The sequence below is a fragment of the Malus sylvestris genome, chromosome 7 (genome assembly GCF_916048215.2).
Source record: "Malus sylvestris chromosome 7, drMalSylv7.2, whole genome shotgun sequence".
NCBI lineage: Eukaryota > Viridiplantae > Streptophyta > Magnoliopsida > Rosales > Rosaceae > Malus > Malus sylvestris.
In genome coordinates, this window is record NC_062266.1 from 2,320,933 (window position 1) to 2,460,103 (window position 139,171).

A 139,171-nucleotide genomic window follows, 5' to 3' on the forward strand; every position below is an offset into this window, starting at 1 on the left:
AATAAAGGCCAAAAATAAACATGAATTTCTATGCGGAAAAGAGATTGTGCGAGAATCATTTCCTTTTTTCAACTTTTTCTCTACAACTTGTGTTTTTGAGCACCAAGAGATTTGCATCTCTATGGGGAGCAAGCAATATTCCATCTCCCCCCCCCCCCCCCTTTTTTATCGGCATATTTGTACAATTTGATAGATTGCATTGTATCCCTTCAAGAGATTATATGCTTAATAATATATTTTTTTTGGAATTGTCTTTAACCTGTCTCCAAATATAAGAGAAGATCTTGTGGATTATGGCTGGCATCATGATTTTGTTCCATAAGAGGACAATAACCAAATAATGAATTGGGAAAGTGGAATCTAACATCAACAAGTGATATAGATGAATGTTTCCTTAACATGATGTTCCAATGCTATTTCACAACATCATTACAGTTCTTTGGCCTGGAAGATTTTGAAATTGCAGAAAACCAAATCTTCTTTAGAAGCTATCGCTTGTTTTACAAGTAGCGGATTGCTCTGGTAGTTAGGATATTTTTCTCATATCTCTGAGTCTCAAGTTCAAACCATCCTTACTCTCGTTAGTGTAAATTAGTATAGAATATCGCTTGTAATATAAAAAGAAAATCTTCTTTAGGGTTTGGTCTTTTGTTTTTGGAAACACTCTTTTCTCTATTCGATGCCCTATATTAAACTCTCACAAGAGTGGATGAAAGATTCTGACATCACAAACAACCAAATCTTCTTTAAATGCTATCACTAGTGTAAATTATTCATCCAGTGGGCCTCGGGTGTTCAAACAATCCTTGTAAATTATTGTAGAATATCGCTTGTAATAAAGCATATTTATAAAAAAAATAAAAATAAAAAATAAAAAAAATAAAAAAAACCAAATCTTCTTAGGGTTTGGTATTTTGTTTTTGGACAACTTTTTTCTAGGCTGGACACAATGTCATACGCTTACAAGAGTGGATGCAAGCATATCGCAAACAATCAAATCTTCTTTAGGGATTGGTATTTTATTATTGAAAAAAAAATTATTTTCTGTGTCCAACTCACTGTTACAAGAGTGGATGAAACATTCTGACATCGTATAGAACCAAGTCTTGTTTAGGGTTTGATAATTTTCTTTTTGGAAGAAACTCTTTTGTGTTAGACTCCCACAAGAGAATATGAAAACTAAAATTTTTTTAAGAAAAACAATACTAATGGCATAATTCAAGATTTTGTAACTGTATAGCAGATTGACCCGGTTTACTATTATATTATATTGAAAAAAACAAAAGCAGTCTGAAGCTGTATCCCGCCTTCTTTACATAAACTAATAAGAAAATGGCAGCTGACAATGAACTTGTCAAAAGCAATCCTCAACTTTAAAATACCCTAAATATTTAAGGATAAAAGATCGACGGAGAAACCCTTTTCGTAGCTACAAGTTGCAGGCAAAGAAGAAGATACCAACAGAGAATCTGTTAAAGGATATTGCAATGCACTAATGAAAACGACATAATTATGACCTAAACGCCAACAAACATCGATAAAAACCCACATTTTGGAGGACATGGTCACTTAGGTTGGTGTCTCTCTCATGCAACTGTCCTAATCAGCAAACACAAATCTTTGTTAGGATTAAAATATTAAGATTGCTGTAATAATTTGATAAAGATACAGCCAGTCTAGTGCTTGTGGCGTGCTTGCCAAGTGTGAACTCTTTGCCATGGAGTCCTCTCATTTGTGGACTTGTGCTGAAAAACCTAATCCTTTATTTAATTGCATGCTTTCTGGAGGGCGACCGACCCACAAATAAAGACTTGCATGAACTCGAGCATTTGTAATGTGGGAATAATGACCACACATACGTCGTAGTAGAGATCCAAGGGCGGCTAAAAAGAGGGTCTCCTACTCACTCTCCATGGTCAATTTGTCATGTCTATGTTCATGAAAAATTAGGGTTTATTTCTTTTTCTTGGAACAAGAGAAATCACATTCTAAGTTACATTGGTGAACCACGTTATTCCATAATATGCGAGTACATGTTTTTATCATTACGGCCTAGTGATATTCATCTTATTGAATACTAGTTTGGTACGGTTAAAATTTTTAAAGAAGCGAGTATAAAAAAAAAATTGAACCTTTTTAGTGTTTGGTGAACATCTTATAATCAGCATTTTTCACTATTTTGGGTGAAAAAGTGAAAAAGCTTAAGCAACAAAATGGAGCTTTAAAAAACAGACTTTTTATTCCAAAACACGAGTGAACAGTGCCTATCAAATGAATTTATCAAAATTCCAAAACCTACCTTCCTTTCTCTCTTTATTGTACGAGAGCTGTTCATCTACAAAATTGGGTGGTGTCGGTGTTCATCTGCCATAGCCTTGCTAATCCCATCACCATCCCAATCATGAAAACAAATAGTTGCTGACTCGTTTCCTCCCAGCGATTTGTAGATCTGAAGCAAACCACGACGCCGAGCCTCTGCCTCCAATTGCGATTTAGCAACGAGATTTGTGAATCTGTTTCCTCCTCCTTTAGCCTTTTCCTTGAAGTAGCCTTATCGAGATCTCAAAAATAACGAAAGCCTAGAACTTACGACTTTGCAAATTCTAGCTTAGGAGACCGAGCCATATTCATTTGGTCATTTGATACTATCACAACTGATTTACATAAAAGTTTACTAAACACTCATACATTATTTTTGTGCTAAAAGCACTTCTACAACTGAAGTTTATCAAACTTTACTACTTTATTTTACAACCGTTTCTCAAAACACAAAAAAAAAAAATCAATTTTATTTAAAAGACAACAATCCCAAACTAATCTTGAGAGGTTTCATATTTGATTCATAATGATGACAAACTCTATACTTAATTATGTTGACAAACTCATTTTGTAGCTTACCTATATTGTTTCCCTCAAAGTGAAACCGTTGTATACAATAATAGAGTATACTTACCTATATTAAAGGAAATGAAAACTATATCTTTATAATTTCATCAAATAGAGATATAGAAGAAAAATACTTGGGATAAAAGTGGGAAAAGAATGGAGAGAGGGGAAGATAGAGAAATGGAGAATGAATGTAATAAAAACTTTAGAAAATGAAAATAATTTAAAATTGTATTTCTCTAGTATTTTTCGAACCCTTCTTCATCATGCATCTCTCCCATATATATCTCTCCTCGTTTGTCTTTAAAAACATATTATATATTTAGGACTTGTAAATTGTCAGACCACTTTACACATGCATTAACGTTGTGATTCTTAAACATATCATTTAACTAGCTACTAATTCACATTTCATGTACAACATGTACATAATGCGATTATACTAGTTTATTACTACAAACTTTAGGTTGCAAAGGTTATTGGCACTCCAAAACGTTAGAGTGCCTATAAGAACTTCAGAAGTACATGAAACAAATTAACTGGGCACATTAGTTGGTATCTTAAAACTTAGTGTAGTAAGTTAGTGTGTCTTTAACATTATTGTCAGATGATTACACAACCAAACTAATGTTATTCATAAGAGTAATGCTAGGAAGATTAAATTTGTAAATTAAATTTTGTAAGCTAAATGACATGTAAGTTAATGATTGGATTATTACTTAAACGTTGATAAACGTACTCATTTCTTATTGGTGACATATCATGTAGTTTGTAATTTTAGTCTATAAATTTAGTCTCTGTAACATTACTCTATTCATAAATATTAAAGTACAATCTAGGGCATCGATTGGCTAGTCTGAAACGAAAATCCCCGAATCATACTGCAGCAAGTGGATGATGTGTATGTGGTATTACCACGCTAATTAATTAGGGTTCTTTTTAGGCGTCCCCATCAGTCATCATCATGCATGCAGCATGCCATTGAAGTTAAAGAAACTAAAATGTAATTAAAGAGCCGGAAACGACACAAAATTGTTGTGAAATGATATCCAACCCTCTTAGATTAATTATAAAAAAATAAAAATTATTCTTATCGTGTTCCCTAATCCACTTTTATTCCACTCTAATCAATGTCTTTTGTCTCTTCCAAAATCACGGCTGAAATAATTCATTATTTTTGCTTACTAGTCTAAGTAGTAATGCTTACAATCTTACATTTTATCATTGGATAAATTTAAATTTTGAAATTCATTGCATAAATTTAAATTTTTAAATTATCTGACGATGATAAATAGAATGATAAATATCACCATCATTTAAGAGTTGTAAGTATATTATTGCTAAAATAAAGTAAAATCTGGCAGCTTGCTTATTTTGTCGTGACTATCAAAACTCTTCCATGAGGTAAAAGTGAATGCATATAATTGTATGCATCTCTCAATCTCTCATGCACACGTAAAAGATTAGGGTAATTAAACAGTGAAAGGTAGAAAGTAAGTTAGTTGAAAGTCGATGTCAACTTAATTAAAATGTAGGTGAAAAGTTATAGGTTAGTCATTGTAAAGTGAGTCAAGAACGCATATAAGCTCACACTTTTCTTAAAGTGCAATCTCATTTTATACAAGATGAAATAGACAGACGGAGATTTTTATTTTTTATTGTAACATAAGGGGTTAGTTCTCCCTGAAACTAAATCAATAAATTATTATAAACAATTCGAGTTGTAGACTCTGGTTATATCATCATTAAATGAATTTCAATCCATTCAGGTAGATTCTCAAAATAATGGTACCCAAAATTTACATTATAACTCTAATTGATAAGGTCGTTCCCAACAACGTTCTTCTCCCTGTAAACATGCACCAACTCTCAATCTGCAATGCGTACCATAAATTGTCTACATTGATCCATAATGTTGACAAGTGGATGAAAGTTGGTATTTGGACTTTCTAGCAACTTTTGCACTAATTTTTGTACTTGGACTTTTTCATTTCTTCAAATGATCTTCAATGCTTTTGGGTAAGAATTAGTGATGAAAAATAGGTAATATAATGTCAGACGCAATTAACGGCCTTATTTCTTGTGTAAAAAAATGTTATGTGTGATGTGAAGAACTGAAAATATATGAAAACAAAAAGTTAGTACAAAGGTTGCTGGGATTTCTTAACTCAGTAGTGAGTATATCTAAGTATTATCCAAAAAATTATATTACTTGTTTTGTCAAATAGATCTTGTAGTTTAAGAACAATGACAGCCATCATTGTAGATTATTTGAAACATTGAAAGTGGTTATATATCATTATATTGCAAAGGAAGGCCACTGGCTGACAGTAAAACGAGGAAGCTGTCCAGGTTAAAAAATGTCATGAGATTTCCTTTATGTCATCTGAGTCACATTATTTAAGGTACAAATCTAATAAATTATTAAGAAATTGAAGTGAATGATAATACCCTGTCGACCATATGAATTACATCTCTATCTGCTATACTTTATAAGGAAAGCTGTATCAAGGAGTTGAAGCATACATTTACTTTCAATAATTAGTCTTACTAGGAACATTTAAAAGCGAAAAAAAGTTGCTGCTGTAATCATTAAAGAAATTAAAGGAGATCTTGTTAATTTTTGTAGGTAAGTAATATTGTCAATATAGTGTTAGTAATGTCTCAAAATGTATCGAGTTTGTAAAGTTTTGTATAAACTTAATTGTGTCAAGTAGTGTATGGAAGTCTTGTCTGAATATGGTACTGTAATTGCTTAATGATTGGCTAAGTGATTCATCTCATTCTTTTCTATATAATTCTTTTCAGTACTTTACATATTATTCTCGTTATTCTTTTCAATTTTAGGCTACTGTTGAATTATTTTTAATTATAATTTTATTTTCATACAAGCGATGTTTTCTTCTTTAAATTAGACTATGGGCTGAGAAAGGTTTGAACCTAACCCTTCTCCCCATTGATATCCACTTAACATCCAGGGTTTTCTTCTAATTTTTTTGCCCCTTTTCCTTCTAGCATCGACCCTTCTCAACCTTAAGTTTGTGGATTGAATAACCACCGCGACATGGTTTTAGCTTTTTTGGTTGAAGTAGATTAGATCATTAGGATAGGTTTATTTAGCTTAAACAAAACATTTGAACTCATGATAGATTAGGAACTTACATTTCTTTGTACTATTAATTTTGGAATGACTACAATCAAAGTTTTCCTGGATAATTTGTACTATTGAATGAGTTATTTCTTTGTTGTGGATAAACAATAAGTTCGATTCTTTAACTTATAGTTTTCTAGAGTTGATCTTTCTATAGTATTAAAAAAAATTGATCTTCTAGATTCTAGTTTTTATCAAAAACGTAAAAAAAAAATTGATCATTCTTAACAAATTTTCTGACTCTGCCATGAAAATAAAATAAAGAAAGTTACAAACTAAAACAAATAGGACATGAAAATAAATAAAAGATGTGTGTATAAATCATTTTCCTTATTTTGAACAGATATGTAAAGCACTAGCCGCACTTATACATATATTTAGCTCAATCTCCTATATTTTGGAAAACAATAGAACCAAAATTGAAAGACATGCAAAGATAATGAAATATCGATCAATATAGCTGCCAAACTAGCAAACCCTAAATAACAGTTTCTTTTAATTTCTTCAAACGAATGTGACCCCTAGCCCTAGGAGCATGCATATAATGTGATCCTTACGATCCTCCCACGTCCTCATTGCTACGTTTTCATCATCTGATGCTACTGCAGCTACAAAAATTGATTGATTGAGTCAATATATTGTGAAGGACTTCATTCATCCTCTCTAGATCTTCACCTTTTCATTTCCGTCACAGAATGAAGCTTCATGTTCAATCTCCTTTTCATGACAACATTACCACATCAAAGTCACAAGAAAGTATGTATATATGTTGATCGAGAAAATTTGCACACGTATGTGAATAACTAATTACATTCGGTTTTTCAGCACTTAATAACTTCAATTTCTCAACTTGTTTGAATTTGCGGGGTTTCCTTTAGGTTTAGGTAATTAAATTTATGTTGTTAGTTTGCTGTAGTAAATTCCAAACTAATTACCCCCAACTCTTTTCTTAACTTCCCAGATTGAAGACCACACTTCCATCTACTAAACCCACCCAAGAACCACTTCGAATAACCACCATATGTGGAGGTTTAAGGCCGCGAAATTTGATGAGATCCGACTGCCCTATCCTTTGTTTGGCGAATTGGCTAAACTGCGACTGTCTCTACTACCTAACCTTTTAACCCATCATCCCGGGAGTAAAACCTGACCAACCCCGACTTCACTAAACCACCGTAGGCAGCAAGTCGACGATGTGAAGTTGACGGCACCTGCGGCCTATACTGGCACTTTGTCTCAGGTATAAAAATTGTTCTCATGTTGAGTTATACATGTCGTAAAAATTTGGTGAACTTTAGAGTTGGTCAGAAAACTGAATTTTTGTTCGTCATAAACCACCTCGAGTGGTAGTGAGTGGGAAATTCAAGTGACATGGATTTTGGCATCGATACATACTCAATGCCTTGAGCCCATATTCAAATGTTCGATCAATTATTCAATGTTTGAGATAATTCTACAGCCGTTTTTATTTTCGTCATTGACAACAATTCGATTGTTGGATCATTGTGCAACTTATTGGGCATGCTAATTGATTTTAGACTTTTGAGAACTTGTGGAACGGAAATTTGACGTTCGGATCTTTTAGATTTGAGAATCTAGGGTTGTTGACCCTAACGGGGCCTACTTTGGCATATTGTTGACTTTTTATTCAACGTGCCCTAAATTATTCTGGTGTATCAATTATCTATAGGATTTTGAGTTAAGACTTGTATGTTTTATTAGGTGTTGATCGTGTCTGAGTTCATGCTAGTTGGTAGTAGTGTGGACTTTTTTGTTTTATTAGGTGTTGATTGTATATTATATTGTCATATGACAGATGTGTAATCCTATTATTCATCTTGTAATTCTACCATTTTTGTGGAGATTAGTAAGATATCTTTCTTCATAAATAGCTTTCAACTTAAACAAAATATGAAAATTGTAGTTGACACTCCCAAAAATTAATTGTTACACAACTTCAATGATCAGCGTCCTGAAAACATTTCTGCAGTTCAAACTTCGAACGTTTCTTTTAAATGACAATATTAATGTAAGATGAAAGATTCCCACAAGCCTCCACTTGAAGACCACAAGATTGCCCCCAACCTCAACATTTTCGCCCAAATAAGCAACTATATTAATTTTGCGACCAAGAAAAAAAAAAAGACTTTCAAAGTCTATCTCCACAAATAATGTTGCATGGTTTGATTAGGTAAATAATATTTGTCGGTCGCATATAACTTTAGGGGTGTGCTATCCACACACTTCATTTTACTTTTTACATATTTCTTGTTAATTTCTATCCATTGATTTTCTTTAATTCATCCGATCCGATTGCCGAATATTAAAATGATGTGTAAAAAGTAAAATGAAATGTGTGAATATCACATTCAGGAAATTCCCGCGTGCTTCGTGTAATTACGTGTTAGGTCTAACTAACTCCAATGGCCTATGTTGGAAGTACAGGACAAACCTGAAATATATATATATATATAGAGAGAGAGAGAGAGAGAGAGAGAGAGAGAGAGAGAGATGAAAGATTCCCACAAGCCTCCACTTGAAGACCAAAAGATCGCCCCCAACCTCAACATTTTCGCCCAAATAAGCAACTATATTAATTTTGCGACCAAGAAAAAAAAAAAAAAGACTTTCAAATAATGTTGCATGGTTTGATTAGGTAAATAATATTTGTCGGTCGCATATAAACTTAGGGATGTGCTATTCATACATTTTATTTTACTTTTTACATATCTTTATTAATTTTTATCCGTTGATTTTCTTTAATTCATTCGATCCGACGGTAAAAAATTAGAATAGCATGTGAAAAGTAAAATGAAGTGTGTGAATATCACACTCAAGAAATTCTCACGTGCTTCGTGTAATTACATGTTAGGTCTAACCAACTCCAATGGCCTATGTTGGAATATATATATATATATATATATATATATATATATAGAGAGAGAGAGAGAGAGAGAGAGAGAGATAAATATTTTTACAAATATCTTTACACTCCTTATTAACCCTTGGATTCTTTTTAATCTAATGGTCATAATTAAAAGTTAAGATTATTATTATTAATTTAGTAGGTGATGTGGCGATGACTTGAAATAAATTAACATAAACCTCTACTAAAAAATTTAAAATATTTTGAAAAGAGTTGTTGCACCTAAACCATTTATCTTCCTTGGCGAACACCATCTTACTTCATGCCATTGTATTGTGCATCAAATAAAAATTGTTGCTGAGTCCAAAATAAAGAAGGACGACGAGAGAGATTTTGATTAGTTCTTTTATTTATATTATGCAATAACCAACCACTAGAAAGCTTTCTTGTCAATCAAGGACATACTTAAGAAATTTGATGTAAATTATTTTTAGGATTAAAACCTCATCCCTTTCTAGGAAGATTCAATTTTGTTTCCCCGACTATATCCAGATTCAATTCTGGGCTAAGAAACCGGGGGATCTTTAGTGATTGAACCAAACAGAAAAAAAAATTAATTAATAATAATAATAATAATAATAATAATTATTATTATTATTATTATTATTATTATTATTATTATTTAACGGGGCGAGAGTTCTGAATCTATCATCTTCAACCCACTTTTTATACCTTCCCATCATTTACAGGCAACCCATGAAAATATAGTAATGATACTGTAGGATTCGAGATAGGGGAGAGAACATGAAGAAGAAAGTGAAAAAGTCAGTTAGGTTATATGGAGCGAGATTGATATATCCATGATTGTATATCCATGATTAAGTTCTTGTCATCTTAATCAACAATGGCATAGGGAGTTAGATGAAGATGAGGCTCCGAAGTGTTTAAGTGTCCCTAACCTAATAATTTTTCCTTAAAATTTTTTAATTGATTAAAGTCTTTTTATTTCCATGTCATCAGCGCCACATCATTTAGTAGTTTAGATGAGTCATATTAGTTTTATTCAGGATCATGGATTCAAATAGATCTAAAGACTAACAAGGAATGTAAAAGTATTTGTAAAATTATTTGTCCCTTGATCCTATCTCATATATATATATATATATATATATATATATATATATATATATATATATATATATATTCATGGATGATGGTAGACAATCTAATTATAATTCCTTTGAAGCATGAAATTGTAGTGCATGCAATCTAAAAAGGTTGAAATATTGATATATGTAGGGCTTCGAAAGTTTTGATCTTCCGGAACATGAATGGATTATTTGCGCTCTCTTAACCTCTCTGTGAAATTGACTTTCAACGGTCCAATGTACGTGATCATCTATTATAAGTTAAAGACATCAAATACATGATAACTTTTGATACTACAACACTATATTATTGCTTTGTGCATGAACTAATGTTTAACACTTTTTGAATTACAAACCAACTCCCTTGTTTCATCTAACATGATTAGTTTAATTGATTCACCAAATCTGATACAAAAAATTTCTGATTCTGCATAAAGATTTCAATATTTTACTTCTAAACTTCAGACATAGGGTTAGACGGGTAATGCTAGGGAGACCAAATTTCTAAACCTTATAAACCAAATTTTGTAAATCAAATGATTTGGATATCGATGATTGGATTATTAATTAAGTCTGCAATCCAAGGCGTCAATGATTGTTGAGTCTACAATCTGAGGCGTCAATGATGATTAAAACGAACTGCATGCCTTTACTCGGGAATTGTACCTTTTTAAACAGCCGTTTTAACTAAACATTTGCACTAACCCACGATCCTCAATGTTAACTCACTTCTTTACTATATAATATTCACTTAAACGTCTTGGCCAAATTACCTTAGCAATTATTATTCTCCAAGCTTTAGAATTTCCCAATCTTCCTAGAACTTCCTTACCTTCACAGTTTCCTTGCTTTTGATTCTCTTCCATCTTCTTTCCAACATATTCAATGGCACCCAAAGCTGTTTAATATTCCTGCAAGTCTAGCGAGAGGATCGCCACCATGCGCTGCTTACTCAATGGCTTTTATCGCCCTTGGGTTGGCCTGAATACTTCTCTTTTCTTCGAGGAAGGGGGAGTACACACTTTGGGACCTGCATGGACCTCTAGGGTGCCAATTGTTATGGAGAACAACATGCCCAAGGAAAATTGGTTCACCCCCAACCCGTACTCTGTCGAGTCGGCCATTTCTTCTTTTAAGTGGTCAACTCATCGTCGAGGCTTTCCCTTAATGAAGGATAAGGCCTGGGCACCATGGGTAAATGAGCTCGAACCCATTTTCAAGAAAAAGTGGATGAATAATGGCATCTACGAACTCATCATGCTCTCAAAGGTTATGGTGATTGCTAAGCTCAAGCTTCTGACTACAACTCTTCTCTTCTAGAATTCGGGGACCAACACCTTCGATTTCAGGATGGCTCTCATGTTCCCAACCATCCTCGACATGGCTCAAGTTTTCAGGCTAAGGCATTCGGGCATAGTCGTGGATACCCATGACTGGTCTTTTTCTTCTCGCCTGATGACTGAAGGTTCGGGCGATTCTAAGTCTCTTACCGATTGGAGTACAACTCTTCCACTTTTAAGAGCTATGGTACTTCGTTCACAAGTTTTATCTTATTTGTTAAGAAGAGCTTTGGCCCGACCTCTTCTAATGCCAACAGAGATCAAGAGCACATATACTTCCTGTTGTACTGGTTCAACAAACACATCTTTCCCAACAAGTCAAATGGAGTAAAGGTCGAGTAGATCTCCTTGGTGGAAGCCCTTCATTCTTTCGATGATGTAGCTACGGGTCCCTTCCTTCTTACTCACCTCTACCACTTCTTCTTCAAAATGACTAAGGGTGAACCCTTTGAAACCAACCTGAACGGGCCAACCTGGATGGTGTAGTTGTAGTTGCAGTGGTACTCTCCCGAGCTTTAGGCACCAAAACTAAAATTCCCCGGAGGCGGAGCTTCTGCATGTATCTTAGCTAAGGTTTCTCCCACCAACCATTCCACATTATCTTGCCTTTATTTCTCCAGAGTCTGCTGGACTCAGGCGGACTTGGAATGGGAAACTTTAGTACTCATGAGGTATCTGTGGTTTTTGGACCAACTCTTCCAAGATGCTTTCGGAGAAGATGCCAACTCTTTCTGCAAGGAGAGGTTCATAAATTGCATCCAGTAGAGAGATATATCATGGGGGGTAAGGAGAGACTGTTATGAACGTCATGATTCATGCGATCAAAGCAATCAATGGCTTTATGATTGGTGGAACCACAAATCTGACATATGATATGATTTCCAGAGAAATTAGAACCACGAAACCCTTGATTCTGACATCGATTTGAAGAATTTCCACGAAAATTGCCCCAAGAACCACGATTATGATGGAAACGATTGTTGTTGTTAAATTGATGTCCTCGATTGCTGTTTCTTCCACGATTAGAGGGAAATCGAGAAAAATTTTGATGTGAGAATTGATTATGAGTGACAAATGCTTGAGGCAGTGGAATGGGAAACAGAGGTGTTTGTGACTGCATATATAATGCTTGAAACGGTTAAGTATTGGATGAGATCTTCTTGTGACGAGACATGGAGAGTTCTTTTGTGAGAAGAAGGCCATGTAATTTATCCAAATAGGTGGAGAAAAGGCGAAGCATGAGTGAATCAATGAAAGATTCGAACTCATTTGGTAAACCAGCCAGTGTTGCCGTCATTAAATCGCGATCAGAGATCGGTGCTCTAGCTGCAGAGAGAGAATCAAAGATTTCTTTCAATTGTTGCAGATAATCGGACATGAATTGAGAGCCTTTTCTGTATGGCTTGGAGATGATATAAAAGTTGATGAATATGAGTATCAGAAACACCACCAAAACGTTGCTCAAGTTTGATCTAGAGATTGTGAGAAGAATATACACTAACGGTAACGGGAATTACATCTTCAGAAAGTGTAAAATTCAACTAGATCAGAAGATTCTGACCTTTCTCATATAGAGCTCAAAAGCAGGATTGATGAAACGATCTGGGACAAAAGGCGGTTGACACAACTCAGTGCCATCAACGATTCCAATAAACTTGTAATGGCGGAGAATCGGTGCAAACAGTGCACGCCATGGAAGATAGTTAGACCATTTAAGCTTGATTGGCACCATGCTGCCAATGTTCAGAATCGTAAGAGATGCATACAAATTCGACGAATATGTGAAATTAGGGTTTTGAGAAGAGGAATTGGGGACTGGATGTTGAAGCGATTCCTGTTGAGATGATGACTCAGAAGGAGAAGTCATGGCAGTGAAGATGAAAATCCTTGAAAATAATCAAGAAATCAGAGATGCGAAGTGAAGACGATGAGGATCGAGAAGGCCGGAAGGCAAGCAACAAAGGATACCATATAGAAACTCCAGACTTTCTTTGAAAGCTTTTCTTAGAGACTAAGAAAAGTATATTTCTAATTAAATCACAAATAATGGATACAATCACTAATATATAGCCTTTGACTATTTTCTCAACTAACCAAAATAGAATACTTTATAACAAACCTATAACAAACTAATAACAACATTTGTTATGAGTTGGCATCTTCATCTTTATAAACTCTTTTTATCTTTTTAATACAAGCTATTACTACTTTAATTTACAGTATGTTCCGAGAGGGGGAAGGTTTGAACCTGACCCTTCTCCCCATTGATCTTCACTTAACATCTCTTCTAAGTTTTTGCCTTTTCCTTATAGCATTGACCTTTCTCAACCTTCAGAGTGTGGATTGAATAACCACCCACATGGTTTTGGCTATTTGGTTGAAATAGATTAGGATAGGTTTATTCAGCTTAAAAAAAAACATTTGAACTTGATAGGGTGTTGGGTTTCTATCCATGCGTCTCAGAATCAAAACTTATCCTCTCGTAAATTATTGTAATAGTTTCAGACTCTTCTTCTGTCCCTAATAATTGTAAATTTAAAAATAAATAAATAAAAACATTTGAACTCGTGATAGATTAGGAACTTATTATGAGGACCCGTCCCTAATTTTCCTATGTAATTTCACCCCGAGTAGGTGAAATAACTATTATGCCCTTATTGGCAAGTGACGTGAACATATTTATATTGCTTTTATTTTATTTCTCGTTATCACATTTAAATTGTACACGTTGTTACGAGTGTACGAGAATTTCTATCAATGTAGAAACACTGTTACAGATAGATTTCGATTCCCTTATGTACAAAATCTAAAACTTTATCCCTAGCTTTCTATTTAGCCCATCCCGTGCTCCCCTTTATGTCATCCACCAATCCCATCAACTCCCTCTTTGCAGCAACCAATCAGAAAAAAAAAAGAGAAAAATGGACTCTCTCTCTCTCTTTCTCTCTCTCTCTTCATTCTCTCTATCTCTCTCTTCCGTATACTCTCCATCTTTGCAAACCCCTTGAACGAACCCTAAACCTCACAGATCAAACCCAAAAACCACATTGTTGTACTCCTCTCATCTTCACGAACACAACCATGTTCTTAAAACCCGAAATGGACGAGTTTTCGACGTCAAACTCGTGAGGTCAGAACTCAATGCTTTGAGTTCATCGTGTTTGGGACCGAGTTACAGACTTTTAGGAATTTTGAAAGCTTCCATTAAACTCCCCGAGATCCCTAGTGAAACTTTGGTGAAGAAGCCATGTCGAAACAACCGAGTTTCGAAGAGTTCTAGTTTGGCCGGAACTTTCAAGGTGATTTTCGACCACCTCCGTCCACTTTTTGGACTCCAAACAGGTATAATGTCATTCTACACTTCATTAGCATCAAATCCATATAAAGTGGGTTAAAAATGGATGAGAAATGAAGAAGTTATGTTAATTTGAAATTTTCCTAGAAATCCGACGAAAATCAAGTTGCAGACGGCGGCGGACAACGGCGACGGCTAGGTTTGCCGGAGAAGGTGAAGGGATATTCCTTCAAGGTTGACGGAATATTCCTGACGGCGTCAGGTAACGCCGTTAACTTCTGTTAGCATTTAACAGAATATTCCATGGAATATTCCTAATGGCATCAGGCTAATTGACAACATTGGCTTGCATGTGGGGGTGCGTCTAGCGGTGCCATTGCAGGCGCGTGGAGGCGCGTGAAGGGTCCATAATTTATTCTAAAAAAATGGGGATGTTCGTGACGTCGAGTAAGTCACGATGGTATATATAAACCCTAGGTTTGAGCAAACTATGAGGGTTTTATTTAGGTTTAAGTATATGTGCTTTAATTAATTTGAAATTAGTTACTACACATATAGGGGAAACGTATCCCGAGGATGTTCGAGGCCAAACTAGGCTCGGGGGCTACGACCCAGCAACATACTTGTGAGTGGGCAGTTTATTTTTATATCTATACGTATTTATAGTTTCCAGAATTGCATAAATACATCACTTTACGTATATATTGCCAAATAATTGATAACTACGATATAATTGTGATAAATGCTGCTATATGGTTGAGATATTACTGTCATGACATTCATACATATTTGTACATGCTCATCTTGCTGCACCGGTGTTAGTACTCGCCTTAGGGCCAGGGCCAATCCTTCACGTGTATGTTCACATCGCACATTTGCTCGCCTTGGATCCAAGTTAGGTGTCAGTCCTGTCGGGTAGATTGCATTAGGCAATCCGACTTGTATGTGACCATGCTTCTACACCAGTCTTCACGTGATCATAGTACTAGAGCATATTGATTTCACCCAGTCCTGTTCGTGTTAAAAATTATCTGTTCGAACTCGTGTGTCAGCCTAGATGGATGAGCACTTAGATATACTTGATTATCACATGATTAGATTATTGTGGCATTTGATACATCATGACTTGGCATATTTATGGTTATAATACTATTATAATGTTGTTGTTTTATTGTTTACATACCTACATAGTATGTTTTAAGGAAACTATACTTGTTTTACAGCAAAAAGAGTTAGTATATTCGAAAATAAAGGATTTTGTATAAGCATTGTTTTGCTAACCCACTCAACTTTGTTTTTCGCCCCTCCAAGACCTAGATAGCTGTAATCTTTATGGCACTCGAGGAATCTCGGCAGTTTTGACATTCTCTTCTGTTTAGACGTACGAACTTATCACTGTTATGTAATAAGTGTACTTTAGTTACTTTTACTACTCTTTTGTAGTCTCACTGTCTATTACGCTTTGAATAATTGTAGTGGGTTCTTCCCACGATTGCGCACTCTTTCACTATTTAGTATAATTAGTTTCAATTAGTCTTGAAATTATTCACTTCTTACGTCACTTACCCTTATATTTACGTCACCTCACGATGATGGCCAGCATGCTTTGACCTTCTCAGGTCGGGGTATGTCACTTATAGTTCTTTGTACTATACATTTTGGAATGACTACCATCAAAGCTTTCCTTTGTAGTATTGAAAGAGTTACTTCTTTGTTGCTGTTGAAGAATGAGTTCGATTCTTTTAAATTTTTAGTTGTTAAGGTTGATCTTTTTTTAATATTAAAAAAAAGGTTGATCTTCCATAGTCTATGGTTTCTATCAAAAACGAAAGAAAAAAAAATTGACCCTTCTTAACAAATTTTCTGACTCTGATATGAAAATAAAGTAAAGAAACTATACGAACTAAAACAAACAGAACGTGCAAATAAATAAAAGATGTGTGTATAGTGTATAAATCATTTTCCTTATTTTAAACATGTACATAGCTCGCTCTCCTATATATTGGTAAAAAAATAGGACCAAAATCAGTAGCGGAGAGAATGAAGTACCATAGCTTTTTTTTTTTTTTTTTTTTTTTAATTTATTATTATTAAGGGGAGAGGGAGAGTTCAAAAGTATTATAATAGTTTACATCACTCCAACATTTTATATACTAGGATGTTGGATCAGATGTATCGGTTACATAAAATGTTGAATCTGATATAATACATCTATACGGGCAATATTATTATTATTATTATTATTATTCCTCCATTAAGAAAAAAATCTTAACTCATCAAAATTGAAAGGCATGCAAAGATAATGAAATATCAATACAGCTGCCAAACCAGCAAATTAAACCCTAAACAGCCCAATGTTGGAAATTCCCAGGTGCTTCATCTAATTACCGGTTAGGTCTAACTCCAATGGCGAATGTTGAAAGCACAGGATAAACATGAAATATATTATAATTCCTTTGAAGCATGAAATTGTAGTTCATGCAGCCTAAAAAGGTTGAATTATTACGGCTTCGAAAGTCTTGATCTTCCAGAACATGAATGTATTATGTGCACTCTTAACCTCTGTGAAATTGACTTTCAACGGTTCAATTTACGTGATCATCTCTAACAAGTTAAAGACATCAAATACATGATAACTTTTGACACCAATTAGCATAGACGCCAAAATGTAATGTAAATTCAACACTATATTATTGCTTTGTGGATAAACTAAACCAAAATTTTAAACTAAATTTGCAAACAAATGATGTGGATATAGATTATTGAATTATTAATTAAATGTTGATTAACGTGCTTATTTCTTATTAGTGACACATCATTTGATTCGTAAATTTGGTTTAAAATTTGGTCTCCCTAACATTATCCTAAGACATATGGTCAATGTAAGCTTATAACTAAGCTAGACATTAAAGTGATTGATTGTATGAAGAATTAAGTCAAGGAGGTGAGAGATTCATAACCACATCATGCATAGATCACATTAAGCACATTCTGAACATTCGTGTAAGGGGGGTACAGGAGGAGGATTCTCTACTCTCCTATTCCCATCCCCTTCCATCCCCTCCTCTCACACATTATTTTTTGTCTTATTATCTCTATAAAAAAAAATTAATACAAGATGTTGACGTGGTTTAACCATGATCGTTCAAATAAAAGAGGATGAAAGGATAGAGAGATTAGGATGATAGAGAATCCTCTTCCCGGGGGTATACACCCACCTCTGATAAGTGTGCACCAAACAATAATTGCCATCTCAAATTTAAAAGTAAACTTCAGATTTGGACTGGGCCTAAAAGCTGCTCATCACCCAGTGGACTCCGTTCAACCTAAAACATGGGCCTGTCAAAACCTCCTCTTCAGTCGCCTCCTGCCAGATTTACAGCGCACCACCTTCCCAACTGAAGCCCATTATCCTACCTCTGAACTGAAAAGCTCTCAACTGTAAAATCTTCTCTTTCTGCAACATAGCGAAGAATCTGCAATAGCAGTTCTGAAAGCTTTGATTTTCTTGATTTGAATCCAATTTCTCTGCATGTCAGTCAATGTGTTGCCGGAATTGGAAAATGGGCAAGTGGATTCATCGTCCCCACCGTAGATTCTTCCGTCAGGAAAAGCTCCCGGACGCATTGCCTCTGCCCATTTCACCCTCAACCTCCTCCCCCTTCTGGTAAGTCTTCTATTTTCCTTTGTTTCTTGTGTATATTATCATTAAATTTGAATTGGGTTCTTCGTAAATTGTTGGTTTTGTGGGTCTTTCTTGTTGCGTTTATCATTTCAATTTTTGCCTTTTCTTTCTTTCTTTCCCGTAATGTAACAGTGATTTATGTTTGGTTCCCGAGAAAATATCTACCTAAAAGAACTTTGATGTTTCAGATTGTTTATTTGTTCAACTGAGAAAATTATTGGAAAGGTAAGGTGAGTTTGATAATATTCTGGAGAGCAATGCTAGAAAGCACTTGTTATAAGACACTCGTTTCGTATTAAAGACCGATAATTGGATATAGATTCGAGATTATATTCTAAATTTGACACTCGTTGTGTAACATAACTAATTCCGTCTCGTGCATTGTAAGGTTTCTATCATAATTTCTTAGACTATGGAAACTGTTCATAGAGACGTTTCTTCTCTGATGCATCATGGTTTTAGTTCTCTACTTGTGTTTTCCTTTCGTTTTATTTGTGGGTGGTTACGGGGCTTGTTTTCAATGTTGGACAAGACAAGTGCGGAATTAATTCTGTATCATTGTTGAAAGAGTCATTCTGGCAGCAATGGCATTGGATACTACTCGAATCTTACGAGTTTTGGTTTTTCATCCATAAGGAGTTGGCAGGATGGTATACCTTATTGGGAAAAGCAATACTGCACTTTGGTCTGGTCTATACCGTGGTGGAAGGTAGTAGATGCCTGCTGAGGAGGCATTTCAAAATGCAAAAAAAGGCTTTTGGACAGACATCAATGGCCTCCGCTGTGACGCCTCTCTGCCAGATTATTGATACAATAGATTGGAACCCCAATATCGATCGTGCACTCATTAAGGAGGTGGATCATGAATACTTTGCTCCTGATGAGGGAGAAGGGAAAGGCAAGATTGGGCAAACAAACAAAAAAAAGGTCGTACCCAGTGCACAAGGCTCCTGCTTTACGCAGGGTCTGGGAGAGGTGAATGTCGGCTAGCCTTACCCCCATTTATGGAGAGGCTGCTCCCAAGAAGGAATGAAACAAACAAGAAGGCAAAATATTCAGATTTTGTTCCTCTCGATGAACATAACACAATCCTAGATGATCTTACAAATCCTTGGGAATGTGACAACATTCAGGGTAGTGGACATTTGATATATACAGCTCGGGGCAGGAACCAGTGGCATACTAATGGTGACGGCACTTGGGAACGTGGAATTACTCAGGGCAATGGAAGTGCGGAGAAGAATGCATGGGAAGATAGCAGGAATGAGTCGCGGGGATGGAACCAGATGGGGAACAGTATCACTCCTCCAAAGGGTTGGGATACTGGTGTCAATCCTTGGGAAGGAGGCTGATCCGGTATCTAATTCTTGGGGCTGCAACCAGGAGTCAAAAAACTTGGATCGTGGTGAAAATTCTTGGGATTATGGTCTTAGTCGGGGAGCAAGGAACGACGGTGGCCACCAGTATAGATCAGGCAATAAAAGCTCAAGATTTCAAGGGAGTGATTATCAAACAGGTAATTACTGGAGTAGGGGAAATAACAGAAAGAGGGTCGGTTTTGCGTAAGAGTAGCGAGTGCTTGAAGACGAGGTATCCCTTTTGGTTCGTGTGTTTTGAATTGCCAGCCTCATATATGCAGGCATGATCGACATGTATGTATGTCATTTCTATTAGAGCAACTCCACCCCTTTAAAAATGTGCTGACACTTAGCTCATTTAATCAACTCAGTGAACAGTGATAGATCCTAATGAATAGTAATTGGTCAAATGCATCTCCATCCCTAAAAAATACGTTGGCACAAACGATCTCTATCCCTACAAAATGTGCTAGCATCCAGCCTATTTAAAATATTATTAATTTTTTTATAAAATAATAAATAAGTAAAATTTAGTTTTAATTTCGGATAGCATTTTTAACCAATCTTGTCACGTCACGTGTCATTATCTGAAAGTACAATTTTGTGAATAGATCTTTGATAAGATTTTCAACCAATCTCGACGCGCCATGTGTCAGTATCTGTTTACAATAATTTAGCCAAGATTTCGATCAGATTTTCAACCAATCTTGTTACGCCACGTGTTATCATACGAATGTACTATTTCATCATCCAAAAGCATATGAAAGCTTTGGTTGAAAGTTTTGAAAATATTGAAATGTGGTGTAAGGTGGAAGATGATGGTTAGGTATTTATAGAAAAAAATAATACAATTTTTAAAATTTTTTCTGTATTTTTATTAACTTAATTAATCTGGACCGTTGTATTTGAAAAATGTTCAAATCCAACAGCTCAGATGTGGACATGTGGCCAACGGTCACAATTCTGACCGTTTGGTTTTTTTTTTCGTTTTTTGGACAAAAAACGTGGATTGTTGATCTTGGGATCAAACGGCCTAGAACGCGCCATGTCACTAGCCGTTGGGTTTGAATTTCAAATTTTTTTTACCGTTGGAAATCCAACGGCCCGTAACGAGCCACGTGGCTACTCACGGGTTACAAATTGGTGCGCTACAACAGCGGGCCCCGTTGCCTTTTTTTTTTCGGGAACGTCCACTCGCGCGTGCTTCCCACGCGCTTGAAGCAAAAATATATATATATATATATATATATCAGCGGGCTGTGACGTTAGGCAGACGCCAACGTGAGATCACATGACCCAACACATTGCTTGGCACATTCGGGGCCAGCCTATGGACTGGCTTGGGTGGGGGCCAACCTATTTAGCCCGGCTGGAGCAAAAAATTGGGAGGCTGGCCAATTTTGTGAGCTTTGAGCCGGCCTACCCCAATGGGGTGGAGCTGCTGTAATGTTTACCGGATAAGCTCACAATACTAAATTGACTAGCAAAGTTATAAATTCCTTGATTGGATATTGGCGTGTTCTATTTTCTGCTTTTGATTGCCTGTTCAGTTTTCTGCTTTGTCCAAAAGCAGCTTTCTGCTTATAGCATCACGCAAGTGGTAACCGAACATATGGTGTTGCTTTTGACAAAGCAGCTTTCCGCTTATAGCATCACGCAAGTGGTAACCGAACATATGGTGTTGCTTTGTTCAAAAGCAGCTTTCCGCTTATAGTATCACGCAGGTGGTATCCGAACATATGGCATCCGCTTAGAGTCCTGATGCGCAAATGGATACCCTATGTTCTGGCTTTCAAAGAGAGCAACACCATATGTTAGTGAATCCTTGTCACATAGAAATTAGAATCTGAAACACAACCTATCTTCTTTCGAAAACTTGAAAACAACAGAAGAAGAAAAAAAAGAAAAAAAAAAGAAAACGAGAAAATAAGCGTATCCACCATATTATACAAGTAGTTCCTCGATAATATTTTTACAATTCTGCTGAACATTGCACGTCTCCATGAACTTATGTTATTGGATATAAACAAATGAATTAATTCTCATCATGCAACTTTGTACTTGGTTTAGGCTCCTGTTATAATTCAGGATTATGTTGGCTTCGATTGCAGCTTCATTCTAAAATTTTGGATCAATGATGACATATAATCACGCGTACTAGTGATCAAACCATCCCTAGGTTTGTGCACACTAGCAATCAACCGTTGATATTCTGATAGCGTAGATTCAGTTAAAGGCTCCAAAAACTCACACCTTTCCAAAATCTCAGGTGGCGGTACTCCTGCCACGAGGTTTGTGTCCAGTTTCGGCTTACCCTTGAGCTCTTTCAAATCTTCAGGCTGAGCACTATCAAGCACGGAAGGGGAAGCTCCTGGGATTACCTCCTGCTTAAAAGGGAGTGTTCTAGCAGTTTGCAAGCAGAACTCCATCCATTGATGGATGAGTGGAGACGGCCCTCTAACTCGCCCCCCAATTCGATTTGTTTCAAGCCGACTGGTGGCAGGGATTGCCTAGGAAAAGAACAAAAAATATAAATTGACATCTAGGAGAAGATACGATATAGAGGATAACGTAAATGTCTAAGAGAACATGATGGAGGATGTACCCATAGATCTGCCCATATACTAGCTCCAGATTTTGGAACAATTACTGCAACATCAGACATGCGTTTGGCAACAGGAAGAACATCACTGCTCCACCCAACAGCCACCCACACGTCTCCAACCCCAAATGCTTTTAAATAATGTACACTGTCAAATAGTCGGACCTACAGAAAGCCAATGAGCATGTCACGATTCTTTTTCAAATAATCCTGAGACATGTTCATCACATAAGACATCAGAACTGCACAAGCCACGGCTAGAAATACCCTAAATAAGTAGAATAATTTAGAGTCGTAGTTCCAAAACTGAGGTCCATTCCCTAAATTTATCTCCAGATTTGGGAGCAATCTACTTTTCTATTAGTTTATCAAGTACACCCTCACCCAAAACAAAGATGTTAGATCTTTTCTCTCAATACCTGTTTTACAAGTAAAGCCAGATTTTGCCTGACAGCATCTCTCCCACCGTCAACTTGCGAATGGATGTGTTTCGTGTTGTATGATGCTCCCATATACTTCAAAACTGCACCAATAACCTCTCTAGGAGAATCAACCATAGAAATCTTCCCTGCAAGTTCAGGTCGCCATAAATCTGCCCAGTCCTGCAATGGTGGTTTTACAACTCTTAGAATGTTGTACATTAGATAATAAAAAGGTCGTACCCAGTGCACAAGGCTCCCGCTTTACGCAGGGTCTGGGAGAGGTGAATGTGTTGTACATTAGATAATATTTTAAAAAATCCAAAATGCACCAGATTTAAATGAAAGCTAGCGAGTATGAATTTTAACATATGTTTCAGCTTGCAAATTACCCCTTGAATTATTTTTCAAACTTCTTTTCATAAAATTTCCCACTTCATAGAATATTGGGTTTATCAATCAATTGTTATACTTGAATTTTAACATATGTTTCAGCTAGCAAATTTAACCCTTGAATCATTTTTCAAACTTCATAAATTTTCCCACTTCATAGAATATTGTGTTTATCAATCAAATGTTATACTTTGAGGTAAAGAGTACTGATATAAAAAAAGAGTTTAATTAAAAAGAATTAGCAGATAATAAACAGTTTGGGGACATGTTTACCTCTACAGGAGCCAACTTATGCTTTCGAAATTTACTTTTTTTGTATGCTATCACCATGCAGCCCCAGCGATACGGCGAAGCCCATACTTTACCATCAGTGTCAATTCTCCCTTCAGAGTTCCTGCGGAGATATACCTGAGTCATTTTTAGTAATAGTAAAACACCATAACTGATTTCTGAGGGAACAAAAAGGCATTGCCAGTTCGAAAGAATGGAAACAGTACTTCAAATGCAAGAAAATGCATAAACTACATAAGGAAACACGCACAATAAAACTCAAAACCAATATTCAAGCATAGTAGGAAAACCACAAAAGATAATAATACTGATTCCAGTGTCTGGCATGCCAGGTGAAACATATTCTATTTGATTCCTGAGATTCTGGTTACACAACATATATCTTAGAAATGCGTTGTAACAATTAATTCAGGACAGATAGCCCCGGTGATTAAAACAGCAAAAAGAAAAGTTAAATCTCTTCTTAGAAATTACTGCAAAAAAAGATATATATCTGTAGTTTTCGGGGCCTACCCTCTTCATACATATTTAATATTTATAGTAAAGCTAATGATATATTCCATCACATGGATGTTAGTAATACTGTAATACATTTTTTTAGTCCTCTGATTTGTGGTCATGAACACAAGCCTTGTATTTCAATTGACCTATGACTTTTTTACAGTTTTCACAACACATCAACCTTAAATGGCATGGCCAGAAAATAAGCATAGCAAGGCATTACTCAATGTATAATACAGGGAGCCAAAGGAACACAATTTTTCAGAATCGAGAATCAAGAGGACATGAAAGAGCAGTTGTTTTCTTACTTTCCATCGGTCACTCAAGCCTTTAAACCAGTCCTGGTCTTCTACCCCTTGAATGGGCTCAATCACAGCCTTGCTAATGGCATAACTGAGCCAAGAGTCCCCAACACTAACGAGGTCAGCTGCGACGACAGATGAAGGCCCAACATTGCCTTTGCCAAAGGCCATTGATAGATCAGAAAAGATGCCCTCAAGGCTTGCATGCGACTTCATGTGAACCTTTGATCTTTTTCCTTGAGATTGCATAAAATCCTACATTGTCAGAAGGAAATAAATTAAGTTACTCACTCTAAAAGAATAAAATAATCCAACACTTGTAATCCCAGCTACCTACCAAACTGAATACCAAATATGATGTCATACGACGAAATACAGAAAACAAAAAGCGCCTCATACCTTAACCCATGAAGGAGGCACAGAGCCACGGAGAGCAGCAAGTCTCAAAGGGACTGTCAAAGCATAAGTCTTAGACTTCCAAGCTGCAAATGCTGCTTCCAACTTGTTATCTTCCGATTTTTTAGCTTCATCTCCATCATCTTTGGCTGTGCTCATCAAATGTACAATTTCAAAAACTAAAGTTATGCGAAACAAACCTACCTTATTGATAAAAAAAAAAAAAAAAAGCTAAACTCAACTGATTTGAGAAATTACCTTGAGCTGTGTGCTCCTCCTCTAGAACCACTTGAGGCTTGCCAAGAGGAAGAGGCCGACATTGAGCTGAACTCGCCCAACAGCAAAGCCCAAGCCCAACAAAGACTGCAGTGGAGGCGGCAAGTCGAACCAGGGTTTGAGACACAGCGGAGGTGGGAGGCTCTGGTGCTGGCAAATGTGGAGTGAGGTTGAGGCCACAAGAGAATGTGAGAGGCCTATGATAGTGGAACCTTGGTAGGGGTTTGGTAGAGAAGAAAAAGGTGAGCTTAGAGCTATGGGGACGAGAGCGGTCTAAGGGAAACGGGATGTATGATGGTACTACCAATGCAGCAGCAGCCATATTCACAGGAGTCTTAGTAATTGAGCTGAAAACGTGATGACAGAGGGAGCACAGTATCATGTGATCAGGTAGCAACCCGAAAGCATTTCATTTCTCGTGGCACTTAAAATCTACAAAGTACACAAATGAGAACAGCATTAGAACAATTTCATTTCTCAAGACTCTGAACGACTACATCCAAAACAATCACTTTCGTCCCTAATTACGCTTTCTAAAATCCGAACGAAAACAAAAACAAAAAACAAACAACGAAAATGTATGAACTTTTATTACTTTTAAAGTGAAGAATTACAATCTAGCAGTTTCGAAGGATTATTTGCTACTTGCAAGAACATCAAGACAGCCGTCCCTTTTACGATGATCGGGCATTTCGGTTTTGTTTTACAATAATCAAGCAATTCAACATTAATTTTTTTTTCCCTCTTACAACAATGCGTCCATTTCCGGTTCGATATGCGTCCAAGATTCTTCAAGAAATAAGCATACATATCCAAAAACCATTGACTGCACAAGTATATACAAATAATCTGTGACCAAATTTATGGTTCATAAACCCTAAATTAGCAGGAAAATTAGAAATTTACGAAACCCCTAAATCACCAAATGGATAAGAAAGTAGCTCACCTCTCTCAGTGTGTGTCATTAGCTGCGAGCGTGAGGGACGACGGCCAACAGAGGAGAGAGGACACTCTGCGGACTGCAGACAACTGAGCAGAGAGAGAGAGAGAGCTCACAAAGGAAGACGACGCTCTGCAGTGATGATGATAATCATTTTTTATTTTATTTATTTAAAAGAGAACAGCCGGTGGCCATTTTAGTCACCACATTATCAAACGAAAAGAATTAGAGAGAAAGGGGCAGCAACAAATTTTAAAATGCCACCTCAGTCCCCACCCCCTAAATTCCAGATCTTCCACGGCCACCGCAGGCCCACACAGAACCGCCCAACCGTCCGCGGCGGCCTCTTCTCCGACCGTGTCTCTCAACCGAGCCGCAAATACCCCACCACCGTCACCCAATCCCAGCCATTCGATCTCTCCAAGTGGGACCCACACCTGCCCCAATCCTCGCCTTCCACTTCATCGCCCAACCCCGACGACACGACCCTCCTCTCGTTTCTCTCCCCCATCGCTCGCTTCATACTCGATGCTTTCCGCAAGAACCGGAACCACTGGGGCCCGCCAGTCGTCTCGGAGCTCCGTAAGCTCCGCCGGGTCACGCCGGACCTCGTCGCCGAGGTGCTCAAGGTCCAGAACGACCCCGTTTCGGCCTCCAAGTTCTTCCACTGGGCAGGTAAGCAAAAGGGTTTCAAGCACACTTATTCTTCATACAATGCCTTGGCTTATTGTCTGAACCGGTCCAACCGGTTCAGGTCGGCGGACCAAGTCCCTGAGCTGATGGACTCGCAGGGCAAACCGCCGAGCGAGAAACAGTTTGAGATTCTCATCAGAATGCACTCTGATGCCAATAGAGGTCTCAGGGTTTATTATGTGTATGAAAAAATGAAGAAATTTGGGGTTAAACCCAGGGTTTTCTTGTACAATAGGATCATGGATGCGTTGGCGAAAACGGGTTATTTGGATTTGGCCTTATCGGTTTACGATGAATTTCGTGATGATGGATTGGTGGAGGAGAGTGTTACTTTCATGATCTTGATAAAGGGTATGTGTAAAATGGGAAGAATTGACGAAATGTTGCAGCTTTTGGAGAGAATGAGGGCGAATTTGTGTAAACCGGACGTGTTTGCATACACGGCAATGGTTAAGGTTTTGCTTTCGGAGGGGAACTTAGATGGGTGTTTGAGGGTTTGGGAGGAAATGAAGAGAGATAGGGTTGAGGCTGATGCTATGGCATATGCAACTCTGGTTACAGGGTTGTGTAAGGGTGGCAGGGTGGAGAAAGGGTACGAATTGTTTAGGGAGATGAAGGCGAAGGGTTTCTTGATTGATAGAGTGATATACGGGGTGTTGATTGAGGGGTTTGTGGCAGACAGGAAAGTTGGGGTGGCTTGTGATTTGTTAAAAGATTTGGTGGATTCGGGGTATAGGCCAGATTTGGGGATATATAATTCTCTTATCGAGGGTTTATGTAATGTGAAGCGGGTTGATAAGGCGTATAAAATTTTCCTAGTTACTGTTCAAGAGGGTCTTCAGCCAGATTTTGCTACGGTGAATCCCATTTTGGTGTTCTATGCTGAGACAAGAAAAGTGGATAAGTTCTGCGAGATGCTTGCACAGATGGAGAAATGTGGTTTTCCTGTCATTGACGATCTTTCGAAATTCTTCTCCTTTATTGTAGGAAAGGAGGACGGAGTAACAATGGGTTTGGAAGTGTTTGAAGAGTTAAAAGTCAAAGGTTATTATAGTTTAGGAATCTACAATACCTTTATGGAGGCCCTCCACAAATCTGGGAAAGTGAAAAAAGCATTGTCTCTCTTTAATGAAACGAAGGATGTGGATTTGCAGCCCGACTCCTCTACTTACAGCATTGCCATAATGTGTTTTGTTGAAGATGGGGACATCCATGAGGCTTGTGCCTGTTATAATAAAATAATTGAGATGTCTTGTGTTCCTTCGATTGCTGCCTACCGTTCGCTTGCTAGAGGGCTTTGTAAAATTGGAGAGATTGATGCAGTTATGCTGTTAGTTCGTGACTGCTTAGCCAGCGTGACAAGTGGGCCCTCGGAATTCAAGTATTCTCTTACCATTCTCCATGCATGTAAATCAAATAATGCTGAGAAGGTGGTTGAGGTGCTAAACGAGATGATACAGCAGGGTTGTCCTCCAGATGATGTTGTATACTCTGCTATAATCTCTGGCATGTGTAAGCATGGCACAATAGAGGAGGCAAGAAAAATATTTTCAAATTTGAAAGAGCACAAAATTTTAACAGAAGCCAACATGATTGTGTATGATGAAGTATTAATTGAACACATGAAGAAGAAGACGGCAGATCTGGTGGTGTCTGGTTTGAAGTTTTTTGGATTAGAAAACAAATTGAAAGCAAAGGGTTGTAAGCTGCTGTTGTGATGAAACTATAAAGGCAGGTACGGAATTCATTGGTTACTTCAGACTTTCCTTCTGTTGCAATTCGCTTATAATGCATGAAATTGTATCGAGTGGTGAGAACACTACATTTAAGATGCAGCTATGGAGGAGGCACACATCTTCGGGTTGTGAGGCGTCTTGTTAGCTGGCATTGCCAATGATCACTTTTTGGGTGTCTCGTGAATATTCCAACAGGTTAGTTTTGTACTGTAAAGCCTTGTTTTAAAGTTTAAACCTTTGCCTCCAATACTGTTAACAGTTTTTTTTCAGTTGCTTTGCTTTGGTTAGCTGATTCTTGCTTGTTCTTCTTTTAGTTTGTCATCTTTAGTTAGCTGATTTTTGCTTGTTTAGTTGGCATCTTTTGGGAATTAGAGATTAAACCTAAACTCAATCATATTATTGTTACTATTATATTTATCAGAAAGTCTAGGATTCAAATTATTATGCAACCCGGAAATAAAATGATCTGTCTTGTTTTTTTCAACCTACTTCAGCTACAAGTTTGTAGAAATGCATACAGCTAAATAGTAGGAGGGGCTAGTGAACTCTTATTGAAGCTAGAACTTTTGGTTTGGCAACTTGTGATTGGGGTTGCTTGGCAAGTGTCTTCTGGCGAGTATGATACTGCTGAATGTGGGTAGCCTGCTTTCTTTGTTTCTCTGCAACTTTCTTGGCTGTGGTCTCAATGTGTTTTGGAGGTTCAGTGTACAATTTGGCTCAGAGACCCTGGTAGGGACTCTCTATGTTGGTTTGCTCGTCGTTGCTTGAATGGAAGTATATTTTCCTAGTGGGAGATAAACAACTCTTCTGGTAGTATTCCCTGATGACATGGATATATGTTTCTCTCAAGGCAAGCTCCAAATTCCAATATCAAGGAAATTGGATGGCAAAGAAGAGAAGCAGTTCCAGATTGCAGGAGTTGAGGTACTCTGAATTTTTTAACGATCGGTCGAAGATTCCAGATATATAATGTTCATAATCTGTCTAGAGAAATTGTGACTGGTATCGTATTGCCAATTTCATGTAGTCGATCATATCATTGCCTTGCATGGTTCCTCTTAACCTTCATCTGGAGGAGAAGCCCTTCCACAACACGCAAAGAAATCTTTGAGTTTTGACAATGGAGGTTTAAATGCGTTGATTTGAATTAGGGCCGTCGTCTAATACTGAGAAGAGAAGTACCTCTAGACCAACGACTATGTTAGTAAACCGTCTTACGTGAATATGAAACGGTTATTTTTTCACAACCCCTTAATATTCTCTGCCTGTTGTACAAATGATGTATGTTCATTCCATATTTCTTTTTCTACATACAAAATACACAACGCATACATTCACCGGAATTAAACCATCGAGATCGCCGTTCGCTCTTATTCCCGAGGGGCGCTAGGCACAACATTCTAATGTTAACATGCATTTGACATACAAAATTGTCAAAAAAATGTAAACAGTTCCTCGATCTCTTTCTTTCCGGTACTTTGACAGATTCATAATGCACGGCCGCAGGCTGATCTAAGCACAAAACTAAACCTTAACGAGCAAGTAAACGAAGTCTAAACTTCCCTTTTGGGCCTGTTGCGGGTACGGGGAAGTGCAGGCATTTCTTCTATCGAACTGCCAGCTTCGCCATCCTCATCCGTTTCCCTGATCGCTTGGTTGATTGCCATCTGCATCAAGAACACAAACACTGTGACTACTAAAGAAAACATCAACAGAAACAAAATCCAGTAGCTTATGAACATCACAAAGAAAAAGAGACTAAAACTACGCTTTTTTTAGCAGCGCTCACAGGATGCTCACTTTCCTGCCCCTGCTATTCAACTAGGGTTCCAACGATGAGTTTTCGATTACTCGAAACTGCACCATCAGAGTTGCATTACACATAAATCTCTTAAGAACATGGAAGCTGCACCCGAAATCACGAGTTAATCGCGGTGACAAAGTACTTCATTAACCGTTAAACACAACGAGAAAACTACTCAACAACATTTGCACGCACGAGAGATATTGCTCTGCTACGATTAAAACAAACTACTTTAGAAGAGAGATTAGAAACTGGAAAAACCCGTGACAAAGCAAGACCGAGCTCATTTGCGATTGCTTGGGTAGGAAAGCACTTCTGCTCATAAGTGTTTATGCAAAAAGCATGTTACTATAAACATATTGAAATTTTTGTTAAAAACCCTAGCGCTTTTGCTTCCAAAACATATTGAAAAGCGTTTTTAATTGTCAGGAAACATTTTAGCTCTTTCGAGTTTAATTCATATGCTATATGAATGCAGTCACAGGTATTCAAATATTCAGAAGCATTAAACCGCATGCATATCAAAGAACGGAGTTGCAGAAATTCGACAAACCTCTTCAAGGAAGTCTCTGTCGAGCTTATCGGCGACTCTGATGGAGGTGAAAACGGTGACGGCGATCAGAGAGAGCGGCAAAACGAATGCGAACACGTACTGGCTCGTGGTGGGCCCCGCACGTGTCACCACCGCTAGGCCTCTGGTTTGCCGGCCGGGATACCGTGACGCCGGCGAGATGGGCACGCGCGGAGGGATGAATGAAGCACGTGATGGTGGGGCGGGTGGTGGAGGAGAGAGAGCGAGTGAGGCTGTGTTGGAGATGAGAAGCTTTGCCATGGCAGCAGCTTAGCTCTTCCGCTCGGAGTGGATAATGTTATCATTTTGCTTTTTATAAAATAACGGCAGGTTACGTTAACATCGCCTCTTTTAATTAGAAATAAATCTCACTTCTTATTTGTATGGAATGGGAGTCTTTTGTTATTGATTTACTAAAAATTATGTTTATGATCAAAATCATTCATATTATAAATCACTTAGTAGAAAGCATCTTTAATAAAAAAAATATATGCATTTATATATATATATATATATATAATCGTTTAGTCATTATACGATAAAAAAAACAAATAGTCAAATTCAATAAACGCATTACGAATCATTCATCTATTTATTACAGTTGATTGATTAAACGATTTTTTTAATTATTTTTTTATGAAATGATATTTATAAGGACTTAAAGGGCAAAAAAATGCCCTATCCGCAAGTGGCAATGCCAGTTGTTTGTTTTCAAGTCAAGCCCCCTGCTATTGGTGCGAGTTGTAAGGAGTCTTGGTCTCAATGCGAGCTAGGGCGTGATTTAATTCTAGTAACGAGAGTGAATGCGCTGCAAGACCAAGTGGAAAGTATCTCGAAGATTTGCCACTTTGAAACAAAAAGTTCAAAATATCGAAAAAATTCACTCAATCTCATCCCTGATTCCTTGCCAACCAGAATTAATTCACCTTCTTTTTCTGATTTATAATATGAATATTTTCCATCATAAACACAATTTTGTGAATTGACCACAAAGTATTTTAAAGTAGCCAAGCGTTCCTCTTTGTATGCAAGAAAGAAAAAGGAATCTGATCGCATTTGTGCTCGAATTCAAAGCATTTTTGCCTACTAAAGGAGCCAAGCGTTACACATATCACATGTGAATCTCAAATTCTCAATTTAAATGTTACATTCACTATACAAAATTGAAAAGAATAGATTACACTCATAATGCATGAATATAGGGTCGGATCCGTGGAACAGCTTTTTTTACACAACTTTTGATACACGTTGTAGAACCTACTCCGTAATGTATTTTAATGATTCAATCATGATAAAGGACCTTATTTTACACTTCCACACTTGCCTGGTTATCGTCCATTCCCGGAGGGGACAATGGTGGAACAGCCACTTCTTGAAATTCAGCAGTTTCAATATCCAAGGCCTTCCTGGCAGTAGCCTTACTCTCTCTGCTTCTACCAATCTTCCTCAATGACGGGTGGGATTCGGAGGCAGCAGCTCTCGAGGAGTTACTACCATTAATGGTCAACAAAAACTTTTCTTTTGAGAGAGTTGTTGGGGCAGATGCAATAACGGAGCTGAAGACTCCCGACTCCCTTAGTCCTTTTATTATGGCCTGAAATGTACAGTGAGTGAAAGCCTTAAAACGATACAGAATGAGCAGGTAAAAAACGATTTAATTTAGGTTTTGAGGTTTTGTCAATACTTTCACGAAAATCATTTGTTAATTACATTATTTAAATGAGTTGATCAGCTACAAAAAATTTAAGTTTGAGTTGATCGGCTTACCATGGGAGCGTATATCCGAGTCAAAATTCCCTTTCTCAAAAGTTTGATTCTTATGTCTTTGTCATCCCACACAATGTGTTCATGGTACCTAGAACGAAAGCCAAGCGCAGACTTAATCCACAATAAAGGATTAAAAAGAAGGTTTCACCATACTTCAAATTTTAATGGAGGATCAAGATAAATGTAATAACTTGTAAAGAAAATCTCACCACTTCTGCATTTCCTCCTTGGTTGCAGTTGATGCAATTATGAATGCCTGCAATGCTACATGTTGTTAGTATATGAAAGAGTTAGCACGATGAAATGCAAACGAAAAAGCAAGCTCAAGAGCTGGCAGCTATTACACTAAAAGAAAGAGGAAATATAAGGGAAAAGACAAGTCCACTGTTCTATTACAAATCTTGTAGAATATTAGCCAAATCTGCAAAATGGTTTTAGAAGACCACTTTGCTCGATATGGAGCACTTTAAGTTATGCTTGGAGTTGGAAAAACTATATTCCCTTTTAGATTTCCAAGTAACAGCTCTACCAATAGATATTTATTTAAATTTTCAAGAATTCTATTGCATGGACCAACTAGGTAACTTTACAAAGTTAACTGATCACATTATATGCTAGATGATCTTGTACCGGTAGAAAGTTTAGAAATAACTAACTAAAGAATTGAACTCACAGCTCTGTCAAACTCCAACATAAAGCATCTTTTGACATCTTCCTTTGTAGGCTTGCAGCGACACCGATCACGTCTAGATGTTAAGTCTGAAAATTTGGCATATGTGTAGTGCAGAACAGCAGCCTCTTCAAATTTGATCTCGCTAAGAAGGAAATAGGATATATATGATTACTATGACCAATAAGTTGACCCCAAAACACTGTTCTTTCAAACATAAAATTACCGTACTTTGGGGTCTTCATATAGTTGTGCCATCTGTGTGCACCGTTAGGACGAAGATGATCTTGGACTCGAGCAGCTGATTTCCCATTTCCATAAGTCAAAAAGTAGTTTGGGTTACCATGAACTGACTCTTTATACATACCAAAGTATGTGTCTTTTGGTACATGGTCATAATTCCTCTTGAACATGGAAACCTGATTGCGTAGATACAAGAGCAAGGCATTAGACAAAGACAGGACATGCATGCTAATTGAAATATAAAAATAAACATGACGTGAAGCATTCCTAGAATCAACTGGGATACATTTATTTAAAGTACTATTTCTCATTCTGGAAGTACAAAGTCAGAAAGACCTCGTCTACGACTCTACTGCTCGTAACTACCAAATCTTTATGCAGCACCATCTGTATCATAAATATTACTCACTCTAATCCCACACTTACGTACTTGTCTTTAAAGAATATGCCCTTATTTGAACTAACACATTAACTTCCAACTTTTATGTCTAGATATGAAAAGAGGCAGATCTTGGTAAAACTTTAGAACAATATGTTTGGTCTAATCCATAAATTCGGAATATATGATTGTCACTGTCTAACAACCATATCCTTGCATAGTTCAACAGGGCAACAACATACTGCTGCTTCCCAGCATGTTAAATCTAAGACTGGATAAGGTTACAAACTCTTCACAAATTCAAAGTTATGGTATTCTTCACAAATTCAAAGTTATGGTATGCAGGTTAAAGACCTTACCAGGCTGACAGCCCATATCGAATAGCAAATATCAATCTCGTAATTGTTGAACTTCAGAGATCTAATGAAATTTATTGAAGCAAGTAAGAAGCAATAATGATGGACAACAGAGGAGATTCACCTCAGTAAATGGTTCCTTAATATCATCCCGTTCAACACTGCTCTCCTGCACAAAACAAACAACCAGTTAGTTAAATCACCGAATAACATGCATAAGGGCTGAAACGGGCGCCAATACTCAAAAACAACAAGACTAGCATGCTTAATCATCTTTACACGTACACAACTTAAAAGTAACTGAATATTTCACTTACATAGTTCGGGAAAATGACCATATCCACATTCCCAGGCACATCAAGCAGCAACTGCCTCAAAGAATACTCCTTGGCCCCAGCTGGGTGCAGTAACTCATCTGTGTCAACATGAATTATCCAGTCCATTCCAGCATCCTAATATTTTTATATGCAACAGAAAGTCCCAAGCAACAAAAGAGATTAATAAATTAAGAAAACATCTCATCACAAGGTAAAAGTAACAACATAGGCACAAGTAACATGAGAAAAATCTTTCATACCCTTGCCATGACAATAGCCATCTCCATATTGAGAGATTGCTTCACAAATAGCTCATAATTGCAAGGTTTGTAAAAGAAACTGGACAGCCAAGTCTCATTCCAGATCCGACTGATGGTAACAAAAAAACAAGAAACACAAAATACAAGTGATTTAAGCGAAAATGTATGCAGAATTCTTCTCAGAAGCAGACAACAGCACTGCTGATATGTCCACCATTTGAACAGCTGTGCTTGCTGTCAGCACAGTAACGTTGTGTTTCTTTTTATTTAGTCTAGTTTTCAATCCATTTTCCCTACAAGGTTATTATTTTGTGTAGAGTCGATTTAGGGCTTAGGCTTTAGATTTTAACTCTCAACTCCACGATCTTAGTATCCCTGAAATCAGGAGTTAAAACCAAAGCCCTAAACAACTGTGTTTTGCTCTTTTTTTATTGCACAAGTTGAATAGCCAGAGGGGTCATTTGAATCATCCTGGTGCCACATTCCGGCTACTGTCCCAAAGCTGGATTGTTGGTATATATAAATGTGTGTGTATCTACCAGTCTACGGAAAAAGGATAAACAAATAAAAGATGTTCAAGCATTTAGAGATGTTGGTTACGTTAATCAAAATATCCAGGAGTCTTAAGTCTTAACAATACTAGAAGATTACTTTATAGTAAGCACAAGACAGGCACCAAGTGTCAGCGGCAGAGTCAACTCACCTGTTAGCTTGTTGTTCCTCAAGCTCTTTAGTTCTGTATATCACCTTTACTCCCTGACAAAATACCAAAAAATTTATGCTCGAAAACTTTCACCATATTAAGCATTGCAAAAATGCATTTTTAAAATATTAAAAAAAAAATTACAATAAAAAAAAACAAAAAAAAAACATGGAAAAGAAAAATAAAGGGGAGAAGAAGGCAACTGAACAGGACGTAGGCAGTCAGAGTGAAGTATTATTTAACTCACAGGAATAGACTCCAGAACTTTAGATACTTCAGGAGATGCAGCCTTTCCTTCCACAAATAGGAAAAAGGTAGTAGCTCCAACAACCTTGTGATAAAACATCCACGGCAAAATCTGTTCTAAACCAGCTGACGTACTTGTAGTAATACATATCTGCACAAAGCTCTAACTTAATAAGAGACGAAAAATGCATTCCACCAAAATGCATGCTGTCCTGATATTAGTATGCAGCACTCATTACATAACAAGCCATCATCAATCATCCAAACAATTGGGTTACATAAAATTTTAAGTGCTATAAACAATGAAACAGGACATCGCATTATAAGCAGAGCAGAGCATCACACTTGTCAAAAAGGATTAGAAGGGTGATATTTCCCAAAATATAACAAAATTAGAGCAGGAAGGTTCAAATGATACGTAACTCCCACAATCAAGTTCCAAACAAATTACTCTGAATACTGGTATGATAAAGTCTGATAAGTAAATGGTGGTGTTATCGTATTTTCTCACTGGAAGCACAGGTCGTCAATGAAACAATCGTATTATGTTTATCTATTGGACAACCAAGCCGCTCATGAATAAACACTAGACCATAAATAACACTCTGTAGCTGTGCAGAATGTCAGATCTGTAGAGAAGGGACTCCATGGGATGCAAACTTTAATTCATAGCAGAAGATCGCTTCTTCGCAAGTATGAAGCATACCGCATTGTGTATCCCATTAACAAGTCTATTAGGAAAGCAAGGTTGGGTTGGACGTTGCCAGAAAAAGGATGAACTTAGTTCACATTTCACAACATTTGAGATCAATGAGAGCACATCATTTTTGCTCCACGCCCCAGTAATTCCCCTTAGACGAGTTTAACTAAATTTGGAGATTCGTTATAGATTTGTGAGCAAAAATGCAAAGCATTTGAAATATGGAATGAACAGTACATGTATGAACAGCCTCAAAGCCATAAACTTCAATCTACAAAAAGGAAAATCCAGATACAAATCCACACGACCACTCAGAAATTTCAAATTTTCAAACTCAGCAGTAAAAACAAAACCCACTAAACTCAAATCCAAATCAAACAAAACCCAGAATCAGATCAACCTCCAATCCATGAAAGAATAAAAAAAATCATACCTTTGGTCTTAAATTGGATACAGAGTCAAACTTCCAATTCTGATAGTAGGGAATCGAAGGCGAAGCTGAACGACCGAGACTAAGGCAATCGGAAGGCGAGGAGTGGACGACGGCGGAGGAAAGAGGAGATGCGTCCATGCCAGGGAAGAGGTGGTGGGAACCAGGAGGGGACCAGCGGGTGGTGGGGTCGGGGATGCCGCCACGCCATTGGAGAATGAAAGCTAAGGCAGCGAGAGAGAGGGGGAGGAGAGTGAGGAGGAGGAGGAGCTTCGATGTGAAGGTTTGAGAGGAGGAGGATGGTGGGGCTGATCGGAGAGGGGCATGGAGGTGGTGGTGGTGGTGGTTGGTCATGGTCGTTTTATGTCGGTCGTGAGAGTCGTTGATGGTCTTTACGTTACAAGCTTTACTGGGAGTTCAAGAAACACAGGATGTCTTTTAAAATAAAAATATAAACTGGGCAATAGTATAGTTGTAAACAAAATTTTATAAAGTAAACGATAAACGTGTTCATTTTTTATTAGTAACACATCATTTATTTTACAAGACAAATTTAATCTCTTTAGCATTACTCATATAAAATTGGCCATAATTAAATAAGGGTATAGTAAGGTTTTGAAAAAAAAAATTATATATATATTTATTCAAAGTGGTAGATTTGTCCTTATTCGTTAAATTTGTTTAGTCAATCTATTATAGCAATATATAAATGGTTCATAATGCAATATTTGATTTAGATTTCGAATTCATACTAAATTAGCCTCTTGCTATACGTTCAAACATGTAATAAACTCTAAAATACCAAAAGATTCGTATGGAGAATATGTTTTCCATGTTTGTTGTTGTAGTACTTCAAATATACTCAACAATAATACGAGATTTAATGAATTCAACGGGACTTTCCAAACCCATGAACAACATGAAAGCTCCTCTAAAATAAACTAAAAAACACATATATAAAGAACAGTTCAATCAAAAATTTAAATTGAAAACCAAAATTTACATAATCAATAAAATAGCTTTTAGTTTTTTTGTAACATTCCACATCATCTAAGGAAGTGGATCTTGTAAGTCTTATATGTATATTCCTATCTTTACCTAGCACGAGGCATTTTGGGAGCTCATTGGCTTCGGGTTCCATCAGAACTCTGAAGTTAAGCGAGTTTGCGCGAGAGCAATTCCAGGATGGGTGAACCACTAGGAAGTTCTTGTGTGAGATTCCATAAACAAAATAGTGAGGACGTGGTCGGGGCCCAAAGCGAACAATATTGTGATACGGCGGAGTCGAGCCCAGGATGTGGTGGGGGCCTGGGCCGGGATGTGACAATTTGGTATCAGAGCCAATCCTTAACCGGAAGTGTGCCGACGAGGACGTCGGGCCCCTAAGAGCAACTCCACCCTTGGTGGTTGCTTGGGGGACAGGCGAAGGGAAATGGCCCAATGGCCGGTGGATAGGGCTCTAGCGTTGGCCAGCCTAAGTGAAGGTGGGTGCCTAAGGGCCAGGCTCGTGGAGGATTGCCAGCCCTGCAGCCCGAGGTGGGTGTGACGTCAGGCCTGGCGTCGGGCCATTTTTTTTTTGTGTCAGGCGCGTGCCCCTCACTTGCGAGTGGGGGCGCGTCAGCCGACAAGTTTACAAGGCACGGGGCCCGTGCGCCAGGAAATGCAGGTGACCGTTGGGAAGCCACGGTCCATTCGATCTCAATGACTCTTTAATATGAGCCATCCGATTTGAAACGGTAATAAAAAAAACAACTGATTTAATATCAACCATTCGATCTGAAATCAACGGTTGATATTAATCTGCTTTTATAAATTAAAAAAAATAAAAAATAGTTTTAAAATTAAAAAAAGTTACTGTTGTGACACGTGGCACAATCCGAAGTATTATAATTTGAATTTTTTTAAATCCAACGACAGATATTAATTATTTGAATAAAAAAATTTAAAAAATTGTAAAAAATCCGAAAAAAAATATTTGAAAATTAAAAAAAAAATGTTTCAATCAAATTCATATGATAGATTATATGGAGGATTCTGAAATGATTAGGTTGTAGATAGTGTCACGTGGCATACCGTTATTCGTTAAAAATCTAATTGAAATCTATTCTAAAAGATTCTGAAAAGATAACTATACGTGGTACGACGACATTGGATAAAAATCTTATCGAAATCCATCACCAATAATTATCTTTTCAGATAATGACACGTGGCGCAACGAGAACGATTTAAAATCTGATCGAAATCTATCCTTAAAGATTCTGAAAAAATAACGATATGTGGCACGATGACATTGGATAAAAATCTTATCGAAATCTATGACCAATAATAGTCATTTTGGGTAAATGACACGTGGCACAACGAGAACGATTTAAAATATCTTATCCGAAATTACAAATAAATTTATTTAGTTTTATTTTGTAAAAAAAAAAATTAATAATATTTTATTGCCCATTCTCAGGGATATTCAAGTGCAACGGTGGATATGCAAAAGGCAGTTACTGTTCATTAGGGTAGTTACTGTTCACATGGTGGATTGAATAATGGATTGCCTGGGGAGAAGGCTTCAAGGGTGGAGTTGCGGGGTGGATTGTAACATCCCACATCGTCTAGGGGGTGGATCCTGTAAGCCTTATATGTTTATTCTCATTTCTACCTAGCACAAGGCTTTTTGGAAGTTCAGTGGCTTCGGTTCCAGCGGAACTTCGAAGTTAAGCGAGTTCACCAATCCCAAGATGGGTGACTCACTGGGAAGTTCTCGTGTGAGTTCTCAGAAACAAAAATGTGAGGGCATGGTTGAGCTCAAAGCAGACAATATCGTGCTACAGTGGAATCAAACTTGAGATGTGATGGGGCCCAAGCGAGGATGTGGCATTTTTCTTTTATTTTCTTAAGCTAAAAAAATGAAAAAAAAATTATCAAAAGATTTTTTTAGTTTTAAACAGAAATAAAAACAAAAATTGAAAAAACTTATCACGGTCCCTTAATAAATAATATAGATTTCAACAGTTCACTTAAAAGACATTTCTAACAAGAAATGTGATTCACACACACCTTTATTCTACTTACACACCCCTATCGATTTATAATTATTAAATTGAATAAAACAAAATAAATAAATAGAAATGAGCAAAAAATGTGCAGAAAGCTAAAAAAAAATATATGAAAATCAATTTTCTTTTAACAAAAGCACTTATTAATAAAAGGGAACTTTAATAAAAAACACATATTCTCCTCGCCAAGTTGGAGTTGAGCCACAGCCTATTCAACAACGTTTTCTATTTTGAGTTGAGTTGGATAGTCTTTGTAACATCCCACATCGTCCAGGGGAGTGGATCCTCTATGCCTTATATATATATTCTCATCTCTACCTAGTACGAGGTCTTTTGGGAGTTCACTGGTTTCGGGTTCTATCGAAACTCCGAAGTTAAACGAGTTCATTCGAGAACAATCCTAGGATGGGTGATCCACTGGGAAGTTCTAGTGTGAGTTCCCAGAAACAAAACCATGAGGGCGTGGTCGGGGTCCAAAGCGAACAATATCGTGCTACGGCGAAGTCGAGCCTGGAATGTGGTGGGAGTCCGAGCCGGGATGTGACATTTTTCTTTTATTTTCTTAAGCTAAAAAAATGAAAAATAGTTATCAAAAGATTTTTTTTTTAGTTTTAAAAAGAAATAAAAACAAAAATTGAAAACAAAACTTATCACGGTTCCTTAATAAATAATATGGATTTCAACAGTTCACTTAAAAGACATTTCTAACAAGAAATGTGATTCACACACACCTTTATTCTGCTCCTACACACCCCTATCGATTTATAATTATTAAATTAAATAAAACAAAATAAATAAATAAATAGAAATGAGCAAAAATGTGCGGAAAGCTAAAAGAAAATATATGAAATGTTGTAGACCTATTTGATTGAACGATCTAAGGTTTAGAGAAGGAGGGGGCTGACCACAATTAGGGAGAAGAGATATTGATTTAATTATGAGGTGTATTTGATTCACCTTATTATGCTTTTTTATAGTAGTAAAATAGGTAAAAACTTTTTCCTTTAGGATGACAACATTTAATAAGTAATCTACTCCTAATAGGAATATAAGATACTTTCTCATATCTCATAGGATTTACACAATTATATTTCTATTCTAAATATAACTGCAACACGAAAATCATTTTCTTTTAACAAAAGCACTTATAAATAAAAGTGCTTCCGCGCACAGGCGAAATAGGCAGCCTGCCTAATGCCCATGCTCAACAACAGGTCCTCACCTAAACGAACAAAAAAAGCCTATTTCCACACCGGCACCTAAACCTAATCATCTCTCTCCTTCTCTCTTTTCTCTCTGCAGTCGATGTTAGGGTTTGTTGAGGAGGTTCTTGAAGAGGGTTTCTCCGGTAAATGCTCTCTCCCTTCACCAATCTCTCGGTTCCCTCTCCTTTCATGTCTTCAATCGACGTTCTTCTCTTCTCCTCTGCTCCTTCAGGGCCTCACAAAACCCTAATTCTCGGTTCCGGTTCTGACATTTTCCACATACTTGTTCCTTATCCTCAATCTTCTCGCAAACAAAATTCCTGCTTTTCGTTGGGCGTTTCTGAGTTTTCTGATTCGGTTCTGCAAACGAAATGAGTGATTCTAAGGTGGGGTTTCTCTTTCACATTTGATAAGTTTGTATTTCCGTTATGATTTTCGTTTAAGGCGGATTATTTCGGTGAATTTTACTTGTTCTGTGGAGTTTTGTAGTTAGGAAGATTGTAAATTTGGGTATTGTGACTGTGAATTAGTTCATGCTTGGATGAAACTTCTATTGGTCTGGTGATAATGCGAAGTTTTTGGGTGTTTTTGCCTTCATTTTCGCGAAGTTTAATAGTAAAATGCATATGAATTTTGGGAATTTATTGTGAGGGCAATGGTGACTCCATTTTGACAAAAGTGTTGTATCTCACTAGGCTCTAAATTATCTGTTGGGTAATAATGCAGAAGTAAAGTTTTTCTGATCATTTCTGTGTCAGCATCTGGTTGCCCGAACTCGTGCTGATTTACTGCTAGGTTATAATGTGATTTTGAATACTAATGTTTTTATTGGTTTGGGTTTTACTCTTTCATTCATGTGCTTGAAAACCTGCTGAAGTTTGTTGTTATTTCTTGTTTGCAGCTGCTAGTATTTGGGTCATTTTCTGAAGACGAGACCAGGTCGTTGCTGCTAAAGCAATCACCCGGGAAGGCGGAAAAGCCTGTGGAAAAGAATGTATTGCAGTTTGGGTCTATAAATTTTGTTTCTCCAAAATCTTCTGGTGAATTTAATGGTGAATCAAGCGGACAGAAAAGTTCTTTGAAAGCGCCCACCAAATCTCAGCCCTTAAGTTCACTTAATAAGCAGAATGAAGTTAAGGCTGTAACAGCAGCAGATAATAATTTACCTGCATCGACAGCCACTCCAACAGAAAATGGATGTACTGATAATTATGTTAATGTTTCTGCCCATAGTAATGGTGTGAAAGAGGTGACAACTGATAATGTTTTCTTAACTTCATTGCCTGTATCCAAAGACGAAGGTGGTCTCTCCAATCAATTTTCAAGTCTGGAATTGCAGAATAGAGAGCAGAATGGCTGTGTTGATGAGTTATCTGTTTCTAAGATTAAGGGGGAACTTCAGAAGGCTTCAAATGCGCCTGTTACTGTTTCTAAAATCTTGTTGCCTCGTGGTCTAATCAATTCAGGAAATCTGTGCTTTCTAAATGCAACCCTTCAGGCCCTTCTATCATGCTTTCCCTTTGTTCAGCTTCTTCAGGAATTAAGAACTCTCGAAGTTCCTAAGGTTCTTTCTCCTCATTGTTATCTGTTTGTTCAATTCCTTGGCTTGTGGTTTTAGGAGAACTGCTCAGAAATGAGTAGCTACCTAGCTTAACCCTGGTTCTGACTAATCACTTGACTGATATGTTGCTCATTTAAACTTGAATTGATTAGGTTGACTTTCCAACATTGAGTGCATTTGCAGAGTTCGTCTCTGAATTTGACATGCCTAGTGGTTCAAGTTCGAAGAACAAAGATGCAAGTGTTCTCGAGACTGGTAGGCCTTTTAGCCCTGCCATGTTTGAAGGCGTTCTTAAGAATTTCACTCCAGATGTGCCAACTAACATCTCCGGCAGGCCAAGGTTTGTGTCTGATATTGGTCAATACTTTTCAGTTCTAGTTTTTTTATTTATATCTTAAGCCTTCTTATTCCCTGTATATTTGGTGATTAATTTTATTTAGTCTTTCAAAATAAATAGGATTCATATAGCCGACCCCACTTAGTGGGAAAAGGCTTTGTTGTTGTTGTTGTTGTTGTTGTTTCAAAATAAATAGGAAATGTCTGACATGGATTGCAAACTTTTTTCTCAATTATGTCAGTTGTAATTTTGTTACCTTGTGTTTTTGTAAAATTCCTGTTGATAGGTTATAGTTTTTGCTCGGGATTATCAAGTTTGATTGACAATTCTCATGCTTGACATTTTGTGTGATGGTTAGAAAAAATGCCACCGTCTGATATAGCACAATCAAGATGCCTGTAGTTATGGTGTTTCCACTGAATATATTGTTATATTTTCTGAAAACCTATTATGTTGTCCTTTCTGTTTTTGGATTGTTACACCAATTGCAAGGAATGTAATGTGTAGTACGGGATTAGACCCTGAGTTTTTAGAAATTAATTTGTTGATCTTAAAACTTTTTAACAAATAGGTTAATCTTCTCTATTATTTTGAGTTGGCCAATATTTTCTATTGCCAATATTTTCTGCCCAGCATATCTATGGCCATTATATCTATATGACTGTATTCTGCTTTTGATTTGTTTTAAGTTTCCTTTTGAAACTGTTGGTGTTTTTTCAGACAAGAAGATGCTCAGGAGTTCCTTAGCTTCATCATGGATCAGATGCATGATGAATTACTTAAGCGTGAAGGACAATCCCCAAGCATTAATGGGTGCAAATCAACTCTCATATCTTCCGCAGAAGACGATGAATGGGAGACAGTTGGCCCAAAGAATACATCTGCAGTAACCAGGACACAGAGTTTTGTTCCTTCAGAATTGAGTGATATTTTTGGAGGACAATTGAAAAGTGTGGTGAAGGCAAGAGGTGTGGCGGTTGCGTTATTATTATTATTGCCATTTGAGTTTTTATAGTTTTGCTAGCAGCTTTGTTAGTTGTATCTTTTTGTTATTGAATTCTTTTCGTTAGCACTTGCATTCTCAGGCGAGAGTAGCTTAACTTTTTCCTCATAATTCAAATAGGTAACAGTTAATGCTGATTCACATGGTTTCATGTTTGAAAATTTTAAATTTAAATACAGCTTGAACAGTATATCTTTCTGATTTTCCAGATTTTGAATTCCATATTTCCTGTGGGCCTGTGAATTGAAGAAAAAATAAATTATCGATGATACATGAGTTTTAGCAGGAATTCATGTTTATTTCCGTGGTTCCAAGTTAGATGTTTTTTTTGGCATTCTAGATGATGTACCCCAGTGTCAAGGACTTCCTAGTTGGAAATGTAGTTTAAAATGTTTCTGTTGTTTCCTAGGGATTTTTTAGATGACGAGATATATCTGAAGCTTTTAATCATATTTGTAACCAAAGTATCTATTTACTGGTCCATTGAAAGGAACTCCTGATATCAACAGTCATCATATGATTTGCTAGTAGAGTTGAACCAATTGTATTTTGGTTTGCTCTGTAGTTTTTTGCCCACTCACTGTTGATTCTAACTGGAGTTTATGTGTTCATTTGGTTTTTGTTAAGCAGGAAATAAAGCTTCCGCTACTGTTCAGCCATATTTATTGCTCCACCTTGATATTCACCCTGAAGCTGTTCGTACCATTGAAGATGCACTTAAGTTGTTTTCTGCACCAGAAACTCTTGAGGGGTATCGAACATCAGCAGCTGGGAAGGTATACTCTCATTGCTATTTTTTAATTTCTGATGTATGCCAGTGTAAAATTGTTAGAATTCAAAGGTAATGCAACAGAGATACTATATAAGTCCTATGGTACCACCTAGGCTTTGTATCATTATGACCTTTTATTATTAATATTAATCTTCTACATCAGTTTCAGGGTGGTATTGTGACTGCAAGCAAATCCATAAAGATACAGACCCTTTCAAAGATAATGATATTGCACTTGATGCGTTTTGGTTATGGAAGCCAAGGAAGCACTAAGCTGCATAAACCCGTGCGTTTTCCACTTGAATTGGTGTTGGGTCGTGAATTGCTTGTTTCTCCAAATACTGAGGTGATGCTCTTTTATATCTAATTAAACACTCTTTGAACTTTTATCTTGTGACCCTTATTTCTTCTTGATGAACGACCTGTGTGCATCGACTCTGATTGATACTTTATTGAGTTTTAGTTTGCTGTTGTAGTGTGTTTTCAGTACTTCTTCTTTGACCTGTCTGGTAGGATGTCTGGTAGGAGTAGGACCTAACCTATAAACATGAATGATAGTGCTAAACCCTATCCAAAGAAGAAAAGAAGTACTGAATTTTCCTTATTGTCGAGCTGTAACGAGTCTTGATGTTTTCAATTAGGGTTTGCATACCTGGTGGCAGTTGTAAGCAGAATTTCAAATACTATTTTTGTGCTTATTTTTCCATCCTTCGCTTCTGTAGGGTCGAAAATACAAACTTGTTGCTACAATAACTCATCACGGGAGAGAGCCATCAAAGGGACATTATACAACTGATGCTCTCTATGCCAGTCAGTGGCTACGGTTTGACGATGCGTCGGTCACGGCAATTGGGACCGGTAAAGTACTGCATGAGCAGGCATATGTCCTCATCTACAAACAATTATAAATGGGCAGTTCAAACAAGTAGTATACTGCATGAGCAGGCTTATGTCTTCGTTTATGAGCAATTGTGGAAGCTAACCATGGAGTAACTCACTTCCCACTGGAGAGACCTCTCTCGTTCATATAGTTTATGGAGTGTCACCAGTTCTCTGGCCCCTGGGGTGATGCGATAAACTTTGGTCAAGTCTCCATCCGATCGTCGATGCTAGTGAAAATGGCTGTAACAATTCTTTGAACTTGTCCGATTGCAGCAGTTTTCAGGTATGTTGTGATGTAATATATATAATATATATTTATATAGCGAGACAGAGAGGGCCGCTGCCCCCAATTATATCAAGTGAATGTTTTGATATTAATCTTCAATTATATTTGGTGAATGCTTTTAAATTATCCAATTACATCCTGTTCTGCTGTGCACGACCATTATGTGAAGAAAGATTTTTCGGTGTGCCGGTACACCAATGGCGTGTTTACCAAACGGGGGAGTGGGGAGAATCGAATTGCAGGCCTTCCCAAGCATTTCAGCGTTCACTAGGTTTGTGGGAATTTTAAAATGAGTAGGGTCTGCCTAATATTCAGAAGTGAATTATGAAATTACCCGGAATTGGATTACCTAGGTGGGGTTGGTATCCTTGTTTTGAAAAGATTTAATTTTCTCACAAAAATGCACAAAGGATTTAGTTTTCTCACAAAAATGCACATCAATCATGATTTACATATATATTGGACATATATGAAGATTCAGAAGGAGATCAAATTTCTTTGTAGAAGGGGTAAATTTGTTTGTTTTTTCAAGAAATAATGTTCTACATTAAGGGGAAGGGGAATGGACTTGGCCTCACAATGAGCTAGCAATAATATGGTTCAAATTTGCCTTTTGCTAAACCAAACTTAAAACCTCTTACTTATAAGTGACAATAATACTAAGTGGTTGTAAAAAAGGTAAATTAGATCTGAATTATATGACCAGTTTAATGTTTTTATTTTCTTAATTTGTATTCTTAATTATGATACAAATTCAAGGGATACAATAAAAATTGTCACTTAGTACTACGGTCTAGTAGTATTAAAACACTCCGACCCAGAATGTTCACTAGGACTTCGAATCGAGCTGTGTTAGTCGACACTTGGAAGGTGACGAAGCTATAAAGTATAGTGATGTGGAAAATGTAAATAAATTTAAACCTAAAAGTGATTAAAGACAAGAGTGTGCTGTGAGCGGGGATGAACTCATTCCACACGCGAGGTCAGAGTATAAGTAAAGCACAGTAGTGTGGGTAAGGATCATACCCTCGGAGGTAGCCACCTATACTAAGATTCGCCACGAATCATCGTCGATACGAACTTTCAGCAGCTAAAACCTGGAGGGGCGCAAAAACAAGGGTGAGTGGGCCTGAAAAATAAAGTTTTTAAACAAAAACCTTTTGAAAACGTTATAATCCCTCGCCGTAAAACCCATATAATTTATTAGAAAATAATAATACATACGTATATAGAAATCATGCTCGAGAGCAGTGAAAACCAAGTATATGCCATGTCAAGTATCTCAGCAATGAAATAAGTAAGTTAGGTGAAATAAATCAATGTAAAATGATATACCAACTGAAGTCATCTAACATGACCTGTACGGCTGAACCTATAGCTCATTAACCAATTCCTGCACACGAGTCGGAACCACCTAATGTGGTCTGTACGACACGCTGGGTGTAAATAAATACGCTCAAGTGCTAAGATCACGTGAAGGCTGTGCGAAGTATCGCAAGTCACCTATGAGTCGGAACCATCTAATATGGTATGTACGACAAGCTGACACCTGCCTTGGATCCAAGGTGAGCGTACGATGTAGAAGGTGAACGATCACGTGAAGGCTGGCCCTGGCCTCGAGCAGAGCACTAACACCAGGGTGCATGATAATGAGCACTAAATGCATCTAAACATAACCATACACACTGCAATCACTACCATCAATATGTACTCACCTGAAGCTTACCTAGGCATCCGCAACATCATGCAATAATATGCATATACTAAAATGTAATGCAATTGACATGGCATTTAAAAACGTAAATCCATTTAAGATAATTTCTAGGAAAATAGAAAACACATATACATATATAGAAAACCAAAAGCCCACTTACTTGGAGTCCACGCTATAACTCCCTAGCACAAATATCAAGGCGTCGTGAACGATCGGCGCCTAGAACAATTATCAAATCATGTCTTAGAATTCTTATCAATAGAATATATAACTTATATATCCTATTCGGGAAGATCCATACATCGGATTCCCAATCCGTAAGTTTCTAATATCCTCAAATATTACGTATTATAATGTATCAAAGTTTGGTGACAATCCAACGGTCGGATCGTTGATTGCTACGATAATCAAGCGGTGGACCGTAATGGAACTACGTTCAAATGACGGAAATTCGTCAATCAGACTTCATCAATGGAAGGTATTCAAATTTAGCCTAGGAAGGTCAGGGGACGTCTCGGCCCACGCGCCGCTGCAGGTGGCGGTCGGGCGCCCCGACTTGCCGGAAAATTCAACTATTTCTAAAAATTCTCAAATTTTACAAGAATGAAGATCTCAATGAGTGGAGCAACTTTCATACATGTGACTAAGGCCAATTTGGCCGGAAAAAGCCTTAATTTCATGAAAACCCACCGAAAACCCTTAGAGCAATTCCACCCCTAAAGACTTTGCGCCAGCACCCAGCGCATTTATCCACTCAAGTGAACAGTATTAGACCCCAGTGAATAGTAATAAGCCAAAGCATCTCCACCCTTAAAAAAATGCGCTGTGTGACGACCCGTCCCTAATTTTCCTATGTAATTTCTCCCTGAGTATGTGTATTGACGGTTATGCCCTTATTGGCAAGTGACGTGGACGTATTCTTAGCGCTTTCATTTTCTTTCTCGCTATCGCATTTAAATTGTACACGTCGTTATGAGTGTACGTAAATTTTTATCAGTGTGAAAACATTATCCCAGATTGATTTTCGATACTATTTTCAGTAGAAAATCTAAAACCCTATCCCTAGCTTTTCCCTAGCCCATCCCGTGCACCCTCCTCCATCATTCCACTCTCTCACCAATCCCATCTTTCCCTCATTTCTGTCCCCCAATCAGAAAAGAGAAAAAAGGAACTTTCTCTCTCTTCCTTTTTTTGTCTCTCTCTCCCCCATATGCTCTATTCTCTACAAAACCCTCAAACGAGTTGCTAAGCTCACGGATTGAACCCAAAAACCACACCATCGTACTTCCCTCCTCTTCACGAACTTAACCATGTTCTTGAAACCTAGTTTAGACGAGTTTTGACTCGTCAACTCGTGAGGTCCGAACTCAGGCACATTGAGTTCAACATATTTTTGAACGAGTTAGGATGATTTGAAGCTTGGGAAGACTTCTACACAACTTTTTGAAGGTCCTAGGCTTGTTTTGGAAGAAGGTTGACATGAAACTACCGAGTTTCGAAGAGTTCACTGTTGGCCGGAACTTTCAAGGCTTTTTACTTTTGGACTCCAAACATGTATAACGCGATTCTTCATTTCAGTAGCTTCAAATCCATATATAGTACGTTGAAAATGGTTGAGAAATGAAGAAGAATAATGAATTTGAAAATTTTCCAGAAATCCGACGAAAAATTGAGTTACAGATGGCGACAATGGAGAGGGCGATCGGAGAAGGTGACGGAATATTCAGTCAGGGTTGACGGAATATTCTTGACCGCGTTAGGTAACGCCGTTAATGTTTGTTAGCTTTTAACGGAATATTCCTGACAGACGTCAGGCACTGGCCTGCGCGTGGGGCGCATCTAGCTGTGCCCTTGACGGCGCGTGAGTCGTCCAAAAAAATTTCTAAAAATTTAGGGATGTTCTTGACGTCGAGTAGGTCACGATGGTATATTTAAACCATAGGTTTGAGCAAACTATAAGTGTTTTATTTAAGTTTCCATATATGTGCTTTAATTAATTATATTTTAGTTATTTTACATATAGGGGAAACATATCCCGAGGACGTTCGAGGCCAAGCTAGGCTCGGGGGTTACGACCTAGTGACGTACTTGTGAGTGAACAATTATTTTATACCTATACATATTTATAGTTTCTATAAATGTGTATGTACTTCACTTTGTGTATATACTGCCAAATAATTGATAACTGCAAAATAATTGTGATAATTGCTGCTTTATGGTTTAGATATTACTGTCATGGCATTCATACATATTTGTACATGCTCATCTTGCTGCACCGGTGTTAGTACTCGCCCCAGGGCCAGGGCCAGTACTTCACGTGTATGTTCACATCGCACCGTTCGCTCGCCTTGGATCCAAGTTAGGTGCCAGTCTTGTTGAGTAGATTGCATTAGACAATCCGACTTGTATGTGATGTGCTTCTGCACCAGTCTTCACGTGATCGTAGTACTAGAGCATATTGATTACACCCAGTCCTGTTCGTGTCAGAAATTATATGTTCAAACTCGTGTGTCAGCTTGGATGGATGATCACTTAGCTATACTTGATTATCACATGATTATATTATTGTGGCATTTAATACATCATGACTTGGCATGTTTTTGGTTAAAATACTATTATAATGCTGTTGTATTATTGGTTACATACTTCCATAGTACGTTTCAAGGAAACTATACTTGTTTTACGGCGAGGGGTTAGTATATTCGAAAATAAAGGATTTCGTATAAGCATTGTTTTGTTGACCCACTCAACTTTGTTTTTCGCCCCTCCAGGTCTTAGATAGCTGCATTCTTTGTGGCACTCGAGGAATATTGGCAGTTCTGACATTCTCTTCTGTTTAGACGTACGAACTTATCACTGTTGTGTAATAAGTGTACTTAGTTACTTTGACTACTCTTCTATAGTCCCACTGTCGATTACGCTATGAATAGTTGTAGTGAGTTCGTCTCACGAATGCACACTCTTTCCCTTTTATCATTTAGTATAATTAGTTTTAATTTTATTCATTTTTTGCATCACTTACCCTCATGGTTATGTCACCTCTCGGTGATGGCCAGCATGCTTCGACCTTCCCAGGTCGGGGTGTGTCACGCTGGCACAAACGATCTCCACCCCTACAAAATGCGTTGGCACCTAGCCTATTTAAAATATTTTTTATATTTTTTAAAAGAATAAATAAAAAAATAGTTTTATTTTCGAATAAGATTTTTAACCAATTTCGGATAAAATTTCAAATAAACTTAAAAAAAACACACTAAAGTAAAATTACATAAACTCATCAAATAAACTAAAAAAAAAACACACTAAAATAATGGGAGTTTTAACGAAAAGCCAGCGGTACTGTTCACTTTAACAAAAAAACAATATTTTTACACTAAAAAGTCAAACCTAATACTATTCACTTTACCCCTTTATTTTGTCCTTATCGTTCAAACTCAAAGTTTTCAAGTCCTTTTCATTAGGTTTCCTTAAAATAAAATTACATAAACTCATCAAACACACTAAAATAAAATTACACAAGCTTATTTTAATTTTCTGTATTTGTTTTTTAAATTTTTGTATTTTTTATTAACTTTTATGTATTTTTCATAATTTTAAATAAATTTTAATATAGTTAATTAATCTGGACCGTTGGATTTGAAAAATATTCAAATCCAAGAGCCAAGGCGCTGCCACGTGGCCAACGGTCATAATTATGACCGTTGGGCCTTTTTTTTATTATTATTTTTTATATTTTTGGTGAAAAAAACGTGGACTGTTGATCTGTGATTGGACGGTCCATTTTAAAAGTCAAATTTAAATTTTTTTTACCGTTGGAAATCCAACGGCATTGAGAGGGCCACGTCGCCTCCTTCCGAGTGAAGCACAAGTGGGCTGACAGCGGGCTTCGCCGCCTGCACCATTGTCCCCTACACTTTTTAAAATTATAAAAATCATAATAATTGTGGTCGGGTCGTTACAAGTATTGAGAGGTATTAGGTTCGATTCTCACCAAAAGCGATTTGGTTTTAAATTCGATTCTTGTCAAAGGTGAATTTAAGAGATAATATCATTTGTTAAAATAAATAATTGCAATTCCCATCAATTTTAAGGGTAACTTCCAGTTAATAAAAATAAATAAATAAATAAATCCAAGAAAAGCAGGGTTTTTAAAAATTAAATAATTCTCCGTCCAAACCTAGTGTAACTAAACAGGCCACAATCTCCTGACTTCTCTTCGATTTGACATAACGGAAATCATGGATCACACTTTCACTCTCCGCTGGACCATGACTTCATCCGTCCCATTCGCCGCGAGACCGTTTCCGAACTCGAATGGCGTGATCTTCCGCCGCATACACTCCGTTCCCGTGATCCGCCTCGCACTCGGGTCGGAATCATGCGGCCAGTGGGAGAATAAAAAAGAGGCATTGACTCCCTATGGACCTATGGTATGCTACTTTTGATATTTAGGGTTAGGGTTTATGATCCAGGTTGCTTATTTCTCAGCTTCTTTTAACTTTTAGCTTTAGGGTTTATGTATAAATGTAGTGCAAATTGGTTCGTTGATTGAGTATATCTCCGAGTCCTTAGCACGTATGTATTTCAAGGAGTTTTCGTAAACTTTTAAAAGACGAATTTTATAAAAACTAACTGGGATGCTAAAACCACAAGGCAATTAAGCAGGTTGGTGGTATAACTTCTAGATTACCAATAAGCATCTCAATATTTATCCCATGTGCACTGAGTTTTTTGGCTTGTCGATGTCGTTATCTCCTCTTCTTTTCTTTCATTTTTTGTTTAGTTTGTACTTGACATTAAAATGGAATTGCAAACTGCAAGCAGATAGCAAGGCAGAAGCATCAAAGAGTCATGGAAACCGTCTGCCTCGATCGTTCCAGGAGAAACTTGATGAGAGGGCAGCTCGAGGTATGCTTGAGGTTTCTATATAGTACAATTTCATTTGTTTGCATGGCTCCATTTGGGTGGTAGGTTAATTGAGTCCTTAGTTTGGGGAAGGAATACAATATGCATCGACGTTTCACTTCAATAACTACTAAATGGAATATCTTTCTTTCTTTCTAACTGAATTGTTGAATAGAATTGAGTCAGTATGTCTAGATTGCCTAAGCTACCCGTTCATGTTGTGCTGGGAGTCAGTTGCCAGAAAAAATTTGTGTAATTGGCTCAATAGTTTATGACTATATTTATGTATACATATATGTTGCGCAGCAAGAAAAGTTTACTTGTGCCTACTATATATAAAGTTTGTTTTCCTTTTTAGTTTTATGGTTTCGTGAAGATTTTCTGGAATTTGCTTGGGCGGCCTCCCGTCCTCCGCATATTTAGATGATTTACTCATATTAGTTTACGCATGAATTCGTTAATTACCCTTTTGTGCTAGGAATATATTCACCGAGTACATCGTTGTGTAATTGTCTTTCATTTCTGCCTACTTGATGGGCCTTGATATGATTTTGCAATGGGATCATAAACGAACATGTGGCTTTAGCTACCACCATTTACTAGGGATAGACGTCCCTGACAAATTCAAGTTCAAAAAGAAGACGAAGGAAAAGAACAAGAGTCTATTCCCATTGAGGATGGAATTATAATTGAAGATGATGACTAGTGAAGACGATGATGATGACTTTGAACCACCAAGTGGTGGAATTCCATATGATGGAAACTCTACGAAGCCTGAGGATATTGCGGAATGGGTGAGAATGGGGCTAAAGCTTTGGCGACAAAATTTGATAGGAAGGAAAATTTGTTGCTTATCTAGTGTTATGTCTTCTAGAATTTGTTCCGGTCGTTGTGTAGTGCTATGTCATCTGGAACTTGTTGTATTAATTATGTTATTATTTATGTTCAAGAAATGTACAAGTGTCATCACTCATTGTAGTGTTATGTCTTGTAGAACTCATCTTACTACAAAAGTGCTGGTGTGTGTGTACATATATATATCTATATCTATATATCTATATTATCTCTATATTGCGGTTGTTTAGTTTGGATTCTGGAATGATTACAAGACACCTTTGGCCGGCCGGTGTGATGAAGTTGGAAATAAATTGCTCACCGGAGTGACTCGCTGGTGGGTTCGATCAATGCCTAATAGAGATGGCATAATTTGTCTCTCTACACCCATATTTTGTTCTGGTGAAACTAATAATTCATTGAGGATCAACCAATTTTGTAGCCGATTTCATCGTATGAACGAACTTGACTTGATTAAACCACGAATCTCTAATATCCAACAACAACATGATACAATTGAATCTCGTATAACACAGGTTGTATTAATTGACAATCCTAAAGTCTAAATTCTAATTATGAAATTAACTAATTTTACAACTCCTAATTGGAAGCATTTTGTTTGCGTTTATAAATCCGTTTAGAAAATGGGTATGTTTCCCTAACAAAACAGGCTACAATCTCTTCTATTTGACAAAACGGAATCTCTCTTTCTCTTCGACGCACGACTTCTCCTCGGCTCAGATCCCATGGATTGCGCTCCCACTCTTTTCTCGATCATGCCTTCATCCGTCCCGTTTGCCCCGAGACCGTCTCCGAACCCGAATCGTGTGATCTTCCGCTGCGCACACTCTGTTCCCGTGATCCGCCAGCGCGTACTCTCCGTTCCCGTGATCCGCCAGCGCGTACTCTCCATTCCCGTGAACCGCAGAGTGGCCGCGACTCCATATGGTATGCTCCTTATTTATATCTAGGGTTAGGGTTTGGATTCATAACCTATTTTGCTGCGTGATTCTTAGCTTCGTTTTAATTTTAGGTTTAAGTTATGTTTGGATTGGGGCTTTTGTAAGTCATGGGATTGAAAACCAAGTTATAAGAAAAATGATCGCAAAATATTGATAGGAGAGATTAGGAAATCACAAAATATTGAAGGCATGTAATTAACTAATCCCTCCCATATGCCGTGTTGTAATTAGGGGTGCAACATGGGTGGGGTCAATCCAAACCCATTCATGTCCAATTCAATTTTGAACCTGAACAAGCGGAATTTTTTTTTAGTTAAAACCCACCGTTCATTGATTGGGTTGATCATTTGTCCGTCTATCCCCAATCCAACCCAATTAACCGAATGCAATCTAACCTGATTGTAGCCCATATACACTAGTGCTTATATTATACCCAAGGAATGGGTTGATCTTCCATCCTGCCCGAGTTGCACCCGTAGCTGTAGGTCGTACCCAGTGCACAAGGCTCCCACTTTACGCAGGGTTTGGGAGAGATGAATGTCGGCTAGCCTTACCCCCATTTATGGAGAGGCTGCTCCCAAGTCTCGAACCCGAGACCTACCGCTCATGGGCGAAGGCACTTGCACCCGTAGCTGTAATGACTTGAAAAAGTTAGGCGAACCGAACCGAACCTGAGTAAGCCTAAAACCAATTTAAACCCAAACTCAAATAAACTCGCATGAACTTGAACCCATCGCAAACCCAAATTAAGAAGCTTGGGTTAGGGTTGGTTGGCCATCTAACCCGTCCAACCTGCCCAATTTGCACCCCTATTCAAAACCCTCACCCGAACTAACCTTAGGTTTATATATATATATATATATATATATATATATATATATATATATGTGTGTGTGTGTGTATGCACACACGTTAGCACAAATTGGCTCATTAATTGAGTGTTTATATCTCCAAAGAGTACATAGTACGCATGTATTTCAAGGAGTTTCTTGAATTTTGTGTGTGTGTGTGTGTGTGTGTGTATGCACACACGTAGCACAAATTGGCTCCTTAATTGAGTGTTTATATCTCCAAAGAGTACATAGTACGCATGTATTTCAAGGAGTTTCTTGAATTTTGAAACCATCTACGTCGATTGGTCCGGGAGAAACTTGATAAGATGGCAGCTCGAGGTATGCTTTAGGTTTTTTCTTTTCCTTCTTTCTATTTGAACAAATGATATTATCTACAGTAAGCAAGAGAGAGTGGTCTTAGCATCACAATAGGCTACCAATAATGTGGTTCAATCGAACCTAAGACCTCTCAATTATAAGTGAAGAAGAATACCACTAAACTATAATACTAAGTGACTGCTTTAGATTTTTAATATAGTACAACTTTTTGTTTGCGTGGCTCCATTTGGATGGTAGGTTAATTGAGTCCATTTGGATGCCTAGCTGGCATAAGCTACCCGTTGCTATTATGCTGGGAATCAGTTGCCCGAAAATTTGTGTAATTGGCTCAATAGTTTATGACTATGTTTCTGTTGTGTGGCAAGAAAAATTCAGGTGTGCCTGCTATACTAACATAGTTTTTCATTTTTCTTTTATGGTTTGGTGAAGATTATTTGAAATTTGCTTTGGCTTTTCCGCATGTTTAGATGAATTACATAGATTAGTGTATGCATAAATTGGTGTGTTAGCTTAATTACTCTTTGTGTTGGAAATATGTTTGCTGACTACGCAGTTGTGTAATTGTCTTAATATATATATATATATATATTTAATTATTTTGTATTTGTATTTAACATTAAGATGGAATTCCAAACTGCAAACAGATAGCGAGGCAGAAGCATCAAAGAGTTGTGGAACCCGTCTGCCTCAATCGTTCCAGGAGGAACTTGATGAGAGGGCAGCTCGAGGTACGCTTTAGGTTTTTATATAGTACACTCTCATTTGTTTGCATGGCTCCATTTGGATGGTAGCTAGGTTAATTGAGGCCATACTTTGGGAAAGGAATATAATATGCATCGACGTTTCACTTCAGTAACTACCAAACGGAATATCTTTCTTTCATTTTCCTTGGAGCTTGTATTTCAAGCCAATTAACTGATCAAGCAGCTGTAACTGAATTGTTGAATTGAAATTTGATGTTTGTAGAGTGAATTGAGGCAGTATGTCCAGTATGTCTAGATGGCCTAAGCTACCCATTGATGTTGTGCTGGGAATCAGTTGTCAGAAAATTTGTGTGATTGGCTCAATATTTTATGACTATATTGTATACATATATGTTGTGTAGCAAGAAAAATTCAGTTATGCCTACTATACATACCATATATTTTTCATTTTTGTTTTATGGTTTTGTGAAGATTATCTAGAATTTGCTTGGGCTCCTCCCGTCCTCCGCATGTTTAGATGATTTACTTGGATTAGTATAGGCATGAATTCGTTAATTACCCTTTGTGCTGGGAATATGTTCATTGAGTACGTAGTTGTGTAATTGTCCTAATATTTTATATATTATTTCATTTCTGCCTACTTTATGGGCCTTGATACGATTTTGCAATGGGATCATAAACGAACAGGCGACTTTGGCCACCACCATTTACTAGGCATAGACGTCCCTGACAAATTCAAGTTCAAAAAAGAAGACAAAGGAAAAGAACAAGAGGCTATTCCCATTGAGGATGTTGTTGCAATCGAAGATGATTCTGAAGAAGCTATTATCATTCTTGGACTACCACCAAGTGATGGAATTTCATATGATGGAAAGTCTACGAAGCCTGAGGATATTGATGAATGGCTGAGAACGCGCTTTGGCTACGAAATTTGATACGAAGGAAAGTTTGTTGCTTATGTCTTCTAGAACTTGTCACGCTCGTTATGTAGTGTTATGTCTAGTAGAACTTGTCCCAGTTGTCGTTGTGTCATGTCATCTAGAACTTGTATTAATTATGTCATAATTTATGTTCAAGATATTTACAAGTGTCATCACTCATTGTAGTGTTATGTCTTGTAGAACTCGTCTTACTATAAAGTGCCACTCCCTGGTACCGATATCTCTATATACTAAAACCCAACCACGTGGTACTGTGGATGACCAGTGGGCGGACGGTTTTGCCCCTCGGTTTTTCCTCCGTTTGCCTTGCTGTTTCCCCCTCTATACAGTCAAATGGCTATTTTGCCCATTCGGTCCACGCGTCGATCATCGATCGACCCTCCATTTCAACCATACCTTCTCGATTTTTCTCTTGGTTTCCGCTACTCTCTCATATCTTTCTTCTGTTGTTCTCGAACCTGCCCTCTCTTCCACCGTTCTCGAACTCGCATTCTCTTGCTGTCACTTTTTGGTGTCTCACGGATACCGGTTCGCTGCGCACCTGTCAGACCATAGAAACCATTGTCGATCAAGCATCTATTTCGACTGCATCCTCTTAATTTTTGTCATGCTCTCGCTAATGGGCTCAATTTTGTCTGACTTCGTTTTGCTCCTCGCGTTGGTGTTCAGAAGATCCAGTTCTCAAGGTTCAGAATGAAAAAAACCCCTTTACAAATGGATTTCCTTGCTTTCATTGATTATTTTTGTGTTTATGCATGTTGGTTTTTTTTATTTTTTTTATTGTTTTATTAATTTTGGTTATGTTATTTGTGATTTTTGTTCTTCGTTTTACCTGGATTTTGAGGTTTCCTTTCTGTTGTTTTTAGGTTTCTTTCCCTTTGCTGAAATTAGAATTGGCTAAATTTTGTTGATTTCTTTTTGTCTTTGTAGGAAATTTTAGCGTTGTTTTTCTGGCTGTTATATGATTGGGTGACAAATTGTGCTTTTCCAATTTTTTGGTTTTGCAGCATTTAACAAATAGGTAACTAGCTTTGAGATATAAGGAGAGAAACTAAGGCATACGAAGCATCTAGAAACGGAGGTGTCGTGGCTTGAAACCCAGAAACAGAAGCAATTGTGGTCGCATCACCCTTGAGACTGTGGGTGCCATCTGTGCACGCATCAAAGGGTTTATAAACAACCAGAGGAATATTGAAAACGGGTATCCGTCTGAGGTAGTGGTCAATATTTCCCAATTACTCTTCTTTGCTGTTTTGGGTTGACATTATCAATATGATTTGCTTTTAAATGTTTTTTTTTTTTCCTATGAATTTAGTTTCGAATTTTGTGTTTGCATAGATATTTTGGAAAATATGTGCATTTGTAGATGTTGGGGAATCACAAGTGTTTTAGGTACTGAATTTTGTCAACTGTCTTTTAATTCGGATTCATGCTAGGATATTCATGCTTTGTAGAATTAATAAGTAGTAAAAGTGATTGATAAGCATTGAACCCAGCAAAAAACTTTGCTTTTGAACAAAATTGTGATAGCCCTTAAAAATACCTATTCGGAATAAATAGCTGTTTCATTAGGATATGTATACCTTCTTTGTTGTGTCATGCTATATTAAGTGTATTTCGTCAAAAATATGTTTTAATAAGCTTTGATTCCTAAAAACTTTTGTATTAAAATAACATGAGTATGTATGAGGGATCCTATGGTTAAGTTTGTGAATATTTACAGTGATGCTTTGTCATCCATTTTATCTGTATAAAAGTGTGATCTCTTCAGTCAGATCCAAACATATTAAAAAGGAAAGAACAAAGATGCATTCATACAACCATCTTATTCTACCGTTGTAGCATAAACTTGCACGTATTATATAGTTTGAACAGTGATAATGATGGAATTATTAGTATTTTTTAATAGTATAGGAATTTGTACTCAGCAGATCATTTTCTGCAAGACTGAAGATTAGTTTGTAATGGATATACAGATCTTTGAGAGGACACAAACGATTTGGCTGATTGCAAAGGATTCGTGCATGTAAAAACTGCGAAGGTATAATTTCTGTTTATATTACCTTGAATTAACGAAAAATGGAACTTATGTTCGTTAATTCGAGAAGATATGAACTGTTTGTCGTTGATTCAAGAGGACATCAGTTTCTTCCCTACTAATGGTTGCCCTATTTCTTTTACTTTTATGTCTGTCTTTTTTGTTAACAAATCGTTTGACCTTTTTTTTACCACACTTATACATTATAGTAAAATGAAGTTTAAAAATTATAAGTTTTTTCAGGATGTGCAAAAACTATGAAAAATGTAAAATCATCAAAAAAGATTGTATTGAAATTCTTGGTGGAAGAAATTGTCTTTTGCTGTGTATATCACCAGTCTTTATGTTTTTAGCTATTTTGATAATGCTTCAGTTATGATTTTTAGCTTTAATAGGGTTTTTGTGCACTGAGTTGGATAAATGGTTGATGGGTTTGATTCCATATTTATTGGAAAATGAAAAACAGGGACAGAGGAGGAAAAGATTGCCTTTAGCAAAACTGGATGGGTGTTAGATTAGATTTGTTTGTCATTTTTGGAGGAAAACAAAGGAGTGAATAGAATTTAGGAAATTTTGTTGTTAGGTTAAAATTACTAATGGAAGAGAATCTTTTATTCAGCTAAATGATTGAAGAACTTAAAAGCAGAGTTATTTTTCTGCCTTTTGTAACGGTCAGAAGAGGTGGTGAAACATTGATTTTAATTGTAATTTTTCAGTTTTTGTGCTGTTAGTGGTTGAACCGTTGTGTTTTGTATGTGGATTGCTAGCATGCAAACATTTGTACACCCATGTAATTTTCTGAGTTATTTTCTGCTTTGTAGTGTATGTGTTCTGTTTGGTGAAATTGGTTATGGTTTTTACACAGGTGGTTGGTCCTAAGAGAATTATTTTGGTCCTAAGAGAATTATTCATGTTAAGCAAAGATAATTAGTTGGGATATAAAATCTGTGTTCTATTTGTTTTCACCTGATGTTTTCGATAATACTAACATTTAAAAGATATTTATGTTGTACGAAGCTCATTTTAGACAAAATAGTTAGATTTGTTAAAGCTGATCCAAGTTTTGTGGGCATGAAGCCTTTCACACCTATTAATTCTTTAGTTTAATGACTGTTTGCATCCTTAAAACTATTTTTTATGTGTGGTTGTCTTTTTCAGCAAATAATTAAATTCATATAAATTATGTTACCTTCCGCCTTATCAGTTTTGTTATGTTTGGTTCAGCTTCAATATAAAATGTGTTTGGCTGAGAGACTGTTGGCTAAACAGAAAAATTTTCATGGGTTTTATGAGGTGTTTAAATTTGAGATGACGGTGTGTTTCCTTTCAGGTCAGCTCATGGTTTTCAATTGTATATGCTTTCTGGAAAGATTTTAAACTTTTTTTGCAGTTTCTGGTGATAAATTTGATAAAGTGTGTTTCCTTGACTGAATGAAGTTTTGTTCTGGGCTGAGATTACAAGTGGAAAACAAATGGCTTTCGACCATTTAGGGTTTTATGAACTGACTTAAGGAGTAAAGCTAAATAGTTAAGTTCTCCTGCAATTTTTGTTTCTGGGTTCCTTCAAATTTATTAGTATTTTTGTATGAAATCTGCTCTTTTCGGTCCGCGGGCATTGTTGTTCCATGTTAAGCACCAAAGGAACGCAACTGAATTGTCTTCCATTTTAAAGGTATTATCAAAGATGTCCCATCCTTAAGCTTGGTTATCAAAGATGTCCCCTCCGGTTCATGAATCCCCATATGGAAGAGGACTTGGGCTGATGCCCCATCCAGCATTAGCGAGGACCTCCTCATAACCTCAGGTACATTCTATCTGCTTTAAATTTGTGATTTCAGTTTAAACCCTAACTGCTGCTTTTTCTGGCAAATTTACAGAGAATAGGCAAGCTCAATTTGGCCCAGATTCTGTCAAATTAGGCGGTAATTAGCGATTCGCTCCTAACCCTCCCTCCCGTATGTTATAGCAGTTTCAGATCGAAGCTCCATCCTCCTTGCTTCATTTGTAATACACACTGAGAAGGTATTGCAATCTCTTCTCTCTTTATCTATTTATATTGTTTATTCAAATGGTTTGGTGCTATGATTCCTTTGTTTGTGTATCATGGTATAGATTCTTGATTTATGGTAATTCATTTCCTTTGCTGTAAAGGGCAGCAAATGCTTTTAAACTTCTGCCAGATTCTGTCTGATGGGTGATGAGTCCATCAGGATCGGTCGTAACTTTCCCCAATGGAATGGGCTTACCAGTTATATTCGACTCGAAGCCTCGCAGGTGAGAGCATTTGAAAATTCTATATACTTATTTCTATAATTATATGTATTTTTTTTCCCAAATCTAGATACAGCTTCTTTTGCTGTCACACGTGATGCAGCTCTTAGGTCTTCACTACTGTCATTCCATATAATTAAATAACGTTAAACACTCCTACCTGTTAATTTTCTTATTTTTTTCAATTATTCTAGAAAAAATTTCAGACCAAAATTGTTCGCTTTTTTATACAACCTCATTACTTGCAGAATCTGGTTTGGTCAACCTTTAATGCCTTATCGTCGGAATAAGTTAAAGGTAAGGGTCACCAAATCATACTATTTTCATTGCTATTTATTTCCTTGCTAAACATGATGAAACAAATTCTCTTCATTTGCAGTCTTGCATTTAAATTTGGATGTCAGTTTATGGTAAATAATATACAATTTTCATTGTCTTCGATTCTACTGAGTTGCAGTTTTATCATCTATTTATAAAACCCATTTAGACTCACAATTTTTTTGTATGGTAAACCTTAAACTGAAGCATTATGTATATCCAAAATTGAACAAGAAACCTTAAGTTAAATTAGATGGACACACAATACTAGGGGTGATGTTACTAGCATTGTAACCATATCAGTAGTTGGTTTTATAAATAAAGTGAAATACAAGACTAACCCAACAGGTATCATAACATAATGTGAAACTAATTTTTTCTTTCGCTCGGTACTCAGGATATCATTCCTCACTTGGCCAAAAACAATAGATTATCCCTCATGATGTGCTTTCCATGTTTGAATATTTTGTTCATTCAATTTCAAGTGTTTTCTTTTTGTGTATAAGAATATCTTAGTAACTCATTGTTTTTTCTTTCTTCTAGGTGGTACAATAGTTCTATCTAATGATGGTTGCTATTTTTTAAAGGATGCTGTGGAATTTCAAGATTGAAAACCGCTGGCTTTCAATCTTTTTAAACAAGTTACCTTTGTAAGGTATCAAAACTATAATTTTTCTATAGCAAATAAAATTATTTCCTTCACTATGGTAATTTTGTTTAGATTAATTAATGTTACACTGATGCTAACTCAAGTTTATACATTGCTAGAAAATCAATTTGTAATCCCGCAGCAACGCGCGGGCATTACTAGCTAGTATATATCTATATTGCGGTTGTCTAGTTTGGATTCTGGAATGATTACAAGACACCTTTGGCCGGCCGGTGTGATGAAGTCAAAAATAAATTGCTCACCGGAGTGACTCGCTGGTGGGTTCGATCAATGCCTAATAGAGATGGCATAATTTGTCTCTCTACACCCATATTTTGTTCTGGTGAAACTAATAATTCATTGAGGATCAACCAATTTTGTAGCCGATTTCGTCGTATGAATGAACTTGACTTGATTAAACCACGAATCTCTAATATCCATGATACAAATTGAATCTTGTATAACACAGGTTGTATTAATTGACAATCCTAAAGTCTAAATTCTAATTATGAAATTAACTAATTTTACAACTCCTAAATTGGAAGCATTTTGTTTGCGTTTATAAATCCGTTTAGAAAATGGGTATGTTTCCCTAACAAAACAGGCTACAATCTCTTCTATTTGACAAAACGGAATCTCTCTTTCTCTTCGACGCACGACTTCTCCTCGGCTCAGATCCCATGGATTGCTCTCTCACTCTTTTCTCGATCATGCCTTCATCCGTCCCGTTTGCCCCGAGACCGTCTCCGAACACGAATCGTGTGATCTTCAACCCAACCATTTTGCTGCGTGATTCTTAGCTTCTTTTTAATTTTAGGTTTAAGTTATGTTTGGATTGGGGCTTTTGTAAGTCATGGGATTGAAAACCAAGTTATAAGAAAAATGATCGCAAAATATTGATAGGAGGGATTAGGAAATCACAAAATATTAAAGGCATGTAATTAACTAATCCCTCCCAGCCGTGTTGTAATTAGGGGTGCAACATGGGTGAGGCCAATTCAAACCCCTCCATTTCCAATCCGACTTTGAACCTAAACAAGCGGATTTTTTTTAGTTATAACATGTCCGAATCCAACCCAATTTCAACCCGTTTATTGATTGGGTTCAGTTAGGTTGATTATTTGTCCGTCCATCCCCAACCCAACCCATTTAACCGAACGCAATCTAACCTGATTGTAGACCATATACACTAGTGCTTATATTACACCCAAGGTGCACCCGTAGTTGTAATGACTCGAAAAAATTGGACGAACCAAACCCAACCTGAGTAGGCCTGAAACCAATTTAAACCCAAACTCAAATAAACTTGCATGAACCTAAACCCATGGCAAACCCGAATTAAGAAGCTTGGATTAGGATTGGTTGGCCATCTAACCCGTCCAACCCGCCGGATTTGCATCCCTATTCAAAACCCTCACCTGAACTAGCCTTAAGTTTATATATATGGGTAAATTTCAGTTTACTACCCTCAAATTTTGTGGTTTTCAACATTTGGTACATGAATTTTTTTTCGTCATAGAGTCATACCTAAAGTGTAATTTTGGGACAGTCTCATACTTCCGTTAGTCTGGCTGTCAAGTCTCTCCGTGGTGCCCACATAGACAATGATTGAATGCCACGTGTCAATATGAGGTCCACGTGAATATTAAAAATGTTAAAAAATTAAAAAAAATAAAATTGGGCGTCTTCCCTCCCGACCCCCTCTCTCATTCTCCCGACACACGTAGCACAAATTGGCTCATTAATTGAGTGTTTATATCTCCAAAGAGTACATAGTACGCATGTACTTCAAGGAGTTTCTTCAAGTTTGAAACCATCTACCTCGATCGGTCCGGGAGAAACTTGAAACGATGGCAGCTCGAGGTATGCTTAAGGTTTTTTCTTTTCTTCTTTCTATTTGAACAAATAACATTATCTACAGTAAGCGGGAGGAAGTGGCCTTAGCGTCATAATGGGTTACCAATAATATGGTTCAATCGAACATAAAATCTCTCAATTATAAGTGAAGAAGAATACCACTAAACTATAATACTAAGTGACTGCTTTAGATTTTTAATATAGTACAACTTTTTGTTTGCGTGGCTCCATTTGGATGGTAGGTTAATTGAGTCCATTTGGATGCCTAGCTGGCCTAAGCTACCCGTTGCTATTATGCTGGGAATCAGTTGCCCGAAAATTTGTGGAATTGGCTCAATAGTTTATGACTATGTTTCTATTGTGTGGCAAGAAAAATTCAGTTGTGCCTGCTATACTAACATAGTTTTTCATTTTTCTTTTATGGTTTGGTGAAGATTATTTGAAATTTGCTTTGGCTTTTCCTCATGTTTAGATGAATTACATAGATTAGTGTATGCGTAAATTGGTGTGTTAGCTTAATTACTCTTTGTGTTGGAAATATGTTTGCTGACTACGCAGTTGTTTAATTGTCTTAATGTTTTATATATATATATTTAATTATTTTGTATTTGTATTTAACATTAAGATGGAATTCCAAACTGCAAACAGATAGCGAGGCAGAAGCATCAAAGAGTTGTGGAAACCGTCTGCCTCAATCGTTCCAGGAGGAACTTGATAAGAGGGCAGCTCGAGGTACGCTTTAGGTTTTTATATAGTACACTCTCATTTGTTTGCATGGCTCCATTTGGATGGTAGCTAGGTTAATTGAGGCCATACTTTGGGAAAGGAATATAATATGCATCGACGTTTCACTTCAGTAACTACCAAACGGAATATCTTTCTTTCATTTTCCTTGGAGCTTGTATTTCAAGCCAATTAACTGATCAAGCAGCTGTAACTGAATTGTTGAATTGAAATTCGATGTTTGTAGAGTGAATTGAGGCAGTATGTCCAGTATGTCTAGATGGCCTTGTGAACACGGAAAATTTCCTCATTTATTTACCGAAATTTCGATGTCTACAGGCCTAAGCTACCCATTGATGTTGTGCTGGGAATCAGTTGTCAGAAAATTTGTGTGATTGGCTCAATATTTTATGACTATATTTATGTATACATATATGTTGTGTAGCAAGAAAAATTCAGTTATGCCTACCATACATACCATATATTTTTCTTTTTTGTTTTATGGTTTTGTGAAGATTATCTAGAATTTGCTTGGGCTCCTCCCGTCCTCCGCATGTTTAGATGATTTACTTGGATTAGTATAGGCATGAATTCCAGAAAACGTAGTGTGCACACTTTCAAAGCTTTTGAGTTCTTCCAGAAAACGTAGTGTGTAGACTTCAAACTTCGAACCCTAAGCTCCCTGCCATTCGTCTCCCCTCCTTCGTACTTCTCTATTTTCTGGCCGCTCCCCTCTTCCCCAACGCTCCTTCCCCTTTCTTTAATTTTTTTTTTTTAAGTTCTAAGACCTAGCTGCAAATAAGTCCCTTTCACATCTCTGAAGCTACGTTTTCAAGACTTTTGGGATTTCATTCTTTTATAAAAAAATATAAATAATAAATATTATAATTTTTATTAGAAAATAAAAACGGGGCGGGTTTGGGTACGGGTTCGGAGTGGATACCCCTATAACCATAACCGAATCCGAAACCAAGCAATTTACCCAACGGTTACCCATAACCGTAAAAAACCCAAAATTTGATCCCCGAAACCGAACCATTTGGATCGGTTACCTGCGGGGATCAGGTTTGACGGATTAAATTGTCATCCCTAAACACAGATTTTATTAATTGACAATCCTAAATTCTAAATTCTAATAATGAAACTACCTAATTTTACAACTCCTAAATTGGAATCATACAATCCCTAGATAACACCTGTTTCTCTTCTCAGTCATTATGCAGAGCCTAAACCACCATTTCACTTCAATTTGTGATGCCGAATACCCACGGCCTTCCTCCTTTTTCCATGGAGCAAATGGGATCAAACAATTGTTGGCATCACATCGTCTTAATAATAACTAATTAGTGACGTAGGACAATAGTATTTAGAACACTATGAAGGCATATAGGAGTAGAAGAGATCGGGACTCACTCCGGCCTTTGGCAACCATCAGACAAAAGTGTATTGAAATCACTCCAAAAGAGAAATTAGAAAAATTCCGGAATCACACCGATGGTGCTTTTGGATGACCTTATGTGTTTGCATCAACGATTTGAAGAATGTGGGATGTATGTAGAAAATGTAAGTTGTATGTTGAGAATATGGGATGTGAGGGTATTGTGTAAGTATGTGGGGTGTGTTTTAAGATAAATTTTAGGGAAATTTTATTTAAACCATTTAACTTATTTATACACCCAACTTACTCTTTGCACCCATTTGATTTTTAACTAAATTATTAATATCTCTTTAAACCCAAATTTAATACCTAATATACCCCTATAAACCCAATTCAATATGTGAATTTATTTTTACACCCAATTCAATAGGATGGCCTTTGCAGACCGCTGGGGGAGTTCTTGCTATTGCTGATGGTGTTTCTGGGTATGGAACTTATGTTGGCTTGCTAATCTACCCTATGACGTTTTACGATTCGAAAAAGAACAAGAAATCCAGGGAAATTTGGTTTAAGAAACTCCAAGGAGTGGACACATAATTCATCTGTTGATTTCGGAAGTTCTGATCTTCTCATTTTTTGGCTTGGCAGTTAGGTTGAACAGAATGTGGATCCTTCATTGTTCCCCAAAGAAGTGATGGCCAAAGTCTCAAATCTTGTGGGAGATGAGGATGTAGTTTCTCTCAAAACCAAGTACCACTTTCACTATTGTTAAGTAGATTTTTGAGCTTGTGTAAATTTCGTGTTTGCTATGAAACCCAAGGCTCGTCCCATATAGCAGGTGAACAACAATCCTCATATTCTGATAGGAAAGGCACATGCTTATACCTCCTCGATAGGTTCTGCTACGGTGTAAGTTCATCATTTCGTTCAAGAAATCTTCGCTGTAGTTTGCCATATTTGTTCAAGAGATTCTTACTTTAGCTTTCCTTTATCTAAGTAGAATTATAACCAAAATACTCATCTTCTAAACTCTAAAAAAATTGAAATCGAACGAACAAAAAATTCATAAATTGAGTCATACCTTGGTTGGAGGATTCAAAACTTCAAAATCACCATCCATCAATAGAAAAACTTATTTTTCTCTATGAGAGCTATTAGGGTTTTAGTCAGAATGAACGTAGAATAAACAAAGAATGATCGTAGGGTTTAATTATAGTGTTTGGGTTTATTGATAAATTTGAGTTTTATTATTAATTTCATTTTGTACTTAATAGTAATTATGCAATAGGGTAAAATAGAAAATTAATATTCAAAATTTTAAGTTGGGTGTAAAAAGAGGCTGCATGGGTTTAAATAAAATTTCCCTAAATTTTAATTAAAAAAGCAAATATGGGGTGTATTAATTATATGAGGTGTATTTAACAATATGTGGGGTTTTAAATCCCTCCCATATGCCGTGTTGTAATGACTCGAAAAAGTTGGGCGAACCGAACCCAACCTGAGTAAGCCCGAAACCAATTTAAACCCAAGCTCAAATAAACCCGCATGAACCCGAACCCATCGCAAACCTGAATTGAGAAGCTTGGGTTGGGGTTGGTTGACCATCTAACCCGTCCAACCCGCCCAATTTACAGCCCTATTCAAAACTCTCACCCGAACTAGCCTTAGGTTTATACACACACACACACGTAGCACAAATTGGCTCATTAATTGAGTATATTATATCCCCAAAGAGTACTTAGTACGCATGTACTTCAAGGAGTTTCTTGAATTTTGAAACCATCTACCTTGATCGGTCCAGGAGAAACTTGATAAGATGGCAGCTTGAGGCATGCTTTAGGTTCAATCAATGCCTAATAGAGATGGCATAATTTGTCTCTCTACACCCATATTTTATTCTAGTAAAACTAATACTTCTTTATACACCCAACTATTGTGTCTGAAATGCCCACATTGATAGTAAACACATCTCAGGGCAAGTCCACCCCTAAGGACTTTGTGCCAGCATCCAGCGCATTTATCCACTCAAATGAACAGTAATAGACCTCATTGAACAGTAATAGACCAAAGCATCTCCACCCCTAAAAATACGCTGGCACCCAGCCCATTTAATATTATATTATTTTATTCATATCAATTAATATTTTATCATTTAATTTATTTTCTCTTTTTTCTTCCTTTCTCTCGAAAGGTCTTTCTGTTTCCTTCCCACTGCTTCCATTCCCTCTCCGGTCCTTTCTCCCCTTATTTCTCCGACCAACCGTCCCTCTCCCCTCCCTTTTTTCTCCATGTTTTCTTCTTCAAATGAGGAAGCTGATTATGCACCTGAGGAAGAAACCGCCAAGGTCCGAGCACATAGCATATATCTTCTCAAAATTCCCAAAATTCTAATCAAATGGGCAGATTAAACAGAGCATTTAACATGCAATTGAGGCATTGTTGATGGGTTCGGCTTCAAAAGCCGAACTTGGGGAAGTGAGGCGTACGGGAAATCGAGAAATCGGGAAAAGGAAGGAGGGATTTGAGATGGGGTGTAGATGAAGAAGGCGTACGGGAACCCGGAATCAACCTCACGGGAAATCGACAGATGGCCGTGAAGGCGCATGGGAAATCGGGAAATCCGGAAGCGGCGCTCGTGAAGGCCGGCTGACGTCAGATGGCCCGGCATATGGGTCTGTCGATTTTAGGCCGGTCTCTTGCCTGGCTTGGGCTGGGTGCTGGTCAAAATGCGCCGCTGGAGTGGATAGCCTGGGTGCCTGGCTGATTTTTTGGCTGGGTGTTGGCCTATCAGTTCCCCGGTGGACTTGCTCTCATGGCCATCCTTTGATTTTCTTATACTGTGTAACCCATTTCTCTTTCCTCTATGATTCCACTAGGGAGGTTGTGATTATTATTATTTTTCACGTTTAGTTTATCAGTGTTGAGATTACTATTATTTTTTCTTTTAAAGAAAAAAATTCATTGCAGTAATTCGAAACTGATCCATTAATTAACGTGTTTACCCAAAACTCGTTATTTTTGTATTGTTTCAAATTAGATTAACAAGTCATGTAAGAAATTATCATTAATTAATCATTAGTGAGTATATAAAGTATTCACTAACGAGTGAGTAAGTACTTTGAGTATTCATTACTCATTGGTGAGTACATAGAATATTCATTAATGAGTGCCTAAGTTTTATACTTCAAATTATAGGCAACTGCCTAAGTACATAAGGGTGCGTTTGTTGCACCGGACTATCTCAGACTGGACTAGCTTCAGGAACTAAGCTGGACTGGCTTAGACTAGACTAAGCTAGACTAACTTAGTAAGACGTTTGGTGCAGTATCGGACTAAGCTGGACTAAGTTTTTGGCCATTTTTAATTCACTTAAAAATTAAACAAAAATTAATAATAAAAGGGGTGAAGTCTGGAGATGAATGGAACCAAGAACATTTTCTTTCCCTTCCTTCCTATATCCTTCATCGTTTATCTCTTCCCCATCATTTTCTCTCTGTTAAATCCTACATCAATCTCTTAATTTTCTTCATCGATTAAGAGAATTTGTATTGGGGTATTGGAATCCAAATTACCTCGCTGTCAAAATGCAGAGCCTTTATACAATCAAGATCTGGTTTGCATACTAGAAGCTTTTCACAATCAACATCCAAATCTTCCATCCCTCTCCTTTGCACTTGAAATTCGTGAGCATATCTGGAAGATGGGGTGAGTTTGTGGTTTGGAGGTCTTGCCCTTCGATTTTCAAAATCCCCAAATCAAATAAAAAAAATCTCAGCCCTCTCAATTCCAAAGACCCAACCCTCCCGAGAACTCCTCCAATTTTCAAAAAGCCAACTTCCCGATTCCAAGCACCACCGACGGCCTGGCCATGATGACAACGATGCAGAAAAAGAAGCGAAGCCCGTGAACTGGAACTGGATGTTCGCCTCGTTTCCGTAGTCCTGCTTAATACCAAGCGAAAGCAGGGGACTAGCTAATGAGGTTTAGCGAAGAGCGGAGTGCCTCGTAGTCGAGGCGAGTCCCACTTATTCTAGTCCAGAGCCTTACCAAACATAGGATTATAGTCTTGTTTAAGCTAGTCCAAGCCTCTCTCCTAAGGAGGTGTAACAAACACCCCCTAAGAGTATTCACTAACGAGTGCCTACTATGTCCACCCCTTTTCTTATCTCCCCACCCTGCTTATTTTGTCACCCACTATTAAAAGTAAAAAAAATGAGATATTATATCTACACCCATCATTATTCCTGAAATAACCTTAATATTTAAAATTTTTAACAATAAAAAAAAATAACAATCGAAAATTTATTTTCCTTTAATCTGCTATCATGAATTGGGTGGGTGGTCAAGTACTCCTTATCAGTGGAATTTTTTTTCGGTGATATCATATTGAAAAAAGCTTGAGACTTCATAGCATTTTGAAAATTTCCCTTTGGATCCGAGCTGGAGAAGGTTGTCGTGGGTTGGATTTGGACGAGAGAAGCTGTCGCGTGGGCGGCGTATGGAGAAGGTCAGACGTTTCGGTCGGGAGTCACGCGGGTCTTCTCGGATCTGCAGGAGGTTGGCTTGCAAGTTAAGAGTTCGTGTGTTCGTTGTAGGTCTTTTAGCTATAAGTTTTATCTTCGCACGAAAGAAGTGGAGGATGGCATAAAGCACCAATATTGAGCAGTGGTCGTCTTGGTGGATATGGAAGAAGAAGAAAAGGAATGGAAGGGGATGTAGGGGACGATTTGGGCAAAGTTCTGCTAGTATTCTTCCTCCTTTTTGTCTAAACTTTTTCTTTATATTTAATATTCAAATTAAATTATAATGATTTATAGATAGATTTTTTTTTTGGGTCTTATTTTGTCAAAATTCTTTTGTTTAGGTCGTTCAAAGTCATTTTGCAAGAGGGCAATTTTGTAACCAAAATATTTTATTCAAAGTGGGTGGAGAAATAAGATATATGGATGCGAATAGTAGCACTTCTTTAGTAATAAATTTAGGGGGCGTTTGTTTGACATCGTTAGTATTCACTGGACAGGATTGGACTAACAGTCAGTTTAGTCCTGTGTATGGCGTAGCAAGGGACTAACTTAAATGACGCTAGGTCGGACTCGTCTCGATTCCGGACTTCGCTAAGCGTCGCTAGCTAGCCCTGATTGAAACCTTGGTATTAGTTAGGACTATGTCACTGCCTCTTGCCTTCCCAGAATCCCTCGAGCCACCACCACAGACTGTGCATTCTCTGCCTTTTTCTACTTACCTTGTGTATCCATGATGTCCTACTAAGAGTCATTCATGGCTTGTGGAAAGCCCTAAGGAAGGGAGAATTGTGTGAAGGTTTTAGTTTATAATCAATTAGTAAGAGTTATAATTCTCCACTACCTTTCTAACTATCACCTTGGATCGCACATTGATAAGCTTAAGTATTGGGAAAACAAAAAAAGATTAAGTTAAATTAATTTAAAATAATTAAAGCCTAAACTCAATTAAGATTGTTAATTGAGATTGATTAAGTTTGTTAAGTAATTACAGGGTTATTCACTTGTAAGTGAGATGTCTTAGATTCGATTCTTGCCAAAAGTGAATTTGAACCACATTATTGCTAGCCCATTGTAAGGATAAGCCACCCTCTCCTCCTTAGTGTAGATAATATCGTTTGTTAAAAAAAAAGTAATTACAGGGTTAATTACGCATACACCCCCTGAGGTTTTTCTGTATTCACAAAACCTGCTCACACATCACAAACATCCTTTGACATTTTAAAATCATTTCACAAAACCCTCCTTTTACAGTTCTATTAGTTTTATGTTGACATCAGTATAAAATAATCTTAAAATAGCAAAATTAATATTTTTGTAGCCAAACACCCCACTTCACCAATCTCTTACATTGAATACACTAGTCTTTTTCACTCGGTACTCTTTTCGATTTGCCTCCGAAGTTAATCACTCAATATTGAATTTGAATGGTGAGCGAGCTTCAAGCATTAAAGTAATATACAACCAAATAAAACTTAGCACGTCTGATTTAAAAACAATCCAACATTTCCATAACAAATTGCAACAATTCAAAATAAAACTTAACATGACAGATTTAGGAAAATGTAAAACAAAACATAATATTTCCCATATTATACCCAAAATCCAAACCAAAAGTCAAAACCCAACTATAGCAACTTCTTCAAAATGATTGATTGCCAACAACTTGGTTTGTTGCAATGGCTTGGCTTCTAATCTCTTGACATGGTTCAGGAGACCAACATTCCTTCAATTTGGTTTGTGAAACCAACCTTTAATCTGGAGAATGACGAGGAGCCACTTCACGAGGATATTCTTGATGGGGTTGCTAATTCTTTTTTTAATTTGGAGCATAAATTGATAAAAGTTTACTTTTCAAAACAAACAAGCATATAGGGAAAATATGCTTGTGTTTTCATGTCTTCGTTCCCCAATATGTGTTTTCACACCATAGACTGTGTTCCAACAAATGAGTTGTTTTATGCAGTGAAAAAATATCATTAGGGGTTTTTTTATGATAGCAATCGTCTAACCAAAACTTGTAGCCAAACATATTTTGACACAGTAAGATTTTTTTTGTGTTTTCACTTCTTTTGTTATGATTGTTAGGTTTTTTTTTAGTCATGGAGGGAGGTTTGTGAAATGATTTTAAAACATCAGGATGTTTGTGATATGTTAAAAATCTGAAGGAGTTTTATGAAACCACAAAAAACTTCAGGGGGTGTATGTGCAATTAACCCATTAATTACACGAGAATAAGATGCTAGAACGGGCCATAAATTGTTTGTGACTAGGGGTAGGTTTGATTTCAATCAGTTCGGTTTTTTCGCCAACACTGAAAATCAAACCAAAATTTCGGTTCGGTTTTCTTCAGTTATTTTTCGGTTCAGTTCGATTCAGATTTTTTTATCTTTTTAATTTGTAAATCAAGTTCATCATAGAATTTTGCTGCAAACGTAGAATTTTGAGCATCATTACAATTAGTCAAATCCCAATACCAAATAACATATCTAAAACGAACTTACCATTTTGTAAAAGAGTAATGCTAGGAAGACTAAATTTATGGACAAAGTTTTGAAAACTAAATGACATGGAAGTTGATGATTGGTTTATTACTTGCACGTTGATAAACATGCTTATTCTTATTGGTGACACATCATTTAGTTTGCAAATTTAGTCTCCAAATTTGATCTTCCTAGCATTACCCTTTTGTAGAAATGATGGCCCACGAAACCAATTATTTTTAAAACAATTGGGGAAAATGAAAATTTGAAATTCACAGAGAGGCAGGGTGGATATGGTGGCTGCAGAGAGTTGCAGAAGTGAACAGACCTGGCCAAGCAGAATAATTGAATCTGTCAGTGATGTGGAAATGGGGGGGACGAGAAATTGGGTTTGGAAAAAAGGCTGAGATGATGGAGGAGAGGGATGTGACGAGAGGTGAGAGATTGAGACAGGAGGAAGAAGATCTAGGATATTTATAAATAGTTTACTTATTCAATAATAGCAACACAAAACCTGTTGTCAAGTTGGCTTGAAGCAAACACTCTCAACCCGGAGAGAAAGAGGTTATGGACCACTGAAATTGAAACTGAACCAACCGGTTCGATTTTTCGACTTCAGTTCGATTTTTTTGGTTTTCGATTTTTTAAAACCCACCCTTATTCGTGACATCTTAAAATAAAAAGCCCAAATAGACCAATGACAAGGCAGAGAAAGGCTCCCAACAATTTTTGGGGAGAAACAGGGAAAGAGTTGGGCAACTTTCAGGTTCTGAAAGACCCGGTTGTAACATATGTTAAGATTTTAACACCAACAGTTGAAATTGATCTAACACAAAAAAAAAAAAAAGTGCAAATAATGTGTGGACAATGGACATACATGTTCACTGGAGAAGATCTCTTGTTTGTTTACTAGTTTCTTTTTAATTTTTTTTTAGGGTAAAAGATTGTTTACCACCCTCATGTTTCGTGATTTTCAGCATTTAGTACATCAAGTTTTTTTCGTCCCAGAGACATACCTAAAGTGTAAATTTTGGGACAGTCTCATACATCTGTTAGTCAAACTGTTAGTTCTCCTGTTAAGTGATGACGTGGCGCCCTGATTGGACGCCACATGTCATTAAAAAAATAAAAAATTTATTTAAATAAAAATAATATTAAAAAATATTTAAATAAATATTTGAATAATAAAATATTTTTTTTTTTTTCTTCTTCTTCTTCTTCTTCTTCTTCTTCTTCTTCTTCTGGGTTCGGTTCTCTCTTTTTTTTTTTTTTTTTTTTTTTTTTTCTTCTTCCTCCTCCTTCTCCTTCTTCTTCCTTCTCCTTCCTCCTCCTTCTTCTTCTTCCTTCTCCTTCCTCCTCATTCTTCTTCTCCATCTTCTTCTTCTTCCTTTTCCTTCCTCCTCATTCTTCTTCTCCATCTTCTTCTTCTTCCTTCTCCTTCCTCCTCATTCTTCTTCTCCATCTTCTTCCTTCTTAAGAAGGAAAGAGGAGAAGGAAAAAAACAGAAAAAAAAAAAAAAAACCGAACCCAGAAAAGAAGAGGAAGAAGAAGGAAGAAGAAGGAGAAGAAGAATGAGGAGGAAGGAGAAGGAAGAAGAAGAAGGAGAAGAAGAAGGAGGAGGAAGAAGGAAAAAAAAAAGAAAAAAAAAAAAGAGAAACCGAACCCAGAAGAAGAAGAAGGAGAAGAAGAAGGAGGAGGAAAGAGAAGGAAGAAGAAGGAGAAAGAGGAGGAAGAAGAAGAAGAAAAAAAAAGAGAGAAACCGAACCCAGAAGAAGAAGAAGAAGGAGAAGAAGAAGGAGGAGGAAGAAGAAGGAAGAAGAAGGAGGAGGAGGAAGAAGGAAAAAAAAAAAAATGGAAACCGAACCCAGAAGAAGAAGAAGAAGAAGAAGAAGAAGAAAAAAAAAAGAAGAAGAAGAAGAGAAGAAGAAAATTTTTTTTTATTATTATTTAAATATTTTTTAATATTATTTTTATTTAAATAAATTTTTTATTTTTAATGACACGTGGCGTCCAATCAGAGCGCCACGTCATCACTTAACGGGAGAACTAACAGTTTGACTAACAGATGTATGAGACTGTCCCAAAATTTACACTTTAGGTATGACTCTGGGACGAAAAAAACTTGATGTACTAAATGTTGAAAACCACGAAACATGAGGGTGGTAAACAGTCTTTTACCCTTTTTTTTAATACAACTATGTTAGTTTCTTGGGCAAATTAGCTACAAGTCCATTTTATAAATCTGTATTGAATAAAGTTCAATGTATACATATTTCATAATTGAAGTCGAATAACTAGGCACACAACCATGTCGGTTATTTTTGTGTCTCCAAAACTTATCATTTGAGCGTTGGAGCCGCCAGACATTTTTTGTGCCTTGTAAAGTTTCATACTCCCTATTCAAGGTGGTTATTTTGTTGAAATTTTGTTGATTGTTATGTGCTTGACACACTATTTGTTGCTTTCAATTATGAGTGTGTTCAAGTGTGTTGGGTTCTAACAAGTAACATTACTAACACAAGCAGACTGAGGGAAGGAGGTGGTGCGAACACTCGAGCCGGTGTGAACACTGGAACCCACCTTACTAATGAACCACAACAAATTGTGGTCAAATGTTATTGCATACCGAATTTGGAAAAAAAATCAATGAAGGATGGAGTGAAGTCAGAGAGAAAGAAGCGGAAAACAATAAAGATCGATGATGGATGAGGGATGTGAAGATGGAGGGAGAACATGCTATAGAAAACATATAATAGTTAATCCAAGGACATAGAGTGGGTTCAATGACGTGTAAGTTGGAAAGATCAAGTAAATTGGAAACGAGAATAGTGGAAAAACAGTAGCACGAAGAAAGGAAGGGGAAAACAAAAAGAAGGAAGAGGCTGTCACTGACCTTGACCAGAGCTAGGGTTGGCGGTTGAATGAAAATTTGAAAAAATAAGGGACAACCTCACACAAACAATGAGAATCTCTCTCTCTTAGTGAGAGAGAAGGACTCTCACCGACTGGGGAAAGAAAGGTTTTGACACAGTATCTATTAAGGCTTTTGCTCACACGCACAGTTTTTTCACATGTGAATGATTAATGTTTAACGAATTTCAATTAGTTAAATTTGAATCGTAAACACGTGAGGAAAAAAGCCCAAAGTGTTTTGGGCCCAAACCCAAACAAATGGTACGTTATCGTACAAAACTCTTTCCGTTCTGAGTCTCCATCACCGGCTACCTTCCCCACCTCTCAAATCGCATCATTTCTTCTCTCAAGTCTTCCTCGATTTCTAGGGTTAGGGTTTTCCAATTCACTCTCTGTCGAGTGCATCACCACAATGGCGATGAGGAGATTCTACAACGAGATCAAGGGGTTGAAGGTGAAGGAATTGCCCGACCACATTAAGCCGATGCTGTCCGTCGATTACGCCAAGAAGGCTGTGCAGAGAGGCTTGGACAACTACCACGCCAAGTACATCCAGACCAGCTCCGTCGATCCTCTCCTCCATGTCTGCTTCGGGGGCATGATCTTCTCCTACCTCGTCGCTCTTCCCGAGGAGCGCCGCCACCTCGAGCACGCCAAGCACGCCAAGGAGCATGGCCATTGACCTCGATCATACAAATGGTATATTCCTAATATTTTTTAATTTTTTTTAATTTTCATTCAATTTTTGGATTGTTTTTCTTCTTAATTTTATGGGTAAAGGATTCGTTTGTTAAAAATTCGATAAATGTGGGTTTTTTTTTTTCAATTGGGTCATTGTAAATTTTCTGATTACAGATGCAGTTTATGTTCCTTATTTATTTGTGGTTCAATGTATATATTTTCGGTCAGTGGATACTTCAATTTTGTATCTTTTCGTAAATATTTGTTGATTTGATGATGGGTTTTACTTGCTTGTCTAATCTAAAGGTTGTGTAGTAATTTTGTAGATTTGATTAGATGGGAACCTGAAGAGGGTGTAGTAATCTAAATATTGTGTGAGAGGGATTTGATTTGAAGAGTGTAGAAATCTAACTATTTTAAACAATGTTTCACCTTTGTTTGCTTGAAGATGGGATCTTGATTTTCTGCGGACCGTTTGTTTTGTGTGTATTTTGCTGCATTTATTTGCATTGGTAAAAAGGAACAATCGTTGCGGAGAAATACTTTTCCGCCTGTCTTATTTGGCTTGATTGAACTTGTCATGTTGTTGATTTTAAGAATAAAGTTGCATACAGATTTGAAATTGATGAAGTGGAAAAAAGAAAAATGTTTTATGTTGGATTTTTCAGTATTCTATGTAATCACATTATAGAGTAGATTAGATGTTATAGGTTATGTTTGGGTCAGGGATTTCCAAGTCCCAAGGGATTGAAGTTGACTTATTAAGAAATTGATCACAAAATGTTAGATAGGAGGGATTATAAAAGCCCTCCAGGACCATTACAAAAGCATGTGAGAGGATTTGCAAATCCCTTGAACCAAACCCCACCCCCCCCCCCCCCCTTCTTTCTCTCTCTTCTCTCTCTTCCTCTCCTTTTGTGATCCATTCCATACTAACTTGGTCTCAATCCCTTGGAACTTGGCAGCCCTCACTCAAACATAGCCTATACTCCTTATATTCAACCTAGTGTCTTATTTTCCTGCATTAGAGCCTGATTTAGTTTTGAACTGATTGGTTTAATTTGGGTCAGGGCTGTTAGGCTATTCCACATATCCCTATAAGACTTCAATGTATTCCTTACTGATTGATCTTCTGTTCACTTTGCATATAGTTCTAGGCTGGATTGAGTTTCAACCCCTTTTTAATGTATTTCTGTTCAAATTGGTCATAAACCTTTTTCTGAATGTAAAATTTTGGTATATTGAAAGAGGGCCAGAATTACAGGCCCAAATGTCATCATTTGGTATGCAATAACGTTGGTTTAGTTAGTACATTGAATTGGTAACATTTTTATCCTTCAACAACACTTTTGCAATTTCTTTTAAGTTAATACTATTATGTCTTTGCGAGCTTTTTTTTTTTTTTTTTTTTTAACTCTTAAAAGTTGTCAAATATGAATATGGGTACTTCTCTAATGTAGACGATCCGCTATTTAGGAAAAGAGTGGATAATAGTTTTGCCCCCCGGCGCCTTCCCTTCACACTCTATCCAATGATTTGAGCTATTGGCTTTTCAGGTCACTTTTTAAGAATCACCTTTCAAGACATCAGCCAAATCAGAAATCTCGTAGCCATTTGATTATTATCATGCTTTCAGTGTTTGTTAAAATAATTTGTTTTTGTCTTATCATAATTAGATGGTTAAGTGAGTGCTGAGTTAACTAACCTTTCCTAAGGTCCACTGAGTTATAAGCATTTTCCCTCCATCTATGAATGCACTAGTTGCGTTGGCAAGAAACAGGGTTTCACAAAAATGATTGAAGACCATAAGCTAATAGGATGGAATTAACCTACCTTTGTTGATAACCATATTTTTTACTAGGCTAGAAAATTTCTCTTTGCTTTCTCTGATTGAAAGCTATCTACCATATGGCTTTCCATGAGTGCCAATATATCATTGTTTGTTGTGCTACTGAATATTCTTCGCCTCATGGTGTTTCCTTGCGCTTTGGTTATTAGGAAATAACATTTTGACTTTTTAATTACTGCAGGTTAGTGAGGGCTTTGGGTGTTTCTCCGTCAACGCATGGTATCATTGTGATACAATAAAATTCTCTTGGCCATGGGTATCTTACCTATTACTTTTGAAATTTGACCTTTAAATGAGTTGTTATCAGAAATAAACAACGTTTGTCATTTATGCGGACGGTTGCTGATTTTGTTATCCGAATGACTCTGTCTTGGTGCCTCTCACATACTTAATGATGTTTTGATTGTCCTACTTTAGTGTTGGTATTCGAAGGCCTGCATAGCTAAGTGAATGTGTTTCTGAAATGGCGTTTTCTTGTTGCCTCTTGCTACAAACACTTTTGATCATGTGTCTTTCATTTTTATGTCTTCCTTGATAGGAAACTACTAAACCGTTGTATTTTTTTTTAGCGAATTTTGTTAGTTGCTGGGTGTTACTGCACGACACTTGCATGCATACCAATGTTATCAAGAGTATCAAGGAGGATTGTTCTGGAGCAAAAAATTGTTTCGGAATTAAGAGGGAAGCAAATTTCACGCTCTTTATTCTCCCGCACTCTTCCAACTTGTTTTAGTCCGTTGATTCTCCTTTGAATAACTTGCTCATGGCTAGGAAAAAGCTAGTGCACGACGATAGAATTGAAGTGTGAAGTCACTCCGTTCTCGTTAAACAAGTTGCTGCTGGGACACTCTCAATGCTTTTATTCTCGGCTTATTATTTGCATGCTTTTCAACAGAAATCCCACTCTCAAAACCTCCACTGGTTGTCTTTTGCGTCTCACTTTGTCCATTTGTTAACTCCGCTATCGACTGATAGTTTGGTTCTGTGCCAGGTGGAAATGGGTAGGTGGAGAAAATTTTCATGTACTCAGAACAAGTGTCGTAATCGAAGAGGAGAGCTATTTTTCAGTATCATTCTACTTGTATAGTTGTATTATGATATATTGTGTGCCTTGTGTTTCGGTATGTTGAAAAATTTATCGGATAGGCAGTGCACGTGTTTCTCTCTTTTTTACTATTATTTTAGTTTTTTTTAATAGAAAACAAATCTTGTGGTGGTTTTTTTTATTTTTTCAACGTTAGCAAATACCTGTTGCAAGTTCAGGGAGAAGTAGGAAATTTTTTGTTTGCCAAAAGCACAAGTGACATGCGGGGTCTTTATTTGATAGTTGATGTATTGTGAGCCCTACCATTGATGCATGTAGGGCTTATTAGCTTTACATATACCAGCTATTATGAGAGAACGACTAATCATAGTATATCTCAAAGCTCAAGGTAGCAGAACTTTAATTGATTGGAAAAAATTTATCCAGGTAATAGAGCACTCCAGTGCAAGTTCAGAATTGAAGCTTTAACAAAAAGAGTTTTACAAAACTTTTGTTCGAATTGAAAATATAAGTTAGAAAAGAAAAGAGCATTGCACTTATTCTTGTACAAGCCCTTTATTCAAAGGGATCCTCATTTTTGGGTCAAAATGAGGATTTGTTGTAGGGCTCACTCCACGTCGAATTTTCAACGATCTGAATGTTTGTTTTGTAAGCCTCAATTTGTAGGTCATCATTACAAAAATTCAATTTATTCCGAAACCATTTATCTATTTAATTATCATAATGAAATTTTATTGTTTCTTATAAAGCAAAGTGTTTGTCAAATCTTTTGAACTCAATTAGATGTCTCAAATATTTTTGATGGCTAATATATTGCAAGGATGATTTATGAAGTACAACTTGAAAAATAGACGGTTCAGATCGTTGAAGTTTGATGTGGTGTGGACCCCACAACTAGTCATCATTTTTTCAATAAAATTGGAGAACCCTTCCTTTAAAGGTCCCAATGAATTCCAAAACATAATGAATGAAATATCAATCTTTACATTGATAATGTTCTCATTTATTCAAAGTCAATTGATGAACATTGGAAATATTTGAATATGTTCACCAAAATAATTAAGTCAAATGGATTAGCCATTTCATCTACAAAAATAAAATTGTTTCAAACCAACATAAGATTCTTAGGATACAACATCCATCAGTCAACAATCGAACCTATAGACAGAGTCATCCAGTTTGCAGATAAATTCCCAGATGAAATCATTGATGAAACCCAACTCCAAAGATTTCTAGGATCATTAAATTATGTTGCAGAATTCTACCCAAAATTGAGAGAACTATGCAAACCATTATTTGACAAGCTCAAGACCAACCCCCCATCTTGGTCTCCTACTCATACTTCCATAGTCAAACAGATCAAGTCTCATGTCCAGACGTTATCCTGTAACTAACGTCAGCTAGCCGTTGCATTTGAAATTTGGCTTAGTATTCCTGCCAGATATAACCGACAAGAATGCTAGAATTTTTAGTCCAGCCCATGGCTAGCTGGTTGGATTGGGCCAGTCGGTTGGCCCTTTTAGATTCCATGGGCATCTCGACTAATATATATTGATGTCGGTTATATTTGATAGGAATGCTAAAATTTTTAGCCCAGCCCGGGACTAGCTGGCTGGATTCGGCCAGCCGGTTGGCCCTTTGGCCCTTTTAGATTCCCTGGGCATCTCGACTAACAATATCATTTCATGTGGAGAAAAACTTAGCTTACACATGACCTTACATTATTGAATCGGAACGCCACAGCTCGATAACACTAGTTTATCAAAAATTTAGAAGTTCGTTAGTGAGTCTTCAGTCTTCATAACATCTAATCAACCTTATTTTTCATTGATAAAACTATTAGACCATTCACCTTACATCTCACACCCATTCTCTTTTCACCAATGCATTAAATCATTATCTTTTTTTTCTTATGAGCCACCATTTTATGTTTCACCCTTTAAAACCCTAATAGTGCCGCTCCACTGCTCTCAGCCTTTCTTCTCCATTTTTCAATTCTCTCCTCCCCTTCCTTAGAGAAAGAAAAAGGGCTTGTTTCCAAATCTCCCCAACTAAATCGGCCACAATCCCTTCTCTTCCATTCGACAAAACGGAATCTCTAAGCACAACTTCTCCGCTCAGATCCATGGATCCCACTCTCACTCTCAGCTCCATCCGTACGTCCTTCGTCTGTCCCATTTGCCGTGAGACCATCTCTGAACTTGAGTAGTGTGGGCTTCCGCCGCAAACACTCCGTTCAAGTGATCCGCAGTGCACTCAGATCCGAATCATCAGGACGCAGAAACCCCTTATGAAGGGTTCATAAATAGAAAGGGTAAAACATCATTACCTAAATGCTGTGTGATTCACATTGTTCTACTAATAGGGGCTTTAAAAACTTTTACTAAGCTACTTATTGATATTGACAAGTTTGAGCCACTGTGTCTAGGTTGCCTAAGCTACTTATTGATATTGACAAGATTAAACTATTACATTGAATTGTCATTTTTATTGAAAAAATGATAAAGAACTGGCGTTTTTGTTGTTTATTTACAGGTCAAGTCAAGTATTTTTCTTTTCTCTCACTTATTTTTGTTAGTATAATATAATTAAAATATATTAGTGGCATGCTGTTATCTGTATCTCAATGTAAATGATGTTTTCGTGAATAACTTTAGCATTGTTTGGTTTTCTCTTCATGCTTATTTTATATATCATATCCATGTCTTCATTTTTTTTAAAATTTGACGTATCGCAATGTTCATGCAACATAGCCTAGAACCAATCTTTTCTCTCTGCCGTGTTCCTAGCTTTTCACCCCTCCTCGACGCACCCTATTTATAAGTGTAGGGTGCGGTTTACACTCATATAGTCTGATTAGGTCTTCTAATCTATTTGGGATTGGAAACCACACTTGCATTCTTATTTCGTTTTTGCTTTCAGGATTCTGATTGTACAAGAAAAATCTTTTTAGGACAAAAATATATACCTTAGCTTCCCTAATACGTTCTTAAAATAAAATAGGACTCTTTTAACAAAAGACGAACCAAATCATATGCATGAATTGATGTGTTAGTTTGACAAAAATGTTCTTCTAAATTAATTACCTTTTGTGTTGGAAATATGTTCACTAAGTACATAGTTGTGTAATTGATTACACACACATAAGTATATTTCATTTGTCCTTAGTTGTGTAGTGTGCCTCGATACAATTTTGCAATGAAACCATAAACAAACAAGTGACTTTCGGCACCTCAATTTTCTAGGCCTCAAGTCAAACAAAGATGTGGAGTATTTTGACTCTCACGGAACCACTGTAATAGTTGTGATTTTCTATGGATTTGTTTTCCTTGATTTCATTCTAGGGGAATCAGAAAGTAAGGTAATATGCGTACGATAGGTAAAGTTTTGTAATGTCAAAATTTTTCCAAGTTTATAACACATCTTGTATTGTATTTATTCATTTCGTTTATGTTTTATTTTTCAGTTGATGAGTGTGCTTGTTAAGTGTGTAAAGCTTGCGGGTAATATATATGAATTATTAGTGGGAAGAATAAAAGAATTGAATGAAGGGATCTAATAGTTTAGGGAGAATGCTAGTGCATGAAATACCTGTGAAAACCCACTTGAGTCTATAACCAGACGGGTTGAAATATTTGTTAACTCTTTAACATGACGGCGACCTTGCTTTTGTCATATGTGCGGTTACTTTAGGGGTAAGTTCGACATTTACACATGTGATTTAAGTTTTATCATCTTTCATTTTGTTTTTATTTTTATCTATATTGTAGGTTCCACAAATCATGTCTTGTTTATCGAAAATAACCCTGCAGAAACATCACATGTTACAGTAGGTGATCTTCAAGAAGTTGTTTTAGGATCTAGTGCAACAATTGCTAGTAAGTATTTGAAGACAAATTTTTCAAATAGTGCGGAGATAAACGTGGTAAAAGAGAATATGACATACTTCCTGCTTCAGGCTGCAATAAGAGACATCAGTACAAGGGGTAACCCATTGCAGCCTGAAGAAGGAAGTATGCCATATTCTTTTTCAACGCGTCTATCTTCACGCTATTTGAAAAATTTGTCTTCAAATACTTAATAGCAATTGTTGCACCAGATCCTAAAACAATTTCTTGAAGATCACCCACTGTAACACGTCATGTTTCTGCAGGTTTGTTTCGATAAACAAGATATATGATTTGTGGAACCTACAATATACATAAAAATAAAAACAAAGCGAAAGATGATAAAACTTAAATCACATAAGTAAATGTCAAATTTACCCTTAAGGTAACCGCACACATGACGAAAGCAAGGTCGCCGTCATGTTCAAGAGATAACAAATATTTCAACCCATGTCTGGTTATAGACTTAAGCGGGTTTTCAGAGGTATTCCATGCACTAGCATTCTCCTTAAAATATTGGATCCCTTCATTCAATTATTTCATTCTTTCCACTAATAATACATATATATTATCCGCAAGCTTTACACACTTACAAGCACACTCATCAACTGAAAAATAAAACATAAATGAAATAAATAAATACAATACAAGGTGTGCTAAAAATTTTGACATTACAAAACTTTACCTATCTTACGGAGATTACCATACTTTCTGGTTCCTCTATAATCAAATCTAAGGAAAACATATCCATAGAAAATCACAATTATTACAGTGGTTCCATGAGAGTCAAAATACTCCACATCTTTGTTTGACTTGAGGCCTAGAAAATTGAGGTGCCGAAAGTCACTTGTTTGTTTATGGTTTAATTGCAAAATTGTATCAAAACACACTACAAAACTAAGGACAAATGAAATATACTTATGTGTGTGTAATCAATTACACAACCATGTACTTAGTGAACATATTTCCAACAATTAATTTAGAAGAACATTTTTGTCAAGGTAACACACGAATTTATGCATATGATTTGGTTTGTCTTTTGTTAAGGAGTGCTATTTTATTTTAAGAACGTATTAGGAAAGCTAAGGTACACATTTTTGTCCTAAAAAGATTTTTCTTGTACAATTAGATTGTGAATCCTGAAAGCAAAAACGGAATAAGAATACAAGTGTGATTTCCAATCCCAAATAGATTAGAAGATGTGTAAACTAATCCCTACACTTATAAATAGGGTGCAAAGTTAAGCATAAAACAGGAACACTTATAAATAGGGTGCAAAGTTAAGCATAAAACAGGAACACGGCAGAGAGAAAAGCAGAATGATTGGTTCTAGGCTATGTTGCATGGACATTGCGATATGACATTAGGAAACATTAAATTAAAAAAAATGAAGACACGATACGACATGGATACAATATTAATATATATATATATATAATATTATAAAATAAGCATTAAGAGAAAACCAAACAATGCTAAAGTAATTCCCGAAAACATAATTTACACTGAGATTCAGATAAAAATATGCCACTAACATATATAATATATTTTAATTATATTATACTAACAAAATAAGTGAGAGAAAAACAAAAATCAGAGAAAAGAAAAAAACTGACTTGACCTGTATCTATCTCAAAAGCGTGGAGATTGACGCGGTGAAAGAGAATATGGCATACTCCCTGCTTCAGGCTGCAATGAGAGACATGGGTACATTATCCGGTAGGTTTTACTTGTTATAATGAATGATTAGGTCAATATATCCATTTAACATTGAAATTAAATGTGTTATTTATCTGATATATGTTTTTAATTGCAGTTGGAATCCTTTCAGCTCATGGATTCAAGTTGTTGTCTGAGATGACAACACTTGAATGCATTTATGCGTTTTATGATGACATGGATTCAGATGTTTTGAGCAGATCCCTATTTGTCGTCTACAAGCCGTCTAAAATTTCTAATCCTGTGATGAATTTTTGGTTTAAGTAAGTAAGATCCATATATATTTTTTTATTCCGGTTTAAATATTTTTCTAGTTAAAAAAAGAAAAGAAAAAGAGAGACATCATTCTTAAATGTTTTATCTTCTTGTTTGTCTCGGTTTTGCAAGATTGGGGATCCTCACACAGATTTAAACACATGCATGTGTTAGATCTTGCTACATTTCACAACCATAACCATAAATCTGAAACGAGAAAAAAAAAATAACAGACATGGAGGAGGGATTTACCTTCATGCATCTTAGCTTTGCACGCTTGTTCCACCATGGATGGGTTAGAGAAACACGGATGAAGAAGCGGTTGTGAGATGGAAGGTTTGGAAGAATGGGCGTTGGGTGAGAGGTCCAGCGCCTTTCCTCAGTTCCAGGTCCAGGTTCGAACCGTGCCAGGTGTGTCCAATTCCTTTTATTTTATTTTATTTTGTCTTTTATTTGTTATTTTATATTTTTTTTCTGTTTTTATTTTTCCTTTCCTGGTTTATTTTGTTTGCCTTTGCTCGATTTTTTATTTATTTTTAAATTTGTTGTTCTAGGGAATAGTCTTTTTATTTTTTTTATTTTTCTTTTATTTTTCACACCTTGAGGACAATGTGTGATTTAAGTTTGGGGGTGGGAAAGTAGAAGTTTTAGGTATTTTAATTTTTGTGTCAGTTAAATTTTTTTGTTTTTAAGTTAATATCCATAGTTTATTTTAAACGTTAAAACAAATGTACATCGTGAAGATTAATCCTACCGTAAAATATTTTCTATTTATCGTTGCTTAGACACTAATTCATGAATTATACTTTGAAATTTGCACATCACACCAACATGGTTTGTGGGGAATGAGATTGAAACACTTACTTTTTGTCTAAGTGTATTTTAATTTTTGTTCTAAATAAAGTAAAGCTAGTTGTTATAACTTAAGTAATAATTGTCCCACCCGAGGCTTTGCCTAGTAACCGGGTCAGTTATGCCTAATCAGTAATGATTCTCGCATCAAACAAAAGAGTTTTGGCATGAGGCAAGGTGGTTAGTTGCTTTCGTAGCCTTTTCAGCTCGAGTTAATAAGTTCTTAGGGGTGTTCTACATCTAGTGCCCCTAAAGACCTAGTGGTTTGGGAGTTATTGACCTAAAGCTTGCTACATGAGTTGGATCGAAAGCTTAAGGAAACCGACATTGTACGACCACTACTGTTACTTAAACAAAATTATTATGAAGAAAAAAAAAAGAGAAAATTCGAGAAAAAAAAAATGATTATATAAGTGTGAAGAATTAAATGAAAGGGGTGAGATGTAAGGGTTTCGGTCGAGTCTCATTAACTATGATGGTTCACTTTACACTGAAGGGAGTTTGTGAATTCTTTTTTAATTGATTATAAATGGCTTAGACTCTATGGTGGGATTGGTTTGAACTTTTGAAAAGATGTTCTAATTTTTAATATTTTCTATGGATTGCACCTTGAAAGTGAAAATTTTGTTTTAGCTAGGTTTTATTTAAGTTTTTAGTCCATTAGCTTTTATTTTTGTTTTCTAGATTTGTTTTGCTTGAGGACAAGCAAAAAGCTAAGTTTGGGGGTATTTTGATGAGTAGATTTTATATTATATATTTAACCCTATTCTTAGTATATTTTGGTTATTATTTTTAAAGAATTTTGATTGTTTGAATTGTATTTTCAATATAAAACTTTTGACTTCCTTTGGAGCAAAACGTGATCAAATGGATGAATTTTGGAGTAATTCTAGTTGGAGGGCGTTCGTGAGTCACTTAGCTTGATCGTGTCAAAATATCATATTTTTCCACCAAACGGTTATTTTCTGGCAATAAAATAAAAGGAAAACTAATGAAAAGGGCTTGAAAACTTTGAGTTTTAATGATAAGGACAAAATAAAGGGTAAAGTGAATAGTACCAAGATTGACTTTTTAGTGTAAAAATGTGGTTTTTCGTTAAAGTGAACAGTACTGGGTGTTTTTCGTTAAAGTTCCCTAAAATAAAAGAGCAATGCATGGTGCTGGAAATGTGATGTGTTGGGCTTGAAATGCGTTTTTGGAGCCCAAGATGATCTCTGATGGATTCGTGGCCTTCTGAAGATGTGTTTAGAACGTTCCGATCTTCAAAACAAGCTATCATGGGCCGGATTTGGAGGATATTTGAGGCTAAAATGTAGCTGGACAGTTTCTTTGCAAATTCTCCTAGCTTAATTAGGACGTTATTTTTTAAAATATTTTATTATTATTATTTAGTTTCCTAGTTGGAATAAAAGACCTTGTTTTTAGGGATTGTGCGATGGATATCAGGGATATAAGGCTTTGGCCGGTTGTAGTTTAGGTCCTACGTTTCTTTTATGCGATTTGGGAGACAGAATAATTGCTAGGGTTTTCGAAGATTTCAAATTTTTACTTTAAGGTGTTTTCAATTCTTTTCTTGATAATAATATTTTTTTTATGATTTTAATTATGAATATGCATAACTAATTCATTTTGCTAGGGTTAAACCCTAAGCCTTAGCATGAATAAGTAATTATTAAAAATTCATAGGATTGCTAGGTGATGGTGGAACCTAGTGTTTTTATAAATTGATATTTAAAACTCTTTTCTTTTATCGTATTAGTTCGGGCAAATTTACTATTTATTTTTAATTAAAATTCGTTTTTAATATTATGCAATTTCAAAATCTCTTTTCTCAATTTTTAATTTTAAGTAGTTAATTAGAAATTGTTTCTACATAAATTATTGAAATAGTCCTTGTGAAGAACGACATTGCATAAACATCTATTCTACAACAACCTTATACTCCATCTTTTCATAGGTTCTAAAAATCCCATCATACTACCTATATGTAAACCCTAAACCTGATAGTTAAAAGAAGCTGAGAATTAAACAGTAAAATAAGTTCCTGGATCACAAACCCCAACCCCAAATATCAAAACCAGCATACCATAGGGAGTTGCGGCCTCTTAGGAACGGAGTGTATGCGGCAGAAGATCACACTATTCGAATTCGAAGACGGTCTCGCGGTGAATGGGACAGATGAATGACTGATCGAGCTGAGAGTAAGGGTGCGATTCATGGATTTATTGTCAAAATGTTTACAAAATTATTTTAGAACAATGTAATATTAAATTAATTAAAAAAATTTGCACCCAATCAAATTGTCACATAAAATCGTTAAAACCTTAAATTTTCAAATTTAGGGATTCTACTACAGAAGAGAGATAAAGAAAAAAAAGATATAATGATCATGCCGTAAGACCATGTTCGTTTCTATTTGACATTATTTTTTTCTCCTTCACAGAGCAGCGCTCCCTGCCCAACCCACAACATAGTGTGGAATCTGGATCGTTTCATTGAGCACCATTTCTTTTAGATATGAAGATGTTTTGACTCTATTGTATCAAGTCATAACCTATGCCTTAGATTATGTCATGCATATGTAATGTAACATAACAAACGCATTTTAAACAAGTGAATCGAACATCGAAAGCCAAACAAATTAATTGAAATTCCCAAAAGCACAATTCGTCTGAAACGTTTACTAATAATTTCTTTCCCAAAACTTCACAACCCAACCGCTTGCATTGCTTCAACTTGAGCAGTGGTCCCTTCCCTTTGCTCCAAAAAGTGCTTCTGCATTGCTTTGATTAGTTGATTTTCCACTAATACTTGTAGGATGGTCCAAATTAGAGGGCTGTTTATATTAATTAATCTAAAAAACCAAGTTCAAGTGATGAAAACATCACCTTAATTTGTAGCTTTAGTTGGTAGCTTCCTTTCGCATGAACCAATTAAACAATTCAGGCTCAAGTTTCAAGTTTCAAATTTTATTTTTATTTATTATAGTTTTACTGTTTTATTATAATAAATAGGGGTCCAATTCAATCCATTGGCCCTCCTGAGTAATTTGGCTTCTCCTCAAACCTTACTGTTCAGGATCTAAGAGCAAATCCACCCCAAAACCAACTCCCCAGCACCCAGCCAAAAAAATAGGTCAGCCCCCTGTTTTTTTGCTCCAGCCCGTTACATTGCCTGGCACCCAGCCCATGCCAGGCAACAGCCCAGCACATTTTGGACTGACCCAGAAGCCGACCTGTTTCTCAGGCGCGTGCAACACAAGTGCGCAAGGCGCGAGTGGGTTTCAGGGAAACCTGAAAAGGTGTCAGCTCACTTGGGCTCAGCGACGTGGCTTCACGATAGCCGTTGGATTTCCAACGGCTAGTTTTTCTAGACCGTTGGATTTCCAACAATAAAAAAAAATAAAATTTTACTTTTAAACTGGACCGTTCGATCAAAGATCAACGGTCCAGATTAATTAACTTAATTAAAAAATACAGAAAATTTATTAAAAAATACAGAAAATTTAAAAAAAAATTATTTTTTTCTTTCTATAGTTTATTTGATGAGTTTATGTAATTTTATTTTAGTGTGTTTTTTTTTAAGTTTATTTGATGAGTATGTAATTTTATTTCAGTGTGTTTTTTTTTTAAGTTTATTGAAATTTTATCCAAAATTGGTTAAAAATCATATCCGAAATAAACTTAAAAAAAAAAAACATACCAAATAAATGCGCTGGGTGCCAGCGCATTTTTTTAGGGGTGGAGATGCTTTGGTCTGTTACTGTTCACTAGGGTCTATTACTGTTCACTTGAGTGGATAAATGCGCTGGGTGCTGGCACAAAGTCCTTAGGGGTGGACTTGCTCTAAGGACCAGGAAAATTGGGTCACGGAATAAGTTCATAGGGACCGCTTCTAACCATCTTGTTACCCTAGAATGAACATAAATCAATTAGATGGAGAAAGAGAGGCTAGAGAGTCTGTTAATGAGTCTTACTTGTTCCTCTTACTGCCCAACCTGAAAGCGAACAGCTAATGAGCGAATTCAATTTGAGTGGTCCGAATTACCTGTTTAGTGAGATGTGGACAATGAAATCCGGACAGTCCCTCCCTGAGTCTTGCAGCAACAAAGGCAGAATGTATAATTTTAAAGTGGTGTTCATGTATGCATGTTACGAGGAAGGCCCTCCCTGCTGAGTGGTGGTTGAACCAATAAATTTGGTGGTTCACCGCTTGCGGATTCGACAAGCGGAGTAGCTGCTATTTAAACGAGCTCAAGTTTTATTTTTATTTATTTTATTTATTTGGTACTAATAATGAATGAAATTATAGAGGCAAAAAAATTAATGAAACTATAGAGGCATTCCTTTCATTTGTTAAAGCTTATTTTTTAAATCCGATGCTTTTCTGACCAAGGTTGGCAGCCAAGCGTTACGAAAAATTATCTCTTATAACCAATATATAGTTTTAATGAGATTAGGGGTTCGATATGTCTTTAATGTGTTTGAAAATTGCACAATTTGTCCAATATATGCTTGATGTGTGGTGAACTGCACAATTGGGCCATGTTACGAGCGTTAGGCCTAGATTCTAAGATCACGGACTTAGTTATCTCACATAAATTAAATATCTACCAAACGAGACTTATAAGTTAAATATCTATTCATCGGTCAACACCATCTATGAAGAGGAATCAGTACCAGGAGACCAAATTTCACTATATGGGCACACCATCACCATATTATTCGGTCCCAATGATACATTGTTAAGTTTCTTTTCGCATGACATTGTATCATTGATACAGAACATCACAATGGTTGTATACATTGTAATGAAAGCCCATCGGATCACTCGATCTCCTAATAAAAACTCCTTTTAGTCCATGCACCTTCAACAACATTCACTTCATTTTATTAGGACAATAATTGCAATGCATTAATTGGTTGTTTTAGAATAATTGATTTGGTAAAGAATTGAAGATGTTCTTTATAAAGAAATAGTCGAGTGGAAGATACATAGCATCTATATAATGCAAATCTAGAAAAGAACTTGAAAAATTATCAGTTTCTTATAAAATTATCATATAATATAACATGTACCGTTATCGTGTCGTTTTTTTTAATGCGTCATGGGTGACAATTGTAGTGTGGCAACATAGAATACTAAACTATATATCCAGTAGGAGAACCCTATTGGTTTGTTCTGTAGACAGGACATGAGCTAATCTCCACTGATTATCTGGTGGGGTTTTGGGAACTAAACAACATCATTGGTGTTTTATGTTGGTAATCTAGCTGTGCCTACCATATACTCAGACTGTCCTTGCCTCTCAAGATTCATCTCATAAGAATTCAGTCAGTTTTCCGGGGGGGAGAGAAACTCTCTTGTAACCAAAGAAATCACGTGGCAAGCATTTATTAGATAAGTAGTACACTTCTTGAATGCGCAGAAAATATTTATGAATGGTTCATGCCATTGAGATTATGTCTCATTAATAAGAGAGTTTATCTCCTTTAACAGATGAGTATTGCACTTTTAAATACGTGAGAAACATTAATTGGATTACCTGATAGTTCTTAAATAGTAGCTTAAAAACTGCAGCACAAATCATCACATATGTAACTACAAAAATATGTTATTGACTGTAAAACTTGTTGAATCATGAAAATCCTAAATACAATTGTTTGCAAATGTATTCCTAGAACTTTACACACAAATCTCTGAAAAAAAGTAAAACAAAAAAAAATGTTACAACCCAAAACCAACTCCAAAACATTTGAGGCTTCAAAATTGCCCTTTCTCTACCTCAGTAAACTCTTTAATCTTTCTGAAACTATGAACAGAGTCCCTTTACTTCAAGGCCCTGCAGACACACCTTTAAAAAAGATGGGTGCTTCAAATGTATCATAGCACAAAATAATGGGAAATTGCTCTGAACTTTATACTGAATTGGTATCTTCCTCTCTGGTTTTAGAAGGTTTTGCAACCCACCAAACTCTCAATCTCTTATCAAGTCCTCCACTGTACAACATGAATCCGCCGCCGACGTTATTTGGTGCTGCCTGCAAGCACTTCACTGGTCCTTCATGGCCGCTAATTACCCCAACTTTACATAGCTTACCGAAAGCCTCCCTCTTCCATATGCCGATGCTCTTATCCGCCGAGCCGCTGCACAGCATCTCCCCCATCAAACACATCGACAAAACCGCCATCCCATGCGCTTTTGTTTCGCAAACCAGCTTCCAACTTACCACAAGTTTGTTTTGAACATCACCACCATTAGTACTGCAATTACTCGCTTCCCATCCCATCACAAACCCATCGGAGCCGCCCCCATAAACCCATCTCCCATCCTCTGAAACGATCACGGAGTTAAGCGAAACATCCTTGTGCCCCTCCAGAACACCCTTCAAACAATGTGTGCTCTTCTTCTTCCCCTCTCTTCCCCAAGCTTTGATTTTCCCATCTGCAGAAGCAGAATACACAGTCCCTTTACTTGCCACCAACCCGTTGATTGCGTCGTCGTGAGCCTTAATCGACTCTACGCACTTCAAATCCGAGATCCTCCACACCTTGAGCGTCTTGTCCCATGAACCAGAGTAAATCAACTCGTTATGGAAAGCCAAACACGATATACTATCCGCGTGTTCGATCCACAGTCGCTTGTGATGTCTCCGAGTTTGGACATAGTTACTCTGCTTCATGAACTTCCCCAAATAGTCTTTCGTTGTGGGAAGCGTGTCGACAAGCCTAAAGACATTCTCCGACCTCCGCGAAACCTTCCAAACCCTGATCCTGCTGTCCTGGTGCGCTGTAAAAACCTTGTTCCCGACAGCAACAACCGCCTTGACGCTGCCATCGCCTTGTCCGAATTTCGTGAAAGGCCTTAAATCCGGCTGTTGCCAGACTATGATGTCTTTGCCTTGTGAGGCGCTGAGGATGAATTCACCACACAAGGCCAAGCACGAAACCGAGCCTACATGTCCGGGGAGCACCGCCAACGATCGATACGAGAAGGACCCGGATAAGGGTACGCAGGGGAATTGATACTTGACATGATCTTGGAGCGAAAAGCGGCCTGAATCCGGCGGGCTGCCATCGGCCTCGCTGCTGGTGCTGCTGCTGGTGCTTGTTGCTGAGGCAGAGAGCAAGGGAGTTGTTGAGAGACGTTTGTTTTCTAACAGAGTGGAATTCATTGGATGAAACATGGTCACACAGAGAGAGAGAGAGAGAGAGAGAGAGAGAGAGAGAGAGAGAGAGAGAGAGAGAGAGAGAGAGAGAGAGAGAGAGAGAGAGAGAGAAGGAGAGGAGCGGATTAGGGAACACGGATTTCTTGGTGGAAAGATTAGGGACATATACATATTTAAATGGGGAGAGAGGGGGAGGTGCAACGGCTACTTTGACATGTAGGGAAGAAAATTAATTTTAATCACGAAAACTAAAAGTAGGTTGCCATAGACATGGAGGGGACCATTCAAAACGCAGACTATGCCCTTTTCTTTTTTATTTTGACCACATACACTCTTTTAAAAATGAGACTCTTTAAAGAATCCCCGTCATTTCATGTTTTTTGCCCAATTTTCATGCCAGCATTATAAAACTGTGACAAAAATATGAGTTGACAAAAAATCTATACAGAATTCCAGCTTGAGAGAGTTTCCTTATCATTTCTATCGGTAAAAAAAAAAAATATGAGTTGTAGAGCTTTTATTTGTTTATTTAATTATTTATAGATTTTATTGTGTTTAGACGGTTGTCCGTTGAACAATCATGGCATATTCTAAAATAATGTCCCTAACCCCTAAGCCAAGGAAAAAGAAGGGAAATTAAATATTTTCTCATGCCGTATGACGCAAGAAACAATTAGAGAGGAAAAAAGAAAGAGAATATTTCTCATGGCGCTGCTCATGTGAATGGGGATATTTGCTTCGTTTTGGACTCCATTTTTAACTTTCGCATGGCGCTGCTCATGTGAATGGGGATATTTGCTTCGTTTTGGACTCCATTTTTAACTTTTGACACTACGTACTTCCGACACTATCAATATTGAGACCACCAGACTCATTTGATCAATGTAAATCACAGTTTTGGAGCTTTTTTTTAATAATTTGAGTAGTTTAGTACCTAGACTGCTTCATTTGTTGGACCCTTGCTTTGTCAAATATCCTCCAATGTCTCATAGATTTGCCAACAAAAACATACAAACTAGATATCTGACACATTACCCGTCAAAGCTGGGAAAGTTGATAGCTCTGTTTCCACCATAAGCCACTATTTTATTAGTTATTTATTTATTTTAGTATATCGATATTTTTACATTATGAGGAGGGAAAGTTCGGTCAAACCACACAATAGTCATCCTAATTTGGTATCTAATTCGCCATCCACGAGATTCGAACATAAGGCCTCTCATTTCCAATTGAAGAGGAATATCATCATACCATAATACTTAATGACTTTAAATTTAGGGAACTTTAATGAAAAGGGATTGGTCTAAGTTTATTTTGACAAAAAATCATGCTATAACTTTATTTAATGAAAAACCCTTAAATTTTAATAAAAAGGACAAAAAAAAACTTAATTTTTAATGAAAATGACACAATTAAAAAAAAATAAAAATTTGATGCGTGCGCATGACCTGTACACTGTTTATGAAACTGAATACTATTTATGAAACTAAACACTATTTATGAAATTGAAACTATTTATGAAACTAAACGGTACTATGCTATTATTGGTCCAATTTCATAAATAGTTCCTAGTTTTTTGTCTACTTTCATAAGTAGTGTCTAATTCTTGATCATGTTTCATAAATAATGCTTATTTATTGGGTCCAGTTTCATAAATAATGTATAGTATATGGTACAGTTTCATTAATAGTATCTCTTTATTGGTTCGGTTTCATAAATAGTGTCTAGTTATTGGTCCACTTTCATAAATAGTGCCTAGTTATTGGTCATGTTTCATAAATATTGTCTAGTTCTTACTCCAGTTTCATAAATAGTGTATAGTACCGTTTCATAGATAGTTTCCACCTATTGGTTTAGTTTTGGAAATAATGCCTAATCTGTTTTCGTTTCATTAATAGTGTATACTTATTGGTCCTGTTTCATAAATAGTGTCTACTTATTGGTCTAGTTTCATTAATAGTGTCTAATTATTGATGAAGTTTTATAAATAATGTTTAATTCTTGGTTCAGTTTCATAAGGTTTGAAACTTAGATTATTTTTGGTCCTGTAAAAGCACCCATTGCGTCGAAAACAATGAACCCAGAAGTGACTCTTTAGATCAAAACCTTGAGAAGATTCTGTTCTCAGTAATTATATTTAAAAAGCTGTTTTCAATTACCAAATTAAAATTTCCTCACTTTTTTCATATACCTACAATAATAATTGTAGCTCTTCATCCAATTTCTTGAGCTTGGGTGTCATCTTGGAGAAATTTTTCCTTGTGCCCGTAACACAAATGGTATACCACGTGTGTCACATCCCGGGCTTGACTCCACCGTAGCACGATATTGTCCGTTTTTGGCCCTGACCACGCCCTCACGGTTTTGTTTATGGGAACTCACACGAGAACTTCCCAGTGGGTCATCCATCATGGGATTGCTCTCACACAAACTCGCTTAACTTCGGAGTTCCGATGGAACCCGAAGCCAGTGAGCTCCCAAAAGACCTCGTGCTAGGTAGAAATGAGAATATACATATAAGACTTACATGATACACTCCTCTGGGCGATATGGGATGTTACAATCTACCCCATAGGGCCCAACATACTCGTCGGCACACTTCCGGCTAAGGATTGGCTCTAATACCAAATTGTCACATCCCGACCTGGGCCCCCACCACATCCCGAGCTTAACTCCAGTGTAGCACGATATTGTCTGCTTTGGGCCCCGACTACGCCCTCACGATTTTGTTTTTGGGAACTCACACGAGAACTTCCCTGTGGGTCACCCATCATGGGATTGCTCTCGCGCGAACTCGCTTAACTTCGGAGTTCCGATGGAACCCGAAGCCAGTGAGCTCCTAAAAGGCCTCGTGCTAGGTAAAGATGAGAATATACATATAAGGCTTACATGATCCACTCTCTTGGGCGATGTGAAATGTTACAACGTGTTATTATATAAGTGTTGTGGAAAATTTTATTTTTTATGTTATTAATTTTTTAACATAAGAATCTCGCAACCTATATGGAGTATACCATCCTGTGTTCTGGGCACATTGAAAAATTTCTTGTCATCATGACTACTATTAGAAAACAACACCACAAAAATAAAACAGGAGATTGTAATTCAATTCGAAGTATTTTTCTTATTCTATGCAACAAAAAAAAAAAAAAAAAAAAACTAATAATGTAGCTGACTATGGGACAAAAGGTAGGAGAAAAAAAGTGGACTGTTTGAATTTGGTTTTTGTGTTTGTTAAGTTTTTTTTTTTTAGTCTTTTGTCCTTATTATTAAAATAAAGTTAGTGGGTGGTTTTTTTATTAAAATGTAAAGATTTGAAGCTCTTTTCATTAGTTTTCCTTTAAATGTATCTGTCTTAGACCATCTTCAACCCTTGAGTATTATTTTATTAGTTTATTGTATTAAAAAAAAAGTAAATGTGAGTTTCGTTTCGTTTTTTAGGTGTCATGATGATTAAAGACTTGTTTGTAAGTACTTTTAAAAGGTTGAAAGCGTTTTTAGAAAAAAACAATGTTCATGGATTTCAAAAAGCACTTAAAATACTTTTTGCAAGAAGCACTAGGGATGTGCTCCTTTTAGAAAGCACCAGTTATGTGCTTCTTGTAGGAAGCACTTCAAATGTTTTTTCATGATTTACTTGCATTTTTACTAAAGATTGGTTCCAAAAATATTTTCACAAATAGCGATTTCAATCATTTTAAAAACAGTTCCAAACGAACTCTAAGAATTTGAAATGAGCGTTGAATTTAAAACACCAAAAAAGCGTTCATTTACCCTCTATCGTTGATGTCAAAGTTAATGGTCACTAGTCATCAGATGATCAAGAGAACATTTCTGATGCAATGATAAAAAAAGGTCGTACCTAGTACACAAGGCTCCCGCTTTACGCAGGGTCTGGGAGAGGTGAATGTCGGCTAGCCTTGGCCCCATTTATGGAGAGGCTGCTCCCAAGTCTCGAACCCGAGACCTACCGCTCATGGGCGAAGGCACTTGCCATCGCACCAAGTGCGACCTCTGATGCAATGATGATACGACAAAAAAAGGAAAACATAAGCGTGGGGTGTATGATTGTTGAAAGTGATTTGGTTAAGCTCTAAAGCACTAGAGTATCATTATCTTACATGAATCACATTAATTCACAGCCAATTAACAACTTAATTTTGATTACTTAATTGTTTTCTTCTCCGACTAAGTGGAAATTACACAAAAGAGAGAGACAAAGCAAGATTAGGAGGCTAGAAACATGCATTTTCAACCTAAAGCTTTTGGTCTAAGTATATTTAGTTAAATGTAAAGCTTTATTAGCCTTTAGGTTTAATATTGGACCACCACCCAGCTCTGATGATTGACCCTAATATATACGCAAAATATTACTACTTTTTCATTGCCCAAATATTAAACGCTTTCATACAAAATGGTCGGTTCAAGCTCTTACCTTTTGATTTATAATAACATGAACATGTCAATCGAATTTGGATACTTTCTAGAGTTTAGTGTCCAGAGCTTAAGGAATTTCGGTCTTTTAGTTTGTGTGAAAGAGAAATCAGAACTCTTGATTTATGTAAAGTATGCTAGCAGAATGAGTTAATGGAGATAGTCAGATTTAATTTAAATAGTCTGAATTGTCAGATTCTAAAACTCTGGACAGTGTGATGTCAATGTCCATATAAAAGCACTCTCTCTCTCTCTCTCACACACACACACACACAAAGCATAGTTAACGTTTAGAATTTTCACATGGAACAATGTGTTTCCCAAGAAATTGGGGGAGAAGTCACCAGGAAAAGGTACGATTAAAAAACATGAAAGAAAAGAGAGAGGCAAAAAGTGTATATAATAATAATAATATGAACAAACAGAAATAGCCGAATGATTATATTGGGAAGGTTGTTTTGTTTAAGGTTCAATGAGTACTCATAAACTATTCAGAAAGTTAGGCGGCCACTCTTAACATACACAATATTAAACAAATAGAAGAAGGATCATCGAACCTACCATGTAACATGTATTAAGGTGCAATACAAAGCAAACATCGTAGAGAATTAACTTGGATTATCAAAATTTAAAGACACCTTATTGTTAATATCTTCATGCGTGCTAGTACGAGTTATTCTATAGATTTCTAATCATTAGTTTACATTAATGAATGATATTATGTGTAATTCACGTAGCTTTAATTTTGCTCATATTGGTAAAATTCATTAAAGACTAGTTTATGATTGTTGTGCTGTGAAAAGAAAAAAAAACACGTTTTTAGATGCAAGGTGGAGCTACTTCTGCTTTTCTGCTGTTTTGAACCCATGATTTTGACAAAAAACAATTTTTTTTTTCATTCACCAAACACAATTTTAGCCCCAGCTCTTTAAAAAAAGCTGCTTTTAAAATAATTTCAGCAATGCAAAACCGGCCCTAAACCTTAGTTAATATTCCAAACCTTAATAGGATTTCCAAGCAATCCGTTGGTGGTAATCACTTTGTATCAGTGCTTGATCACTCGTACTAGTATTAATCATCCCATTGCCTCACTAATTATAACCTAATAGATCGCTAATTCGTTTTGAGGACGAGGATAGTGACATTATGGCTAAAAACTCTACATAAATCCTTACTCGTGTATGTAAATAAGATGGACAACATTGTTAGCTAGTTTGCTGTACATGTGATTAAATGTGTTTGTCTATCAACTGGATTCGATGCCCATGAGGAAAATAATTGAACAATGGTTTAACAGATTACGGTAATATCATGCAAATAACGAAAACAAATCGTTGTTAATCTCGTTTAAAGAAAAACATTACGTGACATTCCTCATACTCTTCTCTGTTTTCTGCGTTCGATCATCTGTACGACCATTGGTTTTGTAATATGGAAGCTGCAGTCAAAACTTTTCTTGTATCCGCTTTCAGAAACTGAAAAACAATGACACCCGTCAAATTTGCGATTGCGAACAACCTGTTACAGAAACTGTTTGTGTCTTCGAACAAGTGAAGAAAACTAAAGGAAATGAGTGCAGACAAGAAATATACCTAAGGGAATACACAGGTGATGCCCCTGAGGAGAAGCATCTGCAATCAAGACGAACACACTTCTGTGTTGAATCGAGATCGAGAAACAAATGCCAGCACACCGATGCTTCTGAAGGCAGAGAGCGAAAATAACCCTGAGAATGAGTAACCCTGATCAGTGAACAGCGATCACAAAATTATAGGGAGACTTGACATTAACTAATAACAAACTTTGACATATATGACCCTACAGAATTTTGCAGTTGTGTATTTACTGTTTAGAGTTTTGGTTTACTATAAATTCTCCGTTGATGTTGACTAAAATAGAAATCAATCAATCTAAAGGTGAAACCAGTATCACACAATTACAAGTGCAGGAATTTTGAATTACTACATAGGAAAAGAAATCCGGAAGATTGCGAACCGGAATTTTGGTAATCCTAGGTTGAGAACTACATCGAACTCTGTCCAATAGGTAGCATGTATGCAAAACTTTTCCCTCTCCCAACTATATAGAGGTACCAGGTTTGAACGCCCTAAGAAAAATTGACAAGTGCATGATATGGATGATTTCTGATGCATGTTGTTCGGTAAAGGAAAAAAAGAACGTGTTTCTAGTAGTAAAAATCAGATACACATTCTTTTGCCAACGATACTAGCAATGACAACAAGACATTAAGAGAATAACGACTACACATCTTCTTCCACAATAGTAGCTGAACTTCTTGCCAGCAATAACATGGAACCACAGTCAAACATAATTAAAAACAAACATCCAGAAAAAGTTTAGCAGTTAAGAGGGGTAAGTAAAAACATCCGAATATTTCTCCTGAATTGTCTTTACCAACTTAGGTGGAAAATGATATTCACCAGCACCACTGCATCAAAACACTTGGTACTTTGTACACTCTAATGTCAAAATTCCTCCTAAGTTGGGAAGATAAAGTTGAGAGAAAAGTTCGATTGTCTAGCAATATCCTTTTTTCCAATGTCGAATTAGGTATCTGCTAAAGTTTCACCATGGGCATACCTATGAAACACTAGAAAGACACGACAATGAATTTGCTCATGTACAGGGAAACGGCCATTAAAGGAAACAAGTATATATCAGTGCATACAAATAGACCAAAAAAGTCCCATTAAAGTTAAAGCAACCTGGAGTAAAAGTTTCTCCTCAGTGTCCTAGTCAAGAATGCAGAAGTCTTCTAGGGTAATAGGGAAATGCCAGTTAGTCCTCTATAAGATTCCCAAGTGCTAAAAGAAAACATGAAGCATAACAGTATTACGGTGTCCTAGTATAATCTTGGTCCCATCTATCTGTGGTCGAATTACTCTGACGAGTGATCAACAGCAATTTTTAGGTTGGTGTTCTGTTTACCGTGTTTTCTTAACATCACGAGAAACAAAAATTCATCAACCAAATTATAGTTACATCAGAATACTTGGTAATCCATCTGAACATTAAGATATGTTTTGGAAATTATGGCTCGCATGGTTAAATCCTCTTTCTTTTTAAGTTCTTGCCTTATTTAAAGACATTTTATGGGTGTAAGAAAAACATGAAATGTATACCGACCTCTAAAATAAGAACTAGAATTCCTAACCGTTACAATTAAACCTGATCAAAATTGAAATTAAGATAAAAACCAAGATTTTTCGATGATGAATCCTGTGTATGGCAGAGTTCCTCTAAGAAGTAGTAAGCATATGTGAGGCATAGGATAAACAACTAACATTTTGTTCATGTTATAGTCATTGAATTTCAAGCAAAGCAACAAAATAAATAGTTTTAAATTTGGATTGATACATAAAGGAACATAAACAAGTGACGAATTAATATAAGAAGGAACAACTCGCAACTAAAAATGAGGAACTAGTTGACAGGATCATAGCATTAATGGACTGAAAGATGAAGTTAAATCCACTAGAAATTAAACATCAGGTAGTTATAGATTGCATAAATAGTTGAAAGTGAATAAGTGACCAGAACTAACAATTTTCAGATTCCCTACTAATATTGAACCATTCATAAACTTCAAAAATCATATCAGTGCAAGAAGTACCTGAGAGAGAGTCCATCAGTTTATGAAATCGAGCCCATCAACGGTTACACGAGTGATCTGAGAAATCTTTGGCCAATCTTCCCCTATCTCTTTCTGGCACCTTTCTGTCAGCAAAGGACATTTATTGATATCCAAATGAGAAAGAGAAGTGGGAAGGCCTTCTGGCAAGCATTCGAGCTCATTACACCCATCAATGAACAAATGTTGAAGAGCGGTGAGGTTTTGAAAACCCTTAGAGTCCAGGAACTTAAGATTTGGACTATTGAAGATGCAGAGAGTAGTCAAAATGGTAGGCAGAAGCCCCTCCTCCGGAAATGATACAACGTCTTCACATTCGTCAAAGCTGAAAGCCAAGTATCTGAGACAGATGAGCCTATCCAGACCCCAGTGCATGCGGTTGGCAATGAATTTTTTGGATCCAAGGATACGCAGCATATCCAAATTTGAAGGCAGTCCCCCTTCAGGAAATGACTCTAGTTCAGAACAATAGACTAGATTTACAGCCTGAAGAGATGAGAGCCTGGTGCACATATGTTCTGGCAATGACCTCAATTTACCGCATTCAGATATATTAAACACTATCAAGTTGGGGGCGTACAGTCCTCCATCAGGAAAAGATACAAAATTTGGGCAATTAAATATTCTCAAAAAACTGAGGGACAGGATTGTAGGGCTTTCAGAATCCTGGGAATAAGTAAGGATTCCAGATTCCTACAGTCATATAATTTGAGATCTTTAACCTTTGGGAAGTAGTCCAGCGGGATACACTTGGTTGAATCACAGCTACTCTTTATCTTCAATGTTTGAAGGAATGCATAGCAGTGATTTAGTGGAGATAAGTTCAAACAATTTTTTATTTTAAGAACTCTTAAAGCATCGGCCAGACCGTCACAAGGAAATGGAGTAAGAGACGAGTTAGTACCGCTAGTTTTCTCTTCAAGACAAAGGTTGTCTTTCACAGAAGGAATCTCCAAAATGGCCCGAGTTCTTGGAAGTGAACCCAGAAGTTGCTCGCATCTCCTTATCTCAACTGTAGTCAAGGATGGAAGATACTCAGGTAATTTCTCAGTTAGCTTGGGACAATTTGTCAGATAGAGCTGACAAAGATGAGGAAAAGCTCCACCTTCTTGGCCACTTCCAAAATGAGACCACTCTTGCCACCCCAACATATCTTTGAAGAATAAAACTGATAGAGATCTAAATGGCATAACAACAGAAATACCACAACAACAACAACAACAACAACAAAGCCTTTTCCCACTAAGTGGGGTCGGCTATATGAATCCTAGAACGCCATTGCGCTCGGTTTTGTGTCATGTCCTCCGTTAGATCCAAGTACTCTAAGTCTTTTCTTAGAGTCTCTTCCAAAGTTTTCCTAGGTCTTCCTCTACCCCTTCGGCCCTGAACCTCTGTCCCGTAGTCACATCTTTGAACCGGAGCGTCAGTCGGCCTTCTTTGCACATGTCCAAATCACCGGAGCCGATTTTCTCTCATCTTTCCTACAATTTCGGCTACTCCTACTTTACCTCGGATATCCTCATTCCCAATCTTATCCTTTCTCGTGTGCCCACACATCCCACAAAGCATCCTCATCTCCGCTACACCCATTTTGTGTACGTGTTGATGCTTCACCGCCCAACATTCTGTGCCATACAACATCGCTGGCCTTATTGCCGTCCTATAAAATTTTCCCTTGAGCTTCAGTGGCCTACGACGGTCACACAACACGCCGGATGCACTCTTACACTTCATCCATCCAGCTCGTATTCTATGGTTGAGATCTCCATCTCATTCTCCGTTCTCTTGCAAGATAGATCCTAGGTAGCGAAAACGGTCGCTTTTTGTGATCTTCGCTAGATTGCTCCGGTCATTAGTGTGGATAAGTATATAAATGGATAGAGATAGGAAAGCAAACACAAGAAGTACGTGGTTCACCCAGATTGGCTACGTCCACGGAATAGAAGAGTTCTCATTAATTGTGAAGGGTTTACACAAGTACATAGGTTCATGCTCTCCTTTAATGAGTACAAGTGAATGATTTAGTACAAATGACATTAGGAAATATTGTGGGAGAATGATCTCGTAATCACGAAACTTCTAAGTATCGGAGTGTGGTGTCGTCTTGACTTGCCTTATCTGTCTCATAGGTAGATGTGGCATCTTCTCTGGAAGTACTCTTCCTCCATCCAGGGGTGGTATCTTTAACTGGTGGAGATGCACAAGGTAATGTATCAATTTCACTTGAAGCTTACTTGTAGTTTCAAGCTTGGTCAAGCGCGATACAAACCATGTAGTAGGAGTCCCCCAAGTCGCCGAGCTAGGGGGTCTGCTGAAAGAGGTGACAGACAAGGTAAGCAATCAGAGCTCCGACCGATTGTTCACCTTCTCCCCATCTTGCAGCAGCATGAAGGATAAAGAGAAGAAAAATGAGAAGAGATGATATGAGATACTTTTGCTTTTGAAGAAGTAACTTTCCACAGGCTTATTCTTGAACTGAGCTGGAGGGTTTTTATGGTTTCCTCCAGAGTATAAGGCCGACTGAAGAATTTGAGGGTCAAAACAAGTCCATCAAATCTAGAGTACGTTCCACCCTGCTGATATGGGATACTTTTGCTTTTGACAGAGTAATGGATGTATCGGCACGTGTGCTGTTACGCTTGTCTCCACACGCTTCCTTGTATCCTTCGCACTTGCCCTATCTGTTCCTCAAGCAGATGCGGAATCTTCCCTGGAAACATAAGATGGTGAAGATGAGTACTCGAGAGCAATGCCAGGTAAGTAATCAGGTAAGGGGTTCCAGGCAGTTAGTTCCTGGCTGGAAGCTTGATTCCAAGTGCTGACTGATTGCTCTCTTTCTCCTTGTCTTGCAGGTAAAAACAAGGCCAAAGGAAAAGACAGGGAAAAAGCATGATATGGGATACTCTTGCTTTTAACCCTGATGATATGAGATATTCTTGCTCTAGTATAGCTTGTTTGCAGAGGTATTATCGGGGGGAAAGAAAGCTGAATATTTCGAAAGGCTTCGTTGGGAGTGCCCTCTCAGATATGATGAAGGGTTGAGCATTTTTGCAGGTCTGCCTGTCCGTTGGGGATGGAGGTCGACATATATAGGAGTCTCCCTAACAAGTAGTAATGCTATTCATTTACCCTGCTTGGTCATAGCACGGTAGTGGGAGCTGCCAGTTTCACATGTTTTAACTCTGTCAGAGCACTTTGAAAAAGTGGTCTGTGGTATCTGGCTCTCGAGATTCGGAGAGCGATGCCTCTTCGATTTTTGAGAAAGCAATCATGCTGGGGGTCTAGCTCTCGAGATTCGGAGAGCAGTGTCTCTTCGATTTTTGAGGAAGTAATCATGTTGGGAGTCTGGCTCTCGAGATTCGGAGGGCGGTGCCTCTTCGATTTTGGAGCAAGCAATCCTGTTGGGAGTGTTGTCTCGAATGTGAGTAAAGGTTGGGCATGTTTGCTAGTCTACCTTGCCCCGAAGCACAAAGGTTGACACACAGGAACTTTCCAATTATCTAGCAATGGTACTGTTCCTTTACCCTCTCTTCGCTTTTGAGAAAGTAGTCATGTTGGGAGTCTGGCTCTCGAGATTCGGAGGACGGTGCCTCTTCGATTTTGGAGCAAGCAATTTTGTTGGGAGTGTTTTCTCGAATGTGAGTAAAGGTTGGGCATGTTTGCTAGTCTACCTTGCCACGAAGCAGAGAGGTTGACACACAGGAACTTTCCAATTATCCAGCAATGGTACTGTTCCTTTACCCTTGTGGGTAATAATATGGTAGCTAGACCTTCAAAATTTATGTGTCTAAACTTTGTTAGTGCTGTTTCTTTGCTATTCTTTTACCTTTCTTGGTCAGAGCGATGTAGTGGGAGCTGCAAGCTTCACGTGCTCAACTTTGGCAGAGAACTTTGGCAAAGTTATCTGTGGTACCCATGAGCTATTGTTGCGTGTGGGAAGTGGGTGATTGAACAGTAAGATTCATGTGCTTTCTACTTCACCAGAAGTCTTCGACAGAATGCCCATAATTTCTGCAAAGCTGAGTGTGCGTGTGACAGGTGCTGACAAGGCTAGAATAGTAGGTGCCTCTTCGATTTCTGAGATCGGCCCTCGTGGTCTCTGACCAGCCCAGCTTTTGAGAAAGCGAGCGCCTCTTCGATTGATTTGGAGAACGATGCCTTATCGATTTTTGAGAAAGCAATCATGCTGGGGCTCTGGCTCTCGAAGATTCGGGGAGCAGTGTCTCTTCGATTTTTGAGAAAGTAATCATGTTGGGAGTCTGGCTCTCGAGATTCGGAGGGCGGTGCCTCTTCGATTTTGGAGCAAGCAATCTTGTTGGGAGTGTTTTCTCGAATGTGAGTAAAGGTTGGGCATGTTTGCTAGTCTACCTTGCCACGAAGCACAGAGGTTGACACACAGGGACTTTCCAATTATCCAGCAATGGTACTGTTCCTTTACCCTCTCTTCGATTTTTAAGAAAGTAGTCATGTTGGGAGTCTGGCTCTCGAGATTCGGAGGACGGTGCCTCTTCGATTTTGGAGCAAGCAATCTTATTGGGAGTGTTTTCTCGAATGTGAGTAAAGGTTGGGCATGTTTGCTAGTCTACCTTGCCACGAAGCACAGAGGTTGACACACAGGGACTTTCCAATTATCCAGCAGTGGTACTGTTCCTTTACCCTTGTGGGTAATAATATGGTAGCTAGACCTTCAAAATTTATGGGTCTAAACTTTGTTAGTGCTGTTTCTTTGCTATTCTTTTACCCTTCTTGGTCAGAGCGATGTAGTGGGAGCTGCAAGCTTCACGTGCTCAACTTTGGCAGAGAACTTTGGCAAAGTTATCTGTGGTACCCATGAGCTATTGTTGCGTGTGGGAAGTGGGTGATTGAACAGTAAGATTCATGAGTTTTCTACTTCCCCAGAAGTCTTCGACAGAATGCCCATAATTTCCGCAAAGCTGAGTGTGCGTGTGACAGGTGCTGACAAGGCTGGAAAAGTAGGTGCCTCTTCGATTTCTGAGATCGGCCCTCGTGGTCTCTGGGGAGCCCAGCTTTTGAGAAAGCGAGCGCCTCTTCAATTTCTGAGATCGACCTTCGTGGTCTTAGAGCAGCCCAACTTTTGAGAAAGCAAACGCCTCTTCGATTTCTGAGATCAACCCTCGTGATCTCTAAGCAGCCCAGCTTTTGAGAAAGCAAACGCCTCTTCGATTTCTGAGCAGGCGCCTCTTCGATTTCTGAAGCTCCGTCGAGTGCAGATTTTTATAGGGGCTGACATTAAGTTCCAAAGCACACTTGAATCTCCACCAGTAGAAGCTTCATTCTTGCACTTCTAAGATCTTGATTTGTCCGACCTCTTCTCTCTTCAACACCTTTGAAAATGTCTGGCCCCTCCGACCGTCGTTTTGACTTGAACCTTGTTGAAGAGGCAACCCCGCCTTCTCCAGACAACATATGGCGCCCATCCTTCGTCTCCCCTACTGGTCCTCTTACCGTTGGGGATTCCGTGATGAAGAATGATATGACCGCTGCGGTGGTGGCCAGGAACCTTCTCACCCCCAAAGATAACAGACTACTTTCCAAACGGTCTGATGAGTTAGCTGTTAAGGATTCACTGGCTCTCAGTGTTCAGTGTGCAGGTTCTGTGTCTAATATGGCCCAACGCCTATTTGCTCGAACCCGCCAAGTTGAATCATTGGCGGCTGAAGTGATGAGTCTCAAACAGGAGATTAGAGGGCTCAAGCATGAGAATAAACAGTTGCACCGGCTCGCACATGACTATGCTACAAACATGAAGAGGAAGCTTGACCAGATGAAGGAAACTGATGGTCAGGTTTTACTTGATCATCAGAGATTTGTGGGTTTGTTCCAAAGGCATTTATTGCCTTCGTCTTCTGGGGCTGTACCGCATAATGAAGCTCCGAATGATCAACCTCTGATGCCTCCTCCTTCTAGGGTTCTGTCCAGTACTGAGGCTCCAAATGATCCCCCTCCGGTGCCTTCTCTTTCTGGGGCTCTACCGACTGCTGAGACTTCTCCTAAGCAACCTTTGTGAAGGCTCCCTCTTGTGTGTTTATTTTGACTCATGTATATGTACATATTTGTAGCTTATCGGGGATATCAATAAATAAGTTTTCCTTCATTTCAACGTATTGTGTTAAATACACCAAAGCCTTCTTCGCTAAGTTCTTTGAATTTTCTTTTGTTGAAGCTTGTATGTTGAAGCTTTCTGAGTGGAGCATGTAGGTTGGGGTAGTGTTCCCTTAATTTCCCGAGTGAGGAAAACTTCTCGGTTGGAGACTTGGAAAATCCAAGTCACTGAGTGGGATCGGCTATATGAATCTTAGAACGCCATTGTGCTCGATCCTGAGTCATGTCCTTCGTTAGATCCAAGTACTCTAAGTCTTTTCTTAGAGTCTCTTCCAAAGTTTTCCTAGGTCTTCCTCTACCCCTTCGGCCTTGAACCTCTGTCCCATAGTCGCATCTTCTAATCGGAGCGTCAGTAGGCCTTCTTTGCACATGTCCAAACCACCGTAACCGATTTTCTCTCATCTTTCCTTCAATTTCGGCTACTCCTACTTTACCCCGGATATCCTCATTCCTAATCTTATCCTTTCTCGTGTGCCCACACATCCAACGAAGCATCCTCATCTCCGCTACACCCATTTTGTGTACGTGTTGATGTTTCACCGCCCAACATTCTGTGCCATACAGCATCGCCGGCCTTATTGCCGTCCTATAAAATTTTCCCTTGAGCTTCAGTGGCATACGGCGGTCACACAACACGCCGGATGCACTCTTCCACATAACAACAGAAATACCATTACCATAAAACTCAGGCCCTATCGTCTCCACTTCATTTAAACCACAAACATAAAGCATGATGAGGGAGGGTAGCCGCCCCAGTGGTGGCAAGGAGCAACAATGTTTACAATCTTCGAGTCGAAGAGAAACCAAATTAGAATAAGAATGATCGCCTAACCAATCCGGAAATCTTGTACCCCCATAAAACTTAAGACTGAGGGCTTTCAGGTGTGTATGAGGCTGGAGATTATTAAGCACCTCTCTATCTTTTTGTGAATCATCGGTCTCAGCTCCCCATGTCAAAGCTAGTCCGTTAAGGTGCTTATTTCTCATATTGGCTACAAAAGAATCCTCAGAATTCACAATATTATGAAGCCCTGAAATAGCAAGTGTACCTACTATCTGAAGCTCTTTCAACACTACAATGTTGGGTGCAGTTTGTTTGCCAATAACAAAGTCACTCAATGTGTGGAGATCCTTCAACTTATCCATATGTGGTGGCATCTCTTTTAGATTAGTGCTTCTAACATCAAGATGGCGCAAGTTGATGAGTCTTCCCAAGTTGATCGGCAACTGAGCAAGTTCATAACAATTGAACAAGAGCAACGTTTGTAGATTATGCAAAGTACATATCGTTTCAGGTAACTTTTCAAATCTACTGCATGACAAGTCTATATACCTTAGGTGTTTCAAATTGCCAATCCAATAAGGCAACTCCTTGTTGTTACAATGAGATAAAGAGAGCACTCTCAAACAATACAGTTTTCCTAAGAGATCATGAGGTACCTCATCGGAACAAAGAGATCCTGATGAAGGTTTTATTTCTAGGAAGGTGCGCAAATACTTGGCTTCGCATAAAACTTCAAATTTATCAATACCAGAAATCTCCTTTGCAGTCGCATGAACACCTACACCAAGTCCTTTGAGAAAGGGGCAATTCTGAGTGTATGAGAAATGACGAGTCTTGCTTGAAACATTATTGAATGAGTCACTATCATCCAACCTAAAACAAAATTCTCTTGATACAAACTTTGCTAAATCATTGATAAGGTCGTGCATGGTAAAAAGTGATTGGTCTTCACCTGAATGCTGAAAAAATGACCTCGATATTAAATCATCAAAGTACTCCACTCCAACGTCTTCCATCATTTTCTTTCTTTGGGGTGACAAAAAACCTTCAGCCATCCACAACAAAACAAATTCTGATTTTCCGAATTTGTAACCTTTGGGGAAAATCGAACAATAGGAAAAACATCGTTTTAGATGAGAAGGAAGATCATGATAACTTAATCTCAAAGCTGGGAGAATGGTATACTCATCTTGCAAGTCCCATATTTCACTCTTCAATATTTCATCCCACTCCTCGTAACTTTGTTTACAGCGCAACAAACCCCCAAGAGACTTTGCAGCTAAAGGAAGACCTTTACACTTCTTAATTATTCCGCCCCTGATTTCTTCTAGAGTTGAATGCACAGCTGAGTCTATCCTGCCGAAGGCATGCTTGGAAAATAACAACCCGCAATCTTCGTCAGATATTTGGTTTAGATGGTAAGTTGTGACAGTACCCATCATTGATGCAACACGTTGGTTACGTGTAGTCACAATGATCTTACTTCCGTGTGAGACAGACTCAAAAGAACACCGCAATGCATCCCATTGAATATAATTCTCGTTCCATACATCATCATGAACAAAGAAACATTTCTTTCCCGTCAAAGCCTCCTTGAGTTTAACTTGAAGTAGATTCAAGTCCGTGATACTACAAGTTTGTGAAATGACTGACCCATAAATGATTTGGGTTATTCTAACAACATCGAATTCTTCTGAAACATAAACCCATGCTTGCAAGTCAAAATGTTGCTTCACTCTAGCATCGTTGTATACGAGCTGCGCAAGGGTGGTCTTTCCGATGCCACCCATTCCCACAACCGGAATCACACTCAATTTATTGCCATTTGCATCATCGGATAGCAACAGCTTCACAATGGCCTCCCTGTCCTCATCCCTACCGTACACACCGTCCTCTTCCACCAAAGAAGTGGCAGATAATCTTGATTTTGGTCGCCGATTCGGAACACCCTCTTTCAAACCAAGCACATCTTTCTCATTTACAATAAATTCTAACCTCTCAAGCATTTCTACAATCTTGGGTTCCATTTTTTTGTCAAATTCATCAATCCAAGTGGAATTCGAGATCTGTACCTGACTTTTGCTGCTGCTGCTGCTGCTTTCGGATTCATCGCCTTCGAGCTTTCGCCGCAGAGCTTCAGTCTTGATCTCATCCAGCAGGTCGTCTGCAGCATACAGAGCATCTTTAAGTTCGTCGAGCCACCCCCTCACAGCTGGGTTTTTGAATTGCTTCTCCTCCGCATCATCGAGCACCGAATTAACTGAAAGCAGCTTAATCTTCAACTTCTTGAGCAGTCCGCTGGTGATCTTCTGTCCGCTGATGAACTCGACGACGGGACGGGAGGCCAGCCTATCAAACAAGACGGAGAGAAAGGAAGAGAGAAGAGCGCCGCCCACAACTTCCATCGCCATGGATTTCAATCTTCCGATGGATGGGAAGTTGAAAGATTGAGAAGAAAATGGATTCCGAATTTCTCAGAGAACGAAAGAATAACTAGGCGGAGTGAAAGCGCGGGGCCACGTGTCCCCCACTACTTCGCCGCGCGTCCGCTCGGTACTGAAGCGATTCTGAAAAAAAACTGCTATAAAAAAAGCAAAAAACAGAAAGCTGCGAAATCCATCTTTGAAAAACTGATTTTTTTTCACATTTGTTTTACATAAAAGTTTACCAAACACAATAATACTACTTTTTTTTTTCAAAAGTACTTTTACAAAAATGTTTACCAAACACAATAATATGAAAGTTAATGTTGCTTTATTTCAAAGCTGCTTATTCTCACATCACAGCAGAATCAGTTTTTTTTCAAAGCACAACAATACCAAACCAGCCCTTACTGCATTTTCTATTTGGTAATGCTAGGAGATTAAATTTGTAAATTAAATGTTGGAAACTAAAAAATATGAAAGTTAATGTTTGATTTATTACTTAAGCATTAATAAACATGCACATTCTTATTGATGTCACATCATTTAGTTTGTAAATTTAGTTTTCCTCCGTTAACCTTTCTAGTAAGCATGCCCTTAATCTTTGGGTCGTTGCTAGGAGTAATTTTTGGACGGATAGAATCATGGGAATATTTTTAATTTTTATGTTAAACTTTTGAAATTAAATCAGAAACACAATTTTAAAATTGAAAATTTTAGGGCCTGTTTGGTATTGGATTTGGATCCAATATTTTTAACTCAAAAACAAGTTTTGAGTCACAATTGAATTTAAGATCTTTGTTTGGTATTTAATTTGAAAACAATTCTCAAAATTCCAACCCAAAAATATTTGAAAACAAAGCCTATTTGTTGAAAACACAAAATTTGTGTTTTTAGACTTTTTTTTGGAGATTCAGCCACTCCCGTCTCTCTTTCTAACCTTCTCACATATGCTTGCACTGGTGTGCACAGCAGTCTGCTTGATTTCTTAACAAAGCTCCACCCTCGACTTCTCAAATTTCCAATTGTTGCAGATCTCCAAAGACCAAGTCTACCGTGTCCCGCCACCAACCCACTCATCCTCCTCCCCGCCGACATCTTCTACCTCGTGGTTTGCCTTGAGTCCCCCAACAACTCAATCGATAGCATCATGTTCAGAGGATTCAACTTGACGGCGTTGTCTCCTTCTCCGTCATCTCGCCGGAGATCCAGGTCAGTATTTGAGCTCAAAACCCCAACAAGAAGATCATAATTTATAGCGAGAAAAAAGGCCCTGTCAAACCCTTCAACTTAACTTTTTTCCTTTTTTTTTGGATTACTTTAGAGAAGTTGCATTGACACACCCCGTCCTAAAGGAGGGTGTGTTGGCCGTCACGTGAGAGTGACGTAACCATTTGCACAGTGCGGAAGCTAAAAAGATAAATACATATTCAGAGCAATAAGAACTTCTAATTGCAGTCAAGTAGGACCATTACTAAAGTACAACACCCGAAGGTGAATCCTACTTTTGTGAATTCTGTCAGAACACCGTTGGATTCCTCGTGGCCACCAAAGCTCTGCTACTTAGAACCTGGAGGGGCGCAAAACAAAGTTGAGCGGGTCAGAAAAAAAAAGCTTTTCAAAAATCATCTCGTTATCAAAGTGCTAACCCCTCGATATAAAACTTATATACTTTCCCAGAAAAATAGCATATATATGTATATATATCATCACATATCTCAATCACACTCCAAAGTGTCTATTCTGAAAGAATATAAATCAAAATGAGTATCTCAGGTGAAATAAATTCATGAAAATAATAGGTCAGCCGGAGCCTCCGTAGTGGCCTGTACGACTGATTCTATAGCTCATAACTCACTCTAGCCGGAGTCACCTCAAGTGACCTGTACGGCGCTATCCTGCACACGAGTCGGAACCACCTGAAGTGGTCTGTACGAAAAGAGTAATATGGTTATGCTCATTGCTATTCTCTCATCATAGTTGTGCGATAAATCGCTAATCACCTACGAGTCGGAACCACTGTAGTGGTCTGTACGACATGACTGTGCACTTAAATTGGATTTAATGTGAGCATGTGGTGCGGGAGGTGATATCATATACAGGCCTGTGCCACATCTCTGGCTAAATCTCTAACACCGGGGTGCAGGTTTATGAGCTCTCATATATCTCAACATCATCGTCATCTCATCATCACCATATAATTCATAACCACTACCATGATAATGTACTTACCTGGCTTACCTGAGCCTCCACAGCACCATGCAACATGTATGCATCATATATCAATTCATACGTTTCATATAATTTCTATGCATGACATTTTAAAACATACTTTCATTTAAATTCGATTTCTGGGAAAATCAGTAAGTATATAGGTATATATAGAAAACAAATGCCCACTCACTGATAAGTAGTCGGGTCGTAACCCCCGCGTCTAACCTGGCTACGCTCGTCTTCTGGATATGTCTCGCCTATATGAGAAATAACCGAATAAACGTTATTTAACGCACATAACCCACAATAGGTAATAACTTCTCTTACTTTGCTCAAATTGGATGTTTGAATATACCAATGTGATCTACAAAACCTCACGAACATCCCCAAAATTTTAGAAAAATTTTCTGAGCGCCCACGCGCCGCCACACGCTGGCCAAGGCACGGCCAGACGCGTCCCCACGCGCAAGCACGTGCCTGGCACACTGACGGTAACAGTAACGACGTTAGGGAATATTTCGTCCAAAAGCAAGCATATACCGTTAAAACTAATCTGACACCGTTAGGTTCCGTTAAGAATATTCCGTTAACCTGACGGAATATTCTATCGTCTTCCCCGGCGAACCTCCGGTGCCGTCGCCGAAAACTGGAAAAAACGAAAAACCTTATTTTCTCACTCGTTTCTTCATCATTTTCTATGAAAGTTGAACCAATTTAAAGCTTAAGAAAAGTAGAACATCTTCATACCTCTTTTGGGACCTAAAACTCACGGGATCTCGCCGTGAAAATTTGAGGAAAACCGGCCAAGCTTGAAACTCACGATCCCGATGTCCAAAACCACCAAACGAGGTACCCCAAGCTTCGTGAAGACCTTCTAAAGCTCGCTGTGAGCTTAAAATCCCCTGAAACCTTCTCCTTCACGAGTGCATGAACAGTACCTCAACTCGGGTACGACAGGTTCTCGGTTTTTCGAAGGATTCACGTCAAAAAACTGGTATGGATGAACTCGCAAGGACGAGATGGAGACAATGGTGACCTTAGAACCTTCGATCTGTGGCTGGATTGAGAGATTTGTGCTTGTCCGTACGGTTTGTATGGAAAAACTGAAAAATCCGAGAGAGATGAGAGAAAGAAGCCACGGGAGAGAGAGAGTTGGAGTGTGTGTGTACGTGTATGGTCCGTGCGTGTGTGTGTGGTCCAAAACACACACCACCAATCTCAACCACCCAAATTTTGTTCCTTGTTTCACTTTATTCCAAAACTTAGGGAATAAAAGTTAACTTCAACTAAACACATACAACATACACACAATACTCTTCCACATCCAAGGGCAATCGAGTCATTTCATACCATCAATAAATTATTTCCGGGATGGGCTATGACATGCATACCAAACAAGGTTTTGGATTAAAATTTTTTAAATCAAAACATGTGTTTTTAGAAAAAAATCAAAATTTTGAATTTTGTTCTCAAGTTAGATACCAAACGGACTCCTTAAGAATTTTTTGAATCGAAGTAGTATAAATTTTTTTTTTTAAATATAATTTGAAAACTCAAATATTTTATGAGTTTTTTAATACTCTCGAACTTTTTGGTACATACAATTTACTGTTTTTTCTTAATATTTAGTATATATAATAATTTTAAGTACTATGATATAATGATATTTCTCTCACTTGTAAGTGCGAAGTCTTACGTTCAACTGTCGCTAAAGGCGAATTTGAACAACATTATTGCTACTTCATCGTGAGGCTACGTATATCACCTTCCTATTAATGTAAATAATATCGTTTTTTTTTTCCAAAAAAATAAAAAACAAAAACTTTGGGTATACTAGTGTGCTTATCCTATTTAATAATGGGATAAGATCAAGGGACAAAGATTTTGACAAACGTTTTTACATTCTTTTGTAACCTTTAGATCTTATAACATCCACCGGTGTTGATTAAGGGTTATGTGAAGACTTTTAAACATTAAATGAATTGGATGATGATTTGGGTTATAACTAATAAGGAAAACACTAATTTAAATTTTAAAAAAAAAATATCTAATAAATATAATTGAATTAACAAAACCCTGAAAATATTTTAACCTCCATCTTCCTCTTTGTTTGCCGATGAGGCCTGCAACTCCATGCCTTGGATGTAAAGTATTCTCCTTCTTTTTTTCTTTTGTCTGAAAATGTAAATTCTTCTTGCCTTTTCAAACAGTGAACCCTAGTGAATAATAAAACATGATACTAAGCAACGAGAGAGTTTTGCTTTAAGAAAAAAAAAAACAGTTAGGGTTTTATCTTGAGAAGGTTTAGCGTTTAAGCGCTCTAATTTTAGCCGAACAACTTAATCACTTTGTCACCTCCATAGCAAAACTCTAACAACCCAAGATCCAAGAATGAAGATTTTGGATTTAGGCTTCTTCACTGTGGGTTTCAGTTTCACATTTTTTCTGATTAGATTTTAAATTTGTTTTTATAAAAAAATATATTTTTCAATTTTATTTTATTAGATAATTTTTTTATTATATATTCCACATAATCATTCAATTCATTTAACGTTTAAAAGTCTCCACATAACTCATAATCAACACCGTTGAATGTTATAAGATCTAAAGGTTACAAAAAAGTGTAAAAATGTTTCTCAAAATTTTTGTCCCTTGATCCTATCCCTTTAATTATATGTAGGTTTAAATTGTTACAATGAACATAAGGTATCCAAAACTAACAATAAAATACTATGTTGATTACAAAATATATAATTTGAGTAAATAACTATAAAAAATCAAAATATTTTGAAAAAAAAATTATCGGAATAAGTTTGGAATTCTCAAAATCCCTAAATGCATTCCAATTATCATAACAATTTTTCAAAAACTATTCGAATTTGAAAATTTTGAGTTCGGATTCGAAAACTTGACTATAAGAATCAGAAACATCATTCCAACTTGCACGGCTAGTTGTTGCCTTTGTTATATTTTAGTTTTTTTTTTTCATGAACAAGAAAAGAACCTTGCAATTTAAATTTTATTTCATTTTATGTTAATAATTAGTTTTTTTTTTTTGTCGAAAGATAGATTTGATTAAATACGAATTGAAAGGTTTACATCCTTAGCTAAAATATTAAAAAGAAACTTTGGGACAATACAATCCCAGCTAAAAGCTTCACCATATTTTTGAACAAACACAATTACAGAATGAGCCGCTCAGTTACCTTGCCTGCAAGTAGACTCGAACTAAACAATCCTCACTTCATTTGCAATAGACCAAATATCATGCATGATACTTTCCAATGATGCCTCCACACTTATCTTCCTATTGGCCATTTGAATGACCAATTTCGAGTCAGACTCCGCCACCAAAGCTCTATATCCTTCCTCCTTACAAAACCACAACGCCTCCCTAATGGCAGCCGCCTCCGGCATCACAGCATAGGACGCCTGCAGCTTTCCCGTCCCTCCAGCAGTCAAGCAAAATAATGGAGCACCCACCCCACGGCCCAACAGAATCGTTTGTTACACCAAGCAGCATCAAAATTGAGTTAGTGTACCAAACTGTGGTTTCTGCCATCCACTCTGCACCCCCATCATCTCTGCCCCTGTACCCCTTTTCACCGTGCTCCTTCCCTCTTCAACAACCTTGTCACTTTCTCGAAATTCTAGCAATTGTTTCCTCCACAATTCCAAAGCGTCCATAGGTGTTAATAATTAGTATTGAACTTATCATTCACCAGAATAAAACTTAAGACCTATAAGTTATTAGTGAATAAAAATACCACACTAGACTGTTGGTACTAAGCGTTGGAGAATAGAATCTCACATCAGGCATATAACAAAATAATATACAACTTATATATAGGAGATTACATCCCTAATAGTTTGGACAATATTGGTGATGTTGGTAGTGGAACATGCTGAGCCTAAAAAAGTTTATCATGGTATCAGAGCAAACTATTGTTTCGACACAAGTTGGGCCTTAGTTACCGCTCGAATCTGCTTCTTTAAGTTGGATTTTCGAAAAGTTGCGCTAGGTCTATTAAGGTACCGTTTGGTACGCATATGGGACATAGCGGAACGGGACGGGACGGGACCGAACGGAACGGAACAATCTTGAATAGATTTGAATTACTTATCTGACTTTGCTGTGGTATGCCCTCTGTCGTTTGAATTTTCTTTTGATATGGTGTTGTAAAAGAATGTAACGACTTTATGTGTGAGTGGTTGGCAGGGATCGTTTGGAGAGTGAATTGGGTTGGACCCCATTTATCTGCCTTGTCATCAGTATGAAACCCATGCTATTGGAAGTGCTTTGGTATAATCACAAAATGACTACATTGAAACTCTCTCTCTCTCTCGTGATGGGTTGGATCTCTCTTCTTTTGGTCCTATAATCAGAGGTCCTTTGCCCCTCTCTCTCATTTACTGTTGGACTGTCCCAGTAAGAAGCGCCTCCATATGTATTGGATGTGCTTTGGAGTTTTCGTCTATCAAATGTTGCATTATATATATATATATATATATATATATATATATATATAACGTTCAAACAATATGTATAGTATAAGTTGAGCTGTGAGAGGATTGGATGTCTATGGTCATGGTTGTCATGCAATGTTGAAAAATATACAAGTTTAATGATAATGTCTTGCTAAAGGAATAAACATAAAATATTCAGAACTTTTTTTTTTTTTTGGAAAAGAAAATATTCAGAACTTAAACATATAAAATATCTCAAATTAAACATTCATCCTAACTTAAATAATAATAATAATAATAATAATAATAATAATAATAATAATGTCTTGCTAAAGCAATAATAAAAGCACTGGAAGTTGATATAGTTCATCATACTAAACCCCCAAATGCTCAGAAGTCATCCATAAACACCTTAATGAAATCTGGCTTATGTGAGTCATCCAAGGTACACCAAATATGCATCAGATCAGTTTCTTTCACTAACTTCATTGAAATTCTTAGCACCTGATCATATGGGAGACCCATGGCCTGAAGCTCAGAAGGTAACCTGGCTTTCGCTTCTCTACAAGTAAAACTTTCACTTAACTTCTTCATTTCAGTAAATGCTTTATCCCAACCTTCACGAATAACAGCTACAATATTTACATCGGCATCATTCCTATTCCTCTTCCTCTTCCTTTGTTGTTGTCTATACCTCAACAATTGTGCATTCATAGTATAGACTTGTGCCATGATAATCCAAACATTCAAAAGAACAAAGAAGTGAGTCTCATTTTCATCCATGCCTTCACATGCCAAAAAAAACAACACATGAATGAGTGAAGCATCAAAACACGCAGGATTTAACATTAACTGGAACAATGCAATGTCTGGTTCGACATACATAAACGCAGAGAATATACAAAAAAGGGTGTTCATAAAAAAGGCTCAGGAAGAAAGACCACAAAGTTGTTGACATTTTCAAACTTCAAAAGAGAATATACATTGACACGCCCCGACCCTGATATTCCCCGAATACCAGGATAGACACGTGCTGGCCGACACCCGAGGGTGACGAAAGCCAGATACAAAACCTAAGAATAAGAAATAAATACGGGTTATGAATTTAAATACAATGAGTTAACAATATATGAACATTTTCAGAGCATAAAACTAAACATAATCACTAAAAAGAATTAAGATAAAATTGAATGAATAAAGGAATGAGTCATACATCAAGAGGATCCGAAGATGCTGCTGCGGAAGTGTCTTGATACCGGGATTCTATGCCTCGTTCCTAAGACCTGAATGGGGGCGCAAAACAAGGGTGAGTGGACCAAGTTAATATATACAATACTAATAAAACAGTTATGAACATACTAACCCCCACAATTAATATGATGAAAACTACTAAATAATAAGTGATAGGTTTCTCAAAACCTCTAGCATGCCATAAAAACAATTCATATATCTATCTGCAAATCAATCTCAGAAAATCATATCAGGAAGCATAACACAAGTTATGCTGCTAGTGAGTGCACCGAATAATAATACTCCCGGCCCAATGCCTGCACCTCAGTCTCTGTGCCTGTAGCCAGATATATCTCCCTCCCGGCCCAATGCCTGTCTCTATGTCCCTCAGCCTTTCGCTAGGAATTATTTCTCCCGGCCTCAATGCCAACACCAAATCCTCGCCCCAGACGGCATAGTGTTCATTAGGTACGTACAAAACATAATTCATCTCTAAAATACAACTTTGTATCATAGATTCATCCATCCTCTATACTACGAAGAGGTGTTCGAAAATCATTTGAAACACATTCTTAGCATCTTATCGTCATCGATCAGATAGTCTACCAGAATGAGGGTTCTATAGAAAATACAATATAATGAAAATAGTTTCAAAATATATATCTAATCAATCATCATCAAATCATCATGCTTCCTGTACAGTATTCCTCAAATCAATCAATCTGCAAGGCATGCTATTTATATATGCAATTCTATAAATAAAACATGAAATTTTTGAAGGTGGTCCACTCACAGATACTCCGTAGCAGCAGAATTGTGCGGAAAAGGATTAAGGAAATCCTCACTAGCAATTTCACCTAAACACAAGAATATACAATTAATCAAACTACCCAAATGATATAATTCCAGGAAATGGAAATGGGTCTTGAGTTTGGATCCGGATTAGTTTACGTTTAGGTTAAATAGGGTTGGGACCTATTGGGTTTTGGGCTTGGATAGGTTAGGAACAAGAGGTGGTTTGGGCCACACAACCAACACACACATGCACGGCATGCATATACACACACACCACACGCATGCACTCATGAAATTACACACACACACACTAAATATACGTACACACACTCGGTAACATACACACACACGGACATCACACACATGCACAACAGTCCACACACACTCACACACGGGGCATGCACATACACACACTCGCTGCACACACACAAACACACGGCCCAAAGGCCTCACAACTAAAAGGGTTGGATCCTTAAAGAATTTGGGCTTAAATAAAACCAAATGGGTTAGACAAATTGAATTGAGTTATAGAACTTGGGCTGGAATTTCATACGAGTCAAGTCGACCCGATTAAAAACATGGGTCATCCGACCCCATCGAGGAAGAACACCAGAAAATTGATCGGGATTCGTCCCGATTCCGATTTGGACCTAAAACTAAGTAAAAATAGGAAATTAACACATGAAAATGATGCTGAGAGATAAGGGAAAACGAGATTATACCTAGTTTAGAGTCACCACAGCTTGACCGTGATGAAGGAGGCCGGAAATTCGATTCGAAATTCGTTGGATTCTGGAAATAAACACCTAAGGTATGCATGCAGAGATTATAATCACCACTCAGGCTCAATGGTCACCACAGATCGACTACAACCAAGGGAACAGTTTAAACATACCCGAGATGGAAATTTCGAGAGAGCTCAAGCTCTCGGGTTCACTGGTCACTGCACTCGCAGTGCACCGATGGTGCATGTAAAGCCATGGTAAGCTTTCTCAGATTCCAGAGATCCCAAATGCAAGCTTTTGAGAGTGGATCAGATCCAAACTGGTTCCGTTTAAGTACGAGCTTCGACGGAAATCTCGTCGGGAAATCTGGAAATATACACAGACAGCATGCACAGAAGAAACGACAGAGTTCAAGCTCTGAATTTTTACATGAAGTCATAACCAACATGCAACCCAGAAATTCGAAAGGACAACAGAAGATCCTTACCAGAAATTAAGTTTGAGAGTTTCAAGCTCTCGGGGAAAATGGCAGATTACACAGAGGCACTCCAATGCCACATGCAACTCTGTTGGTAGTTCCTCTAGTGTCTGGGATTACAGAAATAAAGGATTTGTGGGTCAATTTGTAGCAGACGTATCACGTATGTGAATCTGAGGGAGGAGCTCACGGAGCTCAGAGGAGTTTTCGAGAGAGAGAGCGAGTGCAGAGAAAACAGAAAAGAACAAGAAAGAGAGAGAAGAAAGGGTCTCGGGTAGGGAACAGAGAGAGAACATGAGGGTTGATAGGGTGCTGCCACGTGGCAGTTTGAAAGAGAAGAGAATCCTATATTTAGATTCAGATTTGAGTAGAATTTGAAAGACTAAATTGATAAATTTCATAATTATTTTGGGGAAAAACGAAAATATACATATATTTGGGGATTGGGTGTAACATACATACCTTCGGAAACAAAAGAACTGGTCCACTAGGTGAGTTAAATGGAATACACCTGTCAAGGACATCTGAGTTAGCTACTTAAAAGAAAAAGAAAAAGAAAAAGAAAAAGAAAAAGAAAAAAGAAAAAAAAAAACTTGTTCACATACATAAAATGCAACAGCAAGTAATTTCAAGTCTAGTTAAAGATAAGAATTTAATGTATAACCAATAACCATGCTACCAAGCTCACACTTTATACATCTATATTTAATCTACTCGTCATTTGGTTTTGATGTATTAGTAAAAGAAATTATATATGTTGGATGGTTATTAGTCACTATCATACAACAACAACAACAACAACAAAGCCTTTTCCCACTAAGTGGGGTCGGCTATATGAATCTTAGAACGCCATTGCGCTCGGTTTTGTGTCATGTCCTCCGTTAGATCCAAGTACTCTAAGCCTTTTCTTAGAGTCTCTTCCAAAGTTTTCCTAAGTCTTCCTCTACCCCTTCGGCCCTGAACCTCTGTCCCGTAGTCACATCTTCGAACCGGAGCGTCAGTCGGCCTTCTTTGCACATGTCCAAATCACCGGAACCGATTTTCTCTCATCTTTCCTTGAATTTCGGCTACTCCTACTTTACCTCGGATATCCTCATTCTCCATCTTATCCTTTCTCGTGTGCCCACACATCCCACGAAGCATCCTCATCTCCGCTACACCCATTTTGTGTACGTGTTGATGTTTCACCGCCCAACATTCTGTGCCATACAACATCGCTGGCCTTATTGCCGTCCTATAAAATTTTCCCTTGAGCTTCAGTGGCCTACGACGGTCACACAACACGCCGGATGCACTCTTACACTTCATCCATCCAGCTCGTATTCTATGGTTGAGATCTCCATCTAATTCTCCGTTCTCTTGCAAGATAGATCCTAGGTAGCGAAAACGATCGCTTTTTGTGATCTTCGCTAGATTGCTCCGGTCATTAGTGTGGATAGGTATATAAATGGATAGAGATAGGAAAGCAACCACAAGATGAACGTGGTTCACCCAGATTGGCTACGTCCACGGAATAGAAGAGTTCTCATTAATTGTGAAGGGTTTACACAAATACATAGGTTCAAGCTCTCCTTTAGTGAGTACAAGTGAAAGATTTAGTACAAATGACATTAGGAAATATTGTGGGAGAATGATCTCATAATCACGAAACTTCTAAGTATCGGAGTGTGGTATCATCTTGACTTGCCTTATCTGTCTCATAGGTAGATGTGGCAGCTTCTCTGGAAGTACTCTTCCTCCATCCGGGGGTGATATCTTTAACTGATGGAGATGCACAAGGTAATGTATCAATTTCACTTGAAGCTTACTTGTAGTTTCAGGCTTGGTCAAGCGCGATACAAACCATGTAGTAGGAGTCCCCCAAGTCGCCGAGCTAGGGGATCTGCTGAAAGAGGTGACAAACAAGGTAAGCAATCAGAGCTCCGACTGATTGTTCACCTTCTCCCCATCTTGCAGCAGCATGAAGGATAAAGAGAAGAAAAATGAGAAGAGATGATATGGGATACTTTTGCTTTTGAAGAAGTAACTTTCCACAGGCTTATTCTTGAACTGAGCTGGAGGGTTTTCTGGTTTCCTCCAGAGTATAAGGCCGACTGAAGAATTTGAGGGTCAAAACAAGTCCATCAAATCTAGAGTACGTTCGACCCTGCTGATATGGGATACTTTTGCTTTTGACAGAGTAATGGATGTATCGGCACGTGTGCTTTTACGCTTGTCTCCACATGCTTCCTTGTATCCTTCGCACTTGCCCTATCTGTTCCTCAAGCAGATGCGGTATCTTCTCTGGAAACATAAGATGTTGAAGATGAGTACTCGAGAGCAATGCCAGGTAAGTAATCAGGTAAGGGGTTCCAGGCAGTCAGTTCCTGGCTGGGAGCTTGATTTCAAGTGCTGACTGATTGCTCTCTTTCTCCTTGTCTTGCAGGTAAAAACAAAGCCAAAGGAAAAGACAGGGAAAAAGCATGATATGAGATACTCTTGCTTTTAACCCTGATGATATGAGATATTCTTGCTCTAGTATAGCTTGTTTGCAGAGGTATTATCGGGGGGAAAGAAAGCTGAATATTTCGAAGGGCTTCGTTGAGAGTGCCCTCTCAGATATGAGGAAGGGTTGAGCATTTTTGCAGGTCTGCCTGTCCGTTGGGGATGGAGGTCGACATATATAGGAGTCTCCCTAACAAGTAGTAATGCTATTCCTTTACCCTGCTTGGTCATAGCACGGTAGTGGGAGCTGTCAGCTTCATATGTTTTAACTCTGTCAGAGCACTTTGAAAAAGTGGTATGTGGTATCTGGCTCTCGAGATTCGGAGAACGATGCTTCTTCGATTTTTGAGAAAGCAATCATGCTAGGGGTCTGGCTCTCGAGATTCGGGGAGCAGTGTCTCTTTGATTTTTGAGAAAGTAATCATGTTGGGAGTCTAGCTCTCGAGATTCGGAGGGCGGTGCCTTTTCGATTTTGGAGTAAGCAATCTTGTTGGGAGTGTTTTCTCGGATGTGAGTAAAGGTTGGGCATGTTTGCTAGTCTACCTTGCCACGAAGCACGGAGGTTGACACACAGGGACTTTCCAATTATCCAGCAGTGGTACTGTTCCTTTACCCTTGTGGGTAATAATATGGTAGCTAGACCTTCAAAATTTATGTGTCTAAACTTTGTTAGTGCTGTTTCTTTGCTATTCTTTTACCTTTCTTGGTCAGAGCGATGTAGTGGGAGCTGCAAGCTTCACGTGCTCAACTTTGGCAGAGACTTTGGCAAAGTTATCTGTGGTACCCATGAGCTATTGTTGCGTGTGGGAAGTGGGTGATTGAACAGTAAGATTCATGTGCTTTCTACTTCACCAGAAGTCTTCGACAGAATGCCCATAATTTCCGTAAAGCTGAGTGTGCGTGTGACAGGTGCTGACAAGGCTAGAAAAGTAGGTGCCTCTTCGATTTCTGAGATCGGCCCTCGTGGTCTCTGAGCAGCCCAGCTTTTGAGAAAGCGAGCGCCTCTTCGATTGATTCGGAGAACGATGCCTCTTCGATTTTTGAGAAAGCAATCATGCTGGGGGTCTGGCTCTCGAGATTCGGGGAGCAGTGTCTCTTCGATTTTTGAGAAAGTAATCATGTTGGGAGTCTGGCTCTCGAGATTCGGAGGGCGGTGCCTCTTCGATTTTGGAGCAAGCAATCTTGTTGGGAGTGTTTTCTCGAATGTGAGTAAAGGTTGGGCATGTTTGCTAGTCTACCTTGCCACGAAGCACAGAGGTTGACACCCAGGGACTTTCCAATTATCCAGCAATGGTACTGTTCCTTTACCCTCTCTTCGATTTTTGATAAAGTAGTCATGTTGGGAGTCTGGCTCTCGAGATTCGGAGGACGGTGCCTCTTCGATTTTGGAGCAAGCAATCTTATTGGGAGTGTTTTCTCGAATGTGAGTAAAGGTTGGACATGTTTGCTAGTCTACCTTGCCACGAGGCACAGAGGTTGACACACAGGGACTTTCCAATTATCCAGCAGTGGTACTGTTCCTTTACCCTTGTGGGTAATAAGATGGTAGCTAGACCTTCAAAATTTATGGGTCTAAACTTTGTTAGTGCTGTTTCTTTGCTATTCTTTTACCCTTCTTGGTCAGAGCGATGTAGTGGGAGCTGCAAGCTTCACGTGCTCAACTTTGGCAGAGAACTTTGGCAAAGTTATCTGTGGTACCCATGAGCTATTGTTGCGTGTGGGAAGTGGGTGATTGGACAGTAAGATTCATGTGTTTTCTACTTCCCCAGAAGTCTTCGACAGAATACCCATAATTTCCGCAAAGCTGAGTGTGCGTGTGACAGGTGCTGACAAGGCTGGAAAAGTAGGTGCCTCTTCGATTTCTGAGATCGGCCCTCGTGGTCTCCGAGGAGCCCAGCTTTTGAGACAGCGAGCGCCTCTTCGATTTCTGAGATCGGCTTTCGTGGTCTTTGAGCAGCCCAACTTTTGAGAAAGCAAACACCTCTTCGATTTATGAGATCAACCCTCGTGGTCTCTAAGCAGCCCAGCTTTTGAGAAAGCAAACGCCTCTTCGATTTCTGAGCAGGCGCCTCTTCGATGTCTGAAGCTCCGTCGAGTGCAGCTTTTTATAGGGGCTGGCATTAAGTTCCAAAGCACACTTGAATCTCCACCAGTAGAAGCTCCATTCTTGCACTTCTAAGATCTTGATTTGTCCGACCTCTTCTCTCTTCAACACCTTTGAAAATGTCTGGCCCCTCCGACCGTCGTTTTGACTTGAACCTTGTTGAAGAGGCAGCCCCGCCTTCTCCAGACAACATATGGCGCCCATCCTTCGTCTCCCCTACTGATCCTCTTACCGTTGGGGATTCCGTGATGAAGAATGATATGATCGCTGCGGTGGTGGCCAGGAACCTTCTCACTCCCAAAGATAACAGACTATTTTCCAAACGGTCTGATGAGTTAGCTGTTAAGGATTCGCTGGCTCTTAGTGTTCAGTGTGCAGGTTCTGTGTCTAATATGGCCCAACGCCTATTTGCTCGAACCCGCCAAGTTGAATCATTGGCGGCCGAAGTGATGAGTCTCAAACAGGAGATTAGAGGGCTCAAGCACGAGAATAAACAGTTGCACCGGCTCGCACATGACTATGCTACAAACATGAAGAGGAAGCTTGACCAGATGAAGGAAACTGATGGTCAGGTTTTACTTGATCATCAGAGATTTGTGGGTTTGTTCCAAAGGCATTTATTGCCTTCGTCTTCTGGGGCTGTACCGCGTAATGAAGCTCCAAATGATCAACCTCTGATGCCTCCTCCTTCTAGGGTTCTGTCCAGTACTGAGGCTCCGAATGATCCCCCTCCGATGCCTTCTCTTTCTGGGGCTCTACCGACTGCTGAGACTTCTCCTAAGCAACTTTTGTGAATGCTCCATCTTGTTTGTTTATTTTGACTCATGTATATGTACATATTTGTAGCTTATCGGGGATATCAATAAATAAGCTTTCCTTCATTTCAACGTATTGTGTTAAATACACCAAAGCCTTCTTCGCTAAGTTCTTTGAATTTTCTTTTGTTGAAGCTTGTATGTTGAAGCTTTCTGAGTGGAGCATGTAGGTTGGGGTAGTGTTCCCTTAATTTTCCGAGTGAGGAAAACTTCTCGGTTGGAGACTTGGAAAATCGAAGTCACTGAGTGAGATCGGCTATATGAATCTTAGAACGCCATTGTGCTCGGTCCTGTGCTATGTCCTTCGTTAGATCCAAGTAGGGGTGGGTTCGGTTCCGTTCGGTTCGGTTTTTTGCCAAAACCGAAAACCGAACCGAAATTACTGTTCGGGTCGGTTCGGTTCGGTTTTCAATCGGTTTGTATTCGGTTCGGTTTTTCTCGGTTCGGTTTCGGCCCGGTTCGGTTTTTTTTTTTTTTTTTTTTTTTTTTTCATTTCTCATTTTTTTTGGGTTTCCAAGTAGCTAAAAAAATTTCTATGAAAATTTGAAAACAACTTGCAGCCATTTTGTAATAAGTCCCATTTCAACATAATCATCAAAAGCATTCCAAAGTTAAATAAAATCGTCAAAAACAATGAAAATAAACATTCAATTCAAAGTCCATTATAATCAAGTCTTTCAAAGTCCACCTACTTTTTCAATGACAATTTGCTTGCTACCGCTTGGGCGGCCTAGGGGGCAACATATCACCTTTTTTTGAACTTCCACTTGCCATTTCTACATACAAATAATAAAAAAAATGAGTATGACTACTTACTTCCGATGGTATACTCGAAGATGAGTTCGTTTGATCATGAGGGCTAGTTGATTTTGATCTCATTGAGTTTGAACTTGAGCTTGAGCCCTTTGAGACCTTTGACGCCTTTGACTTCATCTAATTCACACAAAATAATAAGAAGATAGTAGTTAGTATTTAACAGTCAGTCAACCAACAACATTTTCAAGTTGATATTTAAAAATTTAAGCTCAAAACATGCTGCTGCTGCTCAACAATTAAAGCCTACAGGGGTTCCAAGAAGCAACCACAGAAAGCAAACATTCAAACAAACAACCACAGAGAGCAAACATTCAAAATAGTTTTCCAGCACATATTTTGTTATGGACAAATATCAATTAGAACAACTTTGGAGACAAACTATCAATTTGGAAGAGCAAACATGCATTTCTTTTAACCTAAGAGCAGGTCAAGGCCCAAAACGCCTACACATAAATGGTTCAAATCCTAAAGACCGCAAGATCCTAAATGCATTTCTTTAGTAAGACTCCAATCCCAAATAACTGGTTTATTCTTGCTGCAGGGTATGTGGACAAGCAGAAGATGCAGAAGGCTTTTGAGTGCATGATGGAAGCTCTGCATGTACGGGCAAATAACACAGCATGTACGAGCATGTATCTGAGTAAAATTGATAAAGACTAATAGATAATCTCAGTTAGTCTCTGGAAATATTAGTGATACATAACAGTATCAAAATGCATAATATAGGCTTACGAACAAAGTCAATCGTGGGGGAACAAGATGAATCTCTAACCCTAGGCCACCTAAGTTTAGAGGTCATGAGCTCAAATTCAATTCAATTACTTTCTAAAGCATAAAAATACCCAATCTCTTATCACAGCTCAATCAATATTTTCACTAAAATACAAATAAAATCTCTAAAAATGTATAAGTAGAACAGAAAATTAAACGTGAGAGTGTGAGTGTGAGACTATCAAACTAACCTTTTGCTGTGATTGAGAGTGAGAATTCGTCGCTGGGAATGAGAGACAGAGAGAGAGGCTGCTGTTGCGACTTGTGAGAGAGACAGATGAGGCTGCTACTACGAAGGGGAATGAGAGACAGAAAGGCTGCTGTGCTGCAAAAGAGCTGCGATGCGAGCCTGCGACTGCGAGGGGGAATGAGCGAGAGCGACAGAGAGAGGTTATTGGGAAAGAGATAGAGAAGGGTGAGTGTTGTGCTGCTGCGTGCGAACGAATTGGGGGTAGTGGGAAAACAGGAGAGGAGAGAGTCGGGAGACCGAGAGAGGAGGGTTAGGGTTAGAACTTAGGGTTGCAATTTAGGAATAAAACGGCGCCGTTTAGAATTAGGCTTATTAATTAATAAAACACCATAAAACGACGTCGTTTTGAAGACTTCGGTTCGGTTCGGTTCAACAGCTTCGGTTCGGTTTTTTTTTCGGTTCGGTTTTTTTCGGTCTCGGTTCGGTTTTCGGTCCGGTTTTTTTCGGTTTTCGGTTTTTCCAACCCACCCCTAGATCCAAGTACTCTAAGTCTTTTCTTAGAGTCTCTTCCAAAGTTTTCCTAGGTCTTCCTCTACCCCTTCGGCCCTGAACCTCTGTCCCATAGTCGCATCTTCTAATCGGAGCGTCAGTCGGCCTTCTTTGCACATGTCCAAACCACCGTAACCGATTTTCTCTCATCTTTCCTTCAATTTCGCCTACTCCTACTTTACCCCGGATATCCTCATTCCTAATCTTATCCTTTCTCGTGTGCCCACACATCCAACGAAGCATCCTTATCTCCGCTACACCCATTTTGTGTACGTGTTGATGCTTCACCGCCCAACATTCTGTGCCATACAGCATCGCCGGCCTTATTGCCGTCCTATAAAATTTTCCCTTGAGCTTCAGTGGCATACGGCGGTCACACAACACGCCAGATGCACTCTTCCACTTCATCCATCCAGCTTGTATTCTATGGTTGAGATCTCCATCTAATTCTCCGTTCTTTTGCAAGATAGATCCTAGGTAACGAAAACGGTCGCTCTTTGGTATTTCTTGATCTCCGATCCTCACCCCTAACTCGTTTTGGCCTCCATTTGCACTGAACTTGCACTCCATATATTCTGTCTTTGATCGGCTTAGGCAGAATATATGGAGTGCAAGTTCAGTGCAAATGGAGGCCAAAACGAGTTAGGGGTGAGGATCGGAGATCAAGAAATACCAAAGAGCGACCGTTTTCGTTACCTAGGATCTATCTTGCAAAAGAACGGAGAATTAGATGGAGATCTCAACCATAGAATACAAGCTGGATGGATGAAGTGGAAGAGTGCATCTGGCGTGTTGTGTGACTACTCCAAGTTTCTTGTTCGATTTTTCAATATGTATTAGACTACTCCAAGTTCAACATCCCTTTGTCTCTGCTGAACCAAAGCATACATACAATTGCAAGTCCGAGCAACAGAAACCTACAAAACTGCAGCAGATACAAATTTGAAAAATACATCAATGAAAAAAAAAAAAAAAACAGATGGAATTTTTCTGGAGCAAATTCAAAAACCAAAGCAAAACTGACCGGATCATTTGCGAAGAGATCAAAATGTTTGTATTTAATCTAAATATCATGTGATATTTGATATTTAATTTACAATGAATTTTAATCCCATGATGGAATATCAAAACCACCACGCGAAGGCTTGAAGGCATGAAGTTCCCTCCTAGAATGCGACCTCTTGAAGGCTTGAAGTTCCATCCGGAATGAAGGGATTTCACAAAAGTATTTGTCTTAACAGGGTAGAAAATGCAGATGTATTTGCAACATTCGAAAGACAGAGATTTTTAACCTCTACAAAGCATGATTACGCATGGGAAAATTGGATACGGTACTAACCTAACGCACTTTTAAAATTAGCAGCTGCTGTCAAGTTATCGAGAAATTGCACTCTTAAGCTAGACACTACACTAGACACCCCCAAAACAATATGTTTTCTTATTGACAATTGATTTGTGTACTACGGATTCGACACTAATAAAACAGAGTTAACAAATTGAAATCCAAAACAAGGTTGTAACAAATGTGAGACATAAACTTAAACCCCTTGTTTATAAGTGCCTAAACGACATAAACCTCAGAATCTCCATAGGCCTCAAATATGTAGATCATGGCTTCCCTTTCCTACTTTCTTGTCGTCGTACCCAGTGCACAAGGCTCCCGCTTTACGCAGGGTTTGGAAGATGTGAATGTCGGCTAGCCTTTCCTACTTTCTTAAATGAAAAAAATAAGACAAATATGGATACAAAAAATCTATGTTCTTACTGAACTATCACCCAAACAAGAAGAGAGAGGACTAAATTATGAATGATATGTTTAGTAATCAGGCTTGAAGAAAGAATCAGGAAAATAATAATATTTATGCAAAGAAGTCTTCCTTCTATTGACCCAGAACAGGATTCCAGCAAGATGTCTCTTAAAATTTAGCTTAATTTGCCCGTCTCAGTGTATAAGTTAAGGGCCCTTACCAACCCTAGGTACCTACAATTTCAGAGATTAATTTATTCTCTGCATCAGGCACTTACATACATATTCGTTTCTCTCTTTTTCATTCCATATGGATGATTTTCCATTTCATTATAGTAAAGTAAACCCTAGATCAGTTTGTCATGCCCTAACTAATTAGGGTTTGGGGCTCCATGATACAACTTTAAAAGAAGAAAATAAAGCCAAGAAAGTCATCCCCGTGATAGAAAACAGTTTCTGAACACCCAACTTTAAACTAAAGAAAGTGTGGATTTGGTGCGTATTCAAGGAAGTACAAATTGAAGAAAACCTGGAGATGCAGAGCTGCAAGGTTGCGGGAGACTTCGTGCTTCGTGGGGAAGAGAACCTGGAGATCGAACCTGGAGAAAACCTGGAGATACAGAGCTGCAAGGTTGAAGGTTGGGTTGCGGAAGAGAAGAGAGGCTGATGAAGGTTGAAGAAAAAGGTTGCGGCAGAATCAGGAAGATGATGTAAAATCGGCGGTAAATGAAATAAGACACAAAGTTTACCAGGTTTGAGCAGCCCGTTCTGCTTTTATTATAATTTAGAATAATATGCGTACAAAGATAACTCTCTATTTTTTTCCCTCTTCTTCCTCTCTCTCCCGTGAGCCTTGTGGCTTCTCTCTATCTCTTTTGTGTAGTATGGGGTGTTGTATTTATACAGAAAGTAGGAGCAGTAAAAAAAAAAAAGCTTCGGCAGCTTCCTAGAAAAAGGAAACGTGGAAGACAGCCCTTATTTCCACTTGTAGCTTAGTGGATTAGTGGCCAGCGTGGACATCCACCATATTTATAACACTCCTTCTTGAATGACCACAAGTCTTCGATTGCCTTGTTAAAATCTTGATTTGTTTTGGATGCTCCCCTGATTTCAAATCCTTTAGACTGATGTTTCCCCCCAAGATGATGTACATTTTTTACTTGCCTTATCTGTAGTTTCGGGATTGGTGAAGTACGGTACAAACCATATAATGGGAGTCCCTCCAAGTCTCTGAGTGAGGAGAGTTGCCGAAAGAGGTGCTTTACTTGTTGTTGACTTTCTACATGCTTGGTTTTGAACTAGGCTGAAGGGTTTCTTGAAGGGCTGGCGAGACTTGGTCTTGAATGAAACGGACCACTAATTGTTTCACGGGGTGGATGATCTTCCAAAACATCACTTCTCAACGACTCATTCATGCTTGGCAGCTTCAGTGTAAAGAGCCAACATCATGTCAACTGTTTTGAGGTATTTGTTGAGAAAATTCGTGACCTAGCAACAGTTGAAAATGAGTATTCGAGAGTGATGCTAGGTAAGCAATCAGACAAAAGTTTCAGGCAATCAGTTCTAGATTGGAAGTTTGATTTCAGGTTCCGTCTGATTGCTTTTTTTCTCCTTGTCTTCCAGGTAAGAGCAAGGGTAAAGGAAAAGACAGAGAAAAAGCATGATATGAGATACTCTTGTTCTCGACCCTGATGATATGAAATACTTTTGCTCTTGAAGAAAACAGTAGAAGATTTGGATACTAATGCAGAAACTTCTCGATCAAAACTATTTTCTTCCTGAGGAAATGAGTTAAGCATTTTTAGGAACTTGGTTGAAGAGGTATTCTCGGAGAGGGGGAAAGCTGAGTATTTCAAAATGCTTTGTTGAAGATGCATTCTCGGAGCGGATGAAGAGTTAGGCATTCTTGCAGGTCTGCCTTGCCATGGAGGACGGAAGTTGACATATATAGGGATTTCCGAATAGCAAGTAGTGGTATTGTTAGGACCATTTCCTTTACGCTTGTCGGCAACAGTGGTGTAGTTGGAACAGTAAAATTCACGCGTTTCAACTTTGTCAGAGACCTTTGACAAAGTTGCACTTGCACGTAATATCTGAAAAGCTGAGATTGCGTCTAAAAAGTCTCAATGAACTTTATTCAGGAAAATTCGGCTTTTGAAATTTGGAGAGCGGTGCTTCTTCAATTTTTGAACAAGTAGCTCTGTTGCCTCTCATTTTATAGAGATATCAATTTTATTAAGATACACTCAGAAATTTGCTGCTTGTAGAAATTTCCCTTTTTTTGCATTTCTAAGATTTCAATTTTGTCTGACCTCCTTTTCCTTTATCATTTTTGAAAATGGCTTGCCCATCTGACCGTCGTTTTAATTTGAATATTGTAGAAGATGCAAACATGTCTCTTTAAGACAATATATGGCACCCATCATTCTTATCCCTTAATGGTCTTCTTACTGTTGTGGACTTTGTGATGAAGAATAACATAACCGCTACAGTGGCAGCTAGGAATCTTCTCACTCCTAAGGATAACATAATACTTTCAAAACAGTATGATGAATTGGTTGTTCAAGACTCTCTGGCTTTCAGCGTTCAGTGTGTGGGTTCTGTATCCAACATGGGATAGCGTTTACTTGCTCGAACTCACCAAGTTGAAACATTAATGGTTGAGGTGGCAAGTCTTAGACAAGAAATTAAAGGGCTCAAGCACAATAACAGAGAGCTGCACATGCTTGCAAATAATTACTCGACAAACATGAAAAGAAAGCTCGACCAACTGCAGGAATCCGAAAGTCGGATTCAAAATGACCATCAGAGGTTTATGGCTCTATTCCAAAGACACCCATTGTCTCAGCCTTCTGGAGTTCCACCAAGTACCGAGGCTCCAAATAATCAACCTCCGGTGCTTCTTCTTTCTGGAGTTTCACCAAGTATTGAGGCGTCTCATGATCAATCTCCAGTGCCTCCCCCTTCTGAGGTTCTGCCACGTACTGTGGCTTCACATGAGCAACCTTAGTGAAGACTCCCTTCTTTTTTTTTGTAGTTGTAACTCATGTGTATGCACCTGTCTGTAATTTCCTGGAGATATCAATAAATAAACTTCATTTCATTCCAATTGTCACGCTCCGATCCCTACATACGTCCAGGATCGACACGTGACGTCACCAAATACTCGTATATCTAACATACCCCGCCTCCGCGATATGTACAAAGCATAGATCAAGACTCAAATTTCATAGCATTTTTCGTACAATTTATGGCTGCATCTAACTTCCTCGTTAGACTGCCTACGTACCCTAAATAGGGATCAAGCCATTCGTAGTTCGCCATTCACCAATTTAGACCTTTATTCCAGTGCGTTCTAACAGGAATACGTAGCATACTAAAATCAATTCTTAGAACTTGACAAGCATGATATTACCAAGTTTAGGCTACAAAACAAATCAACATGCTGCTCAAGATTCTCGTTCCACCCATCATATAATTTCCATGTTTTCAACACTTAATTTCCATCCACAGCATGTAACATATCAAATAACCAACGAAGCACATAATATTCTCAAACCACATTGATCAACTAAAAATAATCATAATAATAACAACCATAACCAAGGTCATTCCACAATCCCATCAATCAATCAATTCATGAATTAAAGATACATGATCTTAGCATTTAATTATGTTAATCAACGCATGTAGTAACATATCATTTCACAATTTAACCCAGGGAACTCTATATAATACCCTTCTTGGATTATGAGTAATAACATGGTAAATCTATTTTATATTCACAAGGTCTAATGTGGATAATTCCCATTCACTTGAATCTAGGGTTCTAGACTAACCCTTTGGAAATATGCGAGAGTAAGGATTCCGGACCACTCAACGGAATCCAACCAAATCGGGTTCTGGATCACTCAACAGAACCACCATGTCAATCGGTTTCTCATAACCTATCCAGACCTGTTGTATGTGAAATCAGTTCCATCGATCATAGTTATAAATCTCAAATATAAGTTCGTAAATATGAATACATAGCCAAGTCTCAATAACTCCGAAGGAGTCACCCAGACATCCAATGGCTTTTCTAATTCAACCCACAAGATTATCAAAATCCATCGTTTATATGTACATTAAACACTAGGGCTAGAGGAACGCAGTTCGGTCGAAGCCTACATAAGTAACCAAACAGGAAGTGGCTCCCCCCAAGCGGATTAACCAAGCAGGACTACCAATGATCCCCCAATGCGGATCAACCAAGCAGGGTCAAAATAACCAAGTAGGTAGTGACTCCCCAATGCGGATTAACCAAGCAGAGTCACACCTACAAAACTGTTAGGCAATGATCACCCAATGCGGATTAACCAAGCATGATCACCCCTAAGTATAAATGGCCATAAGGATCGCCCAACGCGGATTAACCAAGCGCGATCCATATAAAGTATGGTCCCCCAAAGCGGATTAACCAAGCAGGACCACTAGTGACCCCCCAATGCGGATTAACCAAGCAGGGTCAAAATAATCAGGTAGGTAGTGATCACCCAATGCGGATTAACCAAGCATGATCACTCATAGAACGCGTATGGTCCCCCAATGCGGATTTACCAAGCAGGACCATCAATGTACAACTACTACATGGTGCAGAAAATTCAACACACACAACTTACCCATCACTTAACCCCTATGGGTTACAATGTAATCACCTACACCAACAATTCTCATGCCCACCAACTCAAATGCCTCACAAGCATATAAGTTCTACAAAAATACTTCTAATAGGAATCTACGATCACATTGTCACAACATTTATCGGACTTACCCTTCACATTACTAAAAAGATAATTAAACGCACATATATCACAATCATCATCCGTACATATGCCAATTCATGTTTAATAAACATAAGTCTATGGCTAAACATATATATATATATATATATATCATATTTCAATAGAAATTCTATTTATAAGACCAATTCATATTCACAATTGACATCAATACCATCACTCAATTAGTAGTAAGGAAGATTAGAAAGGAATCTGGAAAGAAACTAGGTGTGGCAAAAACAGTACTCTGCTTCTCCACAAAATCTGCAGAAAACTGTACCATTGGACCAAGTTTAGGCTCCCTTTGGAACATTCAAAACTAAACCAAATCACGTAATATTATATGGGTTTTGAAGCTTGTATTCTGTACTTTAAAAGCATACAAAGTTTGTAGAAAACGGAGCTCTAAATTGGAAGTTACGCCAAAAGAAAAATAGAGTCTTGAAACTGGAAACCCAATTTTCCTGCTGCAGTTTGGCAGCTCGCGAACCCAAGTTTAAATAAGGTTTTGATCAACCAAAACTCAACGGAACGGAGTGAAAACAATTGGGTTACGATCATGAACATATGTACTTTCAATACACAAAAATTTTCTCCAAAGGAGCACATAAAGGCCTAGAAATTAAGAGCCAAAGAAGGCTACTCGAAACTTGAGTTTTCTTTGCAAAGAAATCAATTTTCTGCAACTTACGTAATAGCACACTTCCAATTCATATAACAAATCCCAAATACTTCCATGTAGTCCATAAATCATGTATACAACATCCAAAACTAACATGACTCAAAATTAACAAGAAATTGACCTTTTGAACCAAACCCTTGATCAAGAAATTTGATCTACACACCCAATCCGAATTACCCAACTTTAATTCATGTTTAGACTAGTTCATTGAATGATAGAAACCCTAAATAGAACTAAGAACTCCAATACATCATGGCAATTTCAATTCGACTTAAGAAAGTCAAATTTGAAAATCAAGATAATGAAGTAACAAGGAATTTACACTTCAAATCTCTGAATCCTTCCTTCACAATCATGTTCTCTAACTCATCTCTCTTCGATTTTTGCTTGAAGAAAGAAGGATTTTCTTCCAACAGCTATGGAAGAGCCACCTCCTTCCCATTTCTTTTTCTTTCCTCGCAAAGCCAGGAAGAACGTGAAAGAACGTTTCCCCCCTTTTTCTCTTTCGCAACTCCCTTTTTCCTTCCTCTCCTTGCTGCCATCTCGTCTCCTCCTCTCTTATTTCCCCCCCCTTTTTCTCTTTTAACAGCCGGTCCTTCTATCCCCAAAAAGTGTTTGGGCCCCTTTACCCATAAATGGAATTTAAATAATTTCCACAACCTAAAGTTTCACATCTTCAAACGTCCATAACTATACCATTATAATTCGGACTCGCAAACGGCTTTCGCATAAGCGTTCGTAGCTTCGAGATCTATTCGAAAACGTTACTTGTGACCTCAAAAGGTCAACGAATTTTAACTAATTACTTTCCAAACTTCACTCTTCGTAACTAGTTTAATTAAAATCTAAATTCAAACAATTTAAAATAAATTCTCGAGAAATAATATAAAATCTCAATAGTACAAAAACGTAGATTATAACAGTGAAATCCGGGAACGGGATTTCACACCAATACCTATATGTTGGTATTGTGCCTCATAGGAAATGCTTCATCTCATTCATTGTATTGTACTAAATACAATAAAGCATATATTTCACTAAGATGTGGTATTTTTGGACCAAATATCAATTCATCTTTTCCTTCATGAAAATGAATAATCCTTCTTAGTGTCTAAATATCGATTAATTATTTGAGTATTCAACTCATGATCTTTAATCCATATGATTTTTTTTAATATCATAAACATCATGGATAAGATTCGTGTTGACATACTGTTCGATCTGCAGCTCGTGACAATATTTCTTTCAACACTTTATAATCTTCCTAGACTCTTCAGGAGTCCCAATCTAATATTATCAACTCTTGCAAGAGATTTAGGGTGTGTTTGTTTCCCTTCACTAGCCCTCATTGGACTGGACTAGACTAATAGTTAGTCCAGTCCCATGTTTGTTACTTTACGGGACTAGTTTTAGTGGGAGTAAGTCAGACTCGCCTCGACTAAGGACCGTGCTAGACGGTCTTAGCGAGAGACGTCGCAAACCATGGGACTAGCTAATCCCTTCGATCACTCTCTGCTCACGTTCTCTCCCTCTCTCCTCGTCCCCAACCCTGAATCATGAACAAAGACCTCGATTCGAACTTCAATCGGAGAACTCATGAGCTCCGTCGTCCGATTCACCTTCGCTCAGACCAAGCTCATCGGTCGCGCCCTCCGATTAGGCTCCTTCCTCCTAGACCTCAATTTTCGACGGCAAGGACTTCGAGATCCGTCCTCCTTGACCTCTTCCACTGCTACATCTGCTCTGCTTTGCCCCTCACATCATTTGGCAATTTGTACTATAGACATATATATAGGTCAATTTTCCACGTTCTTACAAAATTGTAATGGAATTGCCTTTCTCCATTTTGGCCAATAATTTTTCCTTTCGTCGACGAACAAAAGAACGTGACTCAATATCAACACAGCTCATTGATGAATTTAGTAACTACTTGTAAAATCTAAAATTACTAATTGTTATCATCAATCAGTGATCCCATATTCTCATGTGCATGCGCATGCTTACAAGACTTTTCATTTCTTTGGATATCAATGCCTCTTCAAGGGCTTTACATTGTCTATTCCAGGACAATCATAGTTTAGAGAATGCGGATCATAACATCATTTTGAGCATTATAGAGCTTGGATTTTAATCTCCACTTTCGTGAGTTGAGTAATTGGAACCTATACGTCTATCATGCTTCATGCATGAGACATCAAAATTCTCATGTCTGCGGATTGTCCTTTTGGGACGTGTATCCATGCGGCGGCTGTCATGCTTCCGGTATGCAACAGTTATACTTCGAGAATGCAATAGTTTAGTAGTGCCATATTCTTCCTCTTTCGAATTACTAAATCTTTTGAGTCTGAGGGTCTGCCACACTTCAGGCGTGCAATAGATAAATCATTTGTTGCCACATTATTCTGTTCAACAGGGACATCAATTCTTACAGACACATTTGCATCTAGTACAAGTGATTTCATCATTTTCGTTGCATCATTAAATGCTTCTGGCATTTGATTTGTAATACTCACTTTATTTTCACATTGATTGCTTCGTGAATCAAAATAAGACAAGGTGGGTACATTCTGGTCAATTCTCGTCGTTCTTCTGGAACAACATTTTCTCCCCCTAATGGCGGGAAAACTGTCTTATCATAGTGATAATCCGCAAATCAAGCGATAAACATATCCCCAGTCAAGGGTTCCAAATATTTAATGATAGATGGTGAATCAAATCCAACATAAATTCTCAGTCTGCGGTGAGGCCTCATTTTAGTATGTTGTTGCAATGCAATAGGCACATAGATAACACAACAAAAAAAACTCGTAAATGTGTAATGTTTAGCTAGTGCCCAAACATGAGTTGTACTGAAAAGTATTGATGGTTGACAACAGGTCTCAACAGAAACTGGCAATTTCATTTTCATGAGCAGAATGCGGATAATCAATTTCTGCCGCTTAATAAATGCTTCCGCTAAACCATTTTGAATATGGACATGAGGAACATGATGTTCAACATCAATGCCTACTAACATGCAATAATCATCAAAAGTTTGAGATGTAAATTATCCAGCATTATCAAGTCGAATAGGATAATCTGGGAACTATGCTCGTATTTTAATTATCTGAGCAAGGGGTCTCGCAAATGCTATATTTTGAGTAGACAATAGACAAACATGCGACCACCGAGTAGATGCATCAACCAAAACCATAAAATATCGAAATGGT

General features: G+C 37.8%; 9 protein-coding genes, 6 long non-coding RNA genes and 1 pseudogene across 24 annotated transcripts; 8 read left to right on the forward strand and 8 right to left on the reverse strand.

Moving 5' to 3' along the window:
- The first annotated feature begins 17,981 nt into the window (after window positions 1–17,981).
- On the forward strand, window positions 17,982–20,095 carry LOC126628474 (uncharacterized; annotated as a pseudogene).
- Window positions 20,096–21,227: 1,132 nt separating this feature from the next.
- LOC126628483 (uncharacterized) lies at window positions 21,228–21,648 on the forward strand. Its single transcript, XR_007625443.1, has 2 exons — window positions 21,228–21,389; window positions 21,454–21,648. It is a non-coding gene; the product is annotated as an uncharacterized LOC126628483 (long non-coding RNA).
- An 8-nt stretch (window positions 21,649–21,656) lies between these two features.
- Window positions 21,657–26,005, reverse strand: LOC126628453 (uncharacterized). Its single transcript, XM_050298141.1, has 8 exons — window positions 25,856–26,005; window positions 24,892–25,341; window positions 24,637–24,782; window positions 24,244–24,492; window positions 23,417–23,551; window positions 22,751–22,933; window positions 22,335–22,496; window positions 21,657–22,239 (listed from the first exon to the last, which is right to left on the reverse strand). The coding sequence occupies exons 2-8, from the start codon at window positions 25,289–25,291 to the stop codon at window positions 21,820–21,822; spliced, it is 1,695 nt and encodes a 564-aa protein (XP_050154098.1). The 5' UTR covers window positions 25,292–25,341; window positions 25,856–26,005; the 3' UTR covers window positions 21,657–21,819.
- An 88-nt stretch (window positions 26,006–26,093) lies between these two features.
- Window positions 26,094–29,339, forward strand: LOC126628446 (pentatricopeptide repeat-containing protein At4g20740). Of its 3 annotated transcripts, none has more exons than XM_050298134.1 (3): window positions 26,094–28,277; window positions 28,373–28,473; window positions 28,773–29,339. In XM_050298134.1, exon 1 carries the CDS (start codon window positions 26,107–26,109, stop codon window positions 28,258–28,260), a length of 2,154 nt encoding a protein of 717 aa, XP_050154091.1. In that variant the 5' UTR covers window positions 26,094–26,106; the 3' UTR covers window positions 28,261–28,277; window positions 28,373–28,473; window positions 28,773–29,339. The 3 variants fall into 3 exon arrangements, with proteins under 3 accessions (XP_050154091.1, XP_050154090.1, XP_050154089.1); XM_050298133.1 differs by having other exon boundaries at window positions 28,379–28,473; XM_050298132.1 differs by having other exon boundaries at window positions 26,094–28,473.
- A 207-nt stretch (window positions 29,340–29,546) lies between these two features.
- LOC126628467 (uncharacterized) lies at window positions 29,547–30,962 on the reverse strand. Its single transcript, XM_050298171.1, has 2 exons — window positions 30,636–30,962; window positions 29,547–29,945 (listed from the first exon to the last, which is right to left on the reverse strand). Exons 1-2 carry the CDS (start codon window positions 30,912–30,914, stop codon window positions 29,832–29,834), a joined length of 393 nt encoding a protein of 130 aa, XP_050154128.1. The 5' UTR covers window positions 30,915–30,962; the 3' UTR covers window positions 29,547–29,831.
- A 746-nt stretch (window positions 30,963–31,708) lies between these two features.
- Window positions 31,709–37,155, reverse strand: LOC126628455 (glycosyltransferase-like KOBITO 1). Its single transcript, XM_050298144.1, has 11 exons — window positions 36,728–37,155; window positions 35,596–35,745; window positions 35,349–35,401; window positions 34,646–34,754; window positions 34,386–34,520; window positions 34,193–34,237; window positions 33,322–33,509; window positions 33,094–33,235; window positions 32,630–32,676; window positions 32,421–32,508; window positions 31,709–32,247 (listed from the first exon to the last, which is right to left on the reverse strand). The coding sequence occupies exons 1-11, from the start codon at window positions 37,076–37,078 to the stop codon at window positions 31,960–31,962; spliced, it is 1,596 nt and encodes a 531-aa protein (XP_050154101.1). The 5' UTR covers window positions 37,079–37,155; the 3' UTR covers window positions 31,709–31,959.
- A 3,799-nt stretch (window positions 37,156–40,954) lies between these two features.
- On the forward strand, window positions 40,955–45,951 carry LOC126628454 (ubiquitin carboxyl-terminal hydrolase 24-like). Of its 2 annotated transcripts, none has more exons than XM_050298142.1 (7): window positions 40,955–41,365; window positions 41,881–42,543; window positions 42,693–42,880; window positions 43,598–43,845; window positions 44,511–44,656; window positions 44,816–44,998; window positions 45,375–45,951. In XM_050298142.1, exons 1-7 carry the CDS (start codon window positions 41,351–41,353, stop codon window positions 45,558–45,560), a joined length of 1,629 nt encoding a protein of 542 aa, XP_050154099.1. In that variant the 5' UTR covers window positions 40,955–41,350; the 3' UTR covers window positions 45,561–45,951. The 2 variants fall into 2 exon arrangements, with proteins under 2 accessions (XP_050154099.1, XP_050154100.1); XM_050298143.1 differs by having other exon boundaries at window positions 40,956–41,365; window positions 44,822–44,998.
- Window positions 45,952–51,786: 5,835 nt separating this feature from the next.
- LOC126628477 (uncharacterized) lies at window positions 51,787–89,141 on the forward strand. Its single transcript, XR_007625436.1, has 6 exons — window positions 51,787–51,964; window positions 52,356–52,442; window positions 82,313–84,903; window positions 84,945–85,383; window positions 85,481–85,646; window positions 85,771–89,141. It is a non-coding gene; the product is annotated as an uncharacterized LOC126628477 (long non-coding RNA).
- LOC126628466 (uncharacterized) lies at window positions 54,020–67,235 on the forward strand. 3 transcript variants are annotated; one of them, XM_050298169.1, is made up of 3 exons: window positions 54,020–54,221; window positions 64,834–64,917; window positions 66,935–67,235. In XM_050298169.1, exons 1-3 carry the CDS (start codon window positions 54,020–54,022, stop codon window positions 66,979–66,981), a joined length of 333 nt encoding a protein of 110 aa, XP_050154126.1. In that variant the 3' UTR covers window positions 66,982–67,235. The 3 variants fall into 3 exon arrangements, with proteins under 3 accessions (XP_050154126.1, XP_050154124.1, XP_050154125.1); XM_050298167.1 differs by lacking the exons at window positions 64,834–64,917; window positions 66,935–67,235 and adding exons at window positions 56,052–56,135; window positions 56,799–57,209; XM_050298168.1 differs by lacking the exons at window positions 64,834–64,917; window positions 66,935–67,235 and adding an exon at window positions 56,799–57,209.
- On the forward strand, window positions 57,525–62,466 carry LOC126628475 (uncharacterized). Of its 4 annotated transcripts, XR_007625432.1 has the most exons (10): window positions 57,527–57,738; window positions 58,060–58,266; window positions 59,029–59,093; window positions 60,315–60,420; window positions 60,528–60,894; window positions 60,968–61,112; window positions 61,242–61,364; window positions 61,610–61,658; window positions 62,223–62,334; window positions 62,448–62,466. It is a non-coding gene; the product is annotated as an uncharacterized LOC126628475 (long non-coding RNA). The 4 variants fall into 4 exon arrangements; XR_007625434.1 differs by lacking the exon at window positions 62,448–62,466 and having other exon boundaries at window positions 57,525–57,738; window positions 61,556–61,658; window positions 62,223–62,390; XR_007625431.1 differs by lacking the exon at window positions 62,448–62,466 and having other exon boundaries at window positions 57,529–57,738; window positions 62,223–62,390.
- LOC126628470 (uncharacterized) lies at window positions 76,493–79,148 on the forward strand. Its single transcript, XM_050298175.1, has 2 exons — window positions 76,493–76,901; window positions 78,914–79,148. Exon 1 carries the CDS (start codon window positions 76,615–76,617, stop codon window positions 76,882–76,884), a length of 270 nt encoding a protein of 89 aa, XP_050154132.1. The 5' UTR covers window positions 76,493–76,614; the 3' UTR covers window positions 76,885–76,901; window positions 78,914–79,148.
- Window positions 81,951–85,981, reverse strand: LOC126628479 (uncharacterized). Its single transcript, XR_007625438.1, has 2 exons — window positions 85,891–85,981; window positions 81,951–82,064 (listed from the first exon to the last, which is right to left on the reverse strand). It is a non-coding gene; the product is annotated as an uncharacterized LOC126628479 (long non-coding RNA).
- Window positions 89,142–92,088: 2,947 nt separating the features above from the next.
- On the reverse strand, window positions 92,089–93,808 carry LOC126628457 (protein JINGUBANG-like). Its single transcript, XM_050298148.1, has one exon. It carries the CDS (start codon window positions 93,675–93,677, stop codon window positions 92,409–92,411), a length of 1,269 nt encoding a protein of 422 aa, XP_050154105.1. The 5' UTR covers window positions 93,678–93,808; the 3' UTR covers window positions 92,089–92,408.
- Window positions 93,809–108,501: 14,693 nt separating this feature from the next.
- Window positions 108,502–111,214, reverse strand: LOC126628917 (putative disease resistance RPP13-like protein 1; the record flags this gene model as incomplete). The annotated part of the gene is made up of 1 exon (XM_050298788.1): window positions 108,502–111,214. A coding segment is annotated over exon 1 (2,562 nt), but the record flags the coding sequence as incomplete, so codon positions are not given.
- A 1,150-nt stretch (window positions 111,215–112,364) lies between these two features.
- On the reverse strand, window positions 112,365–114,391 carry LOC126628480 (uncharacterized). 2 transcript variants are annotated; one of them, XR_007625440.1, is made up of 4 exons: window positions 114,037–114,391; window positions 113,830–113,935; window positions 113,480–113,546; window positions 112,365–112,645 (listed from the first exon to the last, which is right to left on the reverse strand). It is a non-coding gene; the product is annotated as an uncharacterized LOC126628480 (long non-coding RNA). The 2 variants fall into 2 exon arrangements; XR_007625439.1 differs by having other exon boundaries at window positions 113,645–113,935.
- Window positions 114,392–135,248: 20,857 nt separating this feature from the next.
- Window positions 135,249–136,526, reverse strand: LOC126628478 (uncharacterized). Its single transcript, XR_007625437.1, has 2 exons — window positions 136,285–136,526; window positions 135,249–135,544 (listed from the first exon to the last, which is right to left on the reverse strand). It is a non-coding gene; the product is annotated as an uncharacterized LOC126628478 (long non-coding RNA).
- Window positions 136,527–139,171: the final 2,645 nt, after the last annotated feature.

What these genes read in the sequence shown, in the direction of transcription:
- LOC126628455 (XM_050298144.1), bottom strand. Translation starts at nt 37,078, where the DNA reads ATGACCAACCACCACCACCACCACCTCCATGCCCCTCTCCGATCAGCC. An exon ending in GAGGAACAACAAGCTAACAG is followed by an intron (nt 34,755 to 35,348) that starts GTGAGTTGACTC and finishes TGTTACCATCAG; the next exon opens with TCGGATCTGGAATGAGACTT. An exon ending in CTCGGATATACGCTCCCATG is followed by an intron (nt 32,248 to 32,420) that starts GTAAGCCGATCA and finishes TGTACATTTCAG; the next exon opens with GCCATAATAAAAGGACTAAG.
- LOC126628470 (XM_050298175.1), top strand. Translation starts at nt 76,615, where the DNA reads ATGGCGATGAGGAGATTCTACAACGAGATCAAGGGGTTGAAGGTGAAG.
- LOC126628453 (XM_050298141.1), bottom strand. Translation starts at nt 25,291, where the DNA reads ATGATACTGTGCTCCCTCTGTCATCACGTTTTCAGCTCAATTACTAAG. An exon ending in GCTTGAGTGACCGATGGAAA is followed by an intron (nt 23,552 to 24,243) that starts GTAAGAAAACAA and finishes AAAATGACTCAG; the next exon opens with GTATATCTCCGCAGGAACTC. An exon ending in TGGCTTTACTTGTAAAACAG is followed by an intron (nt 22,497 to 22,750) that starts GTATTGAGAGAA and finishes GGCTTTCTGTAG; the next exon opens with GTCCGACTATTTGACAGTGT.
- LOC126628457 (XM_050298148.1), bottom strand. Translation starts at nt 93,677, where the DNA reads ATGTTTCATCCAATGAATTCCACTCTGTTAGAAAACAAACGTCTCTCA.
- LOC126628466 (XM_050298167.1), top strand. Translation starts at nt 54,020, where the DNA reads ATGGATTGCGCTCCCACTCTTTTCTCGATCATGCCTTCATCCGTCCCG. An exon ending in AGTGGCCGCGACTCCATATG is followed by an intron (nt 54,222 to 56,051) that starts GTATGCTCCTTA and finishes AACTGCAAACAG; the next exon opens with ATAGCGAGGCAGAAGCATCA. An exon ending in TGATGAGAGGGCAGCTCGAG is followed by an intron (nt 56,136 to 56,798) that starts GTACGCTTTAGG and finishes ATAAACGAACAG; the next exon opens with GCGACTTTGGCCACCACCAT.
- LOC126628454 (XM_050298142.1), top strand. An exon ending in GAACTCTCGAAGTTCCTAAG is followed by an intron (nt 42,544 to 42,692) that starts GTTCTTTCTCCT and finishes TGAATTGATTAG; the next exon opens with GTTGACTTTCCAACATTGAG. An exon ending in TTGTTTCTCCAAATACTGAG is followed by an intron (nt 44,999 to 45,374) that starts GTGATGCTCTTT and finishes TCGCTTCTGTAG; the next exon opens with GGTCGAAAATACAAACTTGT.
- LOC126628446 (XM_050298132.1), top strand. Translation starts at nt 26,107, where the DNA reads ATGCCACCTCAGTCCCCACCCCCTAAATTCCAGATCTTCCACGGCCAC.
- LOC126628467 (XM_050298171.1), bottom strand. Translation starts at nt 30,914, where the DNA reads ATGGCAAAGCTTCTCATCTCCAACACAGCCTCACTCGCTCTCTCTCCT. An exon ending in ACAGAGACTTCCTTGAAGAG is followed by an intron (nt 29,946 to 30,635) that starts GTTTGTCGAATT and finishes TTCTTGATGCAG; the next exon opens with ATGGCAATCAACCAAGCGAT.